We start from the raw sequence: 144,179 nt of genomic DNA on the forward strand, positions 1-144,179 counted from the left end.
AGTTCCCCCCGTTATGCGAGTAGTGTTTTGATGTCGAACAATAAAGCAAGTTCTGTTCCTGTGTCCGACACTCCGCCTCCGACTCCTTTTCTCCGGCGCTACACTGGTGACCCCGACGTCAGTCCCGGCGTTTTCGAGACTGAAACGAACATGGCAACCGCCATCCTCAAATTGCCGGAGTTTTGGGAGACGTCCGCGGCAGCGTGGTTCGCACAGACTGAGGCTCAGTTCGCCCTCCGCGGGATCTCAGATGATTCCACGCGTTACTACCACGTTGTCTCAGCACTCGGGAGCTCAACGGCGGCCAGAGCAGTGAACTTCATCACCTCTCCCCCGGCCCGAGATAAGTATGCTGGGATCAAGGCTCACCTTCTCAAGGTTTTTGAGCTTTCATGGCCGGAACGTGCCCGACGTCTGTTGGCTATTAATGGACTGGGGGACAGCAAACCTTCCGAACTCATGGAAACGATGCTAAACCTGCTGGGCACAGAAGAACCCAATTTCATTTTCATGGAACTGTTTCTCAGGCATATGCCACCGCATGTTCAGACGGCGCTCGCGAACAGAACTGTCACTGAGCCCCGGGCCCTGGCCGAGGAGGCCGACCGTTTCTTCCTGGCAACCCAGCGCTTCTCCCCTGAGACGCTAGCCGCGACACGCAGTTACTCACCTTCGGGCGCGGGGGTGGCATCCAGCAGGGGCCCCTTTGGCACCGACGGCCGTGCTGGCACAGGCTTGTGCTACTTCCATGCCCGTTTCGGTGCGAAAGCGAAGAGATGCCGCGCCCCTTGCAACTACGACGCGTCGGGAAACGCCAAAGCCCACGCTTCGCAGCGGCCGTGAGCATGGGCGCGAAGAGCCAGCTGCTGTTCGTCAAGGACAACCTTTCCGGGCGCAAATTCCTTTGCGACACCGGCGCCCAGAGGAGCGTCCTGACGGCCACTGCGGAGGACGCCGCTGGCGGGACTCATGGGCCACCCCTACTGTCCGCTAATGGCTCCCCTATCCGCTCTTATGGCATGAGGACTGTGGACTTGTGTTTCGGGAGTCAGCGCTTCACATGGGACTTTGTCACTGCGGATGTCTCATTCCCTCTCCTCGGCGCTGATTTTTTTTTGTGCCCACAGGCTGCTGGTGGATGTTAAGAGGGGCCGTCTGGTGGATGCACTGACTTTTTCCACGGTCGCCTGCGTCCGCAATGAGGCGTCTTATGGTGGTCTCTCCAGTTCGCTATCGGACGGCACCAAGTACCAACTCCTCCTTGGTGAGTTCCCTGGCTTGACACGGCCCACTTTCTCCTCTGCCACGACTAAACATGGGGTCGAGCACCACATTGAGACCAAGGGCCCCCCGATCCACGCGAGGGCCCGACGGCTTGATCCCGAGAAGCTAGCAGTCGCTAAGTCCGAGTTTGCCAACATGGAGCGTCTGGGCATCGTCCGCCGCTCGGATAGCCCGTGGGCCTCGCCACTACACATCGTCCCTAAACCGAGTGGTGGGTGGCGACCGTGTGGTGACTACCGCCGCCTTAACGACGCCACTACGCCCGACCGCTACCCTGTTCCACACATTCAGGACTTCTCAGCCCACCTGGCAGGCAAAATCTTGTTCTCCAAGGTCAACCTGGTGCGCGGGTATCACCAGGTCCCCGTGCACCTCTCAGACGTTCCCAAGACAGCTGTAATCACTCCGTTTGGACTGTTCGAGTTTCTGAGGATGCCGTTTGGTCTTAAAAACGCGGCACAATCTTTCCAGCGTTTAATGGATTCTGTGCTCAGGGACTTGCCATTTGTGTTCGTCTATTTGGATGACATCCTCGTCGCCAGCTCCTCGGAGGATGAACATCTGATGCACCTCCGCGACCTCTTCGCAAGACTTGAGCAGCATGGCCTGATCATCAACCCGGCGAAGTGTGTTTTCGGGGTGCCCTCTATCCAGTTCCTCGGGCACCTCATAGACAAGAATGGCGCCGCTCCCCTTCCGGCAAAGGTGGAGGCCGTCTCCGCTTTTCCCCGACCTCGCTCGGCTCGGGGCCTCCGGGAGTTCCTGGGGATGGTGACTTTCTACCACCGGTTCATCCGCCGGGCGGCCCACATCATGCGCCCGCTCTATGAGGCTCTTAAAGACAAGGCCCCCAACCGGGACGTTGAATGGACGGCCGAGAGGATGGAAGCCTTCGAGGCTACGAAGGCCGCACTGAGTCGTGCCGCTATGCTGTCCCACCCGACCCACGGGGCCCCTGTCGCTCTCACTACCGATGCATTGGACTACGCTGTTGGAGCCGTATTCGAACAGTGGGTCGGCGGCGCCTGGCAACCGCTTGCCTTTTTCAGCCGTCAACTGGTCCCCAGGGAGCGCAAATACAGCACGTTCGATAGAGAGCTCCTCGGCCTCTGACTGGCGATCCGCCACTTCCGCTCCCTATTGGAAGGCCGTGAGTTCACGGCATATGTGGACCATAAACCCCTCACTTTCGCCATGTCCAAGGTGGCCGAGCCATGGTCCGCCCGCCAGCAACACCAACTGTCGTTCATCTCTGAGTACACTACGGACATCCAACACATCGCCGGCAAATCCAATGTGGTCGCGGACTGCCTCTCCAGGGCGATCGTCGGCACTGTGCATCTGGGTCTCGACTACTCCCGCATGAGCGCAGACCAGGCCTCGGACCACGGGGTGCAGGCCCTCAAGACTTCTGACACGGGTTTGCGCCTGGAGGAAGTCGCGGTTGGTGACTCGGGCGTCAGGTTGCTGTGCGACCTCTCAGCTGACCAGCCTCGGCCGCTGGTCCCTGCAAACTGGCGAAGAGCTGTTTTCGAAGCGGTCCACAACCTCTCCCACCCCGGAAGGAAACCGTCCGTGAGGCTGGTGGCCCAGAAGTTCGTGTGGCGCGGTCTCAAGAAAGATGTGCAGGCCTGGGTCGACTCGTGCGTGGCCTGTCAGCGGGCTAAGGTGCATCGCCACACAAAAGCCCCCTTGGAGCCCTTTGCTGTCCCCGAGAGGAGGTTTGACCACGTCAACGTCGACTTGGTAGGTCCACTTCCTCCCTCGCACGGATTCACCTACTTGCTCACCATGGTGGACAGGACGACCCGCTGGCCCGAAGCCGTTCCCCTCTCCTCGACAACGTCGTCAGACGTGGCCCAGGCGTTCATCGGCACGTGGGTTGCACGCTTCGGGACACCGTGTGACCTTTCCTCAGATCGTGGCCCTCAGTTTACCTCTGAACTCTGGAACGCAGTCACTGAGAGTTTGGGGGTCAAGCTGCACAGCACTACCGCCTATCACCCCCAGGCGAACGGTCTTTGCGAGCGGTTCCACCGCTCCATGAAAGCAGCCCTGCGTGCCGGCTTGACGGACGGCAACTGGTTGGATAAGCTCCCGTGGGTCATGCTCGGCCTCAGGTGCGCCCCCAAGGAGGACCTGTTGTCCTCATCCGCCGAACTCGTCTACGGCCAGCCACTGCGGGTCCCCGGCGAATTCATCCCGGACGCCACAGCGCCCTGGTCCGCAGCCAGGCAACGGTCCTCCCTGCTGGAGGCCGCAAAAGGGTTCGCGCCGGTTCCCACGTCGCAACATGGCACCCCAGCTGCCCGGCTGCCCCGTCACCTGCGCTCTGCGGATTTTGTGTTTGTTCGTCATGACGCCCACCGTGGACCTCTCCGCCCCCATACGACGGGCCGTTCAGGGTCCTGGAGCACGGGGATAAGAGCGTGCTCGTGGACATTGGCGGCAGACCCGAGACTGTTTCCGTGGACAGGGTCAAACCCGCGCACCTGGACATTGCCCAGCCTTTGGGGTTGGCCCTCCCCCCGCGCCGGGGTCGTCCCCCTTTGCCCTGTGCCCCTGCGCCTGCCGGGGTACCCTTGACCCCGCCTGAGCCCTTGTCCCGTGACTTAATGGACAGTGCGGCCCCGCCCCCCTCGGCCCCTACAGTGCACACCCGCCGGGGTCGGGTCATCATCCCTCCACGGCACAAGGATTTTGACTATGGGTGAATTCTGGGGGGGCTTCTGTGGTGTTTACATAATTCACCCGCGGGACCTCGAGTTGGGGTGCGGGGTTCCGCACGGACTGTTTTTGTTGTTGCGCTTCCGGAGTAAAAGGTTAACAGAGTTCCTGCCGTTATGCGAGTAGTGTTTTGATGTCGAACAATAAAGCAAGTTCTGTTCCTGTGTCCGACACTCCGCCTCCGACTCCTTTTCTCCGGCGCTACAAACCCTCATACTTGTTTTGGCACAGTTCTAATAATAATTATAAAATTAAAATATAAATACATCATTTTTACGGATTGGTTTTAGTTTACAATCACTGAGGAATTCTCAAAATGGGTTTTTCTTCGGCGTGAATACAAAAGACTCCCAGTTTATCGTCATTCCAAAACAGCCCAAGCCATAATTTCTGAAGTCTGCCCACGAAATGAGTCGTATTGCAGGTAAGAGAAACTAGGCCATAGTTCGCAGACTTTAATCCATAAACACTTATTTTTTGGTAAGAACATCAAACATAATATGCAGACTTTAATCCATAAACACTTATTTTTTGGTAAGAACATCAAACATAATATGCATTGAATGGAACAGTTGAACATATTTTTGTCTAGATAAGATCATTTGCGTTAGAAGATAGACATTCCACACACTTTAACATCCCTCTATTCATGCATATTTTGGCTCCAATGAGGCTCTGTGGGATGTTCAATTAAGTGATGGGACTCTACGGGTTATCAAGTGAGGTTCCTTCCGTCATCAAGTGTTTTGCTGACAGACCCACGCAACTCTTGAGAGGGTTCAGCAGTGAATCCCAGCGTCCCAGGTTCACCCCCTAGGTGCCATCAATTCTCTTGAAGGCCCAATCGGGGTCTTTTCCCTTTATCCACAGCCACTGGCCGCCTTGGAGAATCTCTGACTGCCTGGCGATGGGCCTTCCCGTGGACTCCTATTTCTCTGAGTAGCCTGGATGTTGAGGAGGCTATAAATCCTCTGCAGCCTGCTTCCACTGGGCGTACCTCTGCTTTCCAGCCTTGCTGTTGCACTTAGGCTGCAAGTCCTGCATACCTCAGCCGGTTCCATTCATACGCCTTCTCGAATGCCCCCTGTGAGGGTACTGTGAGTTTGATGATGTAGATGAGCTTGAGAGAGGGAGACCACACCACAACTGTAGATCTGGTCGTAGGGTGGAAGTTGCAATCTCAGATGGAGAGCAGAGCTTCTTGTCCAGGTCTGCCAGCAGCTTCCAGTCTCGTGCACTGTCCAGCTTTCTGCTGTCTGGTGGCTTGTTGGTGTGACCGGTTTGACTCTCCCCATCCCAGACATACAGCCTTGGTTGTCAGTTGGCTGACAAGGGTGGAAGGCCTTTCATCCGCTGGTTCTCCAGAACACCAGCAAGACACTTCAGCAGTTGGTTGTGCCACCAGCTGTAACAGCCTTGAGTAAAGGCTTGTCTTGCAACCAACCAGGACGTGCTTCAGTGTTGCAGGACTTGGGTATAACAGGCACTTGGGATCTTTAGCATACCACTGGTTTAGGTCCGCAGGAGAAGGCAAGACATCATATACAGCTCAGATGGTAAAGTTTGCCCTGAATACCTCCATCTCCCACAGCTCTTTCCAGGTCATCATCCTTCCCTCCACACTCGGCCAATGATGTCCTTGTGTCTGAGTGCTGCCTTTGCCTGTTCAGTTGCAGCCAGTGAGTCCACTTCCTCCCGGTGTCTAAGATTGGGGCAGTCTGGGCTAGATGTGGATCAGTGGAATCCAGTAGCATCATGTCCAGTCTTACTTTGGAGCACTTTTACTCTTCTGCCATTATTTTTCACCACACACACACACAAGCACATGAACGCACACACACACGCACACACTCACGCATGCAGAAAACGCACGGCAAAAATACATTCACACGATTGTCTGAAAAAATTAATTTAAATTCCACTCACCATAATGCATAGCCTTTTCCCTCTCAAGTAACTGTGCCTCGATGTCCCCTGCCATTTCGTTTATTCTTTAGATTGTGGTCGGCGAAAGCAGAATTTTTGTCAACCTTTTTTTACTCCGGCCACTCCGAATGGTTTGCTGCAAATGTATGCCACGAGGTTGCTACCAAAACACAGTATGGCGTCAGGTTGCAATATAAAGAAGAGCGTGAGAGTGCATACAATTAAAATGTTTGCTCAGTTTTACATTAGCACCTCTCACTTTTGAGTTCTCGTTGTTTTGATAGCGACATGACGCCATAGGTGTGGGGCTTGTTAATCACCTGTTGCAAGGAACCTATAACACAGATAGGAATCTTGGCATTTTCTTTTAAATGGAAGCAATTAAGTGCGCAAAACCTTTGGTAAAATCAGTTAAAAATAGGACCAACGAGGCAAAATTACAACTTAAATGCTGTTTTGACTACACAGACTGGAGTGTCTTAGAAAATTCAGCGAGCAGCCTTGATGAATTCACGGATATCTGGATGATGCCGTCAACATGGGTCTGCACTTCATCTTTGAACATCTCGACAGCAAGGATCCTGTTCATGGACTTCAGCTCTGCGTTTAACACAATCATTACTGAACTCCTCTCCTCCAAACTACTCCAGCTAAGCATCTCGCCTGGCATCTCCCAGTGGCTCGACAACTTCCAGACGGGCAGGACACAGCAGGTGCGGCTGGGGGACACCACCTCATCCACACGCACTATCAGCACTGGGGCACTCCAACATTGTGTCCTCTACCCTCTGCTCTTCTCATTCTACACAAATGACTGCACTTTTAGGCACCCGGCTTTAAAACTCCTGAAGTTTGCAGATGACACCACAGTCATTGGCCTCATCAAAGTCTGCGACGAGTCTGCATATTGACAAGAACTGGCGAGATTGGAGGTTTGGTGTGGCCAACACAACCTAGTGTTGAACACTAAAGACAGTAGAAATGATTGTGGACTTCAGGAGGCAATCTTCACCACAGCTGCCCCTCACGCTCTCTAACTGTCTTCTGTCAACCGTCGAGACCTTCAAGTTCTTGGGAATTACAGACTCACAGGACCTGATGTGGGAAACGAACATCAACTCCATCCTCAAAAAAAGCCCAGAAAGGATGTACTTCTGAGGAAGCACAGCCTGTCACAAGACCTGCTGAGACAGTTCTACACAGCAGCAATCAAATCCGTACTGTGTACCTCCATTGCAGTCTGGGTTTAGGCTGCCAAAAAAGGCCAAACTCTGACTGAAACAGTCAATCAAAACTGCTCAAAAGATTGTCTGCACCAACCTCGCCACTATTGAATATTTGCACGCCACACGAACTATGACCAGAGTGAGCAGAATCCTTTATGACCCTCAACATCCTGGCCACAAACTCTTCCAGTTCCTTCTGTTGGGTAGGTGCTACCGATAATGCAAACCAAAACGAGCAGGCATTCAAACAGTTTGTTCCCTGTTGCAATTAAGTCATTAAATTCTTGATCAGCGAACCTACTATTTTCTGCCTTGCGCCGTTGTTGGGACACACCCTCACATCCAGTTGGTCCGATCAGTATTCGTATAAGTAAAATATTCTGTAGACTATCGCATGATTCGTCTTAGACTTTAAACTGCTTCCTTTGCACAATTGTCAGTGCACTGGACTACAATGGTGAACTATGAACAAATAAGGGCACGCCATTTAATAACATCATGTGGGGCAGGGGTGTCAAAGTCATTTTTCTCGGGGGCCACATTGTTGTCCCGGTTTCCCTTAGATGGCCATTATGACTACAAAGTAGGTAAGTAAGTAAGTTTCGTTCAGCTTGTCCCGTTAGGGGTCGCCACAGCGTGCCATCTCAGATCAACACTCATATTTGTTTGGCACAGTTTTTATGCTGGATGCCCTTCTGATGCAACCCCTCTTGGGGAGTAGAGGCCCCAGTGAGATACGAACTCACCCCTGGTTTATCAAATCAATGCTCTAACCACTGTGGAACAAAAATATGTAATCATCTCATCATATTTACATAATCAATTTATGAAATAGTTTTGGGGAAATTAAGGGTAATGTGTTTTTCAACTACTCACGTTTGGTAACACAAAAATGCTTGTAATATCTCAAATTTATCATTTATGATATATGACAATTTGAACTTTTGGTACAGATTTTTTATAAGAACCATGGAAATTGACACACTAGAGTTTACTTTGCGGGCCACATAAAATCATATGGCGGGCCAGATCTGGCGCCCGGGCCTTGAGTTTGTCTGCGATGTAGGGCTTTAACGCACTCTTAACTGCTCTAAATGAAGACGACTCGGCATCTTGCACAACAGTGACTCTTACCAGGAATAGTTCCTATTAATTTAATGTCTATTGCTCTTCATTCTTTTTTGTTTGTTCTTCTTCTTAGTCCTCAACATGAAAGTCGTACCAGGGTAGCACCAACTGCTGGAAACAATGTGCTTGTGTATTGTTACATACGTAGCTATTAAAGCTGATTCTGATTTTGTCCCCCGCCTAATGGTGTGTGCTCTCTGTGTCAAGGAAGAGCTCCTGTCCCAAGTGAAGTAGTTTAAGTACAGTGCCGTGAAAAAAGTATTAGTATTACTTTCCTAATTTCTGATTTTTTTTTTTGGACAAATTTATCACACACAAAAGTTTCAAATCAAACCAATTCTAATGTCCCTCACAGAAAACCAAAGGAAATACAAAATGCATATTTCAAATGACAATTTAATTTAAGCACCAAAAAAAAAAAAAAAAAAAAAAAACCTCTGAAAAGTCTCTGAAAAGACATAGCTCCCTCCCCTTGTTAAACCACAAAGTCACTGTAACTACAAATTTGGGAAAGGTGAGTTCAATTTCACAAGCCACACCCAAACCTGATTAACACCATAATTGTTGAATCACATAAAAAGAATGTCAGAGAACGTGATGTAGGCTACAAGATCTCAAGAACCCATTCAAGCATGCCAAGATTAAAAGAAATTCAAGAAGAAATGAGAAAAGAGTGATTGAAACTGATCAGTCTGGAAAAGGTTACAGATCCATTTCCAAGGCTTTGGGGCTCAAATGAACCACTGTCATAGCCATTATCCATAAATGGAGAAAATGGGGAACACTAGCAAACCATCCCAGGAGTAGATTAACTAAAATTTCTCCAAGAGTGCAACGAACCTCATCTAGGTCACACAAAAAAAAAAAACCTCAAACAACATGTAAAGACCTGCTGGGCTCCCTGGCCTCAGTTCAGGTCAGTGTTCATGACCCTCCCATTTGAAAGAAACTGGCCCAAAATGGCATCCATGGGAGACTTACCAGGTGAAAACCCCTACACCAAATAGGCTTGTTTCATATTTGCCAAAATCATCTTAATGATCCTCAAGACTTTTGGAGAAACATTCCGTGTACTGATGAGTTAAAAATTGAACTTTTTGGAAGGTGTGTGGCTTTTTATATCTGGCGTAAATAGGGCACAGGATTAGATAAAAAGAACATTACGACAACAGTGAAGTATGGTGGTGGCAGTGTGATGGTCCTAGGCTGCTTTGCTGCCTCAGGACCAGGACAACTTGCTGCGATTGATGGAACAATGAACTCCAGAAAATCCTGAAGGAGAACGTCAGGCCACCACTTTAAGCCCTCAAACTAAAGCAATCTTGCATCATGCAGCAGGACAACGATCCGAAACAGACCACCAAGTCAACCTCTGAAAGTCTCCCAAAAAAAAAAAAAAATTTGGAGTGGCCAAGTTAAAGTCCGGATTTAAATCCAACTGAGATTCTGAGGTGTAACCTTAAACGCACAGTTCATGCTAGAAAACCCTCCAATATGGCAAAGTTGAAACTATTCTCTAGAGCAAAGTTGGTACAAAATTCCCCCAGAGCGATGTGAAAGACTCATCACTAATTATCACAAACACTTGATTTAAATTATTGTTGCCAAGGCACAGCCCATTATTAGGTTCAGGGGGAAATAATTTTTTCACAAAGTGTCTGAAAAGTTTGGATTTTTGTGTGCCTTAATTGATTTGTCATTATAAAACTGCATTTTGTATTTCCTTGGGTAATCTCTGAGTGATATTAAAACTGGTTTGATGATTTGAAACATTTGTGTGTGGTAGACATGAGGAAAAAAAATCGGGAGAGGGACAAATCTTTTTCACGGCACTGTATCTTGGGGTCTTACTCATAAGTGACAGAAGAAGGTAGAGGGTTTGCACTTTGTCTACAGTGATGCGTTCTGCGGTCTCTTGTGGTAAATGAGGTGAGCTGAAAAAAGAAGTTCTTCATTTCCCAGTCGATCTACAGTCCTACCCTCACCTATGTTCTTGAGTTGTGGGTCGTGATCAATAGAATACGTTAGTGGATACAAGAAGCCAAAAGAAGTTTTCCTCAACAGGGTGTCTGGGCTCATCCCTAAGCGATAGGGCTCAGTCTCTGGAAGGCACTCAGAATCAAGCTGCTCCTTCTTCAAATCGTTAGGAGTCAGATGAGGTGGCTTTGCCATTTGATGCTGGTCAGATGCCTCCCTGGCGAGGTGTTCTAGGCACGTCCCACTGGGAGGAAGCCCTTGAAAAACTAGACCAGGGGTGCCAGACTTTTTTATCCCAAGATCTACTTTTCAAGCAGCCAGCCTGTCGCAATCTATTGACTCATTGCTGCGACTACCGTGGAGAAAGCAAAAGAGAGACTGTAAATAGGAGGCCAGCTTGCTAGAACGCATCTCCATGTGCGTGCGATCGACATATCTGCCAAAATTGAATCAAGCGACGAGATGGATGATAGGTTGATGTCTTTTTATTTTTGGGGGCAAGTCGTCACGCAATCGACGAAAGCTGAGACACATGAGCACCCCTGAACTAGACAAAGTGACTGTGGAGAGCAAACTCTGTGGTTCCCTTCCACGCACAGACACGCATACACACACACACATACATATCTATCTATGAACACCCTGCTATATTGCAAGTTCTCCCACTTAGAAATCATGGAGGGGTCTGAAATTTTCATCGTAGGTGTATATCCACTGTGAGAGATATAATCTAAAAAAAAAATCCAGAAATCACAATCCATGATTTTTTTTAACGATTTATTTGTGTGATACAGCTGCAAGTAAGTATTTGAACACCTGTCTATCAGCTAGAATTCTGATCCTCAGAGACCTGTTACTTCGCCTTTATAAGTCCACCTCCACTTCATATATTATCCTGAATCAGTTGCACTTGTGTGAGGTCATTAGCTGCATAAAGATAATTGTCCACCCCATACAATCAATAAGACTCAAACTTGTAACATGGCCAAGACCAAAGCACTGTCCAAAGACACCAGAGACAAAATTGTACAACTGCACATGGCTGGAATGGGCTACGGAGAAATTGCCAAGCAGCTTGGTGAAAAAAGGTCCACTTTGGAGCAATCATTAGAAAATGGAAGAAGCTAAACATGAGGGTCAATCTCAATCGGAGTGGAGCCCCATGCAAGATATTACCTCTTGGGGTCTCAATGATCCTTAGAAAGGTGAGCAATCAGCCCAGGACAAGACGACAGGACTTGGTCAATTACCTGAAAAGACCTGGGACCACCGTTTCCAAGGTGACGTAATGGTTTGAAGTGCTGCATGGCATGGAAGGTTCCCCTTAAGTTTGCCAATGACCATTTGGATGATACAGAGGAGTCATGGGAGAAAGTTTTGTGGTGAGATGAGACCAAAATGGAACTCTTTGGTCATAATTCCTCTAACCGTGTTTGGAGGAAGACGAATGATGAGTTCCATCCTAAGAACACCATCCCTACTGTGAAGCATGGGGGTGGTAGTATCATGCTTTGGGTGTGTTTTTCTGCACATGGGACAGGACAACTGCGCTGTATTAAGGAGTCGATTACCGCGACCATGTATTGTGAGATTTCAGGGAACAACCACTTTCCCTCAGTCAGAGCATTGAAGATGGGTCATGGCTAGGTCTTTCAACATGACAATGACCCAAAGGACACAGCCAGGAAAACCAAGGAGTAGCTCCGTAAGAAGCATATAAAGGTTCTGGCGTGGCTTGACTTAAACCCAATAGAAAATCTTTGGAGGGAGCTGAAACTCCTTGTTTCTCAGTGACAGCCCAGAAACCTGTATGATCTAGAAAAGATCTGTGTGGAGGAGTGGGACGAAATCCCTCCTGCAGTGTGTGCTGATTCAGGATAATACATGGAGTGGAGGTGGACTTTTAAAGGCGGACTAACAGGTCTTAGAGGGTTAGAATTCTAGCTGATGGACAGGTGTTCAAATACTTATTTGCAGCTGTATCACACAAATAATTCATTAAAAATATATACATTGTGATTTCTGGATATTTCTTTTTAGATAATCTCTCCCACAGTGGACATGCATGTACGATGAGAATTTCATACCCCTCCATGATTTCTTAGTGGGAGAACTTGCAATATAGCAGGGTGTTCAAATACTAATTTTCTTCACTGCAAACACAAACACACATACACACACGCACACCCACACAAAAAAAAAAAAAAAAAAAATATATATATATATATATATATATATAAAGGAGGTAACAACCGCGAATGTGTTCGGGGTTGGTGCCCCCCAAAAAAATAAAATTTAAAGTTAAACAAAACGGAAAAATCATGTTGGGTCCAGTGTTATCCAAAATCCTTCTGATTCTTTCTTTATATTTTACTTTCCTGAGATGAATTTAGGCTTTGTCAAAATGTTTTTGTTAGAAATCTATCAGTGCAGTTTTTAGACATTTCATTTTTTTTAATTGAATGACAAACACATTGCATTTCCCACTAACCTCACTGAGATACACACAAAAATTAGCATGCATATCAAGCACTCAAAGCGATTAAATGAAAACAAGAAACATGGGTGACAATATTTTGATGCAAAAGTATTGGTGTCAATGCTTGTAATTCAATATTGATCCTTAATCACCAGTAATAGAGAAATGAAAGAAAAAAATGCAACATTTATGAGGTAGCTCACTGTTACTCAGTCTTAGTGTGATGTTGAGAACTGCTTGAAGAACACACAGCAGCCCAAAGCCCACCAGAACCACAGAGATATGTTTTGATTCTGCCAAAAGATATACATACAGTTAAATATCAAACAAAAAATATATATAAAGAATTCTAAACTATCAAGAGAATGAGGAAATTAAACTATCCAATACAGATATCAAGCAAACTCGAAACTAACAAATAATTAGTTAATTTTACCTACTTGGCAGAGTATTTTCTCTTGTCTCTGCTTGTCCATATTTGGGAAATTGCTCATATTTATCAACTACAATTCTAACTTGAGGACCATTAGAATTAAACACCACAGCCATGTTGAAGCAGAAGCAGTAACATACATTGTTTCTGATGTACGCAAGGAAATGTTCCACCATATCCTTCCTGTCACAAGCATTTATGACACTTGTTTTTCAGACGTTATTTGTCCCATTTGAGAAAAAGATGCGCTTTATATTTGTTACATACGCCTGCTATTTAGATTTTTTGTGGAGTTTTCACACATCTTTCTTTAACATTTTTGTTGTCAAGAATGAAAATAGCTATGCAAGACCAGTGTTACTTGATGATTTTTGCATCTCATTACACAGTACAGTATTTGGGCTTTGAACCACACAATGACTGCATTGTACACAAACACATGCTCAAAAAAAGCATCATCTTGAAAAAAATGTTAAAAACATGAGCACAAACTAGCACCAGCCTGACACAAAAGTGAGAAAGGAAAAATGGCTCAATACAAAGTTTATTTCACAAACAAAAACTCTCAAGTCAAACAAATTTGTCTACTAAAAAAAAGTTCCATCTATTAACAGAACAATTCAGTGCTCATTTATAGTCATAGAAAAAGGGGCCGTATTAATCTTTTTTGTGTGCAATTCACAATCTTTGTGTTTGCGTGTGTGTGTGTTTATATATACATGGATCAGCTGAAAAAGCGTTGGCGTCACAGTTCTGAGGTCGTGGATTCAATCCCAGACCCACCTGTGTGGAGTATGCATGTTCTCCCCGTCCCTGCATGGGTTTTCTCCGGGCACTCCGGTTTCCTCCCACATTCCAAAAACATGCAACATTAATTGCACACTCTAAATTGCCCCTAGGTGTGATTGTGAGTGCGGTTATTTGTCTCAATGTGCCTGCGATTTTCTATTGGGTTTAGGTCTGGAGACTGGCTAGGCCACACCAGAACGTTGATCTGCTTCTTACGGAGACACTCCTTGGTTTGCCTGGCTGTGTGCTTCAGGTCATTGTAATGTTGTAAGACCCAGCCACGACCCATCTTCAATGCTCTGACTGAGGGAAAGAGGTTGTTCCCCAAAATCTCACAATACATGGCCGCAGTCATCCTCTCCTGAACACAGTGGAGTCATCCTGTCCCATGTGCAGAAAAACACCCCCAAAGCACGATGCTACCACCCCCATACTTCACAGTCGGCATGGTGTTATTGGGGTGGAACTCATCAATGGTCTTCCTCCAAAAACGGTTAAGAATTATGACCAAAAAGTTCAAGTTTGGTCTCAACTGACCACAAAAGTTTCCCATGACTCCTGGGGCTCCACTCCGATTGAGATTAACCGTGATAGTTAGCTTCTTCCATTTTCTCATGATTGCTCCAACAGTGGACCTTATTTCACCAAGCTGCTTGGCAATTTCTCCGTAGCCCCCCTCCAGCCATGTGGAGTTGTACCATTTTGTCTCTGGAGTCTTTGGACAGCTCTTTGGTCTTGGCCAGTTTGAGTCTTACTGATTGTATGGGGTGGAGAAGTGTCTTTATGCAGCTAACGACCTCCCACAGGTTCATTTGAGTCAGGATAATACATGGTGTGGAGGTGGACTTTTAAAGGCAGACTAACAGGTCTTTAAGAATTCAGAATTCTAGCTGATGGGCAGGTGTTCAAATACTTATCTGCAGCTGTGTCACACAAATCTTTTTTAAAAAAAATCATACATTTTGATTTCTGGATTTTTGTTTTTAGATCTCTCACACAGTGGACATGCACCTACGATGAAAATTTCAGATCCCTCCATGATTTCCAAGTGGGAGAACTTGTAATATAGAGTTTTGAAATACTTATTTTCTTCACCCTATATATATATATATATATATATATATATATATATATATATATATATATATCCAGTTACATTTGAAAAATGTACGGGTGTGGTCAGTCAAGCTCGCAGATAAAGTTACCGGTGTTATTAGCGATGGAATCTCAAGATCTTAAAACAACTTAAGTAATATAACATAACTGTGAATTAAAAATAAAATAAATACATAACTCCAACAGAAAAACTTAAACTCAGAAATGTTAATTTCATCTGATATTAGGAGGGCATGATATAAAAAGGTATTTAAAATTTTGAATCAAAAATTCTTGATCTGACAAACTTTATCTGAAGAAAACTTAAATGCACTAGCCTGTCAAGGAATAAACACGAACAGTCTATACCCGCAATGTTTTGAAAATGCTAAAAATTTAGTGCAACACAATTGGTGTTAGTGGAAACAAGCTTGCGATACATTGTAACAAACATTCCTGTTGGCAATCGTGATGTATTGTTATAATCTAGCGGAATTAAGGCGGTATCGATATTGTCATTAATGAAAGTCAAAGTAAATCACAATCTTATACGTATCATAGTTAGCGGGGGGTTTGCATGCACACTCTGCTGTGACTGCCCTAAATAGCAGGCCGGCTTGCTAGAATCCGCCTTTATGTGCGTGTGTCGACGTATTGGCCACACCCGAATCAAGCGACGAGGTGGATTACAGTTGAACGCCTTTTGGGGGGGCACGCCGTCACACCATCACCCAAAACTGCCTCGCGATTGACCCATTAATCACCCCTGGTGTAACTGAATTTCCTTTGACATGGCTCATTATGTTGATGACTTTTAACGTAAATGTGTTTGCAGTAAGTGAAGAAGCGCTGAACATCCGCTTGTGGCATCACTCATCATTTAGGAGCAGGCTTGTTTAGTTAACGTTACACGTAAATTAATGTCACGACTACACAAAATAAGTGACGTCTTTCAATATCTATTTTTTCTACTCGTAACAAATTTTACGCACGTGATTTTTGGTGCCAGACTGTGCAGATTTGAGAGTACGAAGGCACGCGAGCACAGTCGCCCTCATCAAATGTGAGTGACTGTCACTAAGCCAAGCCAACTATGAACTATAAATTTGAAAGGTCATTTGCAGCTTTTTCTTTTTTTTTAAAGCCACATTGATATTCATGTCTTTTTTTTCTTGGTGCAAAACTGAATTATTGCTTGCGGAATATTTTTAGAAATGCATGTTGAAAGGTCAATGATGCTCCCAAAGAGTTTTAAGGTTAATGTTATGTTGCCTCCTATATATAAATACAGAATTAGTTTTTAGTGTACTGTATTGTCTGTGCTTTCATCCTCGATCAGGCTCTACCAAGGTGGGATTTTAACAGACACCATCTCATTCTGTACTTTCTACTTTGGCTTCAGACCAGACCATTTATTACTAAAAAAAAAAAAAATCTCATCTAGTTTCACCACTTTTTATTTGTAATTCTCATACACAGACATTCATTAAAGCAACAGCACTTTTTTTTTGTAACTTTTACCATTATTATCAAGCGTAAACATAAGTAGCATGCTTTATGCAGCCCAGACTGTGTTGTTGTACAGAATTTGTAATTATGAGTGTACCCCTGCTGAAGGGGTGCGCAGTCAGATAAACAGCAGGAGACTGTGTGCTTCCGTGTTTAAAAAAAAAAAAAAAAAAAAAAGAAAAAAAAAGTCAGGTTGTGGTTCATTGCGCTGGATTAGCTTTCATGTGCACTGAGAATGTCTATATAGTTTTATACAGATTTTTCATGCTCGACTACAGATTTGCGAGCGGGGTTGCTTTTGTCAAATGTGAATTACTGATATATATATATATATATACACACACACACACACACACACACACACACCACACACACACACACACACACACACACACACACACACACACACACACCACACACACACACACACACACACACACACACACACACACACACACACACACACACACAACCAAAATAACTCAAATTTCATTTATAGTCAGAAAAAGAGTCTGTATGAATCTTTTATTGGGCAATTCACAATCCTTGTGTGTGAGGGAATATATATATATATATATATATATATATATATATATTCACATACATATATATGACAACTACAGCAATGCAATATTGGATCTCACTGAGGAGGAGGAAAAGGAGGGAATTTTGAAAATGGAACAGAGTTTGGTTGCCAGAGTTGAGAGGTATATGATGCACTAAAAAATGATGGAGGTGGGCAGGGAGGGAAGGTGAGTGAGGAAGGAGGATCAGGTGGATAAATGCACAGAGGAGCATGGAACCCGGAAGAAACATTTGTGTGCAGGGGTCGCTGATGTGAGAAACAAAATGGTGGTTGGTTGTCGTTTACATTATGGTCTCTGATCAGAGACCCTGTATATCTTGATGTTACAAGGTGATGCTGAGTGTCCAGTGTAAGACCTCCTATAACGAGACAGAAAGACATTCTTCCAAACAAGTAACAGGACAACATACTGCATATTTGGCCACCCTCTATTATTACCTGTGCTGTTGTGCTGCTTTTTGTGGTTTTTCACTCTCCTCTTAGCTTGCTGCTCCTTCTCATCATCACTATAGTCTAAAGCCTGGAGAGTAAAAGAAAAGAATGCAGCAAGACATGACATACTAGTAAGAACAAAATGGAAGGGAAAAAAAACAGCAATTTGCATGCTTGAAACCTGTATTAAGGTCTTTTCATAGTTGTCAGCGGACAATGTCGGCATTGCATCACAAGAGAATGCCCTCTCACTTGACGTGCACACATCAAAAATTGTTGCAGGGCGTGGAATGCAGTGGAGATAATTTTGCATAGTCTGAGTCACATGCTGTACTCAGTGTGCCGCTTCGTTCTACGTACCATCTAGGTTGTCGCCTTCTTGATGAATTTTGCAGCATTATTAATAATAGCTTCTGGTTAACTGGTTAACCGATCTGCAAACCTTTTGATATTGGAGCAGTTCTCCTGTGAAACTTTTTTTTTTTTAATAACATACTTCCTATGTGGTCATTATTGTATTATAACGGGTATTTATATTAAAAACGCAGTTGAATATAAGATTTGTTAGGGGAGAGAAAGACACGAGAAAAACACCCTACAGAAGAGGAAATGATAGGACAAAAACAAATACCGAGGCCAGGACCAGTGAAGTCAGGATTGCTGAGTCACCTGTGTCCACTGAATTGTGCAAGTGAACAGACATCACATACGCAATAAAGTCCTGGAGTTGGTGTGTAGGCTTGATGAGGATTAAAAAAAACCTGCTCCCACCAAGGCAAGAGGGAGAGGCAAGAAAAGGGGGCTCATCCGGGGTGGCCCTACCACCCACCCTAAAGGAGGCAGAGTGGTTGGCTGGTTGGATACAAAAGAAGGAGAAAAGGAGTTGTACAAGTTGGCCAGAAAGAGGGATAGAGATGTGAAGGATGTGCAACAAGTAAAGGTGATTAAGGATAGCGTTGGAAATATGTTGACTGGTGCTAGTAGTCTGCTAAGTAGATGGAAAGAGTATTTTTGAGAAGTTAATGAATGAAGAAAATGGGAGAGAAGGTAGAGTAGAAGAGCCGAGCGTAAATGACCGGGAAGTGGCTTTGATTAGTAAAGAAGAAGTTAGAAAGGCACTGAAGAGAATGATAAATGGAAAGACAGTTGGTCCTGATGACATACCAGTGGAGTTATGGAAGCAATTTGGTGAGGTGGCTGTGGAGTTTTTGACCAACTTATTCAATAGAATACTAGCAGGATAGAAGATGCCAGAAGAATGGAGGAAAAGCGTGCGAGTCCCCATTTTTAAGAACAAAGGCGATGTTCAGAACTGTGAAAACTACAGTGGAATAAAGATGATGAGCCACACAATGAAGTTATGGGAAAGAGTAGTGGAGGCTAGACTGAGGACAGAAGTATCTGTGGGCAACAGTATGGTTTCATGCCTGGATAGGCTGACAGGCGAGGTTAGACTGGATTCCCCTTGGTCCATGATGTTAGCAGATGATATTGTGCTCTGCAGTGAAAGCACGGAACAGGCGGAGGAACAGTTAGAAAGATGTAGGTACGCACTTGAAAGGAGAGGAATGAAGATTAGCCGTAGTAAAACAGAATATATGTGCGTGAATGAGAGGGGAGGAGGGGGAAGAGCGAAGCTCCAGGAAGAAGAGATAGCGAAGGTGGATGACTTTAAATACGGTAAGGAAGTGAAGAAATGGGTTCAAGCGGGGTGTAACAGTTGGAAGGTGTCTGGTGTTTTATGTGACAGAAGAGTATCCGCCAGGATGAAGGGCAAAATTTATAAAACAGTGGTGAGGCTGGCCATGATGTACAGATTAGAGACGGTGGCACTCAAGAAACAACGGAAAGCAGAATTGGAGGTAGCAGAAATGAAGATGCTGAGGTTGTCGCTTGGTGTAAGCAGGCTGAATAGGATTAGAAATGAGCTCATTAGAGGGACAGCCAAAGTTGGATGTTTTGGAGACAAGGTGAGAGAGAGCAGACTGCGATGGTTTGGACATGTTCAGAGGCAAGAGAGTGAGTATATTGGTAGAAGGGTGCTGAGGATGAAGCTGCCAGGCAAAAGAGCAAGAGGAAGACCAAAGAAAAGGTTGATGGATGTTGCGAGGGAGGACATGAGTACAGTGGGTGTTAGAAAGGAGGATGCGCGAGATAAGCTTTGATGGAAAAAGATGAACGCTGTGGTGATCCCTTACGGGACAAGCCGAAAGAAAAAAAAGAAGTTGGACTGGAATCTGCGCTACCTTTGTGGATAGCGGATTGCAGAAAACGTCCCAGTGATGATGAACAGGCTGAAGAAAGTGCTGACGAACTTTGACCCCCTCAAACACGAGGCTTTTTGGCAAGCAAAGGTAGGTTTGAAAAATTTCAAAAACATGATGGCCTCAGAGGCATGCAGCTGTACGGTGAGGCTTCCTCTGGCGATGATGTTGCTCATCGTTATGTGAAGGAAGGATTTGCATAAACATCAACAATATGGTACGAGCTGTTGAGTTTAGCAATTGTGTTGACTGGATTATGTCCATGTACAGGGGAATTTTGAAGCAGAAGAAAAAACAAAGACAACACCATTTTTTTCTCAAAGAAAAACCTCAGTTACACCATCAGCTCCTCCAGCAAGATTAATTTTGGTATCCAAATAGACAGAAAAAAAAAATTAATCTCAAAGGTAAAAAAAACAATCTCAAAGGTGAAAAAAAAAAAAAAAAAAACTCAGCTATGTACTTCGCCAGCACCTCCAGCAGAAGATTCTCTAATTCTGTTCATTACATACTGCCGTAAAAATGTTTTATCATTGTTTAACTAGACACTTGTACCGTTGTAACTTTTGTCTAGAGCGTGCAAAGTATAAATATTATCCTGTTGACATTTTCAAACTAACCCTAACACTCTGGTACCCACAAGGGACACACAGACAAAACAACACCCCATCTCAAAGGTTGAAAACTCAGCTACATCGCCAGTGCCTCCAGCAGAAAAGTCTCCCAAGTGATGAATGGTAACTATATAGTAATATAATACAGTAAGTGTTTTATAACATATTTCCATGATAAATTTGTAATACTGTATATATTTTTGTATGGTTTTACAATTAAAGATTTAACTAAACACCTCTTTTTGCCTCAAATATGCAAATTACAAATACTGTTTACATATTTTAAACGTTCTGGTACCCACATAAACATACAGTACATTCCCCACTCTGCTGCGGTTTTTCACTTTTCACAGCTAGTTCTTGTCCCAATTATAGAGATGAAATTGGACTTTCGTGAAAATTCCTGAAAATACAAATGCGAGCACTGGGGGGGGTCCGGAGGCATGCTCCCCCTGGGAAATGTTTTAAAAAATATGGATGGCTGTGGTGCATTCTGGCGGGATCTGTGAACAAAATTTAGACAAAAATTTAAAGTACAATTTCTAAGTCCCGACCAAAAAAAAAAAAAAAGCCAAGCCCAGATTTTTTTGCCCCCCATACCCCTATCACTGCACAAAATCACATTTGTCATTAAAAACATCCTTAAAATATGCCATCTTATCTCAAGACAAATGAATTAAGTGAACTATTCCGTAAAAAAAAAAAAAACATCTAAAATTGTCCTTTTCCCCATATTATACAAATTATAGTATAGATATAGATTATACACGAAAATATATACGAGAATTTCTACACCGTACAGCAAAACATGTTAAAGAATTTGATCTGTAGTAATTAGTATTTACGTTTAAGTCTCAAACTTGTGACGTCGCATTGTATTGATACACTCGACCACATTGCTCACTATCTTAGATATAGATCTAGTAATACTAATCAGCTGCCCTTAAAATTTTACATATATCTACACATATACATACATATACCTACATATACACACACACACACACACACACACACACACACAGACACACACACGCACATTTTTGCTACTTTGTGTGGACTATGACTGAGTTCATTGTGAGGACCACCACTTCCACTATAGCTGGAATGATGCAACTCACATAGCCATCACTGGAGGGGTTTAGAGAGCCAGAATATCACTTTCGATTGCAAAACACTCCAACTAAAAACTAAACTAAAAGCCAACCTTATTTTTATGTAGTTGTGTGGACTTGGCCCCTTGTTGCTAGGCAGATTTGATGACACACAAATGTTTGATTTTAAAATTTCTCTCTCAGTATTATTCAAACAAAAGACACTGTATTGCTCATATTTTGGAGACTTATTTCAGCAACATATATCGCAGCTAAATTAAATACCATGTGTTTTTTTAATTCACCATTGTAAGTTTCCTCTATTTTAAAATGAAAGTGAGATGTAAGACTTGATAGCAGAATACCTTTAATACAATTGTAGTATTTAGTATCCATTGTTTAAAAAATATATGTCGACTTTCCCCTTTTTTGTGACATAATTTAATTGTGAATTTGATTTTGAATATCCCTCCAATCATGATTGCAGAGAATTGGTTCTGCATCTACAGTGCCGTGAAAAACTATTTGCCTCCTCAAGATTTCAGTTTTTTTTTTGTTTTTTTTTGGGGGGGTGGGGGGAATAAATCTCAAACACAAAGGTTTAAAATCATGAAACCAATTTTAATGTAACTCAGAGACAACCCAAAGAAATACAAAATGCATTTGTCAAATGACATCTTAATTTATTATAACTCTATGCTCCTAGTTGTCACAATACTGCTCCATTTGCTTCATAACTACAAGGCTTCTAATGACATTTATTGGGAAAAAAAATATGTGATCTGGACCTGAAACAGAAATCAGAAATGAAGAAATGTACTGGCATCCTCACTGAAAATTGTTTTGTTATATAAACAGTAAAATTATGACAATTCTGCTGTGCGATATACATAGCAAAAACAATCTTATAAAGTGAATTTATCCTAATTCTAGTGAAAATATTTTACTCCACTTACTTTTAATCATTTTGCCATTTTACACGTACGTTTTCTGAAAAGAAAGATCTTAGTCTCTCTCTTCTGTTTTATGTAGAGAAGTTAAACCTTTCTCAAAATAAGTACGGTAACTATTTTTCCCAACAAGAAATAATGAGAAACAATTCATTGAGTAAGATTTTGTGTTTTTTCAGTGACTTGAACTCATGGTTTTTGACACAAATTATTTTCAGGGAGGTTCTAAAGAGACATGGTAACAGAACTAGACACACTACTGTGATATCCTCTTGACAGTAGTACAGAACTGCCAACCTCAAAGTTCAATACAAATCACAAAATCACTGGAAAAAAAACATCTAAATGTCCAGATTTTTTAAATCATGGCAAGCTGTATTAGAACAAAAATAAGTCTGAATACTCTGCAATTGCACAAAACTATTACAGTAAACCCTCACTACTTTGCGCATCACCTATAGCGGATTCAGTGCATCGTGAATATCTGAGGGGCCCCCCCCAAAAAAAGAAAAAAAATTGCCGGATCGCTGCGTACCAATGCGCCATGACATGGACCAATGAAGCCAAAAATAAATAAATGAAACAACTTGCATACATTAGTTCAGTACTGTAACGGGAAGCCGTCTTGATAGGGTATAATGTGGCATCCCCATTGAAACAACAAGGACCTATGAATCAAATAAATAAACCCATTTACCCCTACTTGGCGGTTTTTTACTTTTCACGGGTGGGTCTCTAACCATGAAAAACGAGGGATTACTGAACTGTAAAATCAGTTGTTCAGTTATGCCTTTATCCTTTTAGGCCTCCTTCTTAAATTACTTTTTTAAACCCAAGTTATCCCATGTTAATGTTTAAGAAAATGTAAATATCGGGAAAATATAACCCAAGTGGATGTTAAAATGCTGTTGATCCAAATTCTGTACTTGAAATTTATACTTGTATTGCTGAGACTGTGATATCTACTAAAGATGACAGCTTGGAATAATCCCACCTTTTGCATGTTACCTTACGCACAAGAATTGTTGACCACATATTGGTATTTTCCCAGATATTGTTGTCAAAGATTCTAAAAGAGTAGCTTATAGGGGGAGGTCTTAGACATTCAGGCATCTATAGATTAAGTTGAATTTACTGTGCAGCCCCAAACATCACATTTTACGCATTATTTTCAGCCAAATCCATCCAGGAGTTCCTGAGATACAGTATATCATCACTAGTGAAATTTTGCAATTATGTTAAAAAATGTCTGTTAACATGGCAACCAACCTGATGGTTTCAAGTTTTTATTTTTTTAAAGAACATTATGGGTTCATATATAATGTAAAAATTTCAACGTTACCTTTATTATGTCCCGGTTGAAATGTACCTGCTACTCTGGTCTATCTTCTTTTTCATCTGTAGAGTAGAGTAATATAAAAAGGACGAATTTCAAACTGCTGAGAATAAGGCAAAGATATAATTCTCAAAATCTCTTTACGTTTATTGACACACCAACTTCTTTATTTTCTGACACTGATTTATTTTTTGTGATGCATCTAAGGACACGTTTAATTAACAATTGAAAAATTGTTAAAAAACTTAAAAAAACTTCACACAGTTAGCGTGTTTTACATCCTCAGAATGAAAGTGGGGAAAAAAATAGAAAGGTTTGCTGACGTTAGCAACAGTTTCATTCTGCCTGAAAATCCCATGGACAATTAAAAACTAACCCGAGTATGATGAAATATCAAATATGTCTTACCTCGATTAGTTGTAAGTTGTTTTCATTCGTTTTTCTTCCAGATCGCCACATAAATAGCTTTTCACAAGCCTCTTCGGTTCTGCAGCAAGCTTGATTGTGTTTTATACAATGCATTCACTTCCACCAAGGAAATTCAGATGCAAACCTCATGTTGAAGGGAAATTTAGATAACTCGCAAATTCGACGGTTGAGATTCAAAAATATTACCTCTGGCAAAACAAACATATAGTTCACAACAACATCACCAACTTGAACAATCGTTCATTTTAGTATGAATAAACATGCTGACTTACATGTCAATCCGTGTAGTTCTGTAACTTCTGTACTAATTAAAAGCAACGTCTCATGCAGGTGCATTCCCCTCCCCCACAAGTGTCTACCAACTTCCAAAAGCAGTCACAGCAACTCTCCCCTCCCCCACTTTGGTTTCATGATTGCACAGAAACTAACCAACAGGTTGCATATAACAAATATAGTTTGAGCAATGTACTGAACCTCACAGTTTAGTGTCACCCTCATGTGATAAAAAAATAAATAAAAATAACTCTTTAAGTAGTCATATGAATTCCCGAGAATTTTAGTTCAACATTTGAAATCACTATGCATCATTTAATTAAATTTATTTTTTTATTTCCAACATTCTACAGTCCTCGAGTCTGAGCTGAAAAGGGGAAAATATTCTGCTGCTTCCACCTCATCATAAATTATTGCCCCCACTCCCAACCCCCACCGCACAGTATAACTTTGTATTCCATAACATTTAAATAAATAAAACCTTATTGCTTTGCATCAATGTTAAGCTTAAAATACATTAAATTTATTTAGCTTGCTACTAAGTAGTTTTATTTTAAGTATGAGTATTTATGCTACAGGTGGAGCAGCTGTAATGCGCTGGCCTCACAGTTCTGACGACGGTGGTTCAGATCCTGGCGTCGCCTTGTGTGGAGTCTGCATGTTCTCTCTGTGCCTGCGTGGCTTTTCTCTGGGCGTTACAGTTTCCTCACACATCCCAAAAACATGCATTATAGTAATTGGACAGGTGTGATTATGAGTGCCATTGTTGCGTGTCTCAATGTGCCCTGCGATTGGCTGGAAACCAATTCAGCGTGTACCCTGCCTCCTGCCTAATGGCAGCTGGGATAGGCTCCAGCACTCCCGTGACCCTTGTGAGGATAGGTGGTGAGGAAAATGGATGGATATTGCTACATAGCATTCGCAGTTGAGCCACCAGACAACCTAAGCAGCAATTATTCAATTAATCTATAATGATTTTAAATATTGACCGTGAGTAGTGTTATTTCCAATTTCAGTCTGCATCAATTAGTTTGCAATGGTCTTGAGAGACCCATTTTCTCTTACATATGAAATGTGTCTTGACTTCCACCTTGGCAAGGAGACCTTTTTGTAGGCCATCATTTAAGACTGAACCAACTAATATTCATTTCCACTGACAAGGGCCTGCATTGCTGTTTGATTATCGGTGGATTTTAGGTGTTGTATTGGGTTTACATGCTTTTTTGCACCTCCTTTTCTTTATGTGTTCAATACCTTTTGCCTGCGTCATTTACCATTATCATACACAACTTCTTTTCTGGTCTTATTCTACTTTCTTTGTATGTATGGATTACTTGGGTTGTTCCAAACGGGTAAAAAAAAAAAAAATCTCAGGTCAATAGCACCCTCAGTAGTATATTTTGTGAAGAAAATAGTCACTTTAAATATTTCTTTCAGATGTCTTTCTTTCTCTAAACCCTCGTTTATCTACCTTTTCTTAAAAGACTTTGCCGGCCGGCCGATGAATGTACTGCTTGATCGATGGCTCGATATCTCGGATGGTTTTGCACAACGCTCTGGGGCACGCGTCTTGCCTTGTCATCTCGTTATTAGGATGTCCGGCGAGGTAGCACTGAAGCGTGTACTGTTTCTTGAGCATCACATTGTGCTCGCATACCGGAAGGAGTTTCAGCTATGTTTCGGGTTTCGACTCGGCATGTACGTGATAGATGGAAGCCATTTTGTGGCAGCCTGTGGTGGCTCGAAGGGCAGCGTTATGAGGTGCTTGGAGGGAGTCCCAGGGAGTTGGCTTCAGGTTGGGAGTCCACAGAGGCGCTGCGTAGTTCAGGATCCATCTTCCGACGGCCTTATGCATCGTCAGGATGGTCTCCTTAGTCTGGCCCCACTTGGTGCCGGCAAAGCGTATTGAGTTTGGAGCGCATGATTTTTGTGTGTTCATGTAAAAGTCAACGAGGGATCGAAGGTGACGCCAAGTATTTTTGGATTACGGATGATAGGAATCCGATTGCCTCCAATTTGAATGTTCAGTCTCATTGACTGTTCGGCGTTCCAGGTGGTGAACAGCTTATTGAAGCCATACTGGTGACTGGCAGTTGTCAGCGACTCGCTCAGGGCGGGGAGGATTAGAAGCTCAAGCGTCTTGGCCAGCGGAGACGACGGACTGATTGGTCGATAGAACTTGCCGTCACCGATAGGTGTCCCTGGTTTGGGAAGCGGCATGACAGCCGTGTTTTCATATGGTTGAAATGTCCAGGGTGACCAATGAAATTTTGGAGATGTCGGTGAGGTATTGGATAGCCTTCGGTCCAAGGTGGTTCATTATCACATCAGGCCCCAGTGTCTTGGAGTTTTTGGACGCTTTGATGGCCGCTCGGACTTGCGGCATTGTGAAGCGAGGATGGTTTTCGCACGGCATTCCATGGAGGCAGTGCAACGTAGCTCGAATGGAACAGTTGGAAGGTGGATGTTCAACAAATTGTTGATTGAAACGTTGACATGCGTCTCGTCGTTTTTTGATTGTACCCAGTTAAATTCGATGGCAGCGTTGTCTGGCCGTTTGGTTGGATTGCTCAAGGCTCTGATGGTAGGCCGGAGCTTTTTAGGCCTCTGGAGGCTGGATTTTTCGATTTGTTCAATCCACTGATTTTGCCGGTGCTCGGACACCAGACGGTTAATCTGGCATTTGATGTTGGGAAGTCAAGCATCGGAAGGGTCCGCTTGCCGGATGGTGTCATGTTCATTGGCAAGAAAGGCTGTTGAGGCAGCGTAGTTTAGGCGGACCTTTGGTCTACGGTTGGAAGGAACGTATCGTTTGGCCGCTCGATTCACCATGGTACGGAGTAGCCAGCCGGACAGGAAGATGCAGACGGGACGTAATAGTTGAAAATGGCTACTTTGAACAACCCGGACGGCCAGACATTGTTGATCGATAACGGGCACGTTTGTGGCAGGTTGGCTGGACGACACGATAGTTCACGTTACGATGGATGATAAATGCCAAGCCCCCTCCAGCATCCTGGCTGTGGTCGTTTCGTAGAACGGTATAATCTTCTGATCTTGTGTAGATTTGACCGCTGAGTTCGCTTGGTTTCTTGGACAGCAACAAAGAGGATCTCGTTCCGCGACATATAGTCTCCATTTCCGTGCCTTGGATGCTAGTTCATTGCTGTTTAACTGCAGGATGCGGAACGCGGATGGAACTTGTCGAGGCTTAGTTTGGCAGTTTGCGTCTGGTGGTGGACGAGTGGCGCATCGTGGCGCTACGTAGTGGTCAGTCCAGTCCCGACTTGAGCTTAATTTCGAGCATCGAGTGAGGTGGCATCAACCGTTGCACTTGGTCTAGCGAACAGACGTCATGTTTCGATGGATTGGTTTTGAGCAGACTGAGCAGAGGCAGGACAGGCCCGGGGTTGACCTCAATGGCGGCTCCTATTAGCAGGATGCGGAACAGCTTGGCCGGCGTGGGCCATTCCGGAGGCCCAAAAAAATGGTTTCCCATTCGTACTTGAGGGTTTGAGACTTTGGGTGACTCCAGGGGTGGATTGGCGTGGTGTAGGCACATAGATCCATTACGAATGAGCACCATAAACAAATACATCAAGTCTCCTGGAGACACCCCACCTCCGAGCACTATCACCAACTTGATCGTGTTCTCAGATGTTTCGGGCTCCCATGAATTGAGCTCACCCGTGTGGCGTTATAGTTTCGAGAGAATAACAACTACATTACCCGGCATGCTCAGTAGCTGGATATATAGTATATAGAAGATACGGAAGTCGCCTGGTTAACGGTACATGGTTGACAACTTGTGAGTAAAGATTGAATCCTTGAAATACGTCTGGTCTATTTGTTATACAAGATAGCAAGACAACACAACACGCAGCTACCAAAGCTGCTGACTGCAATACGGACCACTTGTTAGTGTGCAGCAAGGTTGAACTACAGACCAGAAGAACGTGTCACTCAAAGAGAGCTGACTGACCACACATCAACACCAGGAACACGCAAAACCCATCAAAGGCAGCAGAGTTTGCCACAGCTCAAGAAAAGTGTCTACCAGGCTGGCAGAGCAACAAAGGCCAGGAAAGATGGGAATACTTGACATTGTGTACACCTCACCAATGTTGGCGTTTGGAAAGCAAACCAAAAAGTCAACACACTGGTTTAAAACTTAAACTGTGGATATAAGACCTGCAGTTGAAGCTAAGAAGGCTAGGACTGCCTTCTGTCTGAAACTGTCAAGTTGCTGCCGGTCCAGCCTTGGTGTTGCAGGTCCCTGCGCGGCTGCGCTGACCGGGAGGCACACACTTGCGCCTCATGCTGGCTGATTGGCCCCGGTGTATATAGGACCCTGGGGACGACTGGTCCTTCGCCAGATCGTTGCAACTCATGCCTCGTTCCTGCACTCCCGTATCTCTGATCGTGAACCCGTGCACACCAACCTCCGCCTGTTCTCCGACCAACCCCGTAAGCCTGACTCCTTTGACACTTCTGCCTTCTTTGATCGATCTCCCGTGTACCGACTCCTGTCTGCCTGCGGACCTGCTCTCTACGCCCGACGTCCTGACTACCGCTGCTGCACCTGACTGTCTGCCTGATCCCCGACCTTGGAACAAAAAACGTTTTTCCCGAACTACCTCTGTGTCTCCCGAATCCTGCATTTGGGTCCTCCCTCGGTATCGATGGGTTGTGACAGAAACTGTCTATAAATTTAGCCACAGCAAACAGAACCTGCTGACCCGATGGGAAGCCCGCAGAAAAGTCTCGCAGATTGGCCGGAGGTGTGCCAATGTCAATTGCCTCCAGCTCTGCTCGAATGTCCAGACTCCCGCTGACACTGGCAACATCAAAGAGATGTATGATAGCGTCAAGCAGCCATTTTTACCAATACAAATGAAATCAGCATCTCTAAAATCCTCTTCCAGTAACATCCTCAAATACTGACCAAAACAGTAGATTCATGAGCTATTGAGAATTCCGCTGAAAAAAGGCCTTAGTGCCGGTGACCTTTCATGGCGGTGACCTTTCATACTTGGCAAGGTCACACGCTTTTGCAATCCGGAACACTCATCGCGCATAATGTGTCGATGCACAATCTAAATTTTATGGCCTCTATCTCAATACGTTCATGAGATATTGAGAATTATGCTTAAAAAACAGGCCCAGTGACGTTGACCTTCATACTCAGGAAGGCCACGCGGGTTCGCAATTCGGAACACTCAATGCGCATGATGTGTCGATGCACAATCTCCATTTTCAGACCTCTATCTCAATACATTCATGAGCTATTGAGAATTCCGCTTGAAAAAGGCCTTAGTGCCGGTGACCTTTCATGGCGGTGACCTTTCATACTTGGCAAGGTCACACGCTTTTGCAATCCGGAACACTCATCGCGCATAATGTGTCGATGCACAATCTAGATTTTCTGGGCTCTATCTCAATACGTTCATGAGATATTGAGAATTACGCTTAAAAAATGGGTACAGATAGTTACCCAAAACAATATCACAATATATCACAAATAATACTGTGTAAAAAATAAAAGTGCAAACGAGAAAAGTGGAGAAGTGTCAACACCTTTGTCCTCTTTCATCAGAGGTCCTGTTACAAGCAAGTTCATAGAGAAGTATTACTGAACCACCTTTTTTTTCTTATACTTTAAAAGCCTTTACGATCATAGTGCATCTCCATTTTATTCCAGGCTAACTCAAAAGTGTCTTACTTTTAATAGGAGCTACAGCATCCATGACATTTTACATTTCCTTGTTTGTGATACAGCTGTGGTCTGCATAAATTTAGCGCTGGGCCTCTTATTTTAGTATGTTTAACTTAGACACACAGGGTGGCTGAATATTTGAGAGAATCTGTAATTTAAATTAAAGAACACAAAGAATTATATCATAATTTTAATTTAAAAGAACACAAACACAAAGAACACAAATGGCTAAGTCTTTAATGTCAACAGATAAATTGGGAACATTCTTAGAGATTACGAGGTCTAATATGTGACTTTGAAAGAGGATTGTGGTTTTTACGTCTATCTATCTATCTATCTTGTATTTAATGACTCACATTTGGAATATTCTTACATAGTATATAGTAATATTATATTAAGTAATAAATCAGTAATATGACTAATTTATAAGAAGTTATATTACTTGACAAATGCTTTATTTACAGGTTTTATTCAGTTCAAATGTGCTTTGTGCAGCCTCAATTCTATGGGGCTTTGAGGTCACATGACTGAAACAGCCAATCAGAAAATTCCCTTCCCTTGACCAATCAGAAAATTGGATTGAATTTTCGCCTGTAGTACCCACAAGTGCCACAGGGACATGTGTGCACTCATAGGTTCTGAGGTTTCTAGCTCTCTGAGAACATTCTTTGAAACTTTTACAGAACATTTATTAGGACTAATGGAGCTAGCTTAAGCATTATCTTTGTGAGGACCATCCAAAATGTCCTCACAAAAAAGGTTTTGCCAAGGGTTGGTCCACACAAGGATAGCAATACAAGTGCGCGCGCACGCGCACGCACACACACACACACCACACACACACACACACACACACACACACACACACACACACACACACACACACACACACACACACACACACACACCACACACACACACACACACACACACACACACACACACACACACACACACACACACACACACACACACACAGAGTCACAAGTCACATTTGAAAAATTTACGGGTGTGGGCAGTCATGCTCACAGATAAAGTTGCGGGTGTGATTAGGGATGGCCTTAAAATAACTTACTGGATTAATATAACTTAACTGTAAATTAAAAACAAAAACAAATAAATAGAAAACAAATAAAATGCAGAAATGATAATTTCCAATTTCAACTGATAGTAGAACATAATATAAACCGGTATTGAAAATTTTTAAATAAAGGTTTGGATTTTTTTTGCATCTCAAATTGAATTATAATTTGAAAACTACATTTTGCATTTCCTTGGGTTTTCACTAAGTGATATTAAAATTCATTCATAGATATCCAAAGAACACCTAATAAGGAAGGGGGAATACTTTTTCACAGCGCTGTATATATTATACCATTATATTTACGAGATTCACCAAATTATACTATAATTTTTGAAGAATCCCATCTGTAGCAGTGGAAGCAAAGATTCAAGTTCTAAAATGTACCTCTTCTGGTGGTTCTTGATCATTTTTCCAGGATGCATCCGAGCCCTTTAACCTGCAGGGAAATTATTTTCAGCACAATAAATGAATACAATGTAAAAATAGGACTTTTAATTCATCTCAGATGCTTGTTCATCTGTCTACTCACAGTTTAAGCTGTTGTAGGAGGATATATCCAGTGTACTCTTTCATTTCTGGTGCACAATAAACAACCAGTCCAAGTGTCAGCCCCTTACTGCTCAACTCATCAGGACAGTTAAATCGCAAGATATAAAGAGGTCTGCATACAGGACCGAAGACTTCAAAAACCTTTGACACACAGAAAAGGAAATGCATAAGAAATACTTAGGTGTGTGACCTTAAAGACCATTCAAATTGAAATGGTGCATGTGGTACAAGGAAAATTGTGTGTCTATTCCAGTTGTGCTCATGAATGTTGTGCTATGTGAAATGACTATGGTTTTGGACAGAAAACAGAGTCGTCGAATAAACATGTCTGGAAACAATGAGTACCAACCACAGAACAATGAGGGGGAAAAATACTAATCTAGCTTGTCAAAATGATAGATGGCCTCAAATGACATCATTGCCAAGTCAAGTTAATCATTTGTTGTCAGGGGTAGCCCAAACGTAATTTCTTCATTCGTGGCCGGTGTTTGTTGCCTGAAGTATGCTGGATATGACGACATTCTTAGCCCGAAATCTGTCCTGGAAGGTGGCGTGACTTTTACTGGAAATCTTGGCCGAAACCGGAAGTGATGTGAAGGTTTATTGCAGGAAACCTAATATGAAACTAAGATTTCACTGGTGGAAAACTTGTCTGAAACCAGAAGATGTGACCACAGTCCCTGTGATTTGAAGAGCTCGCTTGCAAATCTGCACAGTCGGGCACGAAAAATCACGCGCGTTAAATTTGTAGATAGATATTGAAAGACGTCGCTTATTTTGATTAGTCTTGACATTAATTTACGTGTTTATTTCATAAACGTTAACTAAACAAGCCTGCTCCTAAACAATTACTATTCACCATGAAACAGGAAATGCAAGTTAACCGCACTGAGCATGTCTGAGTCTGGCGGGTAAAATTTAAAAAAGGCGATAGAAATTGGCAAACGTGGAAATTGGCTGTTTATCCTAGCATACGATTCTGTACTGTAATAGACTTTTATGCATATTACAAGAATTCGTATTTGATTGCTGGCTTAAGCGTCACGAATGTTTCGTCGGGAGCTATACCGGAAGTTGAGCGAATAATTCTTTACATCGTATCCGGGTTCCGCATCAAACCTACGCTTTCCCGCCATCGGTTCCTGCTACCTGTGAATGCTATGGAGAATTTACAAGACTTTGGGATTATCTTCTGAAAAACAAAGGATGGCAGTGTTACAAGTGCAGCTTGTCAGCTGCCAACTTTGGTGAATGACCATTACGCAGGAAAGACGCCCAACACAACTTTGTCTGCTGTCGGAAAATCTCCTACCCGTGCAGTGCAGAGGCAAAAGATTCGCCAGGTCTTGGCCATGTTACATTTTTCTCAATTCCAGTGGCTCAAATTGAGGGACTCAAATTTTTTCTGCCAATGGTCTATTGACAGTGGAAGAAAAAAAAATGTCACGCACGTCAAGGCCCAAGGGTTAGGTTAAGATTCCGACAGGAATGTTTGTTACAATGTATCGCTAGCTTGTTGCCACTAACGGTGATTATGTTGAACTAAACTTTCAGCATTTTCAAAACATTGCGGGATAGACTGTTCGTGTTCATTCCTTGGAAGGCCAGTGCATTTAAGTTTTCATCAGATAAAGTTTGTCAGATCAATAATTTTTATCGATGAAAAATTGTAAATACCGTTTTATCAAGTTCAACTAATAGTTGAAATTTGAAATTAACATTTCTGAGTTTGACATTTTTTTTTCATTTTAGTCATGTTCATTTTACTTTTAATATACAGTTATATTAATCTATTAAATTATTTTAAGGTCTTGAGATTTCAACCCTAATGACACTATCTGCGAGCATGACTGACCACACCCATACATTTTTCAAATGTGACTGAATATGTCAGATCAATAATTTTTATTGATGAAAAGTTTTAAATACTTTTATATCATGTTCTACTAATATCAGTTGAAATTGGAAATCAACATTTCTGACTTTGAAATTATCTATTTCAGTTATGTATTTGTTTTTGATTAATTTAAAGTTATGTTATATTATATATCCAATAAGTTATTTTAAGTTCTGGAGATTACATCCCTAATCACACCCGCAACTTTATCTGCAGACATGACTGGTGGACCACACCCGTAACTTTATATATGCGAGCATGACTGGTGGACCACACCCGTACATTTTTCAAATGTGACTGTGACCAGTAGGTGTCGAGATCATAACGGGAAATCTTGTCTGAAACAAGAAGAGGTCACGAGAAGGTGGGGTGTTTGTTACCGAAAATCTAATCCGAAACCAGAATTCTGTATGGAAGATGTGACCGGAACATGCCAGAACTCTTCTTGTGCACACACCCAACAAGTCATGCTGAGGGCATGCCAACCGCTATAAACCCCCTGTTTTTTTTTACCCCCGAAACACAGAACATGGGCCAAAGGCACACATGCTAAAGATAAAGGCCTTTTTTCTCAAAATATCTGCAAGGGGTCCACTTATGTCAATAACTACAATAATTTCATCTTGTTTGAAGGCACCTGTTCTAGAAATAGTATGTTTTTTTTATATATAGTGTATATGAAATATTAATTTAATATTAATTCCATTAATTTTACCTTCACCATCAGGGGTGTCAAACATACGGCCCACAGTGAGGCTTGATCAGGCCCGCAGAATAATTTAAAAGTGAAAAGATGCTTAAAAGATACGGATGACTTCAAATACTTGGGGTCAACAATACAGAGCAACGGAGTGTGTGGTAAGGAAGTGAAGAAACGTGTCCAAGCTGGTTGGAACAGCTGGCGGAAGGTGCCTGGTGTTTGTGACAGAGGAGTTTATAAAACAGTGGTGAGGCCGGCCATGATGTACGGATTAGAGATAGTGGCTCTGAAGAAATAACAGGAAACAGAACTTGAGGTAGCAGAAATGAAGATGCTGAAGTTCTCGGTTGGTGTGAACAGGTTGGATAGGATTAGAAATGAACTCATTAAAAGGGACAGTTTAAGTTGGATGTTTTGGAGACAAGGTTAGAGAGCAGACTTCGATGGTTTGGACATGTTCAGAGACGAGAGAGTGAGTATGTTGGTAGAAGGGTGCTGAGGATGGAGCTGCCAGGCAAAAGAGCGAGAGAAAGACCAAAGAAAAGGTTGATGGATGTTGTGAGGGAGGGCATGAGGACAGTGGGTGTTAGAGAGGAGGAGCAAGTAAACCTTAAAGGGAAATTCCGGTGGTTTGGATTAACAATGTATCCAAGAGGTCAGGTCATATGTACTGTAACTTGACAATGTGATGTCAATCCGCTCTCATTTAATGTTTTTTTGAGAAGATTTTTAATGGTTATTACGAATTTTCATGGGCGCTGCCATTTTGGCGAGTCTCATGACCTACGTGCGCAGTTGTGACGTAATAGGCGCGGCAACAAAGGCTCGATTACGTTGGGAAACAATTGTGGCCAGTGCTGATTTCTCAGATTTTTTTTCCTCATCTGAGACTGAGGAATACGTCCATACAGATTTAAACCTGTTGCTGTAATGTTGAATATTCGAATGGTTCATTGGATAGGAATGACGTCTGACTAGCGAACTCCAGCAAGTGGCGGGGTCACGAGCGAGGTACGGCGAGCTGTAGACAACTCCAACAACGGAGGTAAGATTTATACAGATTTGAACCTGTGGCTGTAAATAATGTTGAATATTTGGATGGTTCTTCGGATGGGAATGATGCAGAGTCTGATGAGCAAGCTCCAGCAAGCGGCTAGGAGGGACCTCAATCTTTATCCATGATGCACATCTTGCATCTTGGTTTGTGAGGCACAATAGAGCTGCTTTCCCATTGGCTATTGCTGTAGGAGCTTCCTGGGATCCCATTGGCTAGGAGGGATGTCAGTCTTTACCCGTGATGCAATTCCTATTTCTTGGTTTGTAGGGCGGGATAGAGCTGGTCTCCTATTGGCTATCACTGTAGCATCTTCCTGGCATCCCATTGGCCAAGAGGGATGTCAAATCTTAACCCAGGATGGTTTTTGAGTCCCTTGGACACTTGACTGTCACCGGATCATGCTAGCGCTGTCACAGACTAGGAGCTGGTCACTCCGAGAGCGAACCTCTAGTTCATTTCTGGAAGCTCTGCTTCCTGTTGTTTCTTCAGTGTCCCTGTCTCTCATCCGTACATCATGGCTTACCTGCTCACAACTGTTTAATGAACTTTGTCAATTCATCCCAGCAGACTCTTCTGCCACATACACCTGACACCTTTCTCTTCCCGTCGCAACCGACTTGGAACCGTTTCTCTGCACTGTTGACCCCAAGTATCTCAAATCTTCCAGCTTTGTTCTATTCCCTGTAGTCTCACTCATCCCCCTTCAATTCTTTCATTCCTCCACACATTCTGTTTTACCATCTTTATTCCTCTCTTTTCCAGTGCATGCCCCCACCTCACTGTTCCTCCACCTGCTCCCTGCAGATCAAAATGTAATCTGCAAACGTCATGGTCCACGGGGATTCAAGTCTGACTTCAACTTCCACTGCCTATCCATCACAACGGCAATGGGCATAAGGGCTGATCCCTGATCAGTATTTACATATCAGTTTTTGTATATCTAATTGAATATAAATTTAAAAAGATTCAAAAATCATATTCTATTTTTCTTTTACACAAGCACCCAACTTCATTGGATTTGGGGTTTGAACAACGGACAAAATCCAAATAAAATGTAGTACTAGCCAACCTTGCCCAGAGCTACACGATCAGATCCAAAGATAATGCTGTCATCAGTCAAAGGTGGGGAATCTTTCACAGACTGGATTATAACTGCAGAGACAGACGGTGCATATCATGATTTACCTGGGAAAATTAGAAACACTGAAGGGGTTGGAACTGTGTGCATGTGTCTGTATTTACCAAGCTGCTGTATGATTCCAGATACTGTTCCTACTGGCATTAGTTCCACATCATCTGGTAGCGACACAGTCAGCTCCTCCACCGCTGGCAAATCCTGCTTGAAAATATAAAAATTTATGCATGGTACATGTGAGAAAACCCCTTTATGTTTTCAAAGACCAAGAACCTTATAATTATGGGTGCACAAAAGATATAGTTTTACACAGCAGTCATCCAATCAGTCCTGTGTAGCACGATCACAGTCCGGTTTGCGGATGCCACAAAAAAGGACAACTCCAACTGCGACTGGCAATCAAAATCGCAGAACGGATTGTTGGCAGCACCCTACCCACCCTTGGAAGACTTGCATGCCACTCGAACTAGGATCAGGGCGGGCAGGATCCTTTCGGACACTCCACATCCCGGCCACCAGCTCTTGCAGCTCCTTCTGTCGGGTAGGTGCTACCGATCAATGCAAATCAAAACTAGCAAGCATCCAAACAGTCCGCCCCCCAACCCCCTTGCAATTAACCCTCTGTTGACCCATGTTGCATTTTTGTAGATTGTACATTAGGGCCCCTTTTCCAGTTTTCCGACTTGGCATTTGCCATTATTGAGCAGTGTTGCACATTTGAAGATAACCTGGAACCCTGCTTGGTTAACAGAGGGTTAAGTCATTACATTCTTGATCAGTGAACCTCCTATTTTCTGCCTTGCACTGTTGTTGGGACACACCCTCAGATCCTGCTAGTCCAATCAGTATTAGTAATATATACTGTAAACTATCACACGATTCGTCACTTTAAACTGCTCCCTTTCCATAACTATAATTGCATTGATCTACGCGAATGGGTAAGGGCACAAATTCCTTGTGTGTTATTACATACCTAGCCATTAAATCTGATTCTGGTGAATAGGTTTGCATGCGGACTGAAATATTGAATGGCCAAGAGAACTGATTGCATCAGTGCACTTTTCTGCATTTTCTTTTTTTGGAGGGCAGGTGGGGGGGGGGGGGGGTCATAGCAGTAGACAGGGCTCAAGTAGTGTTGTTCACAATGAACTCGTTTAAACAAACGTTTGAGTGAACGTATTGAATGGAATCTTCATGAACTGATTTATTCCTCTGTTTGATTGCTTAAGCTTTGTTGTGAGCCTGTTGCACACAAGAAACAACTTTACTTGTGGGCAATAATGGTGGTTGATTCTGCACAGGGGCCAATGACGAAGCGGTGTCACATCCAGGTCTGTGGGGTGTGGGTGCCTCTGGGTACTTTATACATTAAGTTAGGGGGTGGTACAAACTTGAATGAAGTCCCTCCCGGTATAATACTGTTAGGGATTCTATCTTCCATTCATTCATTCTCTGAGCCGCCTTTCCTCACAAGCGTCATAGGAGTGCTGGAGCCTATCCCAGCTACCATCGAACAGGAGGCGGAGGTACAACCTAAACTGGTTGCAAGTCAATCGCAGGGCACATAGACATACAACAGTTGCATTCAAAATCACACCGAGGCAATTTAAGGCTCTCCAATTTATGCATGTTTTTTGTATTTGGGAGGAAACCGGAGTGGCTGGAGAAAACCCGCGCACTCACGGGGAAAACATGCAAACTACACACAGACGAGGCCAGGATTTGTATCCCGGACCTCTTAACTGTGAGGCCGAGACTCTAACCAATTGTTCCACTGTGCAGCTGGGAAGCTACCTCGGCACCCTAAATTCTTTCCTGTGTGCGTTTGTGTGTGTGTATTCCTAGTTTTGTCTATATGCATTAGTGCAGAGACCAATTGCAGCCGGGATCAGCTGCAATTCATCACCAATGTTGCACTTAAAGGACTCTCCCCAAAATTATAGGAATGGGAGCACACAAAAGTTAGATGAGGGTTCAGTGTTTCTTTTGATGCCAGAGTTATCCACACATTTCACCAACAAACAACTCTAAATTGGAAAAGTATTATTGAAATTCCTCTGTCGCTTAGACATTCCAATGAGCCTGGCTAGAAAAGTGACAGCAAATCAGCATTTGCCTCACATGGAGTGCTTCCTGTTGTGACACCCCTTTGTCCGTGGATACGTTTCACCGAACAGAGAACGTCTACAATCTGCCATTTTGTGGCCGATTTTTGTGAAAAATAATTACAAACAAAATAAAAATAGCATGATGTACAATGTTCAAACCTGTGTGCCTGAGCCAGAATACACACAGGCGGAACTTGACATGTTTGAGAGGGGGTGTGGCACTAATGATGAACAATAATCCCATTATATGGACCGCGGAGATTTGTTTGATGCTTTTTTGAGGAGTTGCCTTAGATGGAGAGAATATACAGCAGGTCTGGCCAGACTTTTTTTTTTTTTTACCCCAAATTCTACTTTTCAAGCAGCCAGCCTCTCGCGATCGACCGGCGGTGGGGTTGGGAGTGGGGGTTGCATGTGCGCATCGCCGTAAATAGTAACCAGGAAGTGCTGTGTGCTAAGAGCCAATAAAGCGAGTATAACAGAGTCGATGCTCCGTATTATTGCTACTCCCGCCATTGAGCAGACAAAAAAATAAAGTCCAATGTTCAAGCATTTGAGCCAAAATACACACGAGGGGGAACATGTGTTGGAGAGGGGTGTGGTGCTGACGACAAACAATAACAGTACCAATATATGGACCATGGAGATTTGTTTGATGCTTTTGTGAGCTGGTTTAGATGTAGAGAATATACAGCAGGCGTGGCCAGACTTTATTTTACCCCCAGTTATACTTTTCAAGCAGCCAGACTCTCACGATTGAACCGCGGCGGCGGGGCGGAAGGGGTTGGTTTGCACACATGCATCGCCATAAACGGTAACCAGGAAGTGTTGTGTGCTTACACATATATCCATCCATCCATCCATTTTCTTGCTGGAGCCCATCCCAACTGTGAAGGGGCAGGAGGCAGGTGAGACACGCAGACACGGGGACAACATGCACACATGGAGGTCCGGCCACCGTGCCGCCTCAAAGTATGTTGTTGCTTATACATTACCAGCATGAGAGGCTATAACTGAGCAGCTAATAACCAGTAATGATTAGATGGGTGGAAATTTCCCTGGCTGATGAACGAGCCTCAATTGTGACAGCCATAGCTTTATTCTGTCAGGTTGACCCCATGGGAGGTTAAAGAAGGAGAAATTTGGGTGCGTTTTCTCAGCTTTGTTGCACAACACGTCGGCATCTTGGCTTAGCTAGAACGAATGGTCTGTCATGATAAGCACTGGTTACGTCAGGGGCGGGGTCAAGGATGTTTCTTTCGGGTTTGGCTTACAAAGCTGGGACATACCCAGATTTTGCTTGGATTTAAAAAAAAAAAAAAAAAATCTTAATTTTGAATTTTTTTGCAATTAATGTCCAAAATATATGTAATAATAATAATAATAATAATATTACTTCACATTGGAGGGTTTATTGTACGTACGAATTTTGGGGAGAGTCTCTTTAAGCCAGTCCCGAACACCGGCAGCTCGTCCTGAGTACCCATACTGTCAGTTGCATGAAACTCACAAGTTATTCGTACGAAATAAAAAGAAAAAGATCCTGATCAGCAGTTCTGCTTGTCACCCAGAACCTCTGTGCCTGCTACATCACTTTCACACCTGCCTGACAGCGGATTCCCTCGTCTAGCTTGTCGGTCCTTACTACTCATATCTGAGCGTCAGCCCCTCTCCCTTGTTTGTCTGTTGAAAAACAATAAAATGCCCTGCGAGCTAACTTGTTTTTGCTTGTATCTGCTGTGAGTTCCTCTCCTGCATCACAAACCTTAACTGTATGATCTGTACAGAATGAACTGACCTAAAAAAAGACTGATCCTATTCATCAAACCACAACCGCACATGCCTTTCAACAAACCCAATTCCAATTAAGTTGCGATGTTGTGTTAAACACGAATAAAACCAAAATTATTTACAAACCATGTTCAACCTATATTTAATTGAATACACAAGACAATACTTTCAGCTTGTCCCGTTAGGGGTCACCATCGTGTGTCATTTCAAATGAACGCTCATATTTTTTTGGCACACTAGAAAGACAAAATAATATTCAAATTGATAAACTTTGTTCTTGGAAAAAAAATCATTAACTTTGAATTTTATGGCTGCAACCACTGTGTAACCACTGTGTCACGTTTTCTTTTAACAACTTAAATTTTTCAAGCTTCGAAGATGGAATTATTTGTCATTCTTTTTTTCATGTACAGCTTCAGCTGTTCAAGAGTCCGGGGTCTCTTGTTAATGTGTTTAACGTGTCATAATGCTCCACCCATTTGGGAGACAGGTATGGACTGCAAACAGGCCAGTCTAGCATCCATGCTCTTTTACTACAAAGCCACACTGGTAGAACACATGTAGATTGTGGTTGGGCATTGTCTTGTTGAAATATGCAGGGGTGGCGATAAAAAAAGTTGTTGCTTGGATGGCAGCATATGTTCCTCCAAAACCTAGATGTACCATTCAGCATTAATGGGGCTTCACAGATACCATTTGTACCATTGGTACTAACACAGCCCCTACCATGACAAATGCTGGCATTTGAACTTTGCATTAACTTTCACAAACTAGAAAAAAAAAAAAAAGGACCTAGATGACCAACTGATATGTTTAACTATACTGCAAAAGCTATGTGGGTTCAGAAATATTTCACAAATGTACTTTTTTCAGATTGTTCAGTGTTGTAACAGGATTGCAGCAAATGTTCACATCAAATAAAGCTTATGCAGTGGTACCTCTACTTATGAAATTAATCAGTTCCAGAAGTCTTTTTGTAACGTGAATTTTTTTGTAAGTAGAAGCACAATTTACATGTTAATAGTGTAATTGTTAAATCAGAGTCTTCTCCAGACTTTTCCGAGAACTCTCACCAATTCGCTGAATCTTTTTCTAGACACGGCACAGAGGCTCGTGAGCTGGTACGCAAGTTCAACTGCGCAGGAGGCTACACCGACTGGCGCCTCCATCGATTCATCTCGCGAATCTATGCTCCCTAGCCAACAAAATGGATGAACTTCAGCTTCCGATAAAGACCTACAAAGACTTTGGATTTCCTGCTGCCCTGTGCTTCACGGTGACTTGGCTTTGTGGATGCATCTCCAATGGAGCAGTTATGCTACCCGGCTTTCAACTTTATCCGGCGAACCACATCGCAGAGCTACCACGGAAATCAAAAAGCGGTGGATTATGCTTCTAGGTCAATGAAAAATGGTGCGAGATTGAGAAGAAAATGCCCACATTCACTCCTCATTTTCCGAGATTTTAACACAGCTAAACTTAACCAAAACATCCCTAAATATAAGCACCAAGTAAAATGTCCAATGTAGGTACCGTAGTTGTGACTGAAGAATTTAAGGTGGAGGTGGGACTGCATCAGGAATCAGCTCTGACCTCCTTGTTTGCTGTCGTGATGGAAAGACAGATTTAGTTAGAGTGGAAACCCCTTGGACCATGATGTTCGCAGATATTGTGATATGCAGTGAAAGCGAGGGAGCAGGTGGAGGAACAATAAGAAAGATGGAGGCATGCACTGGGTAGGAGAGGAATGAAGATTAGTCAAAGTAAAACAGAATAAATGTACATGAATGAGATAGGTGGAGGGGGAGAGTGAGGCTTCAAGGAGAAGAGATAGTGAAGAAAAGTATTTTAACAGCCTGCTATATTGCAAGGTCTCCCAATTAGAAATCATGGGTCTGAAATTTTCATTGTAGGTGCATGTCCACCGTGAGAGAGATAAATCTAAAAAGAAAAATACAGAAATCACAATGTATGATTTTTTTAAAGATTTATTTGTGTGCTACAGCTACAAATACGTATTTGAACACCTGTCTATCAACGAGATTTCTGACACTCAAAGACCTGTTAGTCCGCCTTTAAAAGTCCACCTCCACTCCATGTGTTATCCTGAATCAGATGGACCGGTGTGCGGTCGTTAGCTGCATAAACACACATGTCCACCCCAGACAATCAGTTGGACTCCAACTTGTAACATGGCCAAGACCAAAGACACCAGAGAGAAAATTGTACAGCTCCACACGGCTGGAAAGGGCTACAGAGAAATTGCCAAGCAGCTTGGTGAAAAAAGGTCCACTGTTGGAGCAATCATTAAAAAATGTAAGAAACTAAACATGACAGTTTATCTCAATTGGAGTGGAGCCCCCATGCAAGATATCACCTCGTGGTGTGTCAATGGTCCTTTAGAAAGGTGAGGAATCAGCCCAGGACTACACGACAGGACTCGGTCAATGACCTGAAAACAGCTAGGACCACCGTTTCCAAGGTGACTATTTGTAATACACTACGACGTCATGGTTTGAAATCATGCATGGCAGGGAAGGTTCCCTGCGTAAAACAGCACATGTCAAGGCCTGTCTTAAATTTGCCAATGACCATTTGGATGATACAGAGGAGTCATGGGAGAAGGCTTTGTGGTCAGATGAGACCAAAATGGAACTTTTGGTCATAATCCCACTAACCATGTTTGGAGGAAGACGAATGATGAGTTCCATCCCAAGAACACTATCACTACTTTGAAGTATGGGGGTGGTAGCATCATGCTTTGGTGGTGTTTTTCTGCACAAGGGACAGGACGACTGCACTGTATTAAGGAAAGGATGACCGCGGCCATGTATTGTGAGATTTTGGGGAACAACCTTATTCCCTCAGTCAGAGCATTGAAGATGGGTTGTGGCTGGGTCTTTCAACATGACAATGATGCGAAGCACACAGCCAGGAAAACCATGGACTGGCTCCACAAGAAGCATATCTAGGTTCTGGCGTGGCCTAACCAGTCTCCATACCTAAACCCCCCCAAAAAAAAAAAAAAAATCTTTGGAGGGAGCCGAAACTACGCGTTTCTCAGCAACAGCCCAGAAACCTGTCTGATCTAGAAAGGATCTGTGTGGAGGAGTGGGCCAAAATCCCTCCTGCAGTGTGTGCAAACCTGGTGAACACCTACAGGAAACATTTGACCTTAGCTAACCCAAATAACATTCTTTTTCTCAGGTGTTCAAATACTTATTTGCAGCTGTATCACACAAATCGTTAAAAAAAAGAAAAAAAAAATCATACATTGTGATTTCTGGATTTTTCTTATAGGGTTCTCTTTCTCTCTCCCTCCCTCTCCCTCTCTCTCTCTCACAGTGGACATGCACCTACGATGAAAATTTGAGACCCCTCCATGATTTCCAAGAGGTAGAAATTGCAATATAGCGGGGTGTTCAAATACTTACTTTCTTCACTGTAGCGAGGGTGGATGACTTCAAATACTTCGGGTCAACAATCCAGAGCAACGGTGAGTGTGGGAAGGAAGTGAAGAAACAGGTCCAAGCAGGTTGGAACAGCTGGCGGAGGGTGTCTGGTGTGTTGTGACACAGTCTCTGCTAGATGAAGGGCAAAGTTTATAAAACAGTGGTGAGACCGGACATGATGTGTGGATTAGAGACAGTGGCACTGAAGAGACAATAGGAATCAGAACTTGAGGTGGCAGAAATGAAGATGTTGAAGTTCTCCCTAGGAGTGAGCAAGTTGGATAGAATTAGAAATGAGCTCATGAGAGGGACAGCCAAAGTGGGATGTTTTGAAGGCAAAGTTCGAGAGGACAGACTTATATGGTTTGGACATGTCCAGCGGCAAGAGAGTCAGTATATATTGAGAGAAGGATGCTGAGGATGGAGCTGCCAGGCAAAAGAGCGAGAGGAAGACCAAAGAAAAGCTTGGTGGATGTTGTGAGGGAAGACATGACAGCAGTTGCTGTTACAGAGGAAGATGCAGGAGGTAGGCTTACATGGAAAAAGATCACACGCTGTGGCGACATCTAATGGGACAAGCCAAATTGAACGGAACAACAAAATAGAATTAATCAAAATTACAAACAAAATTTTGTGTTTGTCTTTTTGGACTATTTACATTTGTCTGATGATGGTAAAAATTTAAGTGTGACAAAGATGGAAAAAAAAAAAAAATCAGGAAAGAAGCAAACACTTTTTTTACATCACTGTGTCTGAGTCATGGCAATATAGTCACAGTTTCATGATTGGGTATGAAAGGATAATCCCCGAAAGGCTCAGTTGTTCACCAGCAAGGATGGTGCAAGGTTCTCTTCTTTGTGAGGTCCGTAATATGATCAAAAGATGAAGAGAATCTGGAGAAATCTCTGCATGTGATGCCGAAAACCAACATTGAACGCCCGTGACCTATGATGTCCAAGGTAGCAATGCATTAAAAACTGGCACAATTCTGTAATGAATCTTGCCACATGGGCTAAAAGCATAAGTAACCCATTGTCAGTTAACAGTTTATTGCTACAACAATCAAACCAAGTTGAAACTTTTCCATGCTCAGCAAAAGTCACATCAACAATACCCAGAAGTAGTGCGGCTTTTCTGGACAGCGCTCATCCGAGATTGACTGAGACAAACTAAAAACTGCCGCAATCTGATGGGTCCATCGATGTACAGTAATTTCTCGAGTATAATGCACCCTTAAGTATAATGTGCACCCCCAAAGTTGACCTAAAAAGAAAAAAAAAAAACCCCAGCAAAATCGTTTTACCAATGTACAATGCGCACCACCAATGCAACCCATATGCTCAATATATTAGGAATTATCTGTATTTTTATTTTGTTAGGTTTATACCTGTATTGTTTTTTTTAAAAAAAAAAACTGTCCGTACAAAAACTATTAATAATAATCATTGTGCATGTGCTGATGTAGCGGTAATCTATAACTCTGGAAAGGCCACCGGCCACGCTTGTCCTGGTCCCTGTAATTGTCAGAACAGAATCCCTCAACCAACTAACCAACCAACTTCCTTTTCTTCTTGTTCTTCTTCTTCTTCCGACGAAACTGCTTTCCTCCTCTTTTTTTGTCTTTGACCTACATTATCTGAATTTCTACCTACGCCTTGCAGATTAACAGTTCTGGGGGCGGGTGAAGGAAGCCCGGGCCATGACCTAACAGTTATGGAATTCATGTGATGAACGCTCATATAAATTTGGCACAGTTTTACACCGGATGCCCTTCCTGATGCAACCCTCTGCATTTAACAGAGCTTGGGACCGGGTGACAGCTTGCACAATATTGTGCTGCCTAACGGGCTGCAGATAAGCGCAAAAAAAAAAAACCAGAAAAACTCAGCACATATGGTACACAAATAACATTATTTGTGTGGAATAAACTTTTACACTGTTTAACTTAAACATTTTTTTGCATTAAATATTTGTGCAAAAAACATTTGTGCATAATGCAGTTCATCCTCTATATTACATACAGAGATGAGAATGCCAAATGAGAAAAAATTCTGAAAAGCAGCTAGGGGTCTAGGGGTCGCAGGCCCTCAGCGGGGTGCAGGCGCAGTGCCCCGTTGGGGGCCCAGGGAGGCAAAGCCCCCAGAAGATAAGCTATTTTAGCAATTTGTTAGCCCCAAAACCATTAATTTCAACACTGAATTTAACTATTTGTGGAAAAAAATGTCCCTTGTTTGGTGCTCTACCAGTACAGCAAAAATTGAAATATCAGTTTCATTTCTTCAATGCTTGAATTATTGTACTTATTTGAAGCACATTACATAAGTTTCACCATTTGCCATACTTCAGAATGAATTTTCAATCTCTTTCACTGTTTAATATGGATACACCATTATATTTTCTTTTTGATATGCAGTCAGTTATTCATAGATTTAGTATTGTGTACAGATGAAGCACAAGTTTTTAGAACAATATGAATAAAAATTACTTTACCACTCACTCAATCTTCATCCTTTTTTTCCAACACTTTCACCATCGTAAAACTTTGAACACACTGTTGCTCAGTTCGCGCTAAGTCCCACGCACCATTACTTGGCTAACTAACAAGTTACACTGCGATTTCTGAGAACCGAGAACACATGTGCACGGCAATGGTGAAACTCGATTAACCACTAACTCGATTGGATCGTTATACTGTATAACTCTGTTGTCCAATCGAGTAATCTGCCGCAAACAAGTTTTAATGTTTATGTCGTAAAATGCAAATATTTACACTACCGAGCAAGTTAGAACGGCATATGATAGTCGTGCTTGTGCTAGCACTAAGATGAACTTGCAGCTCGGAGCCCACCACCGAGAGGCACGATACCCTACCCCTACCCCCCCACTCCTGAAATTTTCTCAACGGATTTGCGCTTATCGCGAGAATGGTCATTTTGGTCTGAAAAAGTCGGAAATCCGCCGATCGGCGGAAAATTCTCATCCCTGTACACATCCTTGGCCAAGACTTCAAAAAAAGCATCTGACTCATCCCCAATCTGTAAAATATCCATCGTAGATACCTTTACTGCATCACTGTCTAACTCATCGATGCCTTGGTACAGTTCCGGTGCTTCCTCCATTGAGTCATGAACAGTGATCCTATTTTGCTCCTACAGCATGGCATCCTTTGTGCCATCCATGGCAGTAGTTTGAGGTCACGTTGTTTTGATACTCACCTGAAGCCACTGAGGCGAACTATCGTTGTTTCGGACTGCAACACTACTTCCAGGTTGGCGGCGTCATCGGCACGAGTGATGACATTTCTTTTAAAAGAAGTTGCACAACTAGCTGTTATAGTCACTTTTTGTCTTAGTTTAAGTTAAAAAAACTCAGGGGCAGTCATTTCTGATCTTTGATGGAGTAGCAATAAACATGTTATGCTAATGATCGTAAAACGCAACCTCCCCAAGGAGCTCAGGTTGGGGGCACACGTTACCGTAATATATATAAATGTGCAACATAAGACATTGAATATTTTATTGAAATGTATACCTTTTTTAACACTCTATGGACCAGTATCCGACATACAATGTGATTGTATTTTTTATTTTTCATCCATACCTAAATATAATGAGCTCTACTAACTTTTTGAAAACACTTTTGGATAAATGTGTGCATTATTTGAGAAATTACAGTAATTGCGTTTGAAAATCATCAATGTGTCCTACGGGTCAAAGAGAAAAAAAGGACCAGATTGTTAACGCAAACTTAAAATAAAAAACAAAAAAAAAAACAGGATCTGTGATATTATAAGGCCATGATGGGTAGCTTGCACAGTTGTGAAGGCACCATTCATGCTGAAAGGAACATACAGGTTTTGGAGCAAAATATTTTGCCATCAAAGCAACATCTTTTTTAGGGCTGTCCCTGCTGATTTCAACAAGATAATCCCAAACCACATACTGCATGTGTAACAACTTTGTGGTTTCGTAGTAAAAGTGTGCGAGTGCTAGATTGGATTACCAGTAGTCCAGAAATGTGTCTGATTGAAAGTGTGCCAAAACAGACTCTTGTGCTGCTGAGCTACTGATGTTGTACATCACGAAAAGAATAACAAATTCAACAATTCATGTTCTCAGTTCCCAAGTGCTTTTTGAGGAATGTTAAAAAAAAGTGATGTCCCTCTGTCCCAGCGTTTTGAAATGTCTTGCAGTCACCAAATTCAAAATGTGTGATTATTTGCCCAAAACCCCTCTCCCTCCAAAAAAAGGGTTAAAGTAAATTCGTTTGAACACAAAACGTCTTCGTTGTGTTATCAATGGTGCATGGGTGGAAAAGGATTTATTTCCAATTGGTCCATTGGAATTTGAGTTTCTAGATAATTTCTCAATATGGTACTTCACAAATTGAGCACAAAGCAATACACGAAAAAAAAAAAAAACCCACTCACCTCAAGTAAAATTTCATCTTTAGTTTTAAAGGGAACTGCTTGTCTTAAGCCCTCATCATCAACAGTATTTTCAAAAACAGGGGAGGATGAACAAGAGGAGGATAAAGAGGAGCTTTCACTAAGAACAGAAAAAAAAAGAAAAATCATTTAGGTTTTATATTTACAATATTCAATCCCGAAGATGAATTATAGTTTTCATACCTATCTGAATCTTGTGAAACTTCACCACCAAAGCCTTCCTTGTTACACCCATTGACCAAGGATGGTTTTGCTGCAGCAGACACTGTAGGCGCATGTTCATGTAACTCTGGATCCTCTTGTGATATAACTGGAGTTTCCAGTTGAAAGGTCATGTCCATCTCATTAGGGGACTGTTCCATCTGTTGGTTCTCTTTCACAACCATTTTGTTCATCTGGAACAATTACCATTAAATAAAATATACATGCAATCAAACACAAAATATTGAGACCAAAAATTTTTGTGACCGAATTGTCGTCCATACTGTGTGCATGTGTGTGTGTGTGCATAACACACACACACACACACACACACACACACACACACACCACACACACACACACACACACACACACGGTCTCTGCTAGACTGCATGCATGGAGCCCGGTTGTGCTCTCTCAGCAGTAATGTTGAAACTATCAACGAGAGTGGATAGGGAAATTATACAGACCCGATTAAATGTTCTAGTTTTATTGCAGTTATTTGCTGGAATAGAAAGTAACAAATCCAGAGGAAATGTATTTGGTCTATTATGAAAATGTAGCTAAAATTTAATAAAATTTTTTTTTTAATTCTAAACACAACAGAAATTAAATAAATTAGCACCAAGTGCTCATTTTCTTTGTAAATTGGAATGCCTCCCGTTTCAAACCGAGGCTCTGTTGAAACTGCTTCCGTGTGACGTCACACCTAGACAACCCCAGTAAACAATGGCTTCCTACATCCGACAATCATACACGTGAGTGGTATCTAGAGGAGATAGTAGTGGTGAAGAAGTTTTTATGGAATGTGTAAATGCTACTGGCTTCCTGTGCATGCATAAAAGATCACATAGATTTCAGAAGCAATGAGTGTTTATTGAACTCCGAGGACATGGAAAACAGTGAGCGGCTACACATAGACTGCTGCAGGTAAATAACTAGAACATATATAAGGGACCCAAGCCATAACACCTAGGAGATGTGTATGCCCCTACTCGGCATAGTGACAAACAACCAATAATTTACAGAATGCTCTGTGGAAGATATAGGAACTGAAGGAGAGGATTTTTTTTATTTTCCCCATGTTCAAAAAACATCCCATGCAGGTGTAATTCAACCATATATGTTCGAACCGGTGTGACGGTCTGAGGGTCAAATGCAACATAAGGACGGGATTCGGTGAGACCTGACCAAGTTGGCGTGGCACTACGCACCCAAAACACAGACTGGTAGGTGCTTCAAGAAATCTACGTACACCTTGTTGGCGAAATAATCTAATTCAAACATGTTTAAACGTCTGATGGTGCTTCCACACAATAGTGAGTCATTTGTTGTTGCTGTACTAGCAACTGAGTCGGCGTAAAACAAAAATCTAAACTGTCGGTCTACGTTTAAAGATTTAGGCTGTATTTTAAATAATGCACCTAACACTTGAGAGCGCACACCGCCATAGTCAAATTTCAGGAAGACCTCAGCGTCAACAGTACACTAACTTTATATAGTGTCCAAATTTCGTCACCTCCTAAACATCACATGGATATGGATAGTAGATGACATATCTGTATCGATATTGTAGTTAAATTTAAGACAAGGTAAGATACTTGTCAATACTAAACAATTGAACACGTATGTACTTACTTGCTACTTGCTTGTTTTCAAAGCAGTCCTCTGTGAAATGCTTGGAACATATTACTGTCCACTTTGATTTGTAAGTCCAATGCACCCACTTTGTCTCCACAAACCTGGTCCATAACCTGCCTATCTTTTCATGTTTCAGCCATTCATGTAAACTGACAGAGTCAGCGTTTGACGCAGAACAGCCGTATATGCAACACGCTTAATCATTATCGTTGCTAATCGTTTTCCCAACTGAGGACCATTGTCTAAGATTTGGAGGCGCTGATTTTCATCCCAGCCGCTTCACATTGACCTTCACACTCCAGTGAGAGTTCAATATCGTGGCTTCATGAAGCCAATAAAACTAGATTTTCAAAAACAAGCGATCAATACCGAGACCACTAAATTGAAAATTCGCCCCACCTCAGCCGTACCTAGAAATGTCTGTAAAAATTATGAACAGAATTGGTGAAAAAAAAAACTACATCCTTCAATCGTGCAGAACTCCTGACACACTCCATCCACATAAGGTGTAACATTGTCATACAGTGAAGAAAATAAGTATTTGAACAGCCTGCTTTATTGCAAGTTCTCCAACTTAGAAATCACGGAGGGGTCTGAAATTTTCATCGTAGGTGCATGTCCACTGTGAGAGATAATCTAAAAAGAGAAATTCAGAAATCACACCTTTTTTTAATGATTTATTTGTGTGATACAGCTGTAAATAAGTATTTGAACACCTGTCTATCAGCTAGAATTCTGACCCTCAATGACCTGTTAGTCTGCCTTTAAAAGTCCACCTCCACTCCATGTATTATCCTGAATCAGATGCACCTCTGTGAGGTCGTTAGCTGCATGAAGACACCTGTTCACCCTATACAATCAGTAAGACTCAAACTTGTAACATGGCTAAGACCCAAGAGCTGTCCAAAGACACTAGAGACAAAATTGTACAACTCCACGTGGCTGGAAAGGGCTACGGAGATCTTGATAAAAAAAAAAAAAGTCCACTGTTGCAATCATTAGAAAATGGAAGAAGGTAAACATGACTGTCAATCTCAATTGGAGTGGAGCCCCATGCAAGATATCACCTCGTCGCGTCTCAATGATCCTTAGAAAGGTGAGGAATCAGCCCAAGACTACACGACAGGACTTGGTCAATGACCTGAAAAGAGCTGGGACCACCGTTTCCAAGGTGACTGTTGGCAATACACTAAGACGTAATGGTTTAAAATCATGCATGGCACAGAAGGTTCCCCTGCTTAAACCAGCACATGTCAAGGCCCGTCTTAAGTTTGCCAATGACTTCTTCTTCTTTCGGCTTGTCCCTTTCGGGGTCACCACAGCGTGTCATCTCAGATGAACGCACATATATGTTTGGCACAATTTTTACGCCGGATGCCCTTCCTGACGCAACCCTTCTCAGGGAGTGGAGGCCCCAGTGGGATACGAACCCACAACCCCTGGTTTACCAAACCAGTGCTCTAACCACTGAGCTACGGGGCCTCATTTAAGTTTGCCAATGACTATTTGGATGATACAGAGGAGTCATGGGAGAAGGTTTTGTGGTCAGATGAGGCCAAAATGGTACTTTTTTTTGTCATAATTCCACTTACCGTGTTTGGAGGAAGACAAATGATGAGTTCCATCCCAAGAACACCATCTTTACTGTGAAGCATGGGGGTTGTAGCATCATGCCTTGGGGGTGTTTTTCTGCACATGGGACAGGATGACTGCATTGTATTAAGGAGTGGATGACTCTGGCCATGTCTTGTGAGATTTTGGGGAACAACCTCTTTCGCTCAGTCAGAACATTGAAGATGGGTGAAGTAAGAATAATTTAATTGTGTTGTTTTTCCATATTCAAAAGATGTTTCGCAATAGCTTCGACTGTTTCGCAATAGCTTTGTATAACCAGCAATGTCATAAAAGGATGTTTGGATAACCAGCAATGTCATAAAAAGATATTTATGTTATATATGATGTTGAGCAAAGCCTTTTGTTAAGAACAAAGATAGCGTGGCGTCAGGCGGGCTGAATTGGCCACTCACCCCTCCTTCCGCACACGCTTAGAGTATAAAAGGAGAACTTTGGATACTCTCGGTAGAGTCTGCCGCGGGTTGCGTACGGACGCCCAGCCGGTATTGAAGCTCGCTCTACCTGGAGTGTTGGCTCTCCCTCCTATTGGCGCACGGTAAGAGCTGGATATTCTAAGAGCTGGTTGGATATTACTTAGCTTCATACCACGTGATTTGTGCTTGTGCTTGTGTTACCATTTCTGTGTGGGACCAATAAAGTGCCAATTGTTGGTAGCCAGAAGTGTGTCTTGTCTTCATTTCTGAGTGCCTATCTCCAACGATCCTATTAAAATTTGATACTGAACTCCTGAGCGAGGTATCAGAAATGTTTTAAAACATTTTTGGCGTTGTCGGCAGGATCGCGGAGAATACATTCAGAAATGGCTTCTTGCTTTAAGAGCAAAACTGTGAAGGAGGCGGAAGTGGCCTCAAGTTTTAAGTGTAAAACTGTGAAGGGAGCGGAGGTGGCTCCCAATGAGGATGGTGTCTCCGACTGGGAGAGCCTTAGATTTGAAGAAATAGGGAAACTCCTTAGACGGTACGGGGGACGCCCTAAACCGTGGATAGGGGATATTCCCTTGGTAACTCCACCACTGCTACAGCGCATGTTAAGCAGGGTGGATGTGAGGGACAAAGCCCCACTGGGTGGCGTCCGAGAGATGTTGTTGATTTTTGCCGAAGCCTGGAAGGAAAGAACAAAGGCTTTGGATAAAGTGTGCGCTTCTGAAATGCAAAAAGATAAAAAGATAGCGCAACTTGAAGAGAATATTAAAGAGCTTGAATCTGACCAAGCTAAAGCGCAGAAAATGTTAGAGAAATCAGTGGCTTTTATTTCTTCTATGGCGCGCGAGAAAAGTAACAAAAGACGGCGTCGCATCGACCCAAAACAGGTCCGCTCCTTCGCTGTGGCACTCCAGGAAGACTGGGAGCCAGAGGGATGGAATGGCGACATATGGGGAGATGGCGACATGCAATATGGCGGGGAAATGAAACCTCAACCGCTGTACCCACGACTTGGACATCTCCAAGTTAAACCCATCTCGCGGAGACGGGAGGAACAGCATGTTGTCTTGCCCGTCTTTGAAGAACAGTGAGATGAGAATAATGTTCCTATAGTTGATAGGGAAGGAAACCCTATAATGAGGCGAATAGAACAGCCTCGGCCGCCGCCCAGAATGACGATAACAAAAGAGGACTTCTCTCAGGAAGAGATAGCCCATTTAACATCAAAGTATCGACAAAAGCAGGGAGAACCAGCTGATTCTTGGCTCAGGCGGATGTATGAGGAAGGAGCTGACGCCATAGAGCTTGACTCAGAGGACTTTTCGCGATTTGGAGGATTGAGTTCAGATTCTCGAATGAATGCCGAGTTCCGTGCAAACGGGAGAGCAATGGCGGTAGGTGATTCTTTTTCACTATTTGCCTTGTATGCTATGACAGCGCAATCTGTGTATACAACGTGGCATGATTGGCCCAAGATCAAAAAGCTTTGGGTAACCATCCGCGACGCAATTCACAGGATGGGGAGATTGTGTACGCGCGAGTCGATATCGCGAGCGGGTCATGCTTTTATTGATGAAACAGCAGTGCCAAAAGGTGGTGCGTGATGCAATGATTCGAGACGCACCCCCCCCACTATAGGTCTGCGATACTTACCATTTTGTTAGGAGCCGTCGATAACGGCTTCAGTGACGTGAAAACGCGCTTGTTGGAGTTGGCGACTTTGGGAGATTGGGGAGACACAGTACATCAGGCTCGCCCTGAGAATTACAGGTCCGAAAAAGATGGCAGACAACCGCGCGCGAAACCGCCCGAAGGCGGGAGTAGTAGGCGGGAAATGTGGAAAGCACTCATTGCAGCGGGAGTACCGGCAGAAGAAATTGACGGACTGCCCAGAAGTGCCTTGGCTGCAAGATGCAAACAAAGGGGATTGAAGGTAAGTTGCTTGAGCAAGGAATCAAAGGGAAAATCAGAAATTGCTCAGCTGGCCACCATCTTAAAGGGAATGATGACGCCGGCAGCTCAACCAACAGCCCCTCCCTTGGATGCATTTGAGGATGAAGAAGAGGAAGAGGAAGATACAGACTCAAGCGACGACATGCTAGTAGACACAAGAGGCCCCAGCTATGTGGCTGCTGTGAGAAAGGGCCGAGCGAAACCCAAGAGTAAGGGGAAAAATAAGGACAAGAGGTCACGTACCTTTGACCTCCTCAGCTAGGATGGAGGCCAAACTCAGTCAACCAGCCAGAACAAAATTGTCAATCGATGGTCAGTTGGGGACATCAGACCCCATGTTCAATTGGAGACGGAAACCCTGATAAAATGAAGGGTGAAAATGTTCCACTGCGAGGATTGGGGGGACAAATTGTAAATGGAAAAGCAGTAATTCTTCCATTGAAAATTGGGAAAATGCCAATACGGAAATTTGAAGTGGTCGTCACCCCCATCCCAGAGTGGATAATTGGAATGGACATCCTGGCTGGAATGACTTTGTATTTGAAAAAAGGTAAATTTCAATTTGGAACAGGAATTGATGTGCAGACAATATTGGTGGGAAAGGTAAAAATGACACCGTTTCGCATATCTTTGGGGAAAATGCAATCAGGACCTCCTCGAGCGGCGGAAATTATAGCTCAGGGGTCTGATGCAACAGTCAGCGTGTTGTATCAAGGACAGGAAAAATGGGTAAATGTACCCATCAGTAAATGCTATTCGTGAGAAGACTAATCATGTTTTCTTTTGTCAATAGTGGTAACCATATCTGTTGCAGCTTGGTGTGTGCTTGCTGAAGTGGGAGCTGCTGATTGGACGACCCTCGACGGTAGGACGCAGCTATGGTCCGACTCTCCTGGGGAATGACCGAAGGTCATGTGTGCGAGAAAAGCCAGTTCATCGGGATGATACGGAGAATTTCAGTCAACATTACCTGTGATCTTCCCATGATGATACGGGGGAGTAAGGTGACAGTCTCCGCTTCCTCCGCCACGTGTAAGTGGAAATTGGACGAATTTCGCTATAGGGGGTGTCATGCTGATCATCGAGGAACGACTTGGACGGCATTGCAGAAGAGGATTTCACCATCAGGGAGGTTGGGGATGATGGTGATATGAGGTGGGGGTATGATATGACAGTCATTTCTAAAGAAACAATGACGCCAAAAATAACTCAAACACACTTGACTCCCATTCTTGACACCTGTACACACCTAGCTCAAGCAGTGGTTGAAACCAAGATACACTGGACGATTCACTTTCCCCCGATTCCGATATGTAACAGAATAAAAAGGGCATGGTATGATACTTTGTTGGGGGGAACGGGAACTGTATTGGTATTGGCAAATACTGCTGATAATGAGGTAACTAGAACCATGCTGTCCAATACTGGAGAACACTCTGCCAGGGCCTTGCATCAAGTAGGGGTTTGGCTTCCTAAGGCTCTGGTGGGACAAAAAGAAAATGCAGAACTTTGGAAAACAGTGTTTAATTGGGATATCAAATTATGGTACGAAGCAGGGGAAGTGTTTCAGAACTTGGAAAAACAGAGTAGCTGGACAGTATGTAGTATTCAAACTCTACACGCTGCGGCTCAAAAAGAGTCGTTTCTAAGGATAGTTACGTCGGGAAATTATCAAGAGTGGCGGAAGGTTTGGAAAATTTCCAACTCTTTGTGGTTGACATTACATCCCGAACATACCAAATGTGACAAACATAAATGTACGGGGTATTGGACTCAGTACAATGTGACGACAACAAAGGTGGTTTGTAAATATCAAGTTTTGCCTATTATAACGACAAGTGGATATTGGTTTTTACACATGGACGGAGAGTGGTTTGAACCAAAAACCAACAAAACCTTTAAATCAGATTTATGTGACTTAACAGACCAAGGGTTGGCTTGCAGATTACAACATGCGTACTCGAATCCGTGCCTAACCGACTCAGAGGTTGTACTTTGTGATTGGACTAGGGAGCCAGCCAGAGAGATGATGTGGCAAGTTGGACCGCATACTCTCTGTGTGGCTACAACACAAAATAACTCACAAGTACCTTCGGTTCCTTTTGTAGGATGCCTTCGAGATGTACACATATGGCGCTGGGGAAACATGACGTATCGTTTGACCAACTATTCGGAGTCCCACAGGTTGACTGCGGTCCAGTGGGAGGTACTACGCTCCCCCTGGTCAGTGTCTCTGGAACGATTCAAATGCGCATTGGAGAGTTCTACAGACATCCAAAAACTCATCGAGTCACATGCGTCTAACATTTCCAGTCTCATGGTGTCAACTCTGGTAGTAAGCGGGGAAGTAGTGCATGCCGCTAAATTAGTACAACAGGAGTCAGCTCATCATTGGTGGGACATCTTCACAGGAATGTCCTCCACTGCGCGTGCTACTTTCGTGCCACCCTTGATCGTGGGTAATGATTGTTGTTTGTGTGCTTACGCTATGCAATATGGGAACTTGCTATTATGTGCGACGCATCCGGCTTGAGGTAGAGAGGGAAATATATAAATCGCCTATAATCAATTGCTTACATTTTGAATGATGGAAAAACATCAAGAGTGGAATGAAGTAAGAATAATTTAATTGTGTTGTTTTTCCATATTTAAAAGATGTTTCGCAATAGCTTCGACTGTTTCGCAATAGCTTTGTATAACCAGCAATGTCATAAAAAGATTTTTATGTTATATATGATGTTGAGCAAAGCCATTTGTTAAGAACAAAGATAGCGTGGCGTCAGGCGGGCTGAAATGGCCACTCACCCCTCCTTCCCCACACGCTTAGAGTATAAAAAGAGAACTTTGGATACTCTCAGTAGAGTCTGCTGCGGGTTGCGTACGGACGCCCAGCCGGTATTGAAGCTCGCTCCACCTGGAGTGTTGGCTCTCCCTCCTATTGGCCCACGGTAAGGGCTGGATATTCTTCTAAGAGCTGGTTGGATATTACTTAGCTTCATACCACGTGATTTGTGCTTGTGCTCGTGTTACCATTTCTGTGTGGGACCAATAAAGTGTCAATTGTTGGTAGCCAGAAGTGTGTCTTGTCTTCATTTCTGAGTGCCTATCTCCAACGATCCTATTAAAATTTGATACTGAACTCCTGAGCGAGGTATCAGAAATGTTTTAAAACAATGGGTCATGGCTGGGTCTTTCAACATGACAATGACCAGAAGCACACAGCTAGTAAAACCAAGGAATGGCTCCGTAACAAGCATATCAAAGACCTGGCAGTCTCCAGACCTAAACCCAAGAGAAAATCTTCAGAGCAAGCTGAAACTCTGTGTTTCTGTCTGATCTAGAGAAGATCTGTGTGGAGGAATGGGCCAAAATCCCTCTTGCAGTGTGTGCAAACCTGGTGAAACACTACAGGAAACGTTTGACCTCTGTAATTGCAAATGAAGGCTACTGTACCAAATATTAACATTGGTTTCATCAGGTGTTCAAATACTTATTTGCAGCTGTATCACACAAATCGTTTAAAAAAATAAATAAATTGTGATTTCTGGATATTTCTTTTGAGAGTATCACTCTCACAGTGGACATGCACCTACGATGAAAATTTCAGACCCCTCCATGACTTCTAAGTGGGAGAATTTGCAATATAGCAGGGTGTTCAAATACTTATTTTCTTCACTGTATATCAGAGTGAACTCAGGACCAACTGCACCAGCCTGTGGTCTTACAATGAGCTTGAGGATCTCATCCCGGTCATGATAGTCAGTGTAGCTCTGGCTAGCATACCCAGGTCGCATAGTTTTGCAGCCCGCCAAAAAAATGCCACCCAACACCATTACTGACCCACTACCAAACCATAAATTGATGCTGCAGTTAAAAGAACAGTGCCAATGGGATCTGCAGGCTTTGTCAAACGCCTTTCACATGTGGTCAAGATGAACCTGCTCTCATCCATGAAAAACAGAGGGAACAAATGGTGAATCTGCCAATTTTTGTGTTTTCTAGCAAATGCCAATCCACTTGCACTTGCACAATTTTGGGCTGGGTGTACAGGCCCCACTTGTGGATATCAGGTCGTCATACCACCCCCGTGGAGTCAGTTTCCGACAGTATGAGTAAAAATATACACATTAGTGGCCTGCTGGGGATCATTTTGCATGGCTGCCGCAGTGCCGCCCCTGTTCTTCCTTACACAAAGGACCGAGTAGCTGTCTTGGTGCTTGGTTGTTGCCTCCATCGGCCCCCCTCCACGTCCACTTGTATACGGGCCTGTATCCTGGTATCTCGTCAATGGACGCAGCACTGTTCTGAGAGACACCAAACCCTCTTGCCACAGTTTGCATTGATGTGCGAGCCTGGATGAGCTCAACTACCTGAACAACTTCTGTGGCTTGCAGACACAGCTCCATGCTACCTTGAGGTGTGAGACCACTGACAAAATGTAACATGACCCAAAAAACAACTGGAAGAAATAAGAATAGAGAAACCGTCTGACTCGCAAATCTGCACAGTCCAGCATGAAAAATCTGGCACGTAAAATTTGTTACGAGTAGAAATACTTAGATATTGAAAGAGGTCGCTTATTTTATGTAGTCTTGACATTATTTTATTGAGAGGAGTGTTAATTAGTGATGCTTCCCATAACTGTTGAATACCCGAATGTATTGTGCAACCATGGTTATATAAGTTGTTTTTCACTCACCTGTTTTTCACTCACTTGTTTTTCTGGTCAAGACGTCTTGACCGTTTCACTATCGTGTTCGCATGCATACACTCACTTGTTTTTCGCATATAAGTTGCTTTTCACTCACTTGTTTTTCTGGTCAAGACGTCGTGACCGTTTCACTATCTTGTTCACATGCATACCAAAGACGAACATTGTTGTGGGATGTCTTGACAGTTATGGCTGCGTAAGATGTTTCTCAGAGCCTGAAGGACACACTTAGGTGTCAATAGTAAATCAGGAAACATTGCGGCGCCAGGTGGGACGGGTAGGCCACCCGCCCTTTCTCTCGCACGCAACTGAAAAGTATAATAGAGAGATGTAGAGTACAAACAGGTAGAGTCTGCTGCGGGTTTCGTACGGACGCCCAGCTGGTTGACAAGCGGACCTCTACCTGGGTGATCGGCTCTCCACCTTCTCGGTATAGGTAAGGGGCTCATATGATTGATTTCACGCAATGTCAACTGTGTTTTGAGAACTTGCATTTGGTCGAAATAAATATGGCAGTTATTGAGGCTAAATAGCATTTGGGAACGTTGGTCTTTTGTTGAGTGTCGCCTTTGTCTCCTGAGCGCCGACCAGCACCGATCCTTTCAATAAAACAGCGTTGGTCACAAAACAATCAGTATTCACCCAGAAACAGGACATGGAAGTTAACCGTACTGAGCATGTTCGGAAGTTACGAGCTTCCTCACGTACAGCAAGAGCATTTATGTCAAAAGTCATCAGCATAAAGAGCCATGTCAAAGGAAATTCAGTTACACTGGAAACATTTCTAGGATATAACACAGGTACATTTTCAGTATCTTACAATAAAAAAGTATGAGATTGTGATTTACTTTGACTTCATCGAAGTTCTAATATGAAACTAGTCTATCCAAATATCTAAATGCGAACGGTCATTCTCCCGCGTTATCTTGAAGTTGAAAACATTTCCCCTCTACATGGTTTAGGAAGATATAGATCATCTACCGCTAGCTTTATTCAATGGATTGACAATAGATACCGCTGTAAATTACACTAGATTATAACAATAGATCATGACTGCCGATCGGAATGTTTGTTACAATGTATTGCTAGTTTGTTGCCACTAACCCCGATTATGTTGAACTAAACTTTCAGCATTTTGAAAATATTGCAGGTATAGACTGTTCGTGTTTATTCCTCAGAGATGAAAGTGGACTTTCATGGAAATTTTCAAAAAAATGGATGCTGTGGTGCATTCTGGCGATATCTGTGAACAAAATTTAGACAAAAATTGAAAGTAAAATTTCCAAGTCCTGACAAAAAAAAAAAAAAAAAAAAAAAAAAAATTGGGAAGAAGTTCCCCAAGGCCCAAACCCAGATATTTTTGCCCCCCATCCCCTATCACTGGATAGCACAAAATCACATTTGTCATTAAAATATACCATCTTATCTCAAGACAAATGAATTAAGGGAACTATAAAGTAAAAAGACATCTAAAATTGTCCTTTTCTCCACATTATACATACAGGGTTCATACTCAGTCTGACCAAAAAAAATTAAGGGCTTTTTAGGGGCATTCTTACGGGCTGACACGAAAAATTTAGGGCCGACACGGAAAAATTTAGGGCCATCGTGGGAAATCAAGAGTAAGGAAAAAAGACTCACCCAATGGTGCCATCAACCGTTTTTGGTTCATCAAATGTTCCAGTACTTCAGTACCTGTGACAGTGATCCCCTGTCAACCCTTGTGGTAGTTCTCATTGATATGACCATTGTCAATGTCTTCACATAGTCTACAGAGAAACAGATTCTAACTACAATTGCAACTATATAAACAAATGTCTTCTACTTATGTCTGTCTCAGCACCCCGACTCTAGCTCCTTCAGCCTACCCAGTGCCTCCTCTATTTGTTGCTGCAGAGGTGCCAAAGTGGCTCTCTTGTCCTTTGCTCTGAGCGCATTGGCCTTGGTGATAAACCTCAGATTCCTCTTTTCTTCTGCCTCCTCACACAGCCTGTCAGCCTTCTCAATAAGTGTAGATATGTCAGTCTCTATTCTGGCTTTTTTGACTTTGAGGCAGTAGAGATGAAAAGTGGGCAGCGATGCCAAATGTAGCCAGATACAAAGTCTTCCTTTCCACACAGTGGTAGTTTTTAGCAATGTCACTGTCTGGGAACCTGACTGCAAACACTTTCTAAATATTTTCGCTAGATTTGTAACTGTAATGGCTGCAGATCACTTTTAAAGTCCACACGATCTCTGCCTTTAACGAGTCCGTCTTCGTGTATTGAACTACACTCATAAAGCCTGACTTCTGGCTGGTTGAAGTCGATGACTGGACAACTGTAGGTGCGCATGCACTGCCAGTACCGCTGCCTGAAGTTGATGCTTCACTATCTTGATATTTTAGAAACAGATTCATACCAACGGAAGATGAGAGAGTCTTCGCCAAATCACCGTGTCTCCTGTTTTTCCGGTGCGACTCCAGCGCTTTGACGCCCATCTTTTCAAGCTGGTAACTCTGCTTGCACAGATGGCAGTAAAACATGTGCCGATCTTTTGGATCTCGACAAACCCAGCTCCCAAACTCCTTACTTTCAACCAAAGCATCTTGAAAAATCCACTTCCCCATGATACAAGTCGGATCGATGAAAGAACTACGCCACGTCGTAATGAAGACGAAGTGAAATGCCTACTCATGGAAACAAACAATGGAATATCGACAAGATGGCGACTAGTTGTCAACACGGTGACTTCCGTTGACAATTTCCGGCTGTTTTGGACGCCAGACGGATCGCTGTTTTTTTTACATAAAAGATTAATTTATTTTTTAGGGAGAATTTTGCCGGTAGAGGTCCTCCCTTTGATATTTTTTAAATTTAAGGCCTTTTTAGGGGCTTGACCGGTTCTCGCGGATTTTTAGGAACCCTGTACATATTATAGTATAGATATAGAATATACACGAGAATATATGCTAGAATTTCTACACCGTACAGCAAATCATGTTAAAGAAGTTCATCTGTAGTAATTAATATTAACATTTAAGTCTCAAACTTTGTCGCGTTGTACTGTTACACTCGATCACATTGCTCACTATCTTATATATAGATCTAGTAATACTAATAGTATAATCAGTTCCCTTTAACACACACACACACACACACACACCACACACCACACACACACCACACACACACACACACACACCACACACACACACACACACACACACCACACACCACACACACACACACACAAAAAATGTACAGGTGTGGTCAGTCATGCTCGCAGATAAAGTTGCGGGTCTGATTAGGGATGGCCTTAAAATAACTTACTGGATTAATACAACATAACTAAATTAAAAATAAAATAAGCAAATATATAACTAAAATGAAAAACAAAAATTTCAAACTCAGAAATGATAATTTGTAATTTCAACTGACATAAGTAGAACATGATACACACAACGGGACTGCCGTAAATAGGAGGCCGGCTTGCTAGAATGCGTATTTATGCTTATGCGCTCGACCTATTGGCCACATCTGAATCAAGCGACGAGGTGGATGAAATCTTGATCCGACAAACTTTATTTGAAGAAAAATTAAATACGCTGGCCTGTCAAGGAATAAACACGGTCTATACCTGGAATGTTTTGAAAATGCTGAAAGTTTAGTTCAACAATCGTTCATGGCAACAAGCTCGCGATACATTGGAAGTAACACTCCTGTCGGCAATCGTGACGTATTGTTGTAAAGGGGTTGGGGGGGCAGGCATAACGGGACTGCCGTAAATAGGAGGCCGGCTTGCTAGAACGCGTATTAATGCTTATGCGCTCGACCTATTGGCCACATCTGAATCAAGCGACGAGGTGGATGATAGTCCAATGTTTTTTTTTTTTTATTATTTTTTTTTTTAAACGCCGTCTCACTGCCTCGCTTTCGACGCAAAGAGCACCCCTGCCTGGTGTAACTGAATTTCCTTTGACATGGCTCAGGATGTTGATGACTTTCGACGTAAATGTGCTCGCATTACGTGAAGCAGTTCTGAACTTGCGCTTTCGTATATGCTACGTACATGCTCAATACGGTTAACTTGCATTTCCTGTTTCCGGATGAATAACGGTTGGAGCAGGGTGGTTTGGTTAACAACGTTTATGAAATAAACACGTAATTTTAAGGAAGACAAGATCATTAACTACAATTATGAAACAAATTAAAGGAATCAAGATAATTCTCATCCATGTCCTTATTTAAGACGTGTTTTCTTTTGTCAACCGTGAGAATGATTTATTGCAAATGTTTAAAGCACACGACTGACATTCAAAACGTCTGTATAAGGTAAAAAAAAAAGATAAATACAGGTAAGATACATTTAGCGATTCTCCTTATTAGCTAGCAAGTTATGCAAGTCAGTTCACAACGTTCAGAACGCTTTGAGAAGTTGTTCTTTAAATAGCATAAACGTCACAAATGCTAGTGTGCATTAACAACGTGCAAGATCATTTTAATTTTTATTCTTACTGCAAGCACTGTGCATTGTAAATGTTAACTACCAGTCTGTGTTTGCTTATGTACTTGAATTGAAATTTAGTGGGTAACTATAACTTTTAAGAGTTCACGCAACTACCGTGATGTAACATGAAAAGAGACCACATTTGATTTCCAAATCTTTATGAAGTGTAAATATTTCTAAAATATATTTTAAAAATGGGCGTCACGGTGGAGCAGCTGTAAAGCGTTTGCCTTAGTTCTGTGGTCCAAGGTTTAAATGCCGCCCTGTGTGGAGCTTGCATATTTTCCCTGTGCCTGCGAAGGTTTTCTATCACATTCCCAAAACATACAATATTAATTGGATACCCTAAACTGCCACGAGGTGTGATTCTGAGTGCAACTGTTGTCTGTACCCTGCGATTGGCTGGTAACCAGTTCAGGGTGTACCCTACCTCCTGCCCGTTGACAGCTGGGATAGGCTCCACAGACGCTAAGAAAATGGATGGAAATTTTAGAAATTGCATCTACCTTTCCGCGTAGTGGAACACACGCCTTACTTTGGTGCGGGCAGCGTGGGATCAATTGCCGCTGAGTGATGGTGTCGATAATGTGCCCAGCAAACTGACTGGCAACCAGTTCAGAGTGTACTCCTGTACTTTTGGTCAAGTTCCGGGACTCCCGCGACCCTCGTGACGATAAGCGGCTTGGATAATGACCATGGAATACCTTTGCACGTGGAAAACAATTCTTCTTCATCTTCTTCTCTTCTTCTTCGTCGTCTTCTTCTTCTTCGTCGTCTTCTTCTTCTTCTTCGTCGTCTTCTTCTTCTTCTTCTTCGCGAGGAGACTCTTATGAGTTTGTTCGGAGATGCATTCGCACATGAAAGCTTTCGCATGTTCTCGACGGTCCCGGGTGGAGCAGACAGCGCTGCGGAATTTTCTGGAACTTTCATCCATCTTATTATCCGCCTATCCTCACAAGAATTGCGGGAGTGCTGAAGCCTCTCCCAGCTATCAACGAGCAGGAGGCACGATACACCCCGAACTGGTTGCCAGCCAATGGCAGGGCACATGGAAACAGACAACAATCGCACTCAGAATCACACCTAGGGGCAATTTCGGGTCTCCAATTAATGCATGTTTTTGGGATGTGAGAGTGACCGGAGAAAATCCAAGCAGGCACGGGGAGATCATTTAAATCCACACAGGCGGGGCCGGGATTTAACCCTGGACCTCAGAACTGTAAACCGGTAATGCCAACGGTTTACAGCTGCCCCTTTCCGAACACACACAAGGGCAGATAAGTGATTTTATGTTTATAGGCGGAATTCTGTTTAAATTGCATGGATTAAAAAAAACAATTCCAGACCAATGCAACTGCGCACGTGTCGCACATTCTAAGCGCACATGAAAATCGTGATGAAAGTCCTCCAGATTTTAAAATTTTCACGAAAATTCCTCCGTAAAATTGAGGAGAAATTGGTTAAAATTAATCTGGACACTAGTTGACAACATTGAACAAACATGCGTTTGAGCTCGTTGTTTTGTTTTCACGAGCGTAGCCGTGTAGAGGCACTAACACGAGTAACAGTAACGCCCCTCCCCTCGCATTCTCTCAAGACGTCTTATTTTGTGTAGTCTTGACATTAATTTACGTGTTTATGTCTTAAACGTTTACTAAATAAGCTTGCTCCAAATCAACCAGTATTCACCTGGAAACAGGAAATGCAAGTTAACCGTACCGAGCAAGTGCGGAAGTTTGGCCGAAAGCGCATGTTCAGAGCTGCTTCACGTAATGCGGGCGTTTTTACATCGAAAGTCATCAACTTCATGAGCCATGTCAAAGAAAATTCACTTACACCAGGGGTGCTCATTGTGTCGATCGCGAGGCAGTGTGTTTATATCATGTTCTACTAATGTCAGTTGAATTTGGAAATGATCATTTCTGAGTTTGAAATTTTAGTTTTCCATTTTAGTTATATATTTGAGTATTTTATTTTTAATTTACAGTTATGTTATATTAATCCAGTAAGTTATTTTAAGGCCATCCCTGATCACACCCGCAACTTTATCTGCGAGCATGACTGACCACACCTGTAGATATGGTACTGCCATATATATATATATAAAAAGGCAACTCATTATACTATTAGTATTACTAGATCTATATTTAAGATAGTGAGCAATATGGTCGAGTGTATCAGTACAACGCGATGTAACAAGTTTGAGACTTAAACATTAATAAAAATTACTACAGATCAACTTCTTTACCATGTTTTGCTGTATAGTGTAGAAATTCTAGGATATATTTTCGTGTATATTCTATATACTATAATATGTATAATGTGGGGAAAAGGACAATTTTAGCTGTCTTTTTACTGAATAGTTCACTTAACTCATTTGTCTTGAGATAAACTGCCATTTTAGGCATATTTTAATGTCATGTGATTTTGTGCTATCCAGTGACAGGGGGATGGGGGCAAAAAAATATGGGCTTGGCCCTTGGGGAACTTCTGCCCATTTTTTTTTTGTGGTCAGGACTTAAATTTTACTTTCAATTTTTGTCTGAATTTTGTTCCCAGATATCGCCAGAATGCACCACAGCCATCCATTTATTAAAAAATTTCCCGGCGGGGCATACCCCTGGACCTCCCTAGCAGGACTTCACACCTTCAGTGCTCGCATTTTTATTTTAGGGAATTTTCATGAAAGTCCACTTTCATCTCTAAGTTAAGAACACAGTCTGGGCAAAGTTGAGCAAAGAGAGTTAGACATGCTGCTTGTGTTTACCCTTGTTAATAATGGTAAAAGTAAGTTTCTTTCAGCTTGTCCCTTTCGGGGTCGCCACAGCGTGTCATATCAGATGAACGCACATATATGTTCGACACAATTTTTTTTTACGCCGGATGCCCTTCCTGACGCAATAAAAGTAAAAAAAGAAAAAAGAAGTGCTGTTGCTTCAATGAATGTCGGGGTTTGTAAATAATAGACAAAAAAGCGGTGAAACTGGAGATGTTCTCTTTTTTGAGTAAAAAAACATCTGGTCTGTAGCCAAAGTAGAAAGTACAGGATGAGATGGTGTATAGTGTTAAAATTTCACCTTGGCACAGCCTGATCGAGGATGAAAGCATAAACAATACTGTGCACAAAAAGCTAATTCTGTATTTTAAATATAGGAGACCTCATAACATTAACCTTAAAACTGTTTAGAGCATCATTCACCATGCATTGCTGAAGATATTCTGCAAGCAATAATTCAGTTTTATACCAAGAAAACAGACAGGGATATCATTGTGGGTTAAAAAAATTGATAATTGAAACAAAGTTGGAACCGACCTTTCAAATTTATAGTTCATAGTTTGGTTGGTTAGCGTTGTATTTTTTTTCGTTTGTTGACATTTTCATTCTAGGTTTGCAAAAACACAAAATTGTTCTTAAAAATGTTCTGATGGGAATATAAAAGCTTTAATCTGAATATTTGAATAAGCCTTGGAGCTTCAATGGATGACACTGATCTGACCACAGTGCATACGTCTGATGTTGGTCACAGTGGTCAAAGGGGGCCGCTCACGGGCTTAGTGTGTTTGCTCAGACACGAGGTGCATACGTCTGATGTTGGTCACAGTGGTCAAAGGGGGCCGCTCACGGGCTTAGTGTGTTTGCTCAGACACGAGGTGAGAGTTCAGAAGCAATTACGTGTAAAAGTGTCTGTATTATTTACTGATAACAAAACGTCAATAATTGTTGTCAATTTTATGCGTTTCAGTCATTTACAAAAACAAGAATTAAAACGTTTTTGAATGGATAGATATACACGCTATGAAAGGACGCTTGCATGACATGACGCAAAACTGAATTAAATTTAGTTTCACTTCTAGTAGTTTACTTAGTTGGCGCTCACCCTGCTTTGACTCTAAAGTCAGCGACGAGAGGGTGGTCTGTATAATCGGACGACCCACTCAAACCATTCTCTCGGAGTTTTCGAACGTTCCCTTGTGGAAATAGCGCGCTTAGTGTGTATTTCCAAACGTATTCCTAGATACACTAGCGCACTGTACACATATATTTGAAGAGTAGATACATCAACGCGCCACAGTAAACTGGCGAACAGACGTGCCGAAGTGGCGGTCATGTTGGAGAGGTCGACATTCCGGTAAAAAACAATACATACAAATGACGTAGAATAAAAACTAGACTGCGCACTCTGCATCCAACAATGGTTCCGCCATGGTCAACAGGCAGTGACTTCCGATCAGGGCAAAAAGCATGGTAAAATACGCACGTTGTTATGGAAAACGATGCGATAAATCTAAATACTTGTTTTGTATCCCAAGAGACATGAACATAATCTAAACATTTCTAGCGTGCCTAGGAAAGTTTAGAAGATACTATACGGACCTTAATAATATTCCCTATTCCACACATCTCAACTACCTCGACCAACTCTCATTTTAGTATAGCAGGCATTTCAATTGATATTCCACGAATGACAAGGAATTTTTCGGACACTTTTTGTTCAAGAGGATGAACAATCTTGGAAATGTTATCAATAAATTCCATAGTATTGCTCTCAGGTTTATAAATCAATCATTTGAGGCATTTACATTAGTTTTGTTTTTCCAAATAGGCCTACTAAACCTTCCAGCCATTATCCTTTTCTTCATAACTTATGATTTTCTTTCACTTTTCACTTTTTATAGTAATAAAATACAACAGGAAACTTTTATTGTACACCAAAACCTAGTATTTTTTCATTGGTATAAGGCAGGGGAGCCCAGACTTTTTTTTTCCCCCAAGATCTTTTTTTAAAATTTTTATTTAAAAATTTTTTCTTAATTTTTTTTAAAGACCAATGATCAAATAGAATGACCAAGTCACAAAGATCTACCCAGAACAAAAACACAAAACATATTTATTTTAAAGTATATTGAGGATTCTTTATGTGTAAATGTATGTTTGTGTCTGTTGCATAACCACATGAGCCAATATTACACAACATAATTAACTTGAAACATTTTTTTGAACTATCCGAGTTCATGTTGACAATCACTAAACACCATGCGAATGAAAATGCACACTTGAGCTGCGTCATGTCAGTGGATTTGTCCAACTGGAGTGAGAAACACTCACAATCTGAGATGTGTGTGTGTGTGGCCAATTGGGATTTGAGTTTGTTCACTTTTCTCATTCTGAGCTTGCTTTTCGGCGGAATGTCGGTGTCCTATTTTCCATAAACAGTTAAAAAATTCCACTAACATTTTACTACACTGGTAGATGAGGCAAACACACTTGACACCTGACATCCTTGAAATGACATCCTTAAAAAATTGTCCGCCTCCCATTCCGTATGAATGTGATACGTTTTTGTCTTCTTTACTGCAGCATCCATACTCATGTTTAAGATTTCTTAAGCGAGAGCTTAAAATAGGGGGGACTCACTGACAGTGTGTTTTCCTGCACTGTCATTGTTTGCACATGCGCGGTGAGTTACAAAAAAATATGGCCGATATCTTTTTTTTTTTCTCAGCATCCCGTCACAAAACTGTCGATCGCGATCGACGCATTGAGCACCCCCCGGTATAAGATATATGAAAGTGAACGTAAAAATGTTCACAATATAAAGATTCAGTTGTAAGACAATTCCGAATACTATTATTTAAAGGGGAAATCCAGTTCTTTCTATGAACAGTGTATCCAATAGGTCATGGAATATGTACCCTATTTTGATGTTAAATCCTCTCTCGTTTAATAGTGTTTTGAGAAGATTATTATTGACAATTATGAATTTTCAGGGGCGCTGCCATTTTCACGAGTCACATGACCTATGTGCGCAGATGTGACGTGTACCGTGCCACAAAAAAGGCTCGATTACATGGGACACCATTTATCCCCAGCGCGGATTTCTCAGATTTATCCTCATCTGGTGAAGAAATAGGAGTATTGGTTGATCGGAAAGATGGAGGAATATTTCCATACAGATTTGAACCTGTGGCTGTAAATGTTGAATATTGGGACAGTTCTTCGGGTGGAATGATGCAGAGTCTGACTACTCGGAGGCCTACGCAAGTGCGTAAACAAAGGTTCCCGGAGCTCCGGGCCAGCAGCCGCAGATGGTCCTTCAGAAGTGAATGACGCGGAGTCCGACGAGCGAGCTCCAGTGGCGGGCCGCGAGCCGAACTTCCAGGCGGCGGAGGCCGTTAGCCCTAGACGCAGAAAGTAGGCTAAAGGCCTCCGCTGCCGCTGAAGCTCGGCTAACGGCCTCCCGGGACGTCGAAGCTCGGTTTGCGGCCCGTCGCCGGAGCTCGCAGCCCGCCCTCGGCGGCGGTGGAGGCCTTTAGCCGAGCTTTGGTTGGGGCGTAGGCCTTCAGCCTCGCTTCGGCGTCCGGGGCTAATGGCCTCCGCCGCCTGGAAGCTCGGCTCGCGCCCCGCCCCCTGAGCTCGCTCATCGGACTCCGCGTCAATCCCACGCACGGTACATGTCACATCTGCGCACATAGGTCATGTGATTCGCGAAATGGCAGTGCCCCTGAAAATTCGTAACGGTTAATTGTCAGGTTTACCAATCAGACATTCATTAAACAGGACAAAAAAGGAAGCAAAGACACCAGTTCAAATCTCGCGAGGATAGAGGAGAGGAACTGTCTCGTACAATTCACCACTGCACTCTCTGATTATCCTCTCCTCAGCACCTATATTTATTGAGTTTTAAGACGCCTCTTATTTACATGGATGTTACAAAAAGGAGACGGCAAGCAAAACAGTTTGAAACAAGGTGTACATGTTTGTTCATGTGCGTGTGCATATGTGGAAAATTGCTGAATACATGTGTGGTCATCATTTCTTTAACAGGCAGCAGTTCTAACAGTTCTGATGATTAGACATTTTTGTTCTTGCTATCTCCTGCTAGGAGTCTGCCACGTTAACTAGAGCAGAGCAAAGCATTTCTTTATTGGAAACAGATGTATGATAATTATGATCACAATTATTCCTACATTGATAAAAAATCTTCTCAAAATACTATTAAATGAGAGAGGATTTAACATCACATTGTCAAAATAGGGAACATAGTACATGACCTATTGGATACACTGTTCATGCAAAGCACTGGATTTCCCCTTTAACAATATCAAATTTCCAGCATTAAGTACCTCAATGATATCATCCATTTTAAGCACATGTAAAATATACAAATCTTCACTAAACATTTACAGCCACAAACACTTATAGTTAAGCTACACATGTCATATTACATAATTTAAATGAGCAGTAGGAACTTGATACATTTTTTATTGATTAAAGATATACACCATAAGCGACCAGTTACATACATGCTTGTAGTGTTCCAAGAAAAAACAGATGGCATCGCAGTCTTCTTGAGCAGCTTCAAATGTATGTGCTTGGAGGGATAGAAGTCCTCTTCTCTGAAGTGTTCAGAACAAACAACATCATATCTTGACGGTACCCATTGCTTCTTCGTCATTGAATCAATGCGGTTGATGGCACGCACCCATAATAGCTGATGGTTATCTGATGGTATTCTGGAGTAATATAAAAAGTTCTCAAGATATATTTTCTGTACCAATGTTGCATACATCAATCTGTTAGCACTATCCAATAATTGTTACTAGTTAGACTGCTAAAAATAAAACTGGGGCTAATAATAAAAAGTAGTCACTCATAAATTTCAGGATAAGTAATGTTACCTCAGCTTCAAGTTAAAGTCTACGGCCTGATGAAGGTTAAAGCTCAACTGACATCCATATATATACATTGTAAAATAGATATTGTTATAAAAACTACAGATAATATTTTTTGCTTCAATGTCTATACGGAAAAAAAAAAAATGAGCAGAGAGCGTGTCATTCATGCGCAAAGTTGCGGAAGTCTCACTCAACATCCCAGTGGAAGCCATATTGCCTACAACGTCATTTGCAGATGTCACACTGGGACAGTTGCCATTGAGAAGACGCTGTGCCACCTGCCATGGCAGGTGAACAAGAGATTTTCGGATTTTTCTGACGTCCCTTCTGAGACTGAAGCTCTTGTCTCTTTATTTTTAAAGACATCTCAGAAGCAAGTGAAGTGACTAATGCCATATTACCTTATCGTTTTGAGCCATATTAGACGATATGCGGATCACTTCTAACTGACAACAGACTCCCCGACAGACGGATGAGGAGGATGAGGAACCTGATCAAATATTGAAAGTGACTTGTGTATGTAGCGTACTCAGGAGGACCCATGCTGGGTGGAGTAACTACTTCTGGGATGCCCAGACACTGGTGGCCGGTTGGGGGGCTCCTTTCTCATCCCCAACAGCGGTGTGACAGCATGGGTCAGCCAGCCTCCTGGCCCGACCCACCTCCAAGTCGGGTGAAACGGTGGCTAACTGCGGCGACCGGCGATATGACGCGCATCTTTTGTCACGTTCTGAGAGAAAGATTACATTGTCGGACCCGGACAGAGCTTTTTATTCCTCCTGCTGCGAACAGAAAAGTACACGGACACTACCGATATAACGTGGCTCTTTTGTTACATTCTGAGAGAAGGATTACTTCATCGGACGCGGACGGTGCTTTTTATTATTGCTGCTTTCGCAGAAGTTGTTTGAGTTTGGTGACTATACCTCTAGTTTAGCTAGTTAGCTCGTGTTACATGCTACTAAACTATCTTTGTACTTCTATTTTATTGTTTTGTGTAGTATTGTATTGTGTGGGTGATCAAATTGTCTTCAACACAATACAAGTGCTTTGTTATAAGTTGCCGGTTTGACCAAGGGGATTTGTTCTAAATTCACACAAAACATATGCTATAAACTGTAAGACAAATTAGTCCCCTACAATTAATATTACTTTTTAAAGGTTTATACACATCTATCTGTGATTTAGAACCCACACAGCTCTTGTCCTTAGCACCTGTTCTATCCCTTTTTAACAACGAACCAGGTGTTTTGGAAAAGTGTGAAGAGTGAATCGATCCTCCTGAGTGTTCGAGCAAAATCCAGCAATAGAGCTCGTGCACCTACACCATAAAATCACGTGACAACGCCATATTGCCGGTCTAACAAAGCATTGTTGCAAGTTAATTCCATTGAGACGAAACGAAAATATGTCTGATAACACGATATCCAGAGTTTTCTCCAATACCGTTAAAGACTTAGAAGGTGATAATAAACAAAGGTACGTGGAAAAATGACAGACACTTGGCGTAGAGGACCCATATTTAATGCCCAAGTCGATATTTTTGCCCATAATAAATTGGTCTGTTCATTTGCTTCCGCTTGTCTTGGACGACTGGATATACACATCTATCTGGTGAGTAAGTCGTCGAGATTTACACGGAAAAGCTTGAAAGCGTATAAGCATCTGGAGGCATACGAATACTTTATTGCTGGATTTGTTCTCAATCAAGAATAAATCCCACATAGTGATGGACCCACTCAGATTTTTTCAATACAAATACAATACAAATATGGAGACAGCTTCTCTGTACATGGAAGGATATCGCTACCACACGTAAACCTCTGTACACCTTCTCCGTGACAGATGGTTTATTTTCTTTTTTTAAATACGCATTGTTCTATAATGTGCTATGCTATGTGATTTAGTTACCTTATAAACTGCAGGCACCAGTTTCTTTCCTTTTTTTTCGATGGGAATCTGAAGAAAGATAAATTGGGACGAGACTCATTGTCACGGCTGAACAACCATATTTAGATGCAACACCCACTCCCTTTTCTCTCTCCCGTACACACTTTCTACAGAAGCCTCCTGGTTATATATGCAGACTTCGTGTATCTCTCTCTCAAAATTATGCAATACAAATTCATTTTTATTTTCGGTTCAATCTTGGTGATGGATATAGCATAACCAACTCCTGTGAATGTGTCTTTCGGAATTCAGTGTCATCTTATTTTATTACCAGTAACCAATAACTAATAGAAAGTTGCACCACATATATAAATATCTTTCATTAAAAGCGTGTCTCTACACATGTGTTGTATACACGTAGTATATATGTAAACTGGCTGCCACCACCATGCTTGACAGTGGGGATGGTGAGTTCAGGGTGATGAGCTGTGTTGCTTTTACGCCAAACATATCGTTTAGTATTGTGGCCATAAAGTTCAATATTGGTTTCATCTGAGCAGAGCACCTTCTTCCACATGTTTGGTGTATCTCCCAGGTGGCTTGTGGCAAACTTTAAACGAGACTTTTTATGGATAGCTTTGAGAAATTGCTTTCTTCTTGCCACTCTTCCATAAAGGCCAGATTTGTGCCGTGTACAACTGATTTTTGTCCTATGGACAGACTCTCCCACCTCAGCTGTAGATCTCTGGAGTTCATTCAGAGGGATCGTGGGCCTCTTGGCTGCATCTCTGATCAGTCTTGTCCTTGTTCGTGGTGAAAGTTTAGAGGGGCGGCTGGGTCTTGGTAGATATGCAGTGGTCTGACACGCCTTCCATTTCAATATGAGTGCTTGCACTGTGATAAATGAAAAAAAAAATGTTTTAAGCCTGAAATGTGGCGAAAGATTTCAAAGTTCTAGAGGGCCGAATACTTTCACAAGGCACTTTATGTGTCAATGTATTTTCGAAACATTCCTGGGCATGCTGCAAATGTTTAAATTATATTAATGTCTGTTGGGATCCAAAACAGCCCAAGTATGTAGATTCATTGCATCGTTTTCCATCACAATGTATGTACAGTATGTTTACCATGCTCTTTGCCCTGACTAGAAGTCAGAGCCAATTGACCATGGCAGTGTCCATAATGTATGCAGAGTGCGCAGTCTAGTTTTTATTCTCCATCATTGGTTTGGTGCAAATGTGTGTTAGCAAAGGCTGTGTGGTGACCGTGTTTTTGGTGTTGCAGAGTTTTCAGAGTATTTGTGAAGAGAAACTTGTGAACACCTGTGAATGTGTCTCATTTATAATACAGGTGTGTGAGTTTATGTAAGTTATTTTTGTATTCTTTTCATCTGTTGCAATGTAGATCATATATTATTTTTATGATATACTTCCTCTTGTCCGAGTCTTCCTATTGAGAGAGGAGTGAGAGTATATGGAAAAGAAATCTGTGAACACCTGTGAATATGTCTCCTTTTTATACAGAGAGGATTAAACCACGTTGAGACCAGCCAATGTGTGTGTCTTCTCATTCATCCATCATTAAAAGAAATACACAACGCAGAGTTAGATCCACTACACCTGCTTCTACCTCCACTCAATTCTTATTAAAAAAATTTTTGTAGAGCATGCTTCGGTTGCACTAGACATCACCCACATGATAATTTAAGAGCAAACAGAGGAAGGTTTCTCAAACCACGGTATCCATTCATAATTGTGCACATCTGCTTGGTCATAACAGATGCATTTTTAAACTGGATTGAACTTTTTCTCATAAAACCTCCAGATGCTTTGACGGAGGCTAGTGTACTCTATAAAGACATAATACCTTGCTATGCCATACTGGAAAGAATATATAGTGATAATGATGATAATTTGTTCATTAAATTGTTAAAAAGATAGGAATAACGTTTCACATTGATTAAAAAAAAAAACATTGTGCCTACCACATTTAAAGTGCAGCACTAGAAGAAAGAATGAATGGTAAAATAAAAAACAGGCTTAAGAAGTGCATTGCAGAGACAGAGAGGACAAGGACACAATGTCTAGATTTGGTTAAATTTTAAAATAATATAACAAGCACTGAGGGGTTAAAACCATATAAGACATTGTTTGGGTGACCACCTAGGCTTCCTCAATTTAAAAAACAATGGAGAATAGATGAAGAAAGTAATCTTGCTGATTAAATGCGGAAAATGTTTGATAAACAACAACAAATCCAAATACCCTCTGATGGGGACCATTCTGTTTCTTAGCAGGACACCACTTTGGTGGAACGAGGAGACTGGGTCTTGGTAAGAAGCATTAAGAAGCAGTGGTATTCTCCATCTATATCAAGAACATTTGACAACGCCTACTGCTCTAAAAATAGCAGGAAGATCGACATGGCTACATTTGTCTCATTGTAAGAGGGTTATTGATAAGGACTAATTTGTTTTGTTGGCTATTTGTAAGATACCTGCTGTCATTCCCACTGCTAAGGGCGCTGAAAGTCCAGTTGCAAAGGGGGCAGTGGTATTTAGAGCAGTGTCATCCCAACGCGGTGAAGAAAACAACTCGCCCAAGGCATTTAGGGGAGTGAGTCCGCTATCATAATGGCAACTAAATGGTTAAATTTTGCTGTTGGGTGTTGACAACTATTTTACATTCCCTGTTTGTGTGGTACCCTTGTGAACCACCTGTAAACATACACAATGCAACAATTCCATCTGAGTCAAGAACATTAGACTGCAATAAAAGAGAAATGACAGACGACGAAAACTGTGAACAGGGTATCCAGACTAGGCATACTGGGTTGGTGTTTTGGTCTCCACAAAATCAAACTACCTGAATTATAATTCCTTACTCTGCACTTACCAATGAATCCAAGGATAATGGCCAAAACTGGGGGGCAGGATACGAATGGGATGCGACCATTGGCTTTGGATGGGGACATCTAATTGGTGAGACTTGATTAGTCCAGCTTGTCACTAAACCAAAAAAGATACCAGACAGGGAAGTTTATCATGAATAATACTACCAAGGGTCTAATTTTAAAGTATCAATCATGCAAACCAGTATGTTATGTTATGGCTTTATGGCCCTATACTAGTGAAAGGGACCCTCAATTTCACATAGCATTGTGCTATGGAAATGGAGCAAAACCTGAAATGCCACATAAGATGTCTACTAAAGGTGGACGAATCCCAATACAGTGGTACCTCTACTTTCGAAATTAATCCGTTCCAGAACTCGTTTGTAATGTGAATTTTTCGTAAGTAGAAACCCATTTTACCTATAACCTCATCAGTTCCAAGCCCCCAATCCCACCCCACGCCCCGCCGCAAAAATAACCATTCAAATTATATTTTATGTAAAAAATAAATTTCATGTTATTTTACCTTTGCCGTTGCGCAACGACGTGAACGGTGCATGACAAGGCATCGTGGAGGACAAAGGCACACAACCGAATTCCACTGAAATTAATAAATTTGATAAATTATGAATTAAAATAAACAACATTAACTTTCAATGTTTCATGAAGTACCTTTTCAAGGATGTTTGTCTTTGACGGCTTTTAATAATCTTGCGGAAATGTGCAAGGCAAATGTCATCGATGTGAGCAATAGCCCCATTAGGTAACCATTCTTTTGGATAAATTCGGAAATGTCATGGAATTTTGTTAACACTTCTTTTGTTCTGGCTGATGGAATGGTGGTGGCCTCCTCCTCAACGCCGTCCTCACGAAACTCCTCCTGCATTGTCATGTGTTACATCGCCTCCAGCTCCTTTAGCTCCTCTGTTGAAAAATCCTCATGGAGCTCCTGAACTAACTTGTTGACGTCCTCTTCAGCCATTCCCAGCGAAACAATTTCCTCAACTTCAGGTTCAACCTCCACTTTGGTCCTCTCAAAATCCCGTGGAGCAACAGCTTGAGGCCACATGCACACATGCCTTTTTCATATTTCTCGAGGATTTCTCGTTTTATTTTGATGGACAAAACAACTCTCATCTTCTTATCACTGACACTGACAATCAATTTCTTGCTTGGGGCACATGGTGAAAAAGATGAATAAATCCGCGAAGATGTACAATATGAGTGTGCACTAGCTTATGACATGGATTCAATGATGAAGATACAGGACGTTCATAACGGGTAAAGATTGACGTCCCTCCTAGCGAATGTGATTCCAGGAAGATGCTCTGGCGATAGAAATGGGAAAGCAACTCAATCACCCCACTTTCAAACCAGATTAATTGGATATAAAGTTATCTCATATTTGCTTTCTGTTTTTAATGCTTCATTGCTTATGTGATGCAATGCAATCGAGAGGCCCATTGGGTGCAATGGAAACTTTGCTATGATGTGCTTAAACAATATGAGGCAATCAAGTTACATTGGGTACTGGGGGGTGGTATGGTGCCAAAGCCTGGATCCATGGTTTCCACAGTAGTAGCTAGTACGTAGAGTAGACACCTCCTCCGAATCGGGTCTCTGGACTCAGCCGAGCCCAGTATATTCGTGCAGTCTCTGGTACTGTGGAGAGTGGGGCCATCAACCACTGGCCTCTTGTCGTCACTGGTTGGGTGCATTCCAAGACCTGTCCGTCAGGAAATGTCAATGTCAGTCCCTGTTTGCCACAAAGAATTTGGGCTCTCAGTGCTGTGAAGATGTCTCGACCCATCAAATTAATGGGAGTATCCATTGCATGGACATAGGAATGATACAATTTCTGTCCAGTATTTGTGATTTCCGTTTTCAAAGGCCGGGTCTTTCTTCTCTCATCCACTTTATCAACCGACGCAGGCACTTTCTTCACAACTTCCTCACACTCCTCCATACTTATCGCCGGTAACGCAGTTGCAATCGTTGCCAACTGGTGTTTGCCACGTCTATCTTTCTCCAACTCTTTCACTTCCTTCTCCAACTTAACACGCTGTCTCCAACTTGCTTGATCTTTATCTTCCTTCAAGCCTCAAATATTCGCCAACATTCTACTTTCCTTTTTCTGTAACTGCCTCGCCAACTTTGACATATCCCACGTTCCGGGCTCTCCTTGAAACAGCTCATCTTTCTTTAACGTCAAAAACACCTTCTGGCTACGCTCCCTTTCCTTCTTAATTTTCTTTCCTTCAATTCTACTCATTAACTGAGTCTCCAATTTCACATAATGACCGTTTATCTCCGACCACACATCGTTACCCTCATATGGCTTCTCACACCCGAAACCACTGTCACACTTAGTTTCACTCACCATTTCACAATCCACCCGCGCGCGTCCCGGACACTTTTCACACAGAACAACAGTTTGGTATTCCACTCACACTGCTTCCATACTGATACGTAAATCCCAGATTTTACACCGTATCTTAACCACGAATAGTTCCAAACTATTCTAGTAGGTAAATCCCAGATTTTATACCCAACTAACATCCAGACTTTTACAATATTGCCCCCTCCGATAATCCTTCCTCTTACAATTTACACACTCCAATATGCAGAATTTTGACGTTTTAGTAACAGGTATTCTGCTTACCTTTTCGATGTGGCCACTCGAGGAAGGAAGGTCGGATTCGGGGCTTTCTTATCAGGTCATCACCTGGTGTGGACATGGGTCCCTGACCCTGAGTCCCAGACTCTGTGGTTTTCGCTAAGTCCCAGAATTCTTTACCTTTCTTGCATCACGTCAGGGTCACCAAGAATTGTTGGATATTATTTTTAGATCAATACAAAAGTCCGTTAATCATCTGACTCCAAATTGTGACCTTACCCGACCACCACTCATCCAACAATTTGCGCGCTCGTTCTGCAAAGAAATGACCAGGAAGCCGGCGTTTTCACACGCAAGTGGATTTATTCCTTCAACAAACACCTGGTCTCGGGTCCCTCTCAATACAACCCTGTACGTCTCTGTTCCCTCCAGCCGACGTACTCCACATCAGAGTTGCCCAGGACAATTTAAAAGTACAATCTACTAATTCACTATTGGTTATGTGTCTCCTGCAGTTATCCTTAGCGCTCTCTCATTGGTCTTTCTTGGTCTGCAGGATGGTGGGCCGACTCCTTCCGCCTGCGGTTCTTGATGTTTTGTTGCTCCCGTCTCCCTCTAGGTCTGGGTCAACCATCGTTGCCTGGGTCAAGCGTCGCGTCGCATCACACCTGCTGATTGTGGTCATCACCACCCAACCGTCGAGAACATTCCGTTCTAGCACGCTATCTGCTGTAATCACTTTCTTGCCACATTCTCACACTGCAACTTTTCATCCACAGACTTTCACACATTAAGCAGTATTGCAAAAACATCGCCTTGTTGATTAACTTTTATACATTTCATTTCCTTTATGATGCAGACCACGCTAAGGAATAAAAAATTGAAGTGATTAGAACAGGTTGGAGATTGTGATAGAGACACATCCCACATTCTCCTCGCGAGCAAGAAGTTCCTCTTGTCTTCCTTCCTTGAGAATTGTACTGTAAATGTCCTAGGCTGCTTAAACCTGACAGTGATGCCTGCACGTGACGTCATATGATGCCACAGACAATATGGCGGCCACTGGGATGTCATACCTTCGCAACTTTGCGCTTTAATAAAATGCTCCGAGCTCAATTTTTCTGACTTGAATTATCGTCAAAGTGATTCATATTATATGTAGTTTTGATAATAATACATGTTTTAAAATGTATATTTTGGTGTCAGTCGCACTTTAAAGAATTGTGTTGTGTGCATGAGTCCAAGACCGTTGTTTCAAGTCATTCCCACATTATTACCTGATAACCGTACCATAAAATTAATGAACAAAACAGTTCCTTATGGTGAGTGCAAACAATGCGATTCAGTATATCCATTGACTTCTTTTCATGAACAAAAAAGCATTATTTTCTAGTGATGTCACCACCAACATTATTACATGCATTGATTTAAAAGGGGAAGGAAGTAGACTGGAAAACTAGTCATCTTAACATATGTTTGAAGTTATTTTATTCACACCACTGTCGCGCAGTGACATCTGGTGGTGATATAATGCTAATAAACTTTTTTAAATAAATTACCTAGAAATGTGACTGGACACTGTACTCTAATAACTTTGCTACTCCCGTTATCCATTCACCCAATGTCTGCTTATGAACAAACTTCTGCTATACATGCCATTTTACCGATCAGTGATGTAGGGAAAAAAGAGCAGCTGACTGGCAAGGGCAGAATGATCTGACATACATCAACGCTAATGGTGTTCCTCGTGGTGTTCCAAGTGAGTATAAATTGGCTGAACAAGTGGCAGCTGGATTCAAATACTTTCTGTGTTGGTGGTGTACAATCATAGACAGAATCGACTACATCCCTCTTTGTGACATGCGTGCGTGTCTTGAAGTGTGACCCAGTGACACCTGGGAGGCGATGCCCCCCTGCCGACCTCAACGTGATACTCCCCAACACTGGGAAGTGATGTCTCCTACCTGGCCTCAACATGTTTACCTTCTGATCTTAAGCAGATACTCCTCAACACTGGGAAGAGATGACGCCCTTCTACCGCAGGAGGATACCCCCAAATGCCATAAACATGTCTTTAAACAATGCCATGCTTTTTCTCTTGTGGGTTTATCAGGACACTCTTGCAGCCTTGAAGAAACATGTACCTTAGTGTTTATGTGCTGTTGGTGTAGCTATCTGTGTCAGCTTTTTCACTGTATAACCATGTAACCCTTTGACCTGAGAATGCAATAAAAAGGAGCAGACAGGGACTATCACTTTGGCAGTCTGAGGAAGTGCACTCACAGGGTGTCCTCCGTCTGTCCCGTGCACGAAAAGACAATCTTGGTTGGTTTGAGTTCACTCTCTACAGTCCTCAGGCTTGTCTTAGCTGTTTTTCTATAGGAACATCTCTGACACCTTACAACATACAAAAATTGGGCAATTGGACATGGAGTGAGTTTGGCGCCATGCATGAATAGCTATCAACCACTTCATTAATGGCATTTCAAAACCGAATAGCTGTGAACAGGGCTATAGAAGGCCTTAGCCTCATCCTCAACGGAAAAATAAAGGAGCTGTATACACACCTACCTGTTATTTGGAACCCACAAAGCTCTCGTCCTCTGCACCCGTGCAATTCATTTTTCACAACGAACAGGGTCTCTTTCAAACTTGGGGTAATTCCATTCTCCCGAGTGTTCAAGCAATGTCCAGCAATGCAATGAGTCGGGATTTTGGATAACACGAAGGAACAACGAGCTACCGTCCCGGAGGTAAAACTAATGTAAACAAACGAGTCCACGAGGGGGCGCCGCTGTCCTTTACGTCACTTCCTGTTTCTTCTCGAAAACAAATCCCTGACAGAATTTTTATGGTGGGAGTTACAAAAAGCTGTATACGTCAAAATCATGTTTTGTGGTGAAAAAACACATGGGACCATATTGGCTGTGGGTTTTTCATTAATAATATACCAAAATTCATCCGTTTCACGACACTTGACCTTTAAGCAGATCTTTAAATTGGGTCTCGATTTCCCAGGTGACGACTGAGACGAAACAAGAGTCAGGGAGGATAGGGGCATGATCGGACTCGGTTATTTCCACATCGTGCATACACGATAGTGTATCGCATTTCCTTTTCTTTGTCCCCACCCGATAGGTCATCACAAAGCGGAACCACATAAAAAAAAGAGTATGCACCTTGCTTGTCTGGCGTTACGCTTCTTGGGTGACTTAATATATTCTCAATTTTTGTGGTCTGTTAGTACCAAGAACGGGACCTGCGTCGCCTCTAACCAAAGTCTCCATTCTGACGTGGCTGTCTTGATTGCAAGCAGTTCGCTGTCTCCGATGTTATAATTACCTTCTGTCGGAGTTAGCTTTTTGGAAAGGAATGTGCAGGGGTGTAGTCTTGGGATTTCTCTGTGAGAGAACCGTCATTATCCCTGAACCAAAAATCATCCATTTGATGACACTTGACCTTTAAGCAACCATATATATTTCATTTCAATCAAAGCAATTAAAAAAATTCATTGTGAATTACTCCACCTTGACTGGCAACATCCCATTCCTAACCACCAGGCCAAGTGAATAATGTGCAGCAGTTTGTTTATTCTTCATCCTCTCAAGTGCATTTACTCCTTTTTTTTTTCATTTTTCTTGGGTAAGAGCAACAAAATAATGAGAAAACTGGCAGGGGACAAAATTGTTAACACTACTTTAAGGGTCTTTTTTTGCATTTATTTTAAATTAGAGGCCTCAACGCCGTCTGTAATTGCCCACTTCCAGCTAATTGAAAGCAATGGGACTGCGAATGGAAAGGGAATTCAGCTCTTTTGGCTTTGAGATACAGTACCTTACTACTGACTTATACTTACTCATTTATACTTAATGTGTATATGTGCTCATACACCTAAAGAGAAAGTTTATGTGAAATAAATCTGGTCATCAGGGAAACATTAATGCAATCCATCCATCCATCCATGCATACATTTTCTGAGTCGCTTATCCTCACGAGGGTCAGCGGAGGGCTGGAGCCAATCCCAGCTGTTATTGGGCAGGAGCCATGGTACACCTTAAACTGGTTGTCAGGCAATCACAGGGCACTTGGATACAGACAACAGTCACACTCACAATCACACCTAGCAAAGCTAAGCAAATTTATTTGTATAGCGCATGTCATACACGAGGGAACTCAATGTGCTTTACATGATTAAACGTATTTGAAAACAAAGACATAAAAAAATTAAAATGTGATCGAAACAAAAATGACAACAAAATATATACTGTATATTTAAAAAAGTAATATTAAAACCACATACAGTGTAAATAATATGATTAAAAGTGGAAATACTTTAAAAAGCATGAGAAAAAAAAGTTCTCAACCTAGATTTAAAAACATTAAACTTGGGGCTGACCTCACCTCTGTTGGCAATTTTTTCCATTTGTGTGCAGCATAATTGCAAAATGTTGTTTCACCATGTTTGCTTTGGACTCTGCGTTCCACTATTTGACATAAATCAGTCAATCTCAGAGCTCTACAGGGTTTGTATTGCGTAAGTATTTCTTTCATGTATTGAGGACCTAAATCATTTAGTGATTTATAGACCAGTAGCAGAACTTCAAAATCTATTAAAAAGGTGAATGGAGACCAGTGCAAGGACTTTAGTATTGGAGTTATAGGCTCTGACAGCTTTTTTCTGGTCAGAATGTGAGCTGCAGCATTCTGAATGAGCTGCAGCTGTTTAATACTCATTTTGGGGAGTCCAGTCAGAACACCATTACAGCTGTCAAGTCTACTTGAGATAAAAGCATGGATGAGCGTTTCCTGGTCTGCTTGATACATGCAAGCCTTCACTCTCGATATGTTCTTCAGATGGTAAAAGGCAGTTTTTGTGTTTGATTTGATATGATTGTTGAAAGTCAGGTCGGAATTCATAAGAACACCAAGATTTCGAACTTGGTCTTTGGTTTTTAAACCTAGAGAGTCCAGGTGTTTACTGACAGCAATTCTCTTCTTTATTGCTAACAACAAATGTCTCAGTTTTTTAATGGTTCAGTTGAAGAAAATTTTTGCTCATCCATTATTCATCTGCTTTTAGGCATTGGCACAAAAATTCAGTTGAAGTGTCATCATCTGGAGACACTGCTAAATATAACTGACAAAATTAAAGTTTTGAAGAATTTGACCGAAGGCTATCAAATACAGTCTGAACAGGAGGGGTCCAAGAACTGAGCCTTGAGGGACCCCATTGGTCATTGCCATTTTTTGAGATTGAGCACTTCCAATGGTTTCAAAATAACTCCTTTCCTCCAGGTAGGACCTGAACTATTTAAGGACCGTTCTATTTAGTCCTACCCATGTTTCCAACCTGTTCAGCAGTATATTGTGATCTACTGTATCAAAAGCCGCGCTGAGATCCAACAAGACCAAAATTGACACCTTTCCCGAGACTGCATTCAACCTGATCTTATTTAACACTTATTCAACAATTCTGTACTGTGATGAGTTCAGAAACCTGACTGAAATTTGTCAAAAAAACAATTTAAATTCAAGAAATTGCTGAGTTGATTAAAAATAACTTTCTCAAGAATCTTGACTAAGAAAGGGAGATTTGAGATATGGAATTGTCCAGTGCTCTGTTTTTTAGAAGAGGCTTAACAGCAGCTATTTCAAGAGCTTTGGGCAACTCGCCAGACTGAATTGACTATTTCCTGCAAATCAGGTAGCACTGACTTCATAACAGTTTTGAAAAAGTCAGATGGTATTGAGTCAAGACAGCTCATTGATGGTTTCAACTGCTGATGAACACTTTTCTCTACTTTTTTGGTCAACTATATCAAATTCTGACAACTTAATAGAATTTTCCCTGAGCGGCTTCAGATGTAAAATCATTTTATCATTTTGCTGATTTGTGCTGACATTTAACCTGATGGATTGTATTTATTCAGTAAAATAATTGGCAAACTCATTGCATTTGTCAGCTGTTATGAGTTCTGGATCTATCTGATTTGGGGGGTTGTGAGCTTGTCAACCACAGCAAACAGAGCTCGAGTATTGTTGACGTTCTTTTTTCTTTTTGAAATCGCATACTCAGAAAGTAAGTATTTTTAATCAACGATATTCCAGTACAACCCCCCCCCCCCTCTTCACCCGAGTGTCCAAGACACGAGGTCGCAAGTCTCATGACATGTCCACATATTTGATCATTGAACTGCATTTTAGTGTGTCCTGGTGCCAAGTGCACATGTGGACACCCTTCTGCCTGAACATGTTCTTCCCAATCATGCTGTTTGGGCAGATTTATATTTTGGATTTACATTAAGCCCTTGTTTTTCAGGGTTAATTGGTACCAGACCCACCAGCGACAAGCGAAAAACCCCGAAATAGGGGTAAATGGCGTTTTTTTTTTTGTTTTTTGTTTGGTTTCATTGGTAAACGTCTCGCTGGGGATGCCCCATTATACCCCATCAATGTGGTTTCCTGCTGCAGTACTGTACTGATGTATGCTACTGTTTTTGATTTTTTAAAATTCTATTTATTTATTTATTTTCCTTCATTGGTCCATGTTGTCGTGCTGGGGATGGCGCATTAATGTGTAGCGATCCATTTTTTTCTGTTTTTTTTTTTTGGGGGGGGGGGTTTCCAGAAATCCGTGATGCACTGAATCCATGATTTGTGATCTGTGAAGTAGAGAGGGATTACTGTACACTGAATATTAGTTCTCCCTTCAACTTTATCCTGTTATGGGTTCTAGTACTCCCAGTCGGACTGTTCATCATGTGATGTTTTTCCCGGCTCCATGTGTATACACCTGGACATAGATAACTGTCTTGTTTTGTCTTGTTTTTTTTCTCTTTCTGTCTCTCTCACTTTCATATAACCAAAAGACTTTTAGTCTGATTTTTATTGTAAGGGGTGACAACTCACGAGACATGTACCTTCCGCTCTTTGCAAAGATTTTCCTTTATTTTATCACAAAAAAACATAAAGACAAGATTGTCCCCTTGCTTATTGTGTCAGAAAAAGATTTTGCCAAAACAGTAGTTGTCATAAAGTGGGATTCCAAGTTTGATCGCCAATCCAGGGACTCTCCGGACCTGTGACTGATCATCCGGGACAAGAGCACTCTTCCTGTCCTTACCCGAGAATTAGGACGGGACACTACCCAGCTGCCTTCCTGGATGGGCCATCACCTCGGGATTCCAAATGAATCACAACAAAAAATTAAGGTGAAGATTTTTTAGTATTTATTTCTTGATAAATCTTGTCTTTGTATTAAGAGGTATTGGTAGTTGTTCTCCCCACTTTCCATTAGTAGGGTTTGAGTCTGTACCTACGGTACAGATCAGTGAGGGTTCAAGTCCACAAAACCTGACCGTGTGGGGTTCAAGTCTGATGGTTTAAATTCAGTAAGGGGCTCGGTACCGCAAGACTTCATAGCAAGGGAAAGAGTTCCCTGGGTAAAATTCAATGAGGGGGTCATTGCCTCAAGATCTGATGGTACCCAAGTCTCAACATTTCGGAGTTCGAGTACCCTACAATTTCCAAGATGTTCGAATATTGTGATAAAGTGATGCGCTTCCATAAAATGGGGAGTGGGAAGAGGAAAACTAGTGATAAGCGCAAAAACAGTGATCAGAGCAAACCAGTGATAAGCGCAAAACAGGGATTCATCATCAATCATGACACATATGAGGTGGGAATATGAGGAGAAAACCAGTTACGCTTTCTTAGTATGTGATGTCACGTGACTAAGAAACCATAACTGGATTGGCTGGGTGTTGGGTTCTGACCTGAAGTAACCCTTCCTTCTTTACACTTAATTTAACGAATTGTAGCCACTTGAATCTCAGGAGACTGAAAATATTGTGTTTGAATTTTAAAGGTTAAATTTTTTTATATGGTGAATTTGTTAACATTGAAAAGTTAAACTGAAATGCAGCTATTGAAAATGGGATGAAATAACATAAAACTTTCAGTGGCATTTTTAATTCAAATCCTTGTGGCATACATGTGTATCTAGCCGTTGTTTTTTCTGTCTCTCTCCCTTTCCTATTACCAAAGATCTTTTAGTCTATAGCGTAAAGGGTGACAACTCACGAGAATTGTACCCTTTCCTCTCTTTGCAAAGATTTTCCTTTCTTTTGTAATAAAGATCCACAAAGACAAGATTGTCTCCTTGCTTATGGTGTCAGAAAAAGATTTTGCCTCTCACTGTGGGCAAATCCAGAATAGAACTGAGTCCAACCCCTCTCAAGAGGACTGGTACCAGAGCCCAAGCAGTATGTAGAGGTGAGTCCAACTATATCTAGTCAGAACTTCTCGACCTCACACAGCAACTTGGGCTCTTTCCCTGCCAAAGAGGTGACATTCCATGTCCCTGGAGCTAGTTTCTGTAGCCGGGGATCGGATCGCCAAGGTCCCCACCTTTGGCCACCGCCCAGCTCCCATCGCACTGAACCCGATGGCTCCTCTGACAGGTGGGGAGCCCATAGGAAGGGGGACCCATGTTACCCTTTTAAGCTGTGTCCCGCAACTCCCATAGGTGCAGCCCCGGCTACCAGGTGCTTGCCTTCGAATCCCACCTCTAGGCCTGGCTCCAGATGGGGGCCCCGGTGACCCAGCAAAGGAAACTGAGATCATATACAGTGAATAAAATAAGTATTTCAACACCGTGCTATATTGCAAGTTCTCCCACTTAGAAATCATGGAGGGGTCTGAAATTCCACTGTGAGAGAGATAATCTAAAGAGAAAAATCCAGAAATCACAGTGTATGATTATTATTATTGATTTATTTATGTGATACAGCTGCAAATAAGTATTTCAACACCTGAGAAAACCAATGTTAATATTTGGTACAGTAGCGTTTCTTTACAATTACAGAGGTCAAACGTTCCCTGTAGTTATTCGCCAAGTTTGCACACACTGCAGGAGGGATTATGGCCCACTCCTCCACACAGATATTCTCTAGAGGAGACAGGTTTCTGAGCCGTTACTGAGAAACATGTTGTTTCAGCTCTCTCCAAAGATTTTCTATTGGGTTTAGGTCTGGAGACTGGTTAGGCCACGCCAGGGTTAGGTTGCTTTTTACTGAGCCATTCCTTGGTTTTCCTAGGTGTGTGCTTTGGGTCATTGTCATGTTGAAAGATCCAGCCACGACCCATCTTCAATGCTTTGACTGAGGGAAAGAGGTTGTTCCCCAACATCTCACAATACATTGCCGCGGTCGCTGGTTAACCCCTCTTTAATACAGTGCAGTTATCCTGTCCCATGTGCAGAAAAACACCCTCAAAGCCTGATGCTTCCAGGCCCATGCTTCACAGTTGGGATGGTGTTCTTGGGAAGGAACTCATCATTCGTCTTCCTCCAAACACGGTAAGTGGAATTATGACCAAAAAGTTTTGGCCTAATCTGACCACAAAACCTTCTCCCATGACGCCTCTGTATCATCCAAATAGTCATTGGCAAACTTAAGACGGGCCTTGACATGTGCTGGTTTAAGCAGGGGAACCTTCTGTACCATGCATGATTTTAAACCATTACGTCTTAGTGTATTGCTAACAGTCACCTTGGAAACGGTGATCCCAGCTCTTTTCAGGTCATTGACCAAGTCCTGTCGTGTAGTCTTGGGCTGATTCCTCACCTTTCTAAGGATCATTGAGACCCGACGAGGTGATATCTTGCATGGGGCTCCACTCCAATTGAGATTGACCGTCATGTTTAGCTTCTTCCATTTTCTAATGATTGCAACAGTGGACTTTTTTTTTATCAAGATGCTTGGCTTTCTCCGTAGCCCTTTCCAGCCATGTGGAGTTGTACAATTTTGTCTCTGGCGTCTTTGGACAGCTCTTTGTTCTTGGCCATGTTACACGTTTGAGTCTTACTGATTGTATGGGGTGGACAGGTGTCTTTATGCAACTAACGACCTCACACAGATGCATCTGGTTCAAGATAATACATGGAATAGAGGTGGACTTTTAACGGCGGACTAACACGTCTTTGAAGCTCAGAATTCTAACTGATAAGTGTTGAAATACTTATTTGCAGCTGTACCACACAAATAGATTGTTAAAAAATCATGCATTGTGATTTCTGGAGTTTTCTTTTTAGATTATAGTTCTCACAGTGGACATGCACCTATGATGAAAATTTCAGACCTCTCCATTGGGAGAACTTACAATATAGCAGGGTGTTGAAATATTTATTTTATTTACTGTATGTCTCACTGACATATATTTCTGTTTTTTGTATTTACAGGGATGAAAAATTCCCGATATCCATTGGGGTCTGAGTTATTCTGGAAAAAACCCAGCAGATATCAGTCAGATTAATAGATAAGATTGTTCATGGGTGGAGCAGGGGGCTTTTGCACCTTAGTGGACAGTGGTTTCAGGTGAGGGGGGATCAAGGAAATTATTAGCATGGTCTGGGTTGGCCTCCAACATTGACATCTATCTGACCTACCATTGCATTCAGGGTGAGTGAGTTTTGCGTTGGGCTTGGCCCCAATGGGCCAAGGAGACGTGTCAGAGATATAAAGGTCTGGCTCACCTCATTTGTGATTTGCTTGGATAAACTGTCTCTGCCTCATTTGCATTGTCTATACATAAGAAAGGATGTGCAGTATGGCATTATGCGGGATCTATGAGCCATGTGCAACCATCAAAAGAGCACAATATGAATCGCGAGCCAGAGGTTCAAAATGCCTGTGTGAGAAATTTGTTGTTCAAATGACTAAAAATGAGTTAGCCGAAGAAAACTTCTTCTGATCTAGTTCTTGAGTAATACTAGGAAAGTCATCTGAAATACTACAAGAGTAAGTTCACTAACTTTTGTTTTTTTTTTTAATCAGAACATAAACAAAAATTGAAATAAAAATGCGAATCGAGACACACCTACCATGATTTCAAATTTTAATTGCCCAAAATACAACCGATACTTTGGGGCCCTTGAGAAATATTATTTGCTTTAATTGCTTAAATGACTTAATGAAGATGTTGTAGAACAGACTTATTGATTGTGTGTACGAGTTTGACACCATATTGCTAGTAACATGGTAGTATTTATTTATCATGGTAGTGCTAATTTTCCCAAATCCACTGCTCACTCCACACTAGAAATATCTACAACTTACCACAAGGTGTTTTCTCAAGTTAGACGCAGGCTGAAATAATGTTTGGACATCACATCCCCATCCATCCATCCATTTTCTGAGCCGCTTATCCTTACAAGGGTTGCGGGAGTCCTGGATTCTTTTCCAGCTGTCATCATGCATGAGGAAGGATACACATAGAGGGTCAGGAAGGTTTTAATTTTTTTGTGCCTTAATAAATTGAACTGTCATAGAAAACTGCATTTTGTATTTCCTTGTTCTCCTCGTGCCTGCAAGGGTTTTCTCCCCTCGACCCTTGTGAGGATAAGCAGCTAAGAAAATGAATGGATGAATGGATGGATTTGAAACTTTGATGTGTGATATCCATCCATCCATTTTCACAATGGTTGTGGGAGTGCTGGCGGCTGTCCCAGCTGTCATCGGACAGAAGGCAGGGTACACCCTAAACTGGTTGCTCGCCAATCGCAGGTCACACAAAGGCAAACAACAGTTGCACTCAAAATCACACGTAGGGGCAATTTAGAGTCTCCACTGAATGCATGTTTTTGGGATGTGGGAGGAAACCGGAGTGCCCAGAGAAAACCCATGAAAGCATGGGTGGAACATGCAAACTGCCCACAGGCGGGGGGCCGGGATTTGAACCCAGGCCTTCAGAAATGTGAAGCCAATGCTCTATCGCTGCGCCACCATAATGAGTGATAGATACATAAAAAAACAAAACAAAACAGAAATCAGAAGGGGGTAGATTCTTTTTCACGGCACCGTACGTTTCCACCTTCTCTATCGATTTAGCAACATAATTAAACCCATTATCTGGTCATTTAGGTCCATTTCTTCAAGCAGACACGCTTCGATGGTCACCATTGTTGTCACTTTGTTCCTTGTAACAGAAAGTAAAAACAGCTACTGGAAATTACCCTAATGTGCTCAGGAAACCACACCCTGCTATTACAGTGAGTCTAACACTGCGCTGTGTATTTTTTTTGGATGATGAATGAGAAGACACACATTGGCTGGTCTGAACCTGGTTTAATCCTCTTTCTGCATTATGAAGGAGACACATTCAAAGATGTACACAGATTTCTCGTCACAATTACTCTCAAAACTCTGCAACATCAAGAACACGGCCACCATGCGGCTTCTGCTAACACTCCTTCGAATCAAACAAACCACATAGTCCTCAGCAACGCACACATTGCAACCTCTCTACTCGTTGTCCAACTAACAAGGTTATGCTTAAAATCAATTAAACGTATTCAACTCTGTGCCTCTGTGGTTACACCTGATTTGCAAACGTTTTAAATTAACTAATATTCACATTCTCCAACGAAACCATAAAACTATGTGGAGGAGAACAAAATGTGCACCTTACACTCAGAAGTCTCACATACAAGAGGGAGTAGTTCCTCCCGCCACATGATCAGCATTCTTTCAAAATAAAGTACGTAGCCTACTTCCCGTGTTTCTCAGATCTTCCACCAACAATTCAATGGCATTTCCCCCCTACAATGAACATTTTTAAACACAATTCCTTATACCATCAATGACGTGGAAAAGAACAAAATGGAATAAATGACAGAGAAAGTACTGCCTTTCCAAATAAAAGTGCGCTTCTACGTACTGTTCCTACTATAGCGCACGACATCACACCATTATATTAGCTACAGCTGGTATTGGCTAGATGTCATGAATATTTGACATGCAGCAGGATGGAAGTGGTACGCAGCCATCTCTGCCTACAATTCCCGAACCTCATCTCTCAAGCAGTCTATAGGCACTATGTCTCAATAACCCTAAAAATGAGAAAATGTACTCATATGACAATTTTCCTGAATGTGACTTGGAGAAGAACTACAGTACATTTCCAAACCTGAGTGTGTGGATTGCTTATGAGTTATAAGGCAAACTCAGAGAAGGAGAGCCATAGTGACGTCAGCGTGGTCACTAAAGAAGCCTGAACTCTAAAATGCCAGTGGAAGTTGCCCGTGTTCCATTCGGAATGCCTTGTCACATTTGAAAAGAACAAATGGTTGTCATGTTCTATGTTTTTGTTTGTGTTTGTTTTGTGTTTTCCTGTGTTCAATGGTATTCATTCATTCATTCATTGTGCTCATTCAGTTCATTGTGTACCCCTGTTTTTATTTACCTACTTGTGTCAACTCATTAGTTCCCTCCAGCCACTTGTGTATTGTCCAGATGTTTCTCGTTGTCTCATCAATCTGTTTGTATTTAGTTCCCTGGTTTCTTTGAAGTCTTGACAATCCAGTATTCATGTCAGTGTCCATGTCAATGTCATTCCCAGTGTCTCTGTCAGTCTATGTGCCACTTCTTGGTCGCCAATCATATTTTGCTCCCAAGTTTAAGTTTAGTTGTGTTTTTGGACATTAAATATTGTTTTAGACTCCTGAACCTCTGCTTTGCCTCTCTGATTCCCTGCACTTTGGTTCTCCGCATCTTTCCCTTGTCTTCCTCACCTTCACAAACTCAAACCCTTACAGGTTCTTTGAACTTTATTTTGAGTTCCTGCAAAAAGGCGGAGATTAAACATGACTAGAGGTCTGTAAATGATAGTTCATGCTGTGGCCTCTCTAGCTAATAAATCTGATGCTGATGATTTGACTTGAACAGTCATCTTTGACAGGAGACCATCCAAAATTTGCAGAAAAAGGTCTTTGTTAGTAACATTCTTCAGAATGGCTAGAGAGAACTGTTAATTTGTTTATGATCCAGGTGACGATATACCACGTTTTCCAAGTGCCTTCTTTGTCTTTTTAGGACATTAAATGTTTTTTGAGACTCCTGAACTTCTGACTTGCCACTCTGCTTACCTGCACATGGGTCTTCAATGACAATGCCTTCATTGCCTTCACAATCCATAAGTGTGAGAGAATGGACCGAAGAAAACATGAGCCCGGCATCACCTGGTAAGCCACCAGTCTCCCTCCCAGTGCCCTCAGCCTTCCAACCATACCTTTCTGCCTCTAATTTTCCCATACCTGCTCATCGGTAGCTGCGCCAAGCCCCCGTTGACAGGTGTGCCAGGCTCTCATTCTAGCACCCCAGCAGCTGCACGAGGTTTCCATTCTGCCTCCCAGGCAGCTGCACCCGGCTCCCGTTCCAGCTACCCAGGAGCTGCGCCTGGCTCCTGTTCCGTCACCCCAGGAGCTACGCCTCGGTCCAGTGGTCTTCGCTACCGGTTCCTTGCTCCGGTGGTCCTTGACCAGCGACCGCCACCCGTCTTTGCTATGGTGGCGCTCAACCCCCACTCATCCTTGCTCCGGCGGATTTTGACCAGCGGCTGCCCTCCAACCCTGCTCCAGCTGCACCCAACCAGTGGTCACAACCCAACTCTTATGCAGCAGTGCCTATCCAGCAGCCACCACCCGTTGTTACGCTGGCAGCGCCCATCCAGTGGTCGCTGAGTTAAGTGTATCTTTGTTACTTTGTTTAGTTTGCTTTTATCCATGTGCCTTCTGAGCCTTTTTGGGACAAATACTTTTTGAGACTCCTGGACTCCTCCATTGCCTCCCTGCTTTCCTACACTTGGGTCTTCCACATCTGTGCCTTGTCTTCCTCACCTTCACAAACCCAAATGTGACAGGTCCTTCAACTTTATTAAAGTGTATGTAACGTCAATTTTTGATTGCAAGTTATCTTGTCTAGACGAAAATATATGTTCAACTGTACCATAAAATACACATCTTCTTTTTACGTATGTATTTATGAATAACAATACCCGAACTTTGACTGAATTCCCTGGACATGGCAAACGCCAACTCCCGTGTTGTTTTACTTCTGATGTCATAGCAAGGCGACTTGTGTTTGTGGATTCAATATCGCTCGCAGCATTGGTTGTTGACGCTGAAGAAAACTCTATTTGTTTTGAGAATTTCTCAGTGATTGTAAGTTAAAATCAATGGTTCAGTTTTGTAGTAATTCGAATTATTCTGGTCAGTTTACATTATTCTCCCAAAGATCCAGAAGACAATGGGTCAGGTTTGTGCAAACGAAGAGAGTGAATTTTTCTAAACCCAGTCAGCATTCTGTGATTTGCAGTGAAAGTTTCACCCTTGACTCTTTTACTTGTGGACTCATGTCTGAGATGGGTTAAAAAAAAAAAAAAAAGTTAAAATCTGGAGCGGTGCCCTGCTTAGATCCAGTTCCGACACCTAAACAGGTCAGTGTTGCTAAAGCGACCAAATATGAACTTAGATCATCCGCTGGACATGATCAAGTTGCAAAGGTGCGCGAGGTCGAGAAGATCTGACTAGATATAGTCCGAGTCGCCTCTCCGCACCACTTGGGCTCTGGTACCAGTCCCACGGTGAGAGGTGCCAAGTATGTGTGCGGATACCCATGGCCCCCCGGCTTGGGGCCTGTGCGCTGGGGTTCACCCCAGAAGAAGAGAGGGTAGCCTCCCTCCCCCTTCAGGCGGGGGGACAGGTCCTGACTGCTGTTTGTGCCGATGCACCAAACACGTTTCGGGCCTCCAATGCTGAGGCGGCCGACTGGAGCTGTGGCCATAAAGTGGTCGGTGCCCGTTGTGGCGGCAACCCCTGAACATGTTCATGGACACAAACAGTGAGGGATGCTGTCAAGTTGAAGGAGTCCTATCGGGCATTTTAGGCCTGTAGGACACACGAGGCTGCTGACAGGTACTGGCTGGCCAAGCAGAATGCAGCTTTGGTGGTCACTGAGGCAAAAACCCTGATGTGGGAGGAGTTCGGTGAGGCCATCGACAATGACTTCAAGACGGCTTTGAGGAAATTCTGGTCCACCATTCGGCGTTTCAGGTTGGGGAAGCAGTGCACCGTCAACACTGTGTATAGTGGGGATGGGGCAGTGCTGATGTTGTGAGCCGGTGGAGAGAATACTTTGAAGACGTCTTCAATTCCACTGAGACGCCTTGCCATGAGGAAGCTGAGTCGATGTTCTCTGTGGCGGGCTCTTCTATCTCTGGGGTTGAGGTCAATGAGGTGGTCAAAAAGCTCCTTGGAGGCTGGGTCCCTGGGTTGTATGAGATTTTCCCCGAGTTCCTAAAGGCTCTTGATGTTGTGGGGCTGTCCTGTTTGGCATGCCTCTGCAACAACACATGGACATTGGGGACAGTGCCACTGGATTGGCAACTGGGGTCTTGGTTCCCCTTTTTAAGAAGGGGGACTGGAGGGTGTGGTCCAACTATAGGGGGCGGGGGTCCCACTCCTCAGTCTCCCTGGTAAGATCTATTCAGGGGTGCTGGAGTGGAGGGTCCGTCGGGAATTCGAATGTCAGATTCAGGAGAAGTAATGTAGTTTTCGTACTGGTCGTGAAACAGTGGACCAGCTCTACATCTTCGGCAGGGAGCTCAAGTGTGTGTGGGAGTTTGCCGAACCAGTCTACATGTGTTTTGTGGATTTGGAGAAGCCCGGAGTATGGGGTACTGGACCCCCTGATATGAGGTGTTTGGTCACTGTACGACCAGTGTCAGAGTTTGGTCCGCATTGCCGGCAATAAGTTGGACTCGTTCCTGGTGAGAGTTGGACTCTGCCAAAGCTGCCTTTTGTCACTGATTTTGTTCATAACTTTTATGGACAGAATCTCTTGGTGCAGCCAGGGTATAGAGGGTGTCTGGTTTGGTGGCCTCAGTATCGAATCTCTGCTCTTTGCAGATTATGTAGTTCTATTGGCTTCATCAACGTGTGATCTCCAATGCTCAGTGGAGAGGTTCGCAGCCGAGTGTGAAGCAGCTGGGAGGAGAATCAGCACTTCCAAATCTGAGACTATGGTCCTCAGTCGGAAAAGTGTGGCGTGCCCTCTCCATGTCGGGGATAAGATCCTGTCCCCAAGTGGAGGAACTCAAGTATCTTGGGGTCTTGTTCATGAGTGAGGGAAGAGTGGAGCGAGAGCCCGACAAGCCGATCGGTGCAGTGTCTGCAGTGATACGGACTTTGTATCGATCCATTGTGGAAAAGAGGGCGCTAAATCAGAAGGCGAATCTCCCAATTTACGAGTCGATCTACGTTCCTACCCTCACCTATGGCCATGATATACAAGCGGACGGAATGAGCTTCCTCCGCACAGTGCCCAGGCTCTCCCTTCGAGATAGGGTGAGAAACTCGGTCATTCGGGAGGGAGGTACTCAGTGTTGAGCCTGCTGCCACCACATTGAGAGGAGTCAGATAAGGTGTGTGGGATCTGATCCGGATGCTTCCTGGACGGCTCCCTGGTGAGGTGTTCCGGGCATGTCCCCCTGGAAAAGACTCCGGAGACAACCCAGGTAATGCTGGAACGCCTCGGGATCCCTCCAGAGGAGCTGAACGAAGTGACTGGGGAATTAGAAGTCTGTGTATCCCTGCTGAAGCTACTTCCCCTGCGACCCAACCTGGAGAAGCGGTAGGAAATGGACTGATGGATAGTTTGACCATTCTCAACTAGAAAAACAGTAAAATATTGGAAATAAACATTTTATTATTGAACAATTTATTGATAGCTATGCAAAATGTAAACAAACAATGCTCATGACTCAAAAGGAAGTATATCTGGCTCTTGACAAATGGAAGCAATTTATAGTGTCCAATTAATGTTGCCTGTTTTTGCGATGTGGGAGGAAACCGGATTGCCTGGAGAAAACCCACGTAGGCACGGGGTGAACATGCAAACTCCACACAGGCGGGTCTGGGATTGAACCCGGGACCTCAGAACTGTGAGGCCAACGATTTACCAGCTGTTCCACCGTGCCGCCCATGTAAGAAGCAAGTCAGCCAATGCTTTGCAGCTGTCCCACTGTGCCACTGCAGGGTTTTAATTTTAATAAAATATTACGAACTATTCTGGGAGTGACTCGTATGTAATACTTATTGTTGTAATAATATGCAATCCATCCATTTTCTTTGCCAGGTACCCTCACGAGGGTTGCGGGAGTGCTGGTGCCTATCCCAGCTGGCAATGGGCAGGAGGCAGGGTACACCCTGAACTGGTTGCCAGCCAATCGCAGGGCACATGAAGACAGACAACAGTTGCACTCACAATCACACGTAGGGGAAATTTAGACTATTCAATTAATGTTGCATGTTTTGGGATCTGGGAGGAAATCAGAGTGCCCGGAGAAAACCCACACAGGGACGGGGAGAACATGCAAACGCCACATAGTCGGGGCTGGGATTTAAGTGTTAAGTGTTTAATTTTTTTATAGTCAATGGTGGGCCGCTACTTAATATTTGCTTTTAAAACCAGCCAGAAATGCGCTGAGTTGCTACGATTACATAGCCAAATCATGCCTTTTTGAAGCATAGCATCAATTGTCTCTTGTAAAGGCTTGTAAGAGGCGAGCAGAATTTTGTTTGGTCACACAAAAGTGGGTGGCACACATGGAGGAGTCGGAATATGGAGCATCAAAACTTTGTATCGGGAATGGTTTGTCCAAACTTAAGGTTTAATGGTTGAAAAACACGATTTGAGGAATCGGTAAAAGCGCAGAACCACAAAATAAAGTCCCTTTAGCAGTTTATTCATCCAAAATTTGATGGAATTGAAGAACATTATTGAGTAGCGGAATGTCATGTGAGTACAAGCCCAGCATGTGTTCAGTCAGTCATGTACATAGACAGCATCTGAGGGGGGCAAGGGATTGGTCGTCACAAAGTGATACGCTAAGATTGTGGCAAGGTGAGTTCATCGTGGGGTTGTCCATTGTCACAGAGGGACTGGAAGCTGGTTTGTGGCCCAAAGGTTGGAGATGATTAGCGGGGCTCTGGGACACTTGTCTGCAGCAAGAGTCCAAAGCAAGTGAGCGATGGGATGAGTCAGAGACTCAAAGGACTGCTGTCAAGCTAATTGTAGCTATCGTCAGACATGAGTTAACTCATTCTCTTGATCATGGCTCTGTTGCTGGAGGCAGGACTGGACTATCTCCAGGACTCCCATCTGTGTCTTGAGTATGGAGGACTGTTCCATCTCTTTGGAGTGTTCTGTTGAGTATTTTGGTGCGTTCGGTGGGCTGCTGAATGTCCCTGGAAGCTTGAAGGAGAAGATTTTCTCACTAGTGTTCAAACCATAATTCAAGGATTTGGTCATTATACCGTTGGTCGGGTGATTTTACCAATTCAATGATCAATATAGGCAAAAGTGTATGTGTTTTTGTTGATCTTCAGAAGGTAATTCACGAGAGGTAAGGGGCCGTGCTAATATATCATTGTTACGTAAGGCTCTGCATCATCACGTTGCATTTCCATTTTGAGGAGGTGGGCGTCAGCAAACTTAAAACTTGTGATCTTTTCTGTCAGTTGTTCCGTTAACTGGACTTGCTTTTCAACATTCCATCCCTGCTTCATCAGTGTGTCCTTGAGGTCGCTTCATTTTCACTGGAACACTAAGTTCAACATGCAACCGAGTGCGTGAGCAAGATTTTAATTTTGCAATATTTTTTATCTGCAATGTTATTTTTAAGAACTTCAAGACAACCATCTTTGACAGATTCTGCATAAGTCAGGATGAGATTTTTAGGTAAATTGCTCAAGGACTGTCCCATTGTGTCCAGATTGTCATACAGGATGGGGCTTTCTGAAAATTCAGCTGTAATTACATTGCTTTACATGGTATGAAATCGGATTGTTAGTATTGTAATCTATAAGGGCACTGGCTAATTGTGTCATAGGTGTACAATGTGAGCATGGTAAATAATTGTTAAACAATTAAAATCAATCAAGATAATCATGCGCATACACAGCGGCTGCCCTCCGTCCCAAGCAAATGGTGTTTTTGTATTTTTCATCTTATGCGTCCAAGTGTTTGTATCGGTCTTTGTCATGAGTACATATTCAAAAATGCAGATAGAGTCAGAAGCTTCTGGTCAACATTGGCACAACTACTTTTATTGCGTTAGTCTACTCTCACTAAGGAGCTGCAGAACTAGGGTGTGCTCCGGGTGCCTACAACAACTCCATCCCCAACTCTTGGGTCGCGGCCAAAGTGGAGGTGCCCAAGACAGTGAAGGAGGAAGCAGAGAACCACACAACCTGGCTATTCCTTCCATCATCTTCGCTAATGTACATTTGGTGGACAACAAGGTGGATTACATTCGATTGCTCCACTCTGCTCGAAAGACAGTGGGAGAGTGCTGTTTTTGTGTTTATGGAAACATGGCAGTAGCAGACAGCGGCATTTAGACTGACCAGCTAACATGCTACCGAGTGGACAGAACATTCATTAGAAGGCAGGACTCGCCGCAGCGGACTGTTTACATCAGGGGTCAGGAACCTATGGCTCACAAGCCATACCTGGCTCTTTTGGGGGTTGCATATGTCGCCCTTATAACAACATACTGTACATGTTATTTCCATCGTGCAGAGAAGGTTTGTCTTTGTGGGGTTGCCGTAGTTTGGTGTGGGAGGCAATGCAAATGACGCAGACAGTTTGTCCTCGTGGTGTTGCCGTAGTTTAGTCTGGCTGTCGATGTCCACAGGCGCAGAAGGGTCTAACGATCGTGTCAGAATAACTAATTATGGAAACGCTTTGACAGAAATAAACAGAAAAAAATATGAGTACCGAAGTTTTCAACAAGAATGGACAGCCTTTGTGCAGAGGCAAGGTTCTGCTGTGTGTTTAAATACACAGATGGGGAGTATGCCAAAGCATTCCTACTCGACGTTGCCAATAAACATTTTGCCATGTTCGCATTGAAGACTATTTTACTTTTATTGTACTTTCATTATTTGCTTAAATATGACCATGTACATTTAATCAACAGATAAAGTGTTGTCCATTTGCTAATCAGACAAGGATGTGTTGTGGAGTCCATCCTGCGGCCCACCCTGGCAGCAGGATGGACAGCAGCAGGTTGGACAGTACCACTAGGGGTGCCTGGGAAGCCAGGGGTCCAGCAATGCAGCGATAATCCCCATCTCTGTTGCAGGGTAAAAAGTGAACACTCTCGTTGATTCAGGGGCAACAGACTCATCACTCAACATCTCTCCCTGACACTGTATTGTCACAACACACTGTACAATTGATGGGCTTCTCAGGGACTCAACAGGCCCTGCAATGGACTCAACCCCTACTGACAATCTTGGCTGCACTGACCTTCCACCGTTCGTTTGTACATTCACCACAAACACCAGTGGCAGCTGACACCGTCTGCCACTCTGAGTCAGTACCCCACATTTCACTCGCTCTGTCTCCAGGACACAAGGCCTGGCAGCTGGGACATATGGTGAAACAACAGACAGACTTGCTGTTACCGTAAGCCGAATGGCTCTTTGGCTCCGGCAGCTGCCGCAGTGGAGCAGCAGCCCTCATGTGAATTTTTACAGTTTCCTCTTCCATACTAACACATGCTCCCTCGGCCCAGGCAGCGGAAGTGCTCACACTCTGTCTCACACTGGAACTGGTGGTCAGACAATCTGTCACTGTCTATTCTGACTCAGCTTATGCTGTCTCTGCTGCTGTGTTGGACCTGTCTGCATGGAAATAGAATGACTTTAAAACAGCCAAAGGAACCCCTATTGCACATTTGACACTGATCCAACGATTAGACAAAGCCCTGGCCAAACCTTCGGCGGTGGCTATCATCAAGGTCCCTGGCCACTCCAAATCCACTTCGACCACAGCCCTCGGCAATAATGCTGCCGACTTGGCTGCCAACCAGGCTGCAGGCTATGTCCCACAGATGCTTGTCTATCTGACAAATCCTCTCCTGATCTGCCCAAACCTCCGTCTCATAGTGAATTGGTTAAAATACAGCACAACGCATCTCCTGAACAAAAGATATTTTGACCAAAACTCACTATGCTATGCTGCACTATGCCTCATATTGGCCCCAGACCCATGCTAACCAAACTTCGCATGTGGTGGCATCCTAAAATGTCTGAGTTGTGTCATGCCCACTCTCGTGACTGTAATATTTGACAGCTACTCAAAGTTTGCCCCACACTTAGGCTGTTGCCAGGTATATTTGACCCACCCACTTGGTCCGGTGCTGAACTGGTCATGGATTTCACAGACATGATCACTCCTGTTCAAGGTAAAGGCTACCTTCTTGTTTTTGTTGAATCACTTTGTGCATGGATGACTTGCTCTCTGCCCATAATTATTTTTTCATATAGACAGTGAAGTGAATAATGTTATATGTATTTTTCATTTCACCATCTATTTTAGAATGTTTATAGAGATTACACTTGACCTTTAAACACCCCTGATTAAAGTTTCCTAACCAATTTGGAAATAGTGTGTGAGTGTGTCCAGAGGAGTCCCTTCAGGTATTTCAAAACTGTTTTGCCACCTCAGACTGGACCATGCTCAAACAATTCTCTCACAGACCTTCAAGTAAACACAGAAACTTACTGCCTATATCAGCAAGTGCATGGATGATGTCACCATTACGAAGTCCATCACCGTCCATGCTAATCAGAAGCCATGGTTGTTGTGGAAGAGTCTACAGACAGCCTGGCCCGATTTACTCTTGGCAATACAGTGGCCAAGAGGGAGTACTCTTGAAAGATCACCAACCGATTCAGTGACAGCAGTGATACCAGGAGTCTGTGGTGAGGAATTTAGAGCATGACAGACTATGAACCCTAACCACAGACCTGCGAAAGATTTCAATTATTGGTCGATCCGATCAGGCCCATCAAATCCATCTAAAATGTAGTATTGTCTATGTTTTTTGATCGTCTCTGGAATCACATACACAAAGGAAGACTTGCTAACCATCCAGGGGTCTATCTCAGATGTTTTTTTCCCAACAACTCCCAAATTCACTTATCTTTTTCTCTCCCGAGTTACTAACCAGAGCTGTGACTACGGTCCTCGGAGCACGTAGGCAACACCGGAGTGATGATGCAGTTGACTGAAGGAGTAGAAGAAAATGCGTCATATCTGGTGATTCTAAAGGTTAAATGGCGGTTGTTCACGAGTCTAGAAGCCTCCAGTTTTCTTGCTGTGAAGGCAATAAATTAACGTTTTCCCACACACCACCTGAGGCGTCCGTCGTGAGTAGTGTCGGGAACACGCTCGAAAGCATGTGTTCGCTTTCAGGCGGCTTTCCAGTTTATTGTCACAAACCTCAAATGTGCAGGTAGATAGTCAGCTAGCTACCATGGCCTCTTGGCGATAACATAACTAGGTGATGACCCAAAGTACTTTTTATTTGAAACTTTTCTCTGTTTAAAACCTCAATCAAAATCTATCGGTCAGTATATATTTTTTCCAAATTACTTCATTTGTTTTATTTGTACTTATAGATGTAAAATTAAGTAGATGTAGTAGATGCATAAGTGAAATATGAAAGTAATATGACCGCTCGCACTGCTCGCAAAAATGTTGGCAAAAGATATGTTCACCTTGAGAGTGGTACGCAATTTTAATAGATGGAATCTTGCTACGCAACCAAATATATTTTAAATATCCTGAAACACTGGTCTCCACTATTAAGGATATATATTCGATCAGTTAAGGGTGCCGGCTGTGCCGATTACATTTATAATTTATCCAAAATATCTGTTCTTTTTTCAGCTAACACAAGTGGTTATGGTACCCTCCTTGGGGCAGAATACGACGGCTATAGTAATAGTGACCAGGAAGATATTTTTCCCCAGTTGTGCATGGTGAAATCATAATTGGGGTGTCTCATTTAATTCTTTCACTGGAGGCATATCAACTGTGTAATTCATTGATGTTGTATTTTTTATATAAATGTATAATTTGGTATGTTTTGTTTTAATTTTTCAAAGAGTCCAGGAATTCAATGAATTGATGTCATGACTATATCGATCAACTTTTCAGTGATGTGAAATTGCAGGTCATGGTTTATTTTCTTTACAGCTCCAAAAATTCTCCTGAAGTGGAGGATTCAGAAAGTGATGCCAGTCCTGTAAATGCCCTGCAAGACCATCAAAGTCAATGCATGTTCTGTTTAAAGCACTTTATAAGAAGATATCTGCCCCAAAGAGCACAATTTAAAAAAAAAACTTGGTTACTTTGATATTCTGTTTTGTTCATACTGTTTTAGGCAGTGGTACAGGTGGTTCACTGTCACCATGAAGAACCACAAGACATTCAAAACCAAGACACAGGTGGGTCCGGGAGTGAACCCGAGACCTCAGAACTGTGAGGCCAACGATTTACCATCTGAACCAACGTGCTGCCCGTGTAAAAAGCAAGTAAGCCAAATTTGTACGAATAACTCCTCTTAAGACCTTTTTGTTATATTTGTTCTTTTGGATTGTGTGTGTGATGTTGTTCAGGGTTCCAAAAAAAAAAAGGGGGGGGGGGGCTGACGCTACTTGCAGGCATCAAGACCATAGAGCAGCACAAGAAGAGGACATCGACATTGTACAGATAAAATATCTGGCCGACTTCATTGTCCTTGAACAGAAGGTGATGGAAGACCGTTCTCCAGAACTCGTATGATCAAGTATGGAAAAAGTTGTTGAGTTTAATTTTAACAACAAACTAATTCCTAATTTTGCCATCATCTTTTTGATTTGCAGAAATTCCAAATGTTGAAAGTTGGATGGGTATCCCTAAGGATAATATCAAACAGATCCTGAAGAGGTAATTGAATAATATGTATTTTTTTAAACCAGTAATATACAGTTTAGAATAAGGTGAATATTTTGTACTTGTTTAAACTTTGAAATGATATTGCATTTATTAATACAATTGAAAGTATTTTGTGTGCGGTTTGCAGACTTCTGAACAATGAGGTCCTTTAAATGCTCTTTCTATGCTCTTGTGTTTGATGGATTCCTAACTGATTGTGTTTGCCAGACGTAATAATAACCAAGTCTCTTAATTTTGAACTCAGAATGTGTCTTGAGAAACCACAAGGGGACCCTGAGTGATGTACGAAATGCGGCCACATCATGCCTGAAATATGTGCCTGACAAATGCAGTGGCAGGAAACAGGACGGGAGGAACCAGGATGGACAGTAAATATGAGAGACACATAGTTAAAGTTCACATAGTGAAACATTATATTTTATTTTGTTTGTAACATAATTTAAGCAAAAAGTTATTTGTTCAAAATGACAGAAAAACTTTTACTCTACATGTTAAACATGCATGTATTACTGTGGGCTGAATAACCTAATTGTTTGGAATTGTCTGTAGTTTGATTGAAAAACAGTTTGGTTTCACACTGCATAATTAAGGTTCAATCTAGGATGTTTGTCTTAATGGCTCATTTTCCATGTAACATGGCAATGTTGTTTTGAAGGCAAGGTTGATTGTATGTGGGATTGTCACATTAATGCAATTTCCGAATACAAGCAATGTTGTTTCAATTCTTTACAACAGTTCTGTAGAACTTAAGAACAAAGTTCTATAGAACAATTTCTTTAGAACAGTTCTATAGAACTTGTGTCACAAAGTTCTATAGCATTTCTATTGAATGTTTCTGTAGAAATTCTTTAGAACTTGGGTCATAAAGTTCTATAGCATTTCTATCGAACATTTCTAAAGAATTTCTAAATTTCTTTGGAAATTCTTTAGAATTGTTCTATTAATTTTTTTTCAGCAGGGCTCCCCCTTTGGAAAACAATAGTAGGCTAGCTGACAGCCTCAATTACTTTTTCTGCAGATTTGAAAAGGATACTTTCACATCTCAAACCCACCGAGTCACACCACCGAGCACTTCAAAACCTCTGACTTCTGTGTTTTACCATCCATGAATAAGATGTGAGACGTATCTTTAAACAACCAATGATTGACCAAGCAGTCGCACTAATTCCACAAACTACGAATTCAAAATAAACATGAACTTTCAATGTTTCCTGACGTACGAAACCAAGTATGTTTGCTTTTGATGGGTTTTAATAATGGCGCGGAAATGTGCAAGGCAAACATCATCGAAGTGAGCGATAGCCTGACTAGTTAACACAAATTTCGGATGATTCTTTTAAATAATGTCATGTAATTTCTTCAACACATCTTTTATTCTGGCTGACGGAATGGTGGCTACCTCCTCCTCTAAGCAAAAATGTCATGGTCCTGCCGGTCCAGCCCTGGCTGTGCGGGTTGCCGCGCTAATTGGGAGGCACACACCTGCGCCCCATGCTGGCAGATTGGCCACGGTGTATATAGGACCATGGGGATGACTGGACCGGCGCCAGATCGTTGCAACTCATGCCCCATTCCAGCACTCCCGTATCCCTGATCGCCAACCCGTGTGTACCGACCTCCGCCTGTTCTCCGACCGACCCCATAAGCCTGACTCTTTTGATACTCCTGCCTGCTTTGATCGATATCCCGTGTACTGTCTCCTGCCTGCCCGCTGACCTGCTCTCTACGCCCGACGTCCTGACTACGGCTGCTGCACCTGACTGCCTGCCCGATCTCCAACCAATAAATGTTTTTCCCGAATTACCTCTGCGTCTCCCGACTCCTGCATTTTGGTCCTACTTCTGTTTCGATGGGTCTTGACAGCAAATTGTTCCATGTTTTGCATCACTTCCAGCCTTTCGCTTCGCTGTCAAAAAATCCTCATGGTGCTCCTGAACATCGAACGATCCTCATGCTGCTCATGATCCAACTCAATGATGTCTTCCTCAGCCTTTCCCAGTGAAACAATTTCCTCAACTTTAGGTTAAAACTCCATTTCGATCCTCCCAAATCGAGCAGCAGCACCATGAACCCACATGCACACAAGTCTTTTCATACTTCTCAATGATTTCTCATTTTGTTTGTATGGAGAAAACAACTCTTGTCTTCTTCTCACTGGCACTGGCCATCAATTTCTTGGGGCCCATGGTAAAAAAAAAGAATAATTCCGTGAAGTTGTACAGTACGAGTGTGCGTGAGTGTATGATAATGGATTCGTTGATAAACACAGGAAGTGCATCATGGGTAAAGATTGACAACCCCCCTTAAAAGACTGACATTGCTCCAAGCCAATGGAGGGATGTGATGCCAGGAAGATTCTATGTGCTAGTAAATAGCGGGATCTGCTCTATTGTGCCACACAAACCAAGAGACAGGAAGTATATCATGGGTAAAGATTGACATCTATCCTAGCCAATGTGATGCGAGGAATATGCTCCAGTGGTGGCTAATGGGAGAGGAGCACTATCATGCCGCTTTCAAACCAAGATACAGTACAGGATGTCTATGTTCGGTGGAATCCAGCGCCATTTTTTTCTTTTCATATCCTGAATTTCCTTCGTAACCAGAGACAGAATTTTTCCAGGGAGGCCTTTCGTAAACTGACTCTTTCGTTAATAGAGACTTTCGTAAGTAAAGGTACCACTGGATAGTGGAGCACAGAGATCAAAGCAAACATGGTGAACCAGCATTTAGCTACTATACAGCACGTAAATGGAATAACTTATTAACACAAGTGATATCAGCCCCAAATGTGAATGTTTTCAAATCAAGGTTAAAAAATGTATTTTCTCATGCTTTTTAGAGTATTTCTATTTCAAGATATTTTTTGCACTGTATGCTGTTTTAATTGTACTTGTTTTTTTTAATTTATTTCTAGTCCATTAAAATTGTTTATAAGCTGTTTTTTCCTTAATTTTTGAATGCTTTTAATCATGTAAAGCAGTGTTCCCCAACCTTTTTTGCACTGTGGATTGGTTTAGAGTAGGCATTTTTCTCACAGACCGACGGTGGCATGTGTGTTTACACACTTGCCTCACTTCTGTTTCCTCCTTCGTTGTTTGTGGCACATGCACTGTGGGCACGATGCAGGAAGGAGTTATTTTCGGCAGCCAGATCAAATTGCAGTTCTGTAGCTTCTCAATGTGAATAGACTTTGAACTCTGTAAAAGTATTTCTGTTTGCGTAAAGTAGAAACATACGACTGTGTCTGTATTATTGCAGACTGGGTATGTGCGATTTAGCTGTTGCGATAAACCCATATCTTAAGTAGGACTACTAATATAGTGTTGTTTGGCTGATGAATGTTTTGTTTCAAAGGAACAATCATTTCAGTAAATGTAATGAACTGAATTGGTTCTGAAATTATTTAATTCTTTGAGCTCTGTCGCAGTTAGCCACCCTCCTTTGGTAGAAGTGTTCCGTACAGTCTTGACGTGTCAATTTTGATGTGCAGCTCTTGCAGCAGAGAAGATTTCCACCCATCCATCCATTTTCTTTGCCGCTTATCCTCACAAGGGTCACAGGGAGTTCTGGAGCCTATCCCAGCTGTCAACGAGCAGGAGGCAGGGTACACCCTGAACTCATTGCCAGCCAATCGCAGGGCACAAGAAGACAGACAACAGCCACACTCACAATCACACCTAGGGGCAATTTAGAGTGTCCAATTAATGTTGCATGTTTTTCGGATGTGGGAGGAAACCGTAGTGCCCGGAGTAAACCCACGCAGGGACGGGGAGAACATGCAAACTCCACACAGGCGGGTCCGGGATTGAACCCAGGACCTCAGAACTGTGAGGCCAACGCTTTCCAGCTGAGCCCCCGTGCCACCCCAAAGAAGATTTCAATTTTTAAAATAAAACACATTGACAGGCGGCACAGTGACGCAGGTGTAGAAGTTTGGGAATGTGAACAGATTTTTATCTATTATTATTTTATTATATCCACAGGTGTGCATGTAAAAGCTCCATACCTATGCAAACAACAGAAGAGAGCTTTTGTTGCCATGAGAGTCAACATATTCACAAGAAAATGGCAAATTATAAAAAGCATCTGCTGCAATGCATCCAGGTTTTATTGCCAGCTGTCTGAACTCATGGATACTGGAGGTTGCCTATTTACAATTCAGGCAACAATATCTGCAGCGACTGGATTTTCCACAACACGAGTAAGAGCTATTTTAAAAAAATAATATTTCTCGTAATCAGCCCAGCTTTTTGACATTCTTTTCGGCCCTTCCTGTGTGGGGTTTGCATGTTCTCCCTGTGCCTGCGTCGGTTTTCTCCAGGCACTCCGGTTTCCTCCCACATCCCCAAATCATGCATTAATTGGACACTCTAAATTGTCCCGAGGTGTGATTGTGAGTGCGACTGTTGTCTGTCTCCATCTGTCCTGCGATTGGCTGGCAACCAGTTCAGGGTGTACTCTACCTCCTGCCTGTTGACAGCTGAGATAGGCCCCAGCACTCCCATTATCCTTGTGAGGATAAGTGGCTAAGAAAATGGGTGGATTTCATGAACACTGCAGAAGTATTCTCAATATATGCCTTGATCGGAATAGATAAAGGTTATATATTGTAGGAATAATTGTGAATATAATTATCATACATCTGCTTCTAATAAAGAAATGCTATGCCCTGCTCTACATAACGTGGCAGCCGCGTAGCAGGAAATAGCACAAGAACAAGAACATCTATTGATCAGAACTGTTAGAACCAGGAACACTTGTTGTCTGTTAAAGAAATGATGACCACACATGTGCTCAGCAATCTTCCACACACACACACACACACACACACATGAACAAACAAGTACACTTTGTTTGCAACTATGTTTTACTCGTCCATCTCCTTTTTGTAACATCCATCTAAATAAGGGGGGTTTTGAAATTAAATAAAGAGGTACTGAGGAGAGGATAATCAAAGAGTGCAGTGGTGACAGACAGTCTGTTAAAGAAATGATGACCACACATGTACTCAGCAATCTTCCACACATATGCACACACACACACGAAAAAAGTCTTCTTTTTGTAACATCCATGTAAATGAGGGGCATTTTGAAACTAAATAAATAGAGGTGCTGAGGAGAGAAATCAGAGAGTGCAAAATAGAGGTTCTGAGGAGAAGATAATTTGAGAGTGCAGTTGTGAATTGTGCGAGACAGTTCCTCTCCTCTCTCCTTGCGAGCTGTCAAAGTTGAACTGGTGTCTTTGCTTCCTTTTTTTTGTCCTGCTTAATGAATGTCTAATTGGTAAACCTGACATTTACTTGGTCCTTCGAGCCGGATCTCAAGATACCTGAGGTTTCCAGGGGCTGAGTCGACGTCCAGGCAAAGACTGTGGCCACGGCACTTGAGACCCTTTTCCGGGACTGGGCCTCGACTTTGTGTCTGGAGGCTGAGGGTTGACGAGAAGCCGAAGGAATAGAAGACATCTCTGGTGAGTAGGAAACTCACACACTCCTGAGGAATGAGTGAATTTGCGCGTCTGGGCGACTGCGGCAGGACCAAATCTCGAGAATAGTAGTCCCTACTAGTAGACAAATTAGTCTATAAAACAGAGGAAAAGGCAACGTGTGTCCTGCATGTATTGGAGCTCCTTGAAATGTGTGCATGTGTAAAAGTGTGAGTGGAGGTTTGCGCCCTCATTTGAACAGGAAATTGAGTGACCACTGTTTGAGGATGCAGAGGTAAGAATTCTCCGCCACTTGTGGAAAATGCTTGAGAATGACCTCAAACAGAAAGTAATTCAGGGGAAAGTCAGTATTGTCACTCTAGGTGAACCACTGACTGAAACAGAGGAAAATAAATAGCAAAATAGTTGATACAGAACATCTGAAAAAAAATTAATGTGTAAGAACTGGAAGTTTGTAGAAAGCCAATGTCCTTCTAAATTAAAACATCCAATTTGTGGATAACACAATATGGCTTTGCTGGCCAGGTCAACACACATAAAATATATAGTCAACCTGACGGATAAAATAAGAAACACACAAACTTGGAGAAAAAAAAACTGGATACAATATGATATGAAAAACGGCCCAAAAAGGTATCACATCTCATAAAGTTGATGTAATAGTGTTCGTCAAGGAATAACAAACCATTGTGCAATGCTAAGTCGGTTGGAGACGACACGAAAATATGTCTTGTAGCACGACGCCCAGAGTTTTGTGCGATACTGTTCAACATTTAGAAGGTGATAATAAACAAAGGTGTGTGGAAAAATGAGAGACATTTGGCATAGAGAACCCATTTTTAATGCTGAAGTCAATACTTTCACAGATGAGAGATTGGACTGTTAATTCACTTCCGCTTGTTTTGGACAACTGGATATATAGTACATATGTATTTGGTGAGTAATTCGTTCAAATTTACATAGAAAAATTTAAAAGTGCATAAAAGTCTGGATGCATACAAATATTTCGTTGGAATAAATCCGACATAGTGACGGGTTGACGGCTCATGAGTGAATGTGTAAGTGGGTGTGTGTTGTGTGGGTGAGATGGACTGGGCATGTGTTTTTAGTCAGAAGCAAGTGTGAGACCCTTGCTGTCTTTCCATTTTTCATCCTGTTCAGTGCATTTCTAACCTCCCCCTTACTAATCATTGCCCCTTCTTGGTCATTCACGCTTGCCTCTTCTACGCTACCTTCTCTCTCATTTTCTTATTTCATTAACTTCTCAAAGTACTCTTTCGATCTACTTAGCACACCACTGGCACCAGTCAACATATTTCCATTGCTATCGTTAATTACCTTTACTGGCTCCACAACCTTCCCATCTCTATCCCTGTCTGGTCAACCTGTAGAGATCCTTTTCTCCTTGTTTTGTATCCAGCCTGGTGTACATGTTGTCATATGCCTCTTGTTTAGCCTTCGCCACCACTACCTTTGCCCGACGTTGCATCTCAATGTATTCCTTCCGCCTCTCCTCAGTCCTCTCCATGTCCCACTTCTTCGCTAATCTCTTTCCTTGGTTGACTTCCTGTATTTTGGGGTTCCACCACCCAGTCTCCTTCTCCCCTATCCTACCAAAAGCACCCCAAGTACTCTCCTGCCTGCCTCTCTGAGTACCTGGCAGTCATATTCCAGTCTTCTGGGAGCTCTTCCTATCCATCTGAGAGCCTGTCTCACCTTGTTCCAAAAGGCCACTCAGCATTTTTCCTTTCTCAACTTCCACCACCTGATTCTCTGTTCTAGCTTTGTCTTCTTAATCTTCCTACCCACTAGCAAAGTCATCCTACACACCATCATCCTATGCTGTCGAGCTACACTCTCCCCATCACAACATTACAGTTGGTTATCTCCTTGAGATAACACCGTCTGCACAAAATATAATCCACTTGCATGCTTCTACCTCCGCTCTTGTAAATCACTCTATGTTCCACTCTCTTCTGGAAATCAGTGTTCACCACTGCCAATTCCATCCTTTTTGCGAAGTCCACCACCATCTGCCCCTCAAAGCTCCTTTGCTGAATGCCATGCTAACCATTGACTTCTTCATCACCCCTGTTTCCTTCACCCACATATCCATTGAAATCTGCACCAATCACAACTCTCTCTCTCTCTCTCTGGGATGCTCAGGACTACATCGTCTTGTTCCTTCCAGAATTTCTCTTTCAACTTGAGGTCACATCCTACCTGTGGGGCATAGCCGCTAATCCCATCATACACAATACCCTCAATTTCAAATTTCAGCCTCGTCACTCGATCTGATACTCTTTTCATCTCCAAGACATTCTTAGCCAGCTCTTCCTTTAAAATAACCCCTACTCCATGGTAAAATTATTTCAACCCTGCTCCTAAGCTTCTAGCATGACACCCTTTCCACTTGCTCTCTTGGATGCACAATACATCAACCTTTCTCTTAATCATCAAGTCATCTAACTCCTGGGCTTTTCCTGTCATAGTTCCAACATTCAAAGTCCCTACACACAGTTGTAGGGTCTGTGCATGCCTCTTCTTCTTCTGCCGACTAAGCCGCTTTCTTCCTCTTTTTCGTCTTCGACCTATTTATCTGAATTTCTCCCTACACCTTGCAGATTAACAGTGCCGGGGGCGTGTGTAGTTAGCTATGCGTTATGGAATTCCTTTGTTGAACGCTCAAATATGTTTGGCACAGGTTTACGCCGGATGCCCTTCCTGCCGCAACCCTCTGCATTTATCCGGGCTTGGGATCGGCCTACAGAATGCACAAGAATTGTGCCCCCTTTGGGCTGCAGATAGTCAAAACAAGCAATCAAATAAACACAGTAAGCACATAAGGTACACAAATCACATACAACATGTGTGAAAATATGAAGGATATGACGATTTAAAGGATATGTGGATGAAAGGGATTCAAACCACAATGGCCCTCACTCTCGTCGTTGAAGGTTGAGTTCACATTCGATGTTTGGTTCTCATTGTATCCTCTACGTAGGTAATGTTGTTAGTGTGCTAGGCTAACCTAGGCTGAGCAGCTTCAACGCGAACGATACGGGACCAATTTGGGTACCAAGATGTATTAAGATAAGACTTGTTAAATTTCCTCACGGCCCTCGTCGTACAAATAATGAAGTTACTCACCTTCGATGTTTCTTCAACAGCACGGTTTGATCACAAGCACGTCTTGTTGTTAGCCAGTTAAGCTAAATTGGTCTGAGCCTATAAGCAAGTTTAAGTTGACATGTCTACTTGCCCAACTACCTACTAAATACTCACTTGTAAAGAGAATGTAGGTTTTGCCGGTCATGTAAGTGCTAACGTTTGATGATTACCTCCTCAGCAAAGATTTGATTACATACGTTGCTTGATGTTATCAAGCTAGGCTAGGCTAGGCCGCGCAGCTTCAATGTGAAGAGTATTAAGATTACACAGATGATGGTTTTAGTCCACTGAAGTTGTCACCAGGGGTGCCCCACGTCGAGTATACACGTTTGGTCCAAATTCAGCAAGATTTATTTATTGCACGGTCTTGCAGGTCGGAGCCTCCTCGATTTGTTGTCACAAGTTCGGGAATCGGAAGCCAAGTCCACGCTAGTTTCAATACAAATACCAATATTTAAATAAATGACCCCTGGTTTTACACAAACCGCATTCATTAACTATGATAGGGAAAAAAAAGAGGACGGGGAGTCGGCTCCTCCACACCGAAGCATATTGCAGCCACACGCACACACAAATACGCATTGTTCTCTAATGAGTCAATTTGGCATTATAAATACTTCGGAATTCGAGATTAAGAATAAATTCTACTTGAAATGATGTGATCGCTACACAGACGTGTGTATTTGGTTGAGCACCAGCCATCACGTTTAATTGGTGAAATCCATCAATCTTTTGTGGTCTTTTCAGCTGGTATGCTGTAGAATGATCTCTTTGAATATTTGTCTCGTCTGTTGTTATGATCAACTGCACAACAGGTCTTGAGTATTGTCAATATTTATCCTCCGGTTCAATGTCTCCTACAGTGTGGAACAGCTCTGTTTGACCAGCAATATGGCGCTGCGAAAACAGTGATGTCACGTGCACAAGCTCTATCGAAGACTTGAGAATGTCTTACCACTTAAATGGGAAGTGGAAGCACAAGAAATTTGGATGACAGCAATGAAGGGAGATTGGCATTGCATTAGGAGAGATTGGAATCCAAAGATAAAAATTAAGTACTTTCTCACAGGAGCAGGGAACTTAATCATCGAGTTCAAGGGTTAATAGAGCGCACTTCTGCTAGATTTAGACAAAAACGAAATTATACTGCTATTGGAAGAGCAAAACAAAATGACGACGAATCCTTTGAAGAATATAGAATCAGAATGACTGTATGTTTTAAAGCAAACTTTGGCATTCCTGAAGATCACAGTCCAGGGGGTGTGTATCGAGCAATTAAAAAATGTGAATTCAAATAATCCTATTAAACAGTGGATTGAAAAATATTGGGTTGACAAACCAACTTGCAGCCTGTAACAATATGTTAATCAAGCACTACATACAGAAAGATTGCTACTAAATAAGAAAAAGAAAGTTGACACCTTTCTGACAGAGGAAGGAGAAATTTACGGAGCTTTATGCGAAACATTTAATAATCATGGCCGCAGACGAGCAAGAGGCAGGGGAAGAGCAATGGGGAGGTGACGTGAATTTGATCAAATATAATTTTTTTTTGCTGGTGTTGTGGAGAAAAAGGTTATATTTCACGTGACTGCCCTAAAAACAAAACACCCACCACTGCATGACTAGAGCAGCCATCTTCCCATCAAAAATGTCACAACCAATGCTCCAAAAATGCAACTTTTTAATTTGCTCAATACATTTGTTGGGAAGAAATAGCTTGCAGAAACTTGAACTGTGCTTACTTCCCTCTCCGACAGGAAATATCAATGTTAAAAAAAAGATGCATTACTGGGAGGACACTTGAATGTCTTACAAAATAGAAACCCAGCACTCTATTATTACACCTTAGGTATTCAAAACAAACCTCCCACAAGAACAGAAGCTCTATTGCTGCAAACAGCTCAAGACATGATTGAACAACCACAAAATGAAATAGGAAGTGATTCACTGCTTGTGACTATGTAGTATAAGATAAACTCATCACAGCCCACACCAGCCAAAATCATGATTGATTATCCGTACTCAGATGGCATATCAGTCATGGTGGCAGGAACAAGACTGACTGACAAACTAGATGCATTACACAAGGAATGGACACCACCACACACATCATTGTACAAACAAACTGAACGGGAGTGGTAGAGTTTGGGACAATTTGTATAGGTAGCATGAAATGTTTCTGACTGGACAGAAGAAAAAAAACCAGATTTAGATTAGTACGACTGAACTGCACAGAAAATCACCTTATTGGACAGTGTTTAACAATCTGAGACCAGATGCTGCTTGTCAGGACCAGAACACGGGGTTGAACCCAAATGTACAAGTCAGGAGGCAAGAGGCGGTTTGGGAAGAGTCTTTATTCAGTCTGATGTTGAAAACCCAATAGGCAGTCCGCGGAAGCGGCAGTAATGGAATCGGCAAACATAAGAGACAGGACAGTAGGCAAGGAGGAGTCGGTATACGAGAAAGCAAGAACAGGACCAAGACGTTGCGGGAATGAGGCACAAGACAACGATCTGGTAGAGGCCAGACCGTACGTGTGGTCCTATATAAATGGGCCGTGATTACTTGAGACGAGGCACAGGTGTGCGCCTCAGCTGCTTGTGAAAGGTGCATGCCGCATCGGGGACCTGTACAGCCAGGACAGGCACCAGCAGGGCCATGATAGTAAGCCCCCCCGCCCCTCTTAATGGCCGGCCCTGGATGGCCCACGCGCCTCAGGGTGGGAACCATGAAAGTCTCTGCTGAGGGAGGGATCAACTACAAATTGGGACGGGATCCATGACCGTTCTTCAGGACCATAGCCCTCCCAGTCTACCAGGCACTGGAGTCCCCTTCCCCAACGGTGGGATGACAGTAGCTGGTGCACAACCATCAACTATGCAGGAGGGAGGAGGGGGGTCGGCAGCGGGACCAACGGAGACGGCCGAGCCGGCTTGCGCAGATTGACATGAAAGGTTGGCATCGATCTTGAAAGCTTCAATGATACTGCAACCAGGTTGATCACCTTAGTGACAGGGAAAGGGCCAACGAACCTGGGAGCCAGCTTGCGAAATTCCATCCAGAGCAGGAGGCCTTATTCTGACAGCCAGATGCGCTGTCCCACTTTATAGTTCAGTGCCCTCCTCCTCTTGCGGCCCGCCACGGCCTTATAGATGTATCCTTCTGGTTCGCTCCCATGTCCGATTACAGTGTCTTACCACGGCCAACGCTGAAAGCACCAGTGAGTCTGCGACTAGAGATGGGAAGAGAGAGGGACCATGCACCATATGAAATGGTGACATACCTGTGGATGCTGAGGGAAGGGAGTTGTGTGATTACTCCACCCAGATGAGCTGCCTGCTCCAAGAGCTAGGTTCACGAGAGGCCAGTCATCGGGGACCAGTTTCCATGTCCTGATTGACCTATTCGGTCTGGCCATTGTGTGCTGACCCGAGGATAGACTCGCCCCCTCCGGTCGGACAAAACCGAGGAACGAGACGGAGGGTCGGTGGAATTCACATTTCTCTGCTTTAACATACAGGTTGTGCCGCAACAACTGCTGCAGGACGAGGGTTGGATGAGGCCCACTGCCAAGCGACTCCTCCAGATAGTCCCTCATGGCTTGGTGTTCTGTGACTGTAAGAGAGCAGAGTCTCCCCTGTGGAGGTGAGGTGCCTGGCAGTAAATTAATAGTGCAGTCTTACGGCTGGTGATGTGGAAGAGGCCGGTGAGGTGGAAGAGATTTGCCCTTTTCTTCAGAGAACACAGAATAGCTGGGAAGCACTACAATTAAATCCGGCTGCGAGTCCCCCAGGAGGTCTGGAGCGATCTGCGAGCCCCGCTTCTCGGAGGATGCGAAGCACGTGACACTGCATTTCGAACCCCATGACTTGATTTGTACGGATGGCCAATCAGTGAGAGGGTTATGTTGCTTGAGCCAGGGGCTCCCCGAATGACGTCACTCCTCTGCGAATCGAAAATGTGAAAACTCAATCACTCGGTGAGTGCCTCTGCGAACGACATTTCTAGGGTCTGAGTGCGGTGAGCTATCCGGTACAGCAACTTGGCTGGATAGACGTCCCATGGATGCTGCATTCTAAAGGTCTCTAGGCCCAAAATGTCAAACAATCGTGGGTTTAGGAGATTGGTGTTTGACCCAGAGTCAAATGATCGCGGTACCGTATATAATTGTCCACCTGCACGTAACGTTACATGAAGTAGGGGCTGCGTCGAACCGCCCGCGGTGTATTTGACACTCGCCGTTTTGAGTACTCTGAGTGCGGGCCGTGCGGGTCCGACCGGACAGCGAGCCATGGGGTGGCCATGCCATCCGAAGTAGTAATAGCGGCCCACTCGTCGGCATTGTTGTCATTCCTCGGAAGAACTGTTGACCCCCTCGACTTGCATGGGTTCCTTCCCATCGACAGGAGCCGGTTGGAGAGTGGTGGGTGGTCCCGGGCTCTGTTGGGCATCCCCCGTCATGAGTCGACCCGTTCTTCTTGTATCGCAAGCCTCTGGTCGATCCTTAAGGTTAGGGCAATAAGAGAGTCCAGGTCTGGAGGCAGTTTCAATGGGATGAGGTGGTCCTTGATCACGGGCAACGGCCCCTGGAAAAACGCGGACGAAGAGAAGATGAGGAGCGCTCCTTTGTTCCACTGGCTCTCGGCCGCCAGGATGTGGAACTCAATTACATAGTCCGCGACTCTATGTTGATCCTGCTGGAGCGATATCTGCAAGGTCGCCGCCTCACGTTCCAGGCACGAGTATTGGAATACCTACGTCATCGCTTTAGCGAAGGAAGCCCAGAAGCGGCATGTGTTGGAACTGCGGCTCCACTCCACTGTGGTCCAGACTTCTGCCTTCCCCGTCGGGTGGGAGATCACGAATGCTATCTGGGAGCGGTGGGTTTGAAAGCCGACTGTAATTCAAAATATAGATCACATTGGGTGAGAAAGGGCTTAAGATTACCCGAGTCTCCAGAAAACCGATCTGTCCAGGAGAGTGGCAAACACACAGTCCGCTGGGTGTCCGTGATCTGAAAGGGACCAAATTCGGACTCACTGCGGCAGTGGCTGCCTTCGGAGGAGTCATTGGAAGAAAGTTTTGTGGTTAGATGACACCAAAATTGAATCTTTTGGTCACAATTCCACTAATCGTGTTTGGAGGAAGACGAATAATCACTTCCATCCCAAGAACACCATCCCTACTGTGAAGCATGAGGGTGGTAGCATCATGCTTTGGGGGTGTTTTTCTGCACATGCGACAGGACAACTGCACTGTATTAGGGAGAGGATGAACGCGGCCATGTATTGTGAGATTTTTGGGAACAACCTCTTTCCCTCAGTCAAAGCATTGAACATAGGTTATGGCTGGCTCCTTCACCACTACAATGACCCGAAGCACACAGCCATGTAAACCAAGGAGTGGCTCCGTAATAAGCATGTTATGGTTCTGGCGTGGCCGAGCCAGTCTGCAGACATAAACCCAATAGAAAATCTTTGGAGAGAGCTGAAACTCCATGTTTCTCATCGACAGCCCAGAAACCAGTATGATGTAGAAAAGATCTGTGTGGAGGAGTGGGCCAAAATCCCTCCTGCAGTGTGCGCAAACCTGGTGGAAAAACTACAGAAAACGTTTGACCTCTGTAATTGCAAAAAAAGGCAACTGTACCAAATACTAACATTAATTTTCTCAGGTGTTCAAATACTGATTTGCTGGTGTATCACACAAATAAATCATTAAAAAAAATCATAGATTGTGATTTCTGGATTTTTCTTTTTATATTATCTCTCTCACAGTAGCCATGTACCTACGATGACAAATTCAACCCCCCCCCCGACACCCTCCTCCGTGATTTCTAAGTGGGAGAAATGGCAATACAGCAGGGTGTTCAAATACTCATTTTCTTCGCCGTATCAATAACCCCAAATAGCTTTAAAAATAGCAAAAAGGAATACTTGAGTTCCTTTGTCGATCGTAAGAAGGTTATTGATTTTGAAACCATTGTTAATACTAAAAACTAATTTGTTTTTATGGGTCACTTGTAAGATAGCTGTTCTCATTCCCACGGCCAAGGTTGCTGTAGTCCAGTTACACAGGAGGTAGTGGTATTTTGAACCCTCCCATCTCAACCTGGTGAAGAAAAGAACATGACCGAGGTATTTAGGGGAGTGAGACTGCTGTCATGATGGCGACTGAACAGTTACATTTTGCTGTTCGGTGTTGGATGAAAACGGTGTCCGTTATTTAATTTTTTCTGTTCAAGTGGTATCTGTGGGAACCACCCAAGGTCCCAGAAAAACAAATTGGATAACTACATGCAAAAAAACAGAATTTGAGTTAATTAAAATTATGCAGTAGATCCGTAAATGTAAAACCACATTCTTGTGACAATAATCACGCCATGAGATTTGCAAGTGTTACAATATGTGTACCTGCGACCGAAGCTAGGACTTATGTCTTCCAAAAATCCAAAATTCACAGTGTAGATTTGTGCAGGTCACAAACTACAATAACTTGCCTTTGAAACAGTTTCGAGGTTAAAGGTAGTGACTGGTTATTTAAACACTAAATTAGATGTAGAAAAATAGTTTCAAATCACAACAGGCATTTCCGTACAAAATATTAATTGGGTCCTTATAGTAAAACAAGCAGCAAAAACTTGTTTAAAAGACTGCGTTGTTTGCACGGGTCCACAGATAATACCAATGCTATTACTTGACAACTATTGCAAAGGAAAAAAAAAAAAGGGGGGGGGGCGTCAGTGTATCCATTAACATCTTTTGAAAAACAAAAACCCTTGTTTTCTAATGACGTGTCACAAGGAAATTTCACATGCATCAAAATGATAGGAACTGGAAACAAATTAGGAAATTTATCAGCATTGATGTGTAAAACCATTTTTGTGCCATTGTCATGGTGGTGCGGCACTAACAGTCTTTTTAAGTTTTTACGCTGGATGCCCCTCCTGATGCAACTCCTCTGCATTTTCTTCAGAGTGCTGGAGCCTATCCCAGCTAACCTCGGCTGAAGGCAGACTACACCCCAAGCTGGTTGCGAGCCAGTCGCAGGGCAGATATCGACACCATCACTGAGTGGGGATCAATCCCACGCTGCTTGCACATGTGTACCACTACAGCATCAGATTGAAAAAAAAATGTCACAAGTAACCGTGTTTTAATAACTGTATTATGTCAAGTCAGTTGCCATGCCACGAATAGCAATGGAGCGAATTGATAGTAATTGGCTTGTGTGGCTCGGGTTCATGTGTTGAGCTGAGCCCGACAACCAACTCTCAAATTGAACACCAGATGTCGCCAAACCAAATTATACTTGATTGGGTCACCAGCACGGCAAAGATCTCTCTGATAAACGTAGCCTTCCCACTTAGCATCTCACCGCACTGCATACATATACCAAAGTCAGTAACCTTAAAAACCCAATTATTTTTATATCTTTGTATTACATACAGATATCAAAGTCAGCAACCTTAAGAACCCAATTATTTTCACATCTTTGTATTCACATTTTGTTTTCGACATAAAAGACATTAACAGGATGCATTTCAGCAGCTGTTCACACCCTGCGGTTCCCAACGGTTTTTCAACAGTGAACCAAACCTGCCTGCAAGTGACAAACAAGATGTTTGACCCATCGCTGGGTTGCTGAACAGGAAGCCTGTGACACCCTTGAGTTACCACACAGGATGTTTGCAAGCAACTGATCTTAACTGTTTTTCCACTGAACCTTTAATAAAGAATATGATGCTTTGAAACTGCTTTGTGAAAAGAATATGACCTGTGTATGACTGTCTCTCTCAGACAAGGCAACACATGATGTGCAACCACTGAGAACAAGCCTGAGAATGCATGAGAGAATTGTATTCACAAGGATGTTGATACATGTATGCTATTGCTTAAAAACTAGAGTGAAACTGAACGCAAGTTTGTGGTTACATTTACAGGATCCACCTGCTGATTAAAGGGGAAATGATAGTTGAGTTTGCGGGCGCCTGGCCCTAATTTTAGTGAGCTTAGAGGGGCGTGACAAATCAACCCAGGGATAGCGAAAGGGGCCCAATAGGATAACAAAGAGAGCCCTTCCCACTGGGCGTAGGTACACCCAAAACCTTCCAGAATGTTCCACCAAAAAGCTATAAAAACCTTGGATACAGAAGTCCAAGGCTCTTGCTCGTTTCTCGCCGACAAAGTCTGTAGGGAGTAATAGTCGTGTGGCAAGCTGGCGGGGAGAAGTCTTCGAGCAACTTCGGATGCTTATTTTTGACTTCTCCATCTATGATTGGGCGCGAGTAAAAGAACTACTATAATAAGGTAATGGCAGAATTATACCAGTGATAGTACGTGGTTACCTAAGAAGGGCAAATTGGCTCCCGTACCCCTGCACGCATGGCGTTAGAGTTGGCTGGGGTAAAGGGGTAGTTTAACCCTTTAATTGGAAAGTCCGTCAGGACATTTCTCCCAATTAGTCGTGCGGATAAGCAGAATCTGACAGATGGCGCCCAACGTGGGGCTATTGATTGATTTATTGCGAAAAATCGGGATTCATCCGAGTAGGCGCTTTGCTAAGTATTGGGCACAGGGCTTAGGAAGCGGTACTCACTGATAAATTGTCATGTCAGACAACCTTGAGCGGGCGCGAAATAAGTCTCTTTGAAGGATAGTGTTTCTTGGAAAAGAACTCTTAGTTACGGGTAAGGAGTATCTGTAGTGAAGGAGATAGTACTATTTTGTGTCTGAGAAACGGTGACAAAACTCCCCCTTAAAAACTTACTCTCAAGAATGAGTGTGAAAGCCCATGTAAAGTAAATGGGCTTGATAGTCGACCTGCTGCTCTGGTCGACTGCGAAGCTATTGATACTGAGCTTGTTGGAGCGAGCTGCGAGGTGCTCAGTAGAAGGAGTGGCTGAGTCGAGGGATGGGCAAAGTCCCTTACTAGGAAACAGCAGGGCTTAGAGTTAAACTATTAGACAGAAAGAACGACTAACTGAACATCAGAACAGAGAAATAGAGGCTATAGTCAGAACACTGATTAGATTCAGTGACAGTCTTACAAAAACCGAGTAATGATAAACTATGTGTTAAGTTATTTAGGCTTCCCAAGTTCGGTACGAATACCCGTTATCATTATAGATTATATTAAATTTCCATTTTTAGCTCATTTACCATACTCCCTGTTGTCTTGCTGTGGCTTGCCCGTTGAAGTTTATCGGCCTTTCTCTTTGATAGCAGATACCCTAACTTCAGTAGCCAAGTTAGACTTCCCCCTGTCCACATCCCAAATGCCTTTTCTTTTAACCTTTTTGAACACATTTTGAGTTTTTACCCTTTTCAGTGGACTAATTGTTTTTCGAAAGAGGACTTCGTGGGGATTTTCCCCTTTTTTGGATAATTCATTTAATTTTTAAAGTTTTTTTGTTTAGTTGATTTTTAAGTTCTTTTGTGTGAATGTCTAAAGTTTAGGGAGACCAGAAACTGACTAGAGGGTCGTGAGTATAAACACCCAGGGTATGTCCACTCCCATCGGGAGTAGAAGGTTGGGATCCAACCCGAAGGTCAGATCCTTTGAGTCTTCCCTAAGCTGAGGAACTGTATTATTTCATTTATTTTCCTTTTTTCTTTTTTTCTGGATGAATGATTTAATTTTTCAATTTAATTTTAGAGTTTCTTTTGAGTGAATGTCTAAAGGTTCGGGAGATCTAAAACTGACCAAGGGTCATGAGTATACATACCCAGGGTATGTCCGGTCCCATTGGGAGTAGAAGGTTGGCATCCAACCCGAAGTCAGGCACTTCGCATTTCTCCCGAACCAGAGGAACCATACTTAGAAAATAGATAGTTGATTTTTCTCCCTTTTTGACTGGATTATTTTGATTTTTCCACAAAAGGATTAATTTTTGTTTTGCTTTTCTTCAAATGAGACTTGACCTTGACTGAATCAAACTGGGACCGTTCCGGACTACAGTAAGAAACCATCCCACCGTTTAGTCGAAAAAAAAAAAAAATCAGCCAGTAGAACAGCCGAAGTGTTCGCAGCTGGTTATTTGAAGAGGTAGAGGCGATGCAAGAAAAGCGACTTTGAGTAACCAGGAGCTGTAGTACTAGCCTATGACCCTATGCGCCACGGGGTGTTTCAGAATTAGGCAACTCCACTCCTACAACGACAGCGGGCTACGGCCAGGGTAATACGCTAAGAAAAGCAAGACGGGCTTCAGTAATACGTCAAGATAAGCAAAGCGGGCTTTAGAAATACGCTAGTGAACATTAGAAAAAATGTTTACGAAGAAAGGAGAAAACAAGCTCCTGGCCCCGCAGAAGAAGCAGCGGCAGCGGTGGTGTCAGAGACCCGATCTCGAGGACAACATGAAATACCAATAAGACTCGTGCTATTCAATGGAGGCCTAGAAGAATGGCCGGCCGAAGTAAGAAGAATGGTGGAAACAGAGAATCCATCCATTCGACCCGTGGAACTCTCAACAAAGGTGGAAAGAGCCGTGAAGGGTGAAGGACGGTTTAGGGCAGAGAAACGCAAAGGAACTGGCAGAATGACGATAATAGTGGATCACCCTGGAGGAGACTACAATCAAAGAGAAGCTCCCCAATGGCTCGAGTGGTGGATCAAGATGATGGAAAGATACCATATAGTCGAACTAATTAGTACTGGCGTTGTGTGGGACCCAATAGTGAAGATGCTGGCCAAGGAAGCTGACATAAAATGTAAACTGGTGGATAATGAAAGAGCAAGGGCAATGTCCAGATATCAAGAACACCAAGACTACCTACAGAGAATAAAATTCCTTGCTGAGAGGAAACAAATGCCAAGCCCTGAATTCTTAACATAGACATAGAGATAGAAGGTTTATTCAGTCCACCATCGCAAGAAAAGACAGAAGAACCAAAGAAAAAGGTGAAGCTGACATGGCAAATGACTCTCCTTATACGAACGGGACCCTTACCAGCCATGCCCAAAGAAACCAAAACGTGTAAAGTTAGAAATGGGATAACATTATGCCACTATGTAGGAAGCCCATGGGACATATGTGGGGATGCCTGGGTGATTTTCACTGACAGAAAACTCGGGCCCTATAGCAAAGCATTCCGAGCCGAACTGAACCATGTGGCAGGAGAAGAATATGTATCAGAAAAAGAACTAGTACTGCAAGAAAGAGAACCAGACTTGGTAACGGTTGTGACACCCAGTGGGGGAGATTCGCCCTACTACATGATAGTAAATGTCCCTGGGGAGTAGTGGACTGCAGAAGTGGATCAACACAATATTTGGAAGAAATGACGGATATATTAGAAAGAAGCATTGACAAAGCTCTAGAAGGTGAAGCAACCAGAGTTGTGAAAAATGTCGTGGAAAGTGGCGGAAAAAGCAGTGGTCGGAGCCTTCAGACTAAGGATGTTGATCCCAGTAACTTTAGCCTCAGGAGCTGAATTTGTGGTCATAATATCTAACAAACAAAGAGAAGAAAGAGTAAGTACAGCAAAAGAAGAGCTGTATACTCATTTTATCAAGGGTTACCTCCACCAACCCCAATACCCGAACCGAAGGGAGACTTGAGACGATCGCCTAGTGAAGAAAGGGAACCAGTTGGGTACTCATCAGCACCCGAAGTTGCAAGTGGAAACGAAAGCGGGCAAGAGGAATGAGACTGGGTGTGTAGAAAATTTTTAGCATAGCTATGCTGGTAATGTAACTCAAATTTGGTTGTAAGTCAGATTTCACCTTTAAAATCAGAATTTACATTAAAATATTTCATACCAAAAACAAATACATTGAAATACACAGATAAGATGCCGTACTTACTATTACTGCTGAGAGGTGGATGGCGAAGTAGAAGGGGAGGTTGTGCTGAGCTGCTGCAAAGGAACACGGTCCTCATTCTATAACAGAAGTAACCTTTCCATCTCAACAAGTAGCAAAGAACATTGTTTTAAGATCACTGTATCTGACATAGGAGTCAATGATGGTGTAGTGGTACACATGTCTGCCATTGGTAGGGGCAGTGTGGGATCGATTCCCGCTCAGTGATGCTGTCTATATCTGCCCTGCGACTGACTGGCAACCAGTTCAGGGTGTAGTCCGCCTTTTGACCGAAGCTAGCTGGGATAGGCTCCAGATTTCCTGCAACCCTTGTGAGGATAAGCAGCTTGAATAATGATATGACATGTATCTGACATAGAAATGGAACTCTTCACATGCTCTAAAATACGTCCTTAACAGTTGTCACCATGGTCGACTGACTGAAAGTAGCTCTTTATGTTTATATGATGTTTGGCTGTGCCTCTCCTTTCTACAATCTCTTTTTGATCTTGAACTTCATTTGCATGGTAAGGGATTTTTTTTTGCCTGCAGAAGCATTGCTAAAAGACACAGCTTTCCTTTTTGGGGGCCATAATGTCTAAAACGAGGGAGAAAAATGTGAAGATACTCCCGGCGCACTAAGCACATTAGCAAGACAAAAAGGTGGACGGGTGTTGTTTAATAGAAAATGAAGTATGTCTTATGCCCCTTTTTCGTCGTGACTGCAGACGTTTGCTGTCCTCAGTGGGGCCCTGCTCTGTAGCCAGATGTGTCCTTGAGTGATATCTGCATCTCTGGATGTAGGCTAACCTTGCTGAACTGCATACTGGACACTTTGTAATAATCCATTGCCAGATAGAACCGGTTGACACAGAAACCCTTTGTCTGAGTGGAAAGCCCTGATGTCATGCCACAGGTTTGATACCGCCCATGGTCCACCCTTCTGACAAGATAAAGGACGTGTGCTTTCTCTGTACCTTTGCACTTGTGATCTGTTCTTTACATCCATTGTTTGTAACTCATAAGTGCCTGGAATATTCTGTAAGTAAAAAACTTAGAAGAAACTGTTCATCGTCTCCAGCCTTTATTTGGACAACCAGCATTCTTACTTCCTGAAATAAAACGAAGACGCGGAGGAAAAAAGCATCCTCCAACAATTGGTGACCCTGACGTGATTTTGGACAGACAGACCATTGGCTGGCCAACAATTGATAAGGTAAGAGGACATTTATCCCCCAAAAATGATCTGTCTGTTAACTAGGGATGAGGTCCGTGTCACGTTTGAATTTGTGACATTGTGAAATTATAGTTTCTGGCTGGTTGGACAGTAGGGGAAACTGGGTGGTATAGTCCTGGATTAAAGGTGGGTTAGAAGCTATAAAGTATGTGGGCGTACCACTCTAAAAACTGTTTAGTATGTTCGGAGGTTGTGCCGACACAAAAAAGCTGTAAATACCGGAACTGGCAGAACACACCGATGGGTTGAGGCCAGCCAAAACTTTCTGGACCGGGAGGTTGTCTCGTTAATAATAATAATAATAATAATAATAATAATACATCTGAGAGATGACATAAATTGTATAAATTAAAGTGACCTTAATAAAAGAGCCAAAGATGGGTATGACAATACTCAATGGTAGTTAAAAAAAAAAGTAGTGTCCTTCGGCATCTGCTGGCTCGCGGGTCGCGGGTGACTGTCTTGCGCGCATGCATACACATGATTGTAGCCTGGTGAGTCAAGCGTGTGTGCATGTGTATATGTGTGTGTGTGTGTGTGTGTGTGTGTGTGAGTGCGAAGCCAACGGAGGCAACACGACGTGTACGTTTGCTGTTCTCATTCCTGTTTTTATACATTTGCATTTTTTAAAGATGCGTTCTTTGAGTTGTTGGCTGCGTGAATATGCAAGGAGGCCCACCCTCCGCGTTATTGTCGCTTTGTCACTTATCTGTTCCAAATAGAAAGACCTGTTGACTAAAAAAGAGAGAGAGGTGGGGGGGTTCGATTTAAAACAAAATACAGGGACAGTTTAATAGGGAAAGTGAATGGTTTGATTTACGGCAAATACCAAACACTTCTAAAAAATTCTTCCTAAGTGAACAAGTGTAAAATGTGCGTGATGTGTGTGTTGGAGGGTTGCCTGAAAAAGAACGAGATAGTGAGAAAGAACAGTTGAAAGAATGGATGAGGAAGTGTTGCGAGAATGGATGCTTCCCTCCATTGTCTCAACTGTATGTTTGGTGAGATTAATGAAAGAAACGGAAAAAGCTTGTGTTAAAAGAGTGGTGGCTCTAACGTTGGAAGTGGGAAAAATGACCAGGTTGTCTCCAAAAGGTAGAAAGGTAAGAGAGAATGCTAAGAAAGTTGTGGAAATTTAAGCGAAAGCAAGAATGATGGCAATGGGATGTGCGTTAAAGTTGTCCCGTTTGTCTGTCAAGGAGGAAAGTGTTGGTCTGGTATACCGTCAACACCCAAATTGCCCGCCGCGCTGCCTCCTTACTTGGAGGCGAAACGGCCTTGGGTATTGTCTCCAACTCATCCATTTGGACCGTCACCTTACCATGAAGCCAGGAAAGCTTCAAAATGAATTTCAGGCTCCAGTATTGAATGTGACTGCGGGCCGGCTCGAAGTAGATGGAGACGATCAAACGTCTCTCACTCGTGCACAATAGACATCGAACATGAATACAGTTGCGGAAAATGTGGCTGCTGGAGTGACTGCGACAATTAGAGAATTATAAGGCAGATTGGAAAAAGTGGCCAACTTGAGAGCTGACGCATTCACATGTTTGACTCAGCTAGGACTGTACATGGCAGAATTAAACAGACACCAAGAGGTTCCACAAAATATCAGAAGTCAACTTCAAATCAACAATCAAGACAGTGATTTCCAACCTTTATAGAGCCAATGCACATATTTTACAATTGAAAAATCCCACGGCACACCAACAAAAGTAAATGTCGCCAAAAATTGATCAATTAATTACTGTATGTACTTCCTGCCATCTAATAGAAGAGGATTTTTTTGCTCTGTCTGTCATTGTGCCTCACTAGCATAAATAAATGAATAAAGATTCATTATTTCTTGGAATAAAGGTGTTTTTTTTTTTTTTTTAGCAATTACATAAAATTGGGTAACTTCCTACGGCAGACCTGAAGAGTGCTCATGGCACACTAATATACCCCGGCACACTGTTTGGGAGTCACTGACTTAAGAGAACCGCTACTGAACATGAAGATAGAGTGAACGCTGAAGCGGAAGAGCAAGACCGCGCCCTTTGTGCTGAACAAGAAGCAGCCCGACTGAAAAGAGAACAGGAAGTTGCTGTCTACACTGCGGAACACACAGCTAGATGCTCTTCGAATGGGGAAGCAGAAAACAGGTTGTATGTTGCTCAGTTCCAGAATGAAGTAGCAGAATTCAAGTCTCATGTCCAGAATCTTACAGGTGCCCACCCTGACTCCGTTTTAGATCGAACCAGAGGTCCTGAAGACCCACAGGAATCGTCCGAAGGTCCAGCTTTTCCTCCTCATCAGCCTGTAACTCGTTCCCAAATCTTGCAGGCACCCATGTTAGCCAAAGCTGACCCGGCTACTTGTAACTCTGCTATGTTTTACAAACCTTTTTCTCCCACTGATGTGAGTGTGTTGATGTGGAAACATCTGCCCATGTAATCTGGTGGTGCGAATTGGCTTCAAGCAGTGCAAAGAGCAGTTACGGGACAAATGTTAACAACAGGTGACATCCGTGTTCTTACACAATCATGTCCGCTCAAAGACTTGTTAGTCCTCCTTCAAAAGTCCAGCTCCACTCCATGTATTATCCTGAATCAGATGCACCTGTGCAAGGTTGTTAGCTGCATAAAGACACCTGTCCACCTCAGACAATCAGTAAGACTCAAACTTGTAACATGGCCAAGACCAAAGACTCCAGATGGCTGAAAATGGCTATGGACAAATTGCCAAGCAGCTTGGTGAAAAAAGGTCCACTGTTGAAGCAATCATTAGAAAATAGAAGAAGCTAAACATGTCGGCCAATCTCAATTGGAGTGGAGCCTCATGCAAGAAGTCACCTCATGGGGTCTCAATGATCCTTAGAAAGGTGAGGAATCAACCCAGGACTACACGACAGGACTTGGTCAATGACCCAAAAAGAACTGGAACCACCGTTTCTAAGGTGACTGTTGGTAATACACTACATTATGGTTTGAAATCATGCATGGCACGGAAGGTTCCCCTGCTTAAACCAGCACATGTCAAGGCCCGTCTTGAATTTGCCAATGACCATTTGGATGCTACAGAGGACTCGTGGAAGAAGTTTTGTGGTCAGATGACACCAAAATTGAATCTTTTGGTCACAATTCCACTAATCGTGTTTTGAGGAAGAAGAATAATCACTTCCATCCCAAGAACACCATCCCTACTGTGAAGCATGAGGGTGGTAGCATCGTGCTTTGGGGGTGTTTTTCTACACATGGGACAGGACAACTACACTGTATTAAGGAGAGGATCACCGCGACCATGTATTGTGAAATTTTGGGGAACAACCTCTTTCCCTCAGTCAGAGCATTGAAGATGGGTCGTGGCTGGGTCTCTCAACATGAGAGTGACCCGAAGCATACAGCCAGGAAAACCAAGGAATAGCTCCGTAAGAAGCATATCAAGGTTCTGGCATGGCCTAGCCAGTCTCCAGACCTACACCCAATAGATAATCTTTGGAGGAAGCTGAAACTCCATGTTTCTCAGCGACAGCCAGAAACCTATCTGACCTAGACAAAATCTGTGTGGAGGAGTGGGCCAAAATCCCTCCTGTTGTTTGTTCATAACTGGTAAACAACTACAGGAAACGTTTGACCTCTGTTTTTGCAAACAAAGGCTTCTGTAGCAAATATTAACATTGGTTTTCTCAGGTGTTCAAATACGTATTTGCAGGTGTATCACACAAATAAATTGTTAAAAAACAATCATGGCACTGAAGAAACAACAGGAAGCAGAACTGGAGGTAGCAGAAATGAAAATGCTGAGGTTCTTGCTTGGAGTGAACAGGTTGGATAGGATTAGAAATCAGCTCATTAAAGGGACAGCCAAAGGTGAATGTTTTAGAGACAAGGTTAGAGAGAGCAGACTTTGATGGTTTGGAAATGTGCAGAGGCAAGAGAGTGAGTATATTGGTAGAAGGGTGCTGAGGATGGAGCTGCCAGGCAAAAGAGCGAGAGGAAGACCAAAGAAAAGGTTGATGGATGTTGTGAGGGAGGACATGAGGACACAAGGTGTTTGAGAGGAAGATGCACGAGATAGGCTTAGATGGGAAAAGATGACATGCTGTGGCAACCCCTAATGGGACAAGCCGAAAGGAAAAGAAGAAGAAACACACATACATATCACGTAAAAGCATTTGTCCTTTTAAAATCTCCATATTTACGTGTTTTGGTGTGTTTTGACCACTACTGAAACATTTGTTAACAAGCTTTTTTAGTGCTGTTCCCCAGCTAATACTTTACTGTGAAAACTTAATTAAGGCAACAGTAAGGAAAGCCATTACAGGTAAGTCGTTAGAAATTAACCAGTCAATCTAAGGTTGTCTAAATTGAATTTTTTGATGAAGCGTCCGGTGTTCAACTCATCAAATCAATTCTCCTCTTGCTAACCCTGACCCCCTGGGTTCAATTTCAGTGCGCACATTTTATATTAGCAGGGATAGAAAAGTCAATTAAGAAGGTGCTTTAGATATCCAATTAAAAGTCAAGACAATTATTGTACTTCATTCCTACCTCCTCCATTACTAATAATGAAGTAACACTCACATATCCTCCTTTGCTTTTCCCATCTTGTCTAAATAATGAAGCCACTAAAAACACTCTTGGGTTTTAAATGAAGGCTTTAAAAAGGTTGCAGAATACTTCATCTTAGATGTCTTATATCCTGGATGTTCCTATCTATCTCCTCCTTTCTTGTCACACCTTCAAGGCTAAATACAAAATGAGTGTATCAAACTCAACAGCTCTTTGAACAGGTGTCAGAGTGATCTTTGCGGTTGGCGATTAAATTAAACTTAACTGGCCAAGGAGCCCTCAGTAGTTTTTAGTCATATGTATATCTGTTACACATTTCCCTCATTAATGTGGCAAATTATCTTCTGTCACAACAAATGTTTTTCTTTTTCAACATCCATCTCTCTAGGCATCTCCTCGGCGTGCTGAAGTCAATTCAGCATTCCATAATAATGTGCATATGAGGCACAAAGAGACAAACTAGTGGTCTGATCTTGGGATCGGGTTGTGTTCTCTGAAACTTGTTCTATCTTCCACGTAGCAGCCCCAACAAAGCAGGAAGAGGGAAGGATGGGGTCCAGTTGCACCAAGTTGGAAGGGGGGTGAATCAATACAAGCGAAGGTGTCCGAAATTGGTGTTACGAGAACCAGGGAGGAAAGAGAGGCTAATGATGAATAGGGTTAGGGGTTAACCCTCATTCATTTATATGAGACGTGTATTAAAAATCAAATTTAGGGCATATCTTCGTGCAAATACAGTCTGGTTAAGCTTCGGCCGCGAGCCAGCAAGAAATCAATACGTTTGTGCAGTCCGATCATCGCTAAATATCGCTCAACAAAGAATAAGTGTGGCAATCATTCACACGCAGCAGTGTTATGCTAGTGAAGAACTTCGAATTCATTTATACGAGACATGTATTGAAACTCAAATATAGGGCATACCTTCGTGCAAACATATGTGTTCCGGTTGATATTAGATGGATTTAGTTGATGATGCGGTCTTCCACAAAGTTTGATCCATCGAAGGCATTTTTCGTACTGGGTCTTCAGTTTTGGAAAGGGTACGAATCGAACTCCACCAACTAGCCTTTCAGGATACCTGTCATCACTATTACAAAGTCCGTGACTACACCTCTTAACCATATTTTTTGTTAAATAAAACCCAAATACGCGATAAAACGCTAACTAAACCTATACTGGACCATTCAATGTTGTCAGAGAAAATGGCGGGAGCAAAAACGGGCTTTGGTCTATGCAGATCTCTGGCCTCTGATTGGTCAGTGACGCGGATTGCGCAATATCCACGGAGAGGTCAATTGTCATTGCACTGGTCTATAATGCGAACTGCAATCGGGTCAAGGCACTCTGTTTAAGCTTAACATAATGTGGGGCATCGACACACTCTTAAATGTAGTAAATGAAGAAGACTGCATCATGCACATCTGTAACTTAATGTCTCTTCTTCTTTGTTCTCGTTAATTTGTTTGTTCTAATGTTCTGAATTTTGTACCAGGGCTGCCCTGACTACCAGAGACAAATTCCTTATATGTTGTTACACACTTGGCCAACAAAAATTCTGATATCTAAAAATTCATCATTTTATACTTATATCAAAACAAAACAAATGTTATAACAATATCCTCTCACTCAGTCACTCCCATATGACTTGAGGAAATTAGGATCATTGAAACAGTTCAGCTCAAACTTCCCAAATAAATGGATGTGTTGATGTTTTGATGTTTGAACATATGATGTAATTATTTGTGTTAAAACAATCAACAAATGACGTGAGGGGAAGCTCCAATGTATATATGTAGATGACACACTCCTGTAGGTGCCAAATGGCAAGTTTATTTAAACAAAAATTAGACTATTTAAAAACTTTATTTCCAAAATTAGCCTATAACTTGTTCCTCTAACTCAGAAAAAAATAAAGAGGGGAAGTAAAAAATAAACAGCTGATAATGTCGTTGCACAAGTGCAAATGTTCTCTTTTTCATAGGGTCTAACCCTATGGAACAAATACCAGTGTTTTACATGAATGAGTTCAATGAACGAAGTTAAAGGTCATGTGACATCAAATGGATGTTTTTGGTATATTATTAATGAAAAACCCACAGCCAATATGGTACCGTGTATTTTTTCACCACAAAACATGATTTTGACGTATACAGCTTTTTGTAACTCCCGCCATGAAAATTTGAGATTTGTTTTCGAGAAGAAGCAGGAAGTGACGTAAAGGACAGTGGCGCCCCCTTGGGGACTCGTTTGTTTCCATTAGTTTTACCTCCGGGAAGGTAGCTTGTTGTTCCTTCGTGTTATCCAAAATGCCGGCTCATTGCATTGCTGGACATTGCTTGAACACTCGGGAGAATGGAATTACCCTAAGTTTGAAAGAGACCCTGTTCGTTGTGAAAAATGGATTGCACGGGTGCAGAGGACGAGAGCTTTGTGGGTTCCAAATAACAGGTAGGTGTGTATACAGCTCCAAAAAAAAAAAAAAAAAAAAAAAATAGTTTGGAGCGAACCACGTAATGGGTATCTCTCATAACGTAGCAAAAGATCCGCGTATGAAATGTGTTGATGCGTGCATACAGCTACTAAAAAAAATAATAGTTTGGGGCGGACCACGTAATCGGTCTCTCACATAACATAAACAAAAGATCCGCGTGTGAAATGTCTCGATGTGCGCATCACCCAGCCAACAATGTCTCGATAGTGTTCATTGTGTACTGCGCCGAGTTTGAACATACCCCTAAAAGCAACATAGTTCAGCTCCACCTCCTCCTTACATGCCACCACGGGCGCCGAAACTCAGCCACACCGGCTGAGGCGCCATGTTCGACAGTCACAGATTCTGCAAAGGCTGCGCGTCAGGCTTTGCGACGGGGTGGCGCTTAAGAACCCAGCCGAGAATGCGTTACTCAGTCGCGTGCGTGCATAAAGCGCCCTGGCTCAACTGTGAAGACCCCCCTAAAGCAGCACCGCTCGCCTCTGTCATAAGTCACACCGGCCGGGTGCAATGAGCCATGATGGCTCATCTCCACCGCGGAAGTGGATCTGACGGGATGCGTTTTGGCCGTGAACGGATATCATCTGAATATGGCTCGAAACAATAGTGTAATATTGCCCTGAGGGCTTGAAACAATAGTCTAATATTGCCTCGGTAACTTCACTCGGTTGTGTGGTGTTGTCCTTTTCAAAAAGAGCTTTGGTGTCAGAAGAGGCGTCGGAAAAATGCGAATATCTCTGTTGTTCAGCTTCCATAGTAGCAGGCACTACGCGTTTTCAACGGCGGAAGTGACGATGACGTCAAGGACAGAGGACGAGACTAATATGGCGACCACTTGGATGTCGAGGGACACTCAATTGCGCAACTTTGTGCATGGTTGACGTGCTCTCCGCTCACTTTTTTTTTTTTCTCGTATAGACATTGAAGTGAAAACTGTTATTTGTATTTTTCATTACAATATCTATTTTAGAATGTTTATAGGGATGTCAGTCCCATTTTAAAGAACTAGTTCATAATTTGGACAAACATTTAAAGAAATTAGTTCATTTCTGTCCGATGAATGTTAGTGAGGGTGTGCTCATTCTGCTGTCAGAAAGGTTTTCGAATGAAAGTTTAACTTCATTCAAGAATGCCAGGTTTTTCTCTGTACTTCCAGTCCAAAACATGTCTGGACACATACGACCCTTCAGCAGTTTGTGTGTGTATATATTCAGGGACACTGCCTAAATGCGAGTGAATGTGTTCTTTTGTAATCTAGTACATCATTGTAAAAACAGAACATTATTATTTGTATCAGAATGATTTAGTTACAACTGTGCCACCACACTGTCATAATATTGAATTTATTTTGTTTTGTAATATAAGAATACATGAGAACACATTTCTCACTGTACTCAGCCAGAGCTGAAAGAAAGGTAATACTATCAATGTCCTTTCACCATTGTTCCTGTCACATTGTGTTGCATGTTTTTGTTTGCACATCAAGGACAAAAGTCCGTTTTTTTGTTTTAATGCCTCGCAAAAAAAAAAAAAAAAAAAAAAAAAAATTCAACCAACTATTTTTTTCTTGGCGGTATTGAGGAAACAACTGGTTAGAACGTTGCTCTCCTGGTTCTGAAGAACAGGGTTCAAATCCTGGCCCCGCCTGTGTGGAATTTGCATGTTCTCCCTGTGCCTGCATGTTTTTTTTGGGGGTGGGGGGTGGGGTTGGGGGAGATTCTAAATTGCCCCTAGGGGTGATTGTGAGTGCGACTGTCATGTGTCTACATGTGCCCTGCGACTGGTTGGCAACCAGTTCAGGGTGAACACTGCCTCCTGGATGATGACAGCTGGAATCGGTTCCAACACTCCCCTGATCCTCGTGCGGATAAGCAGTTCAGAAAATAGATAGATGTTTTTTCTCATGTTTTTAAGAGTGTAGGGTGAAAGCTGAAGCTGGCTACTAGTGTGGACTGAATTGGTGATAACAATGTGGAAATTAAATTCCAGTAGTTTGAGAGTAATAGCCACTCCGCAACATATTGCCCCCCCCCCCCCAAAAAAAGGGCAATAACTATGGACTTGTTCAATTTCGGAACACTGAACTGAATTTTAAACTAGTTCATGTCAAAAAGTAACTTTCACATTGGCAATTATATTCACTCATTGTCATGGTCCTGCCGGTCCAGCCCTGGCGGTGCGGGTTCCCGCACGGCCGCGCTGATTGGGAGCTGCACACCTGCGCCTCATGGTGGTTGATGGGCCCCGGTGTATATAGGACCATGGGGACGACTGGTCCGGCGCCAGATCGTTGCAACTCATGCCCCATTCCAGCACTCCCGTATCCCTGATTGTCAACACGTGTGTACCGACATCCGCCTGTTCTCCGACCGACCCCGTAAGCCTGACTTCTTTGATACTCCTGCCTGCTTTGATCGATCTCCCGTGTAACGACTCCTGCCTGCCCGCTGACCTGCTCTCTACGCCCAACGTCCTGACTACCGCTGCTGCACCTGACTGCCTGTCCGATCCCCGACCTTGGAATAATAAACGTTTTTCCCAAATTACCTCTGCATCGAATATCTGTATCCATGTGATGCTTAGGATGTGACGAAATTTGGACAATGTAAGTCTAAAGTTAGGGTAGTGTTGATGCTGGGGTCTTCCTGAAATTCGACTATTGCAGTGTGCGGTCTCAAGTGTAAAATACGGGCTAAATGTATGTAAATACTGCAAAAAAATGGGCTGTAAACGTGATCCTTCAACGCAGAATGAAACCAAATGCTTCGATTTTTCTTTTACGGCGACTCAGTCGCTAGTACAACAACAAGAACAACAATAGACTCATTGTTGTGTGCAAGCAGCATCAGAGGTTCAAACGTGTTTGACTTAGATTATTTCGTCAACAAGGTGTATGTAGATTTCTTGAGGCACCTATCAGTCTGTGTTTTGGGTGCGAAGTTCCACATCAACTTCGTCAGGTCTCGCCGAATCCTGTCCTTGTGTATCATTCGTCAACTTCGATTCGAACACATTTGGTTGAATTACACCTGCATGGGATGTTTTTCGAACATGGGAAGAATAAGAAAATTCCTCTTCTTCAGTTCCAATCTTTTCCATAGAGCCTTCCATAAAAACGTCATCACTGCTGTCAATCTCCTCGAGATCCCGCTCGCAGCGTGTATGATTGTCTGTGTAGGAAGACATTTCTGTCTTTGGGTTGTCTAGGGATGATGTAACATGGAAGCAGCTTCTACAGAGCCTCGGTTTGAAAAAGACATGGGAGGCATTCGGAATACAAGAAAATGTATTTCATTTCTTTTGTGTTGAGAATATAAAAAAAATAGTGAAAAATTAGCTATGTTTATGTGATATACAAATAAGATGAACACAAATGCACGACTCACGAGCCTTAGGAGGAGTTTGGGAAGCGTCTTTATTCAGTCCACGGTAAAAACACAGGTAGGCATTCCATGGAGGCAGCAATAGCAGAATCAGCAGGTGTAAGAGACAGGTGAGAAACGAGGTGGGGTTCAGTACACAGGGTAGCAAGGGCATGGACAAGGAGTTGCGGGAACGTATATATGTGTGGCTCATATATCTGTGAGCCGTAATTACTGGGATGGACCACCGGTGTGCGCATCTGCTGATTGAGGCAGATGCGCGCCGCATTGGGGTCCGGCACACACATGACAGGGACCGGCACGGCCAGGAGAGTAACCCCCCCACGACCACGAACCACGAAGGGATCCACGACTGTTCCTCCGGACCATAGCTTTCCCAGTCCACTAGGTACTGGAACCCCCTTGCCCAATGGTGTGATGACAGGAGCCGGCGCACAACGTAGACAGGGCCCCCGTCAACCATTTAGGGGGAACGGAGGATCCAGCAGGTGGGACCAACGGAGACACTTGAGCTGGCTTGAGTAGACTGATGTGGAAGGCTGGATGAATCCGCATTGATTTCGGGAATTTTCGGCTTCATTGTGACCGGGTCGATCACCTTTGTGATTGGGAATTGACTGATGAACCTGGGAGCAAGCTTACGTGATTATGTGACGAAGAAGCTTCTTTCTGGCTCGCTCCCAGGTCTGTTTACAGCGTTTCACCATGGCCAAAACTGATGGCACCGATGAGTCAGCGTCTAAAGATGGGAAGAGAAAGGGGAGATCGCCGTGCACGACATGGAAGGGAGACATACCTGTGGACGCAGAGGAAAGGGAGTTATGTGAGCACTTGACACAACTTAGTTGCTGACTCCATGAGTTTGGGTCACGAGACCAATCTCTAGCTCTTGGTTAACCGGTTCAGTCTGGCCTTTGGACTCTGGGTGATGGCCTGAGGAAAGACTCATGGTGGCCCCGATGAGTGATCAAAATTCCTTCCAGAAACGGGAGACGAATTGGGGGCCCCGGTCAGACACCACATCGGTGGGCAAGCCATGATACCTGAATACCTTGTTCATCAGGAGCTCGGCCATCTGCTTGGTGGAGGGCAATTTAGGTAGTGGAATAAAATGAACCATTTTGAAGAAGCGGTCCACCACTGAAAGAACAGTTGTGTGACCTTGTGAAGCTGGAAGCATGGACATGAAAGCCAGGGAGATGTGTGACCATGGACATCGAGGAATGGGCAGAGGGCGTAACTCCGCTGAGGGGCGCTGCTGGGGTTTGTTTGCTGCACAAACCGGGCACGCATTTATGTACTGCCTGATATCCTTTTTTAAATTCGGTCACCAAAAACGTTGCTTTATTACCAACCGCATTTTCTCCAAGCGCGGGTGAGACAGTGCGATTGGTGTGGGCCCAGTCAATTACCCTTCCTCCTAGCGGGGGAACGACATACAGACTGTCATTGGGGCAGCCTTCATGACTGAGAGAGTCCTTAAAGTGGAACTGACATCTTTATAAACATTCTAAAATAGACATTGTAATGAAAAATACATATAACAGTATTCACTTCAATGTCTATACAAAAAAAAAAAAAAAAAGTGAGCGGAGAGCGCGTCATCCATGCACAAAGTTGGGCGCTGCTGTCCTTTACGTCACTTTCTGCTTCTTCTCGAATCCCAGACAGGATTTTCATGGTGGGAGTTACAAAAAGCTGCATACGTCAAAATCATGTTTTGTGGTGAAAAAACACATGGGACCATATTGGCTGTGGGGTTTTCCATCAATAATATACCAAAAATCATGCATTTGACGACACTTGACTTTTAAGCACATCTTTAACTTGGGTGTCGATTTCCCAGGTGATGACTGAGACAAAACAAGCGTCAGGGAGGATAGGGGCATGATCGGACTCGGTTATTTCCACATCGTGCATACACGACAGTGTATCGCGTTTCCTTTTCTTTGTCCCCAGCCGATAGGTCATCACAAAGCGGAACCGCATAAAAAAAAGAGTATGCACCTTGCTTGTCTGGCGTTAAGCTTCTTGGGTGACTTAATATATTCTCAATTTTTTAGGTCCATTAGTACCAAGAATAGGACCTGCGTCGCCTCTAACCAATGTCTCCATTCCGACATGGCTGTCTTGACTGCAAGCAGTTTGCGGTTTCCGATGTTATGATTACCTTCCGCCGGAGTTAGCTTTTTGGAAACGAATGTGCAGGGGTGTAGTCTTCTGTCCTTGGGATTTCTCTGTGAGAGAACCGTCGCTATCCCTGAATCTAACGCATCAAACTCGACGACAAATGTCCATCAGGATCAGGCAAGATAAGGACCGGAGCTGAAATACGAAAGGCCGCCTGGCAGACTGGATTCCAAACTGTGGGGTCAGGTTAGCGCCTGCAGTGACGCTGCCACGGTACTAAAGTTTTGAATTAATTTGCGGTAGAAGTTGGCAAACCCGATAAACCTCTGTACCTCCTTGCAAGTAGTATGAATGGGTCAATGAAGGATGGCCTCGACCTTGCAGGGATCCCACTCCGTCAAGACAAAGCCCAAGAATGACACGGAGGATTGGTGAAATTCTGCTGTAACACCGCACAAACATGCTTGACATGGGATTTTTCATCCGGGGAAAAAATAAGGATGTCATCTAGGTACACAAAAACATATATGTTCAGCATTTCGCGCAAGACATCATTGACGAAATTCTGAAAAATGGCCGGTGTATTCGTGAGTCCGAAGGGCATCACCAAGTATTCATAGTGTCCTGTGGGCATGTTGAAAGCAGTCTTCCATCATCCCCCTCCCGTATCCGCACCAGGTGGTACGCATTGGCAAAAATCTTGGCCCCCTTCAGCAGTTTGAAGGCCATGGCAATGAAGGAGAGAGGGTACCTGTTTTTTATAGTGACGTCGTTCGGTCCCTGGTAATCGATGCAGGGCCGCAGGGTCTTGTCCTTCTTTTCCACGAAGATGAAGCTGGGCCTGGACGGTGACGACAATGCGCCGAATCAGTCCTGCAGCCAGCGACTCTTCTATGTATGCCTTCATGGCTTGATGCTCTGGACCTGAAAGAGAGAATAATCTCCCGCGACGGGGTAGGGAGCCGGGTAGCAGGTCAATGGCACAGTCATACGGCCTGTGGGGAGGATGTGACTTGGCCTTACACTTTGAAAATACTTCCCTCAGGTCATGGTAACAAGAGGGGATTGAAGTGAGGTCTGGCTAATCTTGCGGGGTTTGGCCGGCCTCTTCCCTCTCCGCCTTCAGGGATGAGAGGCACGTGCGCGCGCACTTGGCTCCCCAGAATTCGAATTGTCCAGTCAACCAGTCAATATAGGGTTATGTATTTTCAGCCAGGGTTTCCCCAGGAGTAGGTTATGACCTGGGGTGTCAAAAGCATGGAAGCTGATGCATTCCGTGTGTGAGTCCTGAAATGTCAAGGTGAGCGTCTGAGTTTGGTGAATTATCACGCTGAGGAAGGTGTCATTTACCCCATAAACCTTACGGGGGCGTTGTACTGTGAAAGTCCTCAAGGCCATGCTTTTGACCAGCATAGAACTTGAAAGATTGCTGTCCGAACCTGAGTCTGTGCATGGCGTCGTCTTAAGTGACTGTTCCTCCCAAACATAGGGTGACACAAGGAAGTGTTTGGTCCGTACTGTCCTGAATGAAGTTGAGATGCACCCTCGTCCGGGTTCGGGGTGAGGTTCCAGCTGGTTTGTCTGGACAGTTGGTCACAGTGTGCCCCGACTGCCCGCAGTAGAAGCAAGTTTCTCCCTCTGCCGGCGTAGTTGTTCCTCAGGTGACAGGTGGGGGCGGCCCCGGCTGCCTGGGTTTCTCCGCTTCATCCGACATACCTTGCGGAGTTTTGGTGTGCCTGATATGCGTCAGCGTGTCCCTCTGTCAGGCGGTGTGCTGCACATATTCCATGAGTCTCTTGTCTATTTTGAAAGTCAACGTGATGAGTGCGTCTAGATCTGTCGGGAAGTCCAGCAGCATCAGCTGGTCCTTTACCGTGGGGGACAGACCTTGAAAGAATGCATCTAAGAGCGCCTTGTTGTTCCAGTGGCTCTCGCTTTTCCGCCAGAATATGGAAGTCGATCGTGTGATCAGGGACTCTGCATCGACCCTTGCTGTAGCGTGATCAGCGAGGTTGCTGCCTCATGTTCAGGGGATGCATACTGAAAGACTTGCGCTGTGGCCATGATGAAGAACGCCCACGTGTTGCCCAGGCTAGTGCACTCCCTGTAAGGTGGGAGATCACAAACCCAACTTTGGACCGGTCAGTGGGAAAGGTGGGAAACTGCAACTTGAAGTGCAGCTCACATTGGAGGATGAAGGCCTTAATATTTCCCGAGTCCACGGAAAACCGCTTTGGGCGGGAAAGCAGTGAGCAGACGGCTCTCTGAGCGTCGGAGACCAGCGAGGGAGCTGACTCGGGGTTACGGCACCTGCTGGATCCAGACTGGCTGGACAGACTCCACTGGATGAGGATGCAAGCAGTGTCATTACCTCCTGTAGCTGATGGTTAACCATTTGGAGGGCTCCTTCGAGTTTGGCGAGACATCCACCTTGGAGCTGGAGAGCGTGCCACACCGGATCTGAGTCGGCTGGGTCCATGTTATGACCAGATTGTTCTGTCAAGGCCAGAACTCGGGGCTGAACACAAATGCACGACTCATGAGGCTTAGGAGCAGTTTGGGAAGCGTCTTTATTCAGTCCAAGGTCAAAACACAGGCAAACAGTCGACAGAGGCAGCAGTAGCAGAATCGGCAGTCATAAGAGGCAGGTCAGGAACGAAGAACGTGGAACATTAATTGGACACTCTAAACTGATACAGCTTTGCCACCTGTTCGTTTGTGGGTAACAACTGTGTTAAGTTTCACAATGAGAGCATGCAGACAAGGATTCCAATAACATCCACACAAGGTCAAAATTGCTGCAAAAACAGCAATTGATACCAAATCTGAGGACAACAGGGCTTTGCATCTACCAAAGGCATTCCTCCAGGTCTCTCACACACGGAGGTGTCAATACCAGAATGAGCCGTTCAGGTTTCGAAGCCCCTCGGTGGCATGACTTGCTAGCTGTGTGTTGGCCTTCGTTGCCCAGCTTTGTTCTCCAAACATAGCACAGATTTCTCCTCTCTCAGCCAACCTCTCAACAACGAACTCCACTTTGGAATGCCTTAAATGAGCAGATACTGTTCACGCACAGTTTCAAACCCTCTCTGTCCAATTGCCCAATTCATGTACATTCTAATGAATGTAGTTCATTCTGTCTACATTTTGATAAGCCAATTTATACTCACTTGGAACATCAGTGGCGTCAATGTATGTTAAAACACTTGTCGTTCCCATACCGCTTCTCTTTTGTCTGTCGTCAGTGCTCAGGTAAAACTGCATGTACAGTAGATGTTAATTTATAAACAGACATAGGATGAACAGACAAATGGCAATAATCAAATTATGGAAGCACAGTAACCTGTTACATTTTTTTTCAATTTATCAAAAAGACTGTTACCTCTGCACCACCATCAGATTACTTAAATTAATTATCAATCACAAAAATAGTTTTACACATCAATGCTGATAAATTTCCCAATTTGTTTCTGGTTCTCATAAATTTGATGCACATCATTAGAAAACAACGTTTTGTTGTTTTTCAGAAGAACTTAGTGTATACACAGAATCCCATTTTTTTTAACATTCATTATCAGATACCGTTCCACTCATAAATTCCATTTTCCTAGCTCCGTATCCTCTAAGGGCCACAGGAGGCCTGGAGCCTATCCCAAATTTCATCGGGCAGGAGGCAGGGTACACCCTGAACTGGCCGCCACCCAATTGCAGGGCACATCGAGACAGACGAGAGTCACACTCACAATAACTCACAATCATATATACAGACAGTTTAGAGTGTCCAATTAATTTGCACGTTCTTGGGATGTGGAAGGAAACCGGAATGCCCGAAGGAAACCCACGCAGGCACATATTTATATTTTTTATAATGTTGCGCATATCATCTTAATGTGTCTTTTAGTATTCTTTCAGGGAAATAATTTCCCAATGAAATCTTGTCTTTGTTTGATGTATGTGCTAGGCATTTGCATACAGTAACAATGTTTTTTTTTTTTTGGCAGTTGTATTGCATTTAGTAACTAACAATTTTGCATGTGTTAGTTTGGCTGTGGATGAAATCAACCACCCATTTTTTTTCAGTACTGTGCAAAAACATGCAGTGTTGCAAATGCATATTGGCTGCCAATACCATGCATTTTCTTGGATGAGCCATCGACAAATAACACTACACTTCATTCTAAAGCCTGATCTCTCATGCCGCTTCTGCTTTTGGCTCATATTTCTGCTAACTTTTGACAATCATGTTTTGCACCATATTCATGACGTAGTAAACATTGTTGCTGGGTTCAATGTCGTTGGTTTGTCTCCAAAAGCAATACAGCGACTGCATGTGGTACTCTTAGAATCAGAGGATGGAACAAAACTACAGTTGAACTTGTTTCTACAGCAATAGATGACACAATAACTGCTCAGACACACCAGGGTAATGGACAAGCTATGTTGAGTCTCTATATTGTTGCACTAAAACTGAGGTCATAAAATGACCTTTACAATCTACTATCTTCATAAAGGATATGCTATAATCTGACACTAGTTCCTTCATTATCTCAGAGAAAACTTTTTCTGATTCTTCTGTCCATTTCAACAATTATGTAATTTTGAGGTCTTCCTCATACATTATTTTGGACAAAGGCGCAGTTATTGTTGCATAATTTGTTTTTGTTTTTGGTGCAATAAGTACAACTATTTTTTCTATCATCTAAACTTGTTCTTCCTGCGCTAAGGTTTTGTCCTAAGTTCTTAACTTGTTGATTGCAAATTTGAAGTTTGTTCTTGCTAACCTTGTGTCCCTCTTGTGCTAAATGGTATAACAATGCTATTGTATCACTTTTGGAAAGTTCCCTTGTGGGGTGATGCAAGCAAAAGACCATCTACAAAATAAGAATTTGATTGCCACTTGGCAGTTCAAATATGGACATAATGGCTGTCATAACGTGAATAAATGGTTTTCCTTTCACAGTACACTTGAGGTAACCTGGTAAATATGGATTTTTGCCTTAAAATGCAAATGCAACTCAATCCACAGTGTTACAGCGGCATTTACTGCTTGTAGGTCTTGAATCGTTCTCCAACCTCCTGATGGGGTGCCTTCTTCTTTTTTTTTTCTTCTTTTTTTTACTGGAAAAATAGGTGTGTTGCAGGCAGAGTCTGGACATTCAATTATTACCCCTGCAGTAACTGACAGTAAATGACTCAATAACAGGATTTATGCTGTCTAATGCATCTGGTTTTAAAGGATATTGTTTCAGAAATAGCCTATATTCTGTTTTTGGTCTAATTTTTACAGGTTGCGCTCCCCTAATGAGTCCCAAATCTGATAGTCCTATTGACCATATGCATTCTGGGATTTCATTATAAAAATGTTTCCTCTTCCTCTGTTAAGATGTAAGAGTCAATACCGCGTCACTTTTGATGAAGGTGACGGCCTGCACTAATCTGTACTTTTCTAATTTTCTTCGTCAAGTTTCCAATTAGTTGCTGTTTGGTCTCTTTGACGAAACCTCACAACCACTCCCAGTGTGTGTCACGGTTTAAAAAGTGACACATGTGGCAACTTTAAGCCTCTGTAGAGGTCTTTCAAGGCCTGTTGGAGTCTGACCCCTATGGCTGCCGTTCTCAGATTATCTGGGTACAGATAATCAATTGTTATTTTTTCGTGAGTGTATTTGTTGAGTTTGTTTTTGTAATGAAAATCTGGGCCTGGAGTTTTGTTTTTTTTGGATCAGGAGGACATGAGAGACAGGCCGCTGGTTAGTGTAATTTGCTCTAGGTTTAGTGTAATTTTCTCTTTGTCTAAAACGCCGGGTTCCTCTGAATTTTCAAATTTTCCACATCTTCTACATGTACATGTTCATGTTGGCTTTATGTGAAGTGTTATCTTCCACAGCCCTTTTTAACATCACCCATGGTCCAAGTCCTATACACTAAAATAGTCAGCTCAGCGCCATTTTATAGTCCAAGTCCTACACACTAAAATAGTCAGCTCCGCGCCATTTTGTATGTCGGACTTGATGCCTTGGATCATTGGGTACAAGTCAACTTGACCTGGTGATAAATTGGTCATTTGTGCAGCAGTCTGTGCGGGATACAGTAGTCCTCCCAATCTTTTCGACCATTTCAAGTCAGTTCCGTCTGAATAAGTCATTCTGTGTGGTGGTCTAAGTTAGGGTAGAGGGGTGTCGTTGGTTTTCTCTATTCATTACCATTCACCACCATTGGATATCATCATACCCATCTTAGGCCATTTTAGTAAGGTCACCTTTACTTCTACAATCTATGTCATTTTTCAACTGAATTATTTGTTGCGAATTAAGCTGGCCAACATAGTCGTATTTCAGAATCTTTTTATGTAAATATTTTAGCTGATCTGGGCTTTGTGCTTCCACAAATTTGTCCTTTTTTACGAATTTGGAGCCAACACACTACACTTAGAGTGTACTACGGTTAGTGTTTTTATATTAGACAGGGTGACTTAAATACTCTTGTTTGGTATTCCTCAGACTTCTACCCAGAAGGGCGGAGGAATTTTGCCTTTGGTTACAAACAAGTCGTCACTTCCTATCCTATCTCAAACACTTGTTTACACAATCACACATGGTTTATACTGCAGTTCTATTAGATGTTATTTTATACAGACTGTATTTTATTTAACTCGGAACTAACTAAATGAGTATGACCTTGTTTATTTCCACGGAAATTAAGTGTGCAA

At 43.0% G+C, this 144,179-nt stretch overlaps 3 protein-coding genes, 1 long non-coding RNA gene and 1 other non-coding gene across 8 annotated transcripts; 2 read left to right on the top strand and 3 right to left on the bottom strand.

The window, feature by feature from the left end:
- The first annotated feature begins 6,405 nt into the window (after positions 1-6,405).
- LOC133506337 (uncharacterized) lies at positions 6,406-59,032 on the top strand. 2 transcript variants are annotated; one of them, XM_061830381.1, is made up of 2 exons: positions 6,406-7,366; positions 55,154-59,032. In XM_061830381.1, the coding sequence occupies exon 2, from the start codon at positions 55,490-55,492 to the stop codon at positions 56,870-56,872; it is 1,383 nt and encodes a 460-aa protein (XP_061686365.1). In that variant the 5' UTR covers positions 6,406-7,366; positions 55,154-55,489; the 3' UTR covers positions 56,873-59,032. The 2 variants fall into 2 exon arrangements, with proteins under 2 accessions (XP_061686365.1, XP_061686364.1); XM_061830380.1 differs by lacking the exon at positions 6,406-7,366 and adding an exon at positions 48,889-52,499.
- On the bottom strand, positions 17,090-64,357 carry naf1 (nuclear assembly factor 1 homolog (S. cerevisiae)). 2 transcript variants are annotated; one of them, XM_061830383.1, is made up of 9 exons: positions 64,074-64,236; positions 48,671-48,882; positions 48,470-48,587; positions 36,797-36,893; positions 36,624-36,706; positions 31,881-32,041; positions 31,736-31,787; positions 17,598-17,679; positions 17,090-17,518 (listed from the first exon to the last, which is right to left on the bottom strand). In XM_061830383.1, the coding sequence occupies exons 2-9, from the start codon at positions 48,880-48,882 to the stop codon at positions 17,214-17,216; spliced, it is 1,110 nt and encodes a 369-aa protein (XP_061686367.1). In that variant the 5' UTR covers positions 64,074-64,236; the 3' UTR covers positions 17,090-17,213. The 2 variants fall into 2 exon arrangements, with proteins under 2 accessions (XP_061686367.1, XP_061686366.1); XM_061830382.1 differs by lacking the exon at positions 64,074-64,236 and adding an exon at positions 64,243-64,357 and having other exon boundaries at positions 17,092-17,518; positions 36,797-36,890.
- LOC133506339 (uncharacterized) lies at positions 17,686-42,114 on the top strand. 2 transcript variants are annotated; one of them, XM_061830384.1, is made up of 2 exons: positions 17,686-20,592; positions 41,685-42,114. In XM_061830384.1, exon 1 carries the CDS (start codon positions 18,839-18,841, stop codon positions 19,754-19,756), a length of 918 nt encoding a protein of 305 aa, XP_061686368.1. In that variant the 5' UTR covers positions 17,686-18,838; the 3' UTR covers positions 19,757-20,592; positions 41,685-42,114. The 2 variants fall into 2 exon arrangements, with proteins under 2 accessions (XP_061686368.1, XP_061686370.1); XM_061830386.1 differs by lacking the exon at positions 41,685-42,114 and adding an exon at positions 36,317-36,607.
- On the bottom strand, positions 51,739-51,811 carry trnat-ggu (transfer RNA threonine (anticodon GGU)). Its single transcript has one exon. It is a non-coding gene; the product is annotated as a tRNA-Thr (tRNA).
- Positions 64,358-70,761: 6,404 nt separating the features above from the next.
- On the bottom strand, positions 70,762-91,123 carry LOC133506211 (uncharacterized). The gene is made up of 6 exons (XR_009796425.1): positions 91,078-91,123; positions 89,732-89,858; positions 76,000-76,112; positions 73,836-73,999; positions 73,127-73,174; positions 70,762-71,053 (listed from the first exon to the last, which is right to left on the bottom strand). It is a non-coding gene; the product is annotated as an uncharacterized LOC133506211 (long non-coding RNA).
- Positions 91,124-144,179: the final 53,056 nt, after the last annotated feature.

Source organism: Syngnathoides biaculeatus, chromosome 9 (assembly GCF_019802595.1).
Source record: "Syngnathoides biaculeatus isolate LvHL_M chromosome 9, ASM1980259v1, whole genome shotgun sequence".
In the NCBI taxonomy this organism is placed as follows: domain Eukaryota; kingdom Metazoa; phylum Chordata; class Actinopteri; order Syngnathiformes; family Syngnathidae; genus Syngnathoides; species Syngnathoides biaculeatus.

Bases quoted from the DNA above. Each gene is read 5' to 3' on its own strand.
- naf1 (XM_061830382.1), bottom strand. From the start codon at position 64,272: ATGAAGAAGAATTGTTTTCCACGTGCAAAG. The intron at 48,588-48,670 runs GTATGAAAACTA...TTCTGTTCTTAG, and splicing joins GTTTCACAAGATTCAGATAG to TGAAAGCTCCTCTTTATCCT. The intron at 31,788-31,880 runs GTGAGTAGACAG...ATTTCCCTGCAG, and splicing joins CTCCTACAACAGCTTAAACT to GTTAAAGGGCTCGGATGCAT.
- LOC133506339 (XM_061830384.1), top strand. From the start codon at position 18,839: ATGCCAGAAGAATGGAGGAAAAGCGTGCGAGTCCCCATTTTTAAGAAC.
- LOC133506337 (XM_061830381.1), top strand. From the start codon at position 55,490: ATGAGGTGGGGGTATGATATGACAGTCATTTCTAAAGAAACAATGACG.